The following is a 144,179-nucleotide window of genomic DNA, read 5'->3' on the forward strand; positions in this document are numbered from 1 at the left end:
TGCACTTATATAGCAGGGCATCACATCTATGAGTGATTGATGATCACATTGTATACAGGGATAGCTTCGCATAGTTTTTACATCACTTTTCTTGAAGATGGCAGTAAAATGGTATGTTTTTACAAAATCAAATAGTGTAACATTGTCCAAAAGATATACATAAAGCATTTAGAGGAAGGAGGCTCCTTTTTCTTTTAACTCCGGCACGGATTGTCTATTGGACAGTGGTAACCCTATGTCATCAACCTCGTTACTCCAGCAGAAGTCCAGGGATTAGCCCTGCATAACTCTTGTTAGCCTCTCTTCCCTTCCTTGAACACTGTAGCCAGAAGGTTTTTTTCCTCCTCAAACCTTAAGTATTGAAACCTGGAGGAGGGGCATGTCTGAAAAGAAAATGATGGACTGGACTCTCCCTAGAAGGAAGATAAATGGGTGGTCAAAAAGAAAAAAAAAAATCCTCTGTACCAGGAAATGTTTGAAGTGTTGTTTGGGTATCAAAAAACGGGTGCCCTACACATAAAGCAACAAAGGATATTGGTCTAAAAAGAACACCATGGCCAAAGGTGCATGGCCTATTTCAACAGAGGATTTGAAAGTTAAAAGTTAACCTGTAAAACATTCAATTCAATTTCATCATTTTACAGATGGGCAAAGTAAAACTCAGGCACAGGAACAGAAGTGCCAAGGGCATACAGGTGGTTGGTGGAAGAGACAACCAACTTCCCAACTTCTGACTTTTTAGGTGTGTGTGTGTGTGTTGTTTTGTTTATGCACAAGGACATTTTTCTTTAGTACACTAACATTACAACAGAAGGTATAGTCTTGTTTTGGTTTTCTCTGCGCCCTCAATTCTGTATAAGACAGTTTCGCTGCACTCCAACAGAAAGGCTCAGCAAGAGTAGAGACCACCATAAGCAGTACACGTGGGCACCAAGGGCAGATACATTGCCCTTCCTTGTGTAGGAACTAGGGCCACTTGTCGCTTTAATGGGCCAAGTTTGGGCTGGACCTGCAGGAGGGGACACCTTTGAAAAACAGCTTCCTAACTGCACTACAACCTGCTCTGACATCCTGATTCCACTCCCCAACCCCCCCAAATCTTCAGCCAGAAAAAAAAAAAAAAGAATGGATCACTGGATCACTGGATCGATGGGGAGATTTCTGTCTGCTCCTCCTACTGTCACCTCTTTCTTGCTATTTCCTGCCCGAGGAAACCTGACATCAGCCCAAAAGCATCTCTGGAAATGGGTAGGAGGGAGTCTGTCAGCGCCAGAGAAGAAAGTGCGCTCTGCAGAGTTCTCAGTTGTTCCATCTCTCGCGATGAGAGGAAGAAAAGGAGCGAATCCGCCACAGATTTACTGGAGACCAGGGTTACTTCATCCGGCTCCGGCCACAGTAACCCCTGAAGACCAAAGATGCATTTCCATTTCCAGCATTTCTTGTTGGCGTCTTTCCCTACAGGCTAGCCCAGTGCCTGGCCCCGGAGAAGTCTCTGCGTAAAGGTTCTTTAGGTCATAAGTCAGGCTCCTGTGTGTATGTGTGTTTTTCTTAGGGAAAACCGGCACAGACGAATTAGCAGTAGAGACTGGGGTCTCCCTACTACCCTTCATGCTTGGCGGCATCACCTTCGACTACCTCGTATTCTCCGGGCGCTGACAGCCCCGGCTCCGGACCTCAGGGTTGGAAGCAGTCAGCCCCAGCTAGAACCGCCCTGTCCGGGGCTGATGCCACCCTGTGCCTAGAATGTGCATGTGGGTGCAGGCGGGCGAGCGAGCGGCTTCTACAGTGAGACCGAAGCAGGAGCTCAGCCTTCGCCTGCGACCTGCAATCCCCAGATTCCCTGGGGACCTCGAAACTCCCAATCGGAGGTAATCCCCCCCCCCCACAGCCGCCCACTGATTCCCTCCCCGCTTACCTCAGCACGCAGCCCCTCCCTGCGTGATGATACAAAACCGTGGGGAGGGTGGGCGCTGGGAAGGGTGGGAAGAGCCTGAGAGTGAGCGAGGGTGGGAGGGAGTGGGAGGAGGAGGAGAGGGAGCCGAACGCGCATTTAAAGCGATAGCCATCCTCACTCTCTCCCCAGTGCTGTGCTGTTGGAGAGCTCGAGCTGCTAGCCACCGAGCGCGAGCTCGAGCGCGGCGCGCTGGCCGGGGAACCCGAGAGCGCACGGCGCCCCAAGCTGGCAGGCGCCGCGGGACCCCCCGCCCTCGCCGGCTGCCCTTCCCCGGGCGCCCCTACCCTCCTCGCCCGCAGGAGACCCTGGGCTTCCCCGGAGGAGCTCACCCCAAGGGGCCAGGACTCCGGCGAGCCCGCCACCGTCCCCTCGAGTGCCGCCGCCACCACCGCAGCCGCGGGAGCAGCATGATCCAGCTGGGGAAGCTGTTCCGCGCCCTGACTTTGATGAAGTTTCCCTGCTGCGTGCTGGAGGTGCTTCTGTGCACGCTGGCGGCGGCGGCGCGCGGCCAGGAGATGTACGCCCCGCACTCCATTAGGATCGAGGGGGACGTCACCCTCGGGGCGCTGTTCCCGGTGCACACGAAGGGTCCCAGCGGAGTGCCCTGCGGCGACATCAAGAGGGAGAACGGGATCCACAGGCTGGAAGCGATGCTCTACGCCCTGGACCAGATCAACAGCGATCCCAACCTGCTGCCCAACGTGACGCTGGGAGCGCGGATCCTGGACACTTGTTCCAGGGACATTTATGCGCTCGAACAGTCGCTCACTTTCGTCCGGGCGCTCATCCAGAAGGACACCTCCGAAGTGCGCTGCACCAACGGCGAGCCTCCGGTTTTCGTCAAGCCCGAGAAAGTAGTTGGAGTGATTGGGGCTTCGGGGAGTTCGGTCTCCATCATGGTAGCCAACATCCTGAGGCTTTTCCAGGTAGGGGGGCGCTCCCTCCGGAGCAGAGCGCGCCGTAGCTCCCCGCGCTCTTTATCCTGAAGGCTGGCTTGGACTCCAGGGGTGCGGGGTCTGGTCAGCCTTCGCTCATTTCCACCCTGGAGATCCTGCCGAATCCCTCCCACCTCACCCGAGGAGGTACTTTCCGTGCTTGATTCATTTCCCTTCCATCTCTCCCCTGTCCGCGCTCCACTCCATCCAGCTTGACATTCTGGATTTATGGCCCCATTGACAAGAAACAGTCTCCGAAAAACAAGACGATGATTTAAATGGGTTTGCATTAGAGTGAAATATGGTTCCAAAACAAGCTTGTAAAAGTGCCGGGCTCCTGTGAGAGCCACTTAGGCGTAAGGAATATGAAAGATGAGAAGACGCCAAGAAACTAGGCATTTCTCAACTCCCCAGCTTCCCTGCCCCAAGCCGCCCGACAAGCTGCAACTCCCTTGGAAAATTTCGAGAAGAGCTTTGGGAGGCAGTTCTTAAACCGAAGGCTAGGTCTTCACCTACATTTGGACGTGAATTGCCCATTTCGCTCGGGTTGGATTTCCCGACCTGTAACCTGTCTCTGCGAGGGCATGGGGCGGAAGGCGTGGGGACTGTCCTCAAGCGGGGAGAAGCCACCCGCAGACGTGCCCCCAGGTGATTTGCTCTGGGCAGTTGTTTGCACCGTCTAAACTGCCTTTGCGACCGGCCACTGGCAGGAGCCGGGCGATCTGCTTTCTACTCCTGCCAGCTCAGAGCCCGAGCCCGGAGGTGAGCTCATGCTAACTGCGAAACACAGTCGCTTTTTCTGCACCCACCCGGTGTCCATCCTTTCCCACGACCTCCCTAACGCAGCCCCCAACCCCAGTCCTGGGTTTTGAGGACGATTCTCAGAGCCAGACAAGAAGGCGCCTGGAGGGAGGCAGTAGGGTGTGCTGAGCAAGGCCGGGCGGTCCTCTAGCTCCGGGTGCAGGCGGGCAACGGCGGAAGATGCGAGGACGGCGGATCGGGCCCGCTGAGCGGTGGGCGGTGCTGCAGTGCTCTCTCACCGCCTGCTCCCGCAGCCTCCGCCCCACGGCTCCTGTGCCGCCCTGGGTATAGATGGATGGCTTCTGGATGAAGAAATTGAGTTTCAGGGCCTGCGTGACTATGGGTTCTCTTTGTTTCTCTGTCTTTCTTCCTGTGTGTCTCTCACCTTGTGTCTCTTTCTCCCTGCTTTTTTTTTTTGTCTCTCTGTTTTTATGTTCTCCCTTTCAATTTCTGCCTCTCTTTTCCTTCTCTACCCCTATCTACAAGTTTTTTGTTCATCTCTTTCTTGAAGTGATCCTTTCCTAATGCACAGCTCTCTCCCTGCCTGGTAGGACCCAAGCTCAGTTAGTCCCTTCTCCAGATGTTCTGGCTGACCCTTATGCTCCCCGTAGCTAAAAAGTTGGCTCCCTCTCAAGTGCCTTTCCTGAAGCATGTTGGGTTTCTGGAGGGGACTCCTTGTGAGATTCAAGCTGTCACTACATCAGCACCCAGGGGTATGAAGTTTGTGTTTGTGCCAGAAGGAGGGGTGCCTGTCTAAAGCTGCAGCCTGGTATGGCCCCTCTGAGCCTCTGAGCATCCCTAGCACCTGTTGAGTATGCCACCTCTAGATGTTTGCAAGGCCAAAAGTGCTTCTGGGCAGCCTTCACTTTGAGGTAATGCTTTCAGGAAGAGCCTGGGTTGTTGTAAGCAAAACCCAGAAGCACTTCCTTTACCTCTGAGCTTAAACTAGAGAGCCTGAGGAGGCAGCGCTGCAGGGAGGATGAGGCCAGAGGTCACCTGAGAACCACAGGGGCAACTCACAGTATTTTTACTGGAGCTCTGGGGGTTGAAGGCACATTTGCTATTTGACATTTTTAAAATTATTTTGGTGCCTTCACTTGGAGCTTGGGCAGTACTGCAGATGGGCCTGCCTGTCGAAAAAAGAGTGAAATCTTAAAGTCAAGAGAGAGCTTGCAGACTAGGCTGAAGGATTGTGTTTGCTGAAAAAGATTCCAGGGGGAGCTGATTCCTTCTCTGGTGTGTGGATCTGAGGCACTTGCAAGAAAAGAGAACGCTTGCCTTATGCTTAGTTCCCCGTTCCCTGGGCTGGGAAGGAAAGGAACTGAATGCCAGCATTAGCAGTGTGCGTTGGGACCAAAACCATTCAGACAAAACACTGTCATTTTCCTCTAATTTGCAAATTGCAGCTATTCATGTTGGATTGAACAGCTGAGGGAAAAGAGCCCCCAGTTTTCACATGCATTTATTGAGAAGAGGCTGGTAGTAGGAGGGACGCACCAACTTGTAGCTTGTGCTGCAAGCTGGATATAAGCTTGGCGTGAGCATCCTGGTTAACCACTGCCCATGTTCAAATATACAGAGATAGATTCCAACAATCTCTTCCAGTAGACTTATTTTTGCATGTGATCTTAGAAGCTCCTGGCATGTAAGTCCAGTCCCCAGTTTCCCAGCCTCTGTAAACCTGCAAAATGAATAGAGAGAATAGTGGAACACAGACCCATTGTTCAAAGACACAGTCGCTTTAGGGAAAGAGGAAAAGAACGTGTAGGTGAATCTTCTCTGGGATTGCAGGGTTCAGCTCAATGAAGACTGTCCTGTATAAAAGAAACTCCTCTAAATGGCTGAATTCTTAGCTCTCCAGAGATTTGAGTTTTCTTTTCCCCAGTCCCTGTGGGTTGCTGTGGGGAATGTGCCAAACCTATCATTTGAGATAAAAATTTATGGTGAGGTAAGCTTCTAGGCTGGGGGAAGGAAGACTTAGTGACTGAAATGGGGGATGCTAAGCACTGGGGGGCAGGAAGGAACAAGGAGCTAGTAATGGATGTAACAAATGCTGCAGCAGCCAGCAAAGCCTGGATTGAATGAAGTTCCTTCCTGAAAATGAGGACCCGGGCAAGAATGACCACTCAGATGTAAACAGTGTCTCTGACTGGGAATTCTCATCTGCCTGCCGGTGGGCCAGAGCTGAGCAAGTCCTTTCTCTCCTCTGTATGCACACTGAATTGGTTAGTAAGTGACATGTCAGAGGACAGGAATCATATTCAGTGGATCTTTCAAATCCAGGAGTTTGAGGCTAATGAAATTAGTGTGTGGCCAGGGCTCTGCCAACTAGAATTAAGTCACTGCAGCCACCCTGCAATGCATTTTCAGCCTGAAGGGAGCATCAGGGAGGAATTTCGGGAGATTTGTTTCTGAGCCTGTACAAAATAATACTCTCCTAATGCTAAGAAAGATTAAATGTAAATTAATATTGACTACGAGTAACATATTTAAAAAATAATCGCCGAGTGGGGGATGGCTTAAAGTGGAGAGATTATATAATATGGTGTCCAAAGAATAAATCTCCTCTGACTACTGTTTCATGGGCTATAAGTAAGATATATTACAATGGAAAGTAATGGGAACGTTTTTATTCAAGGCTTCTCTGCTATTGACTTGAGAGCAAACACTCTGAGAGTATAAATTACTCTTGCTATGTGCTGACTCTGAATGAACAATATTTCATGTGCAGTGACATGGTCTAAGCTATAGACTTGGAATTGAATGGCATCTGTTTCAATTGTTTTGTTCTCTCAAGAGCAACTAGACAGAAAAAAGTGGTCAATTTGACCCTTGTGGGAGCGTGTTGCAAATCTAAACCTGTGTCCCTCGTACCATAAATGAAATACATTTGTAAATTTGTAAGTGTTTTCCTTCTGTTCACTGATGCTTGAGTATAATCTCAAACTTTGGGAGCAACATTTTATACATAAGTACTTGGTTTTCTTCCTTTCTTCTTTCTCTTTCTCCTCTCTCTCTCTCTTTCTCCATCTTATGTAATTGGATAGAACTGGGCACCTAGGATGATGTGGTGTTACTATAGTGGGATTTTTTTTTTTAAAAAAAACAACTCTAACTTACTCTTTTAAAAATTTCATAAATACAGGTGTCAGTGCCATTTGGAATAGTCTCTATAACAATTTCTGTCTTCACATTTACTGTGTTTCAGCAAATTTACCTAACAGATGGTGAGTGGGCAATTTTTAAAGCGGCATTTTTTAAAAGAGCGGAGAGGGAAGGAATAGAGACAGGCACATTCTATATTTGAAGTTACCTCCACGTGTATTTTATGTATGTATACCCATACAATTAAGAAGTCTTTGGATGTTTTATCTTCAAGAATAATTCAGATAATGGATTACTTGAATATCGTAAACATTTAGGGTTTAACAGATTTGTTACATATAGACGTTTTATCATGGACTTAAAAGACGATAGCCAGCGGGCAGCGGCGGGCGGAGCGACCGAGGGGGAGCGCGGGCTGGGCGGCGGATGCGGGGGTCCGTGCTTCCTCGCGGTGGAGGGCTGGGGTTCGCCGGAGACGCCGGGTTGCTCCGCGTTGCCAGGTTACCGAGCGCGTGCCCCGCGCCCGCTCTTCCGCCCGGGCCGCCCTCGGCGCCGCCTGAGCCGCGGTGCGGGCTGCGCGGGGCGCCGGTTCCGCGGAAGCCTGGGTCGAGCGCTGCGTGCGGGACTCTCGTCGCGCGTGGACGGGGCGCGAGCGCGCTGGGGACGTAGGGCGCCGACCTGAGGCTCCCCGGCGCTCCGGCTCCGTTCCGGGCGCCCGCTCAGGGGCCTCCGGCGCGAGGCCCCCTTTGTGGTCAAGATGGCGGCGCCCAGGTGGGCCGCGCCGAGGTGAGCTGGAGCCGGGCCCGGAGAGGGGCGAGTCGGCCACGCCCAGGACTTGACCCCGGGCTGGTCTCCCGTCTCCCGGGGAGCGGCGGGTGAGTGGGCGCGGCCGCGCGTAGGTCCCTCTCGTGGGGTGATCAGCTCTCCGTGCGTCCGCAGACTTCTGTCGTCTGATAGTCAGATCTGGGGTGGCCCAGGTTGGAGGCGAGGGTGCTTGATTGTGGAAACCTGAGGGGTTTAAGGACTCTATTGGGATCGTTTCAGACCCCAGCAAGAAGCTGAGCAAGTTTCCTCCTGACTCTCTTCCCGGCTAAGTTTTCTCCCTTCTCTGAAGGCGCCAGGTTTTCTGAATCACCTTGTTACCCGGGGGGATACAGTTGGTGGTTCTGACCGTGGAACGTAGGACCCGGCGCGGGGAAGCCTGAGCTGGTTCTAGTTACTTTGTTTGCAAAGCACTTGTCTTTGGAATCTTTGTGTATGTAAACAACGTTGGGAAGAGCCAGCGTTTTCTCCTCCAAAACACTGCGAGGGGTAACTTTATACGTAAGAAACAAGTGGGCGTTCACATCCATCTCTTTTCCAACCACTGAGTTTTGGTTGTGTTTCCTTTCTTTAAGTTTGTCTCGTTCTGAAGTGATAACAAAAAAAAAAAAAAAAAAAAGACCATAGTCAATTACACAAAGTATACTCTAGTCTCAGTCCTGCCATTAATTAGCTTAAGTCAGTTAATTTTTCTAGGCCTCATTTTTCTCATGTGATGTTTTTTCTTTGAAAAAGTATAGTTTCTAGAAGTCTCTAATCTCTGTGTCATAGTTCAGCTTGGAGAAAACCTGTTCTTATCCAAACTCCATGACATTGTATTTCCAGCTCCAACTTTGGACTTTGAGTGAGTTGGGGGCAACTTTTTAAGGATATTTTCACACAGCTTTTTTAGTTAATATCAGTCTAGCTGACTTGTCATACTCAGACTTTCTCCCATATTCTTTTACCAGTGTGTTCCTTAGTCATATATATAAAGACTGTTGTGGGAAAAATGAGCTCCTGTGTCAGCTTACTGCATGGTCATCGACACAGGGCAGGGAGTAAGATTCTGTGGATTTTACAGAAGCAGATACAGGTTTCATTATCCATGTCCTCTCCCCTTTCATCTTACAAAAACAGCAGGCTTTTCTTGGAGAACTGCCAGATAATGCCATCCTGCCTCCTCACTGGCCCCGGGGATGAGTCGCCCAGGGACTGAACTCCAGTAAAGCAGGTGATTGGCTCATGGGTAGGCACCTGACCTCGGCTAAGTCTATCAGACTCCTCCCCAGGACTTTTCTCTCAGAGAAAAATGGAAGAATTGTCTTTTCTCTCTGGAATTTCTAAGCTGGGGAGATATGACTCTGGGACTCCCAGTGACCATCCAGCACAAGAAGAGACTTTCTGTAAAATAAAGTCTTGCAGAGGTAAGCAGGGCTGAGCGATGGAGAGAGAGCTGGAACCCTGCTGCTACTCTGGAACTTCCAGATCCAACTGTATCTGAATATGGCTGCATCCCTGAATTTCTAGTACTTGTTTGTTGAGGTTGTTGTTGTTGTTTGGTTTTTGTTTTTAAATTTCCTTTGACTATTTTGAATTTGTTTTCAGCCATGTGCATTTGAAAGCATCATAGCTAAAAGAGCTAATTTCCTACATTAATGTCAGGTTTGCTGACTGGCATTCCTTAAGTGAAAAATAATACCCGCTATTTTCTTTAAATAAAATCCTTCTAGCTCAGGTTTGAGATATTCAAAACTCTGCCTCTTACCCCCCTCTTTCCAACATTTACTATATCACCTTGAAGCATTTGTGACCACATCTTTCCCATCTAGACGCAGTTGAGAGAAAGAGCAAATACTTCTGATATAAACTGCAACCTGTACGCCTCCTACCTGGAAGCTTTAGAACATACTTGATTCTTGTCATTAAAGCAGATCTTTTGTTGTTGTCTCCAGGGCACAGAAGCATTCTCATGGCATAATGGAGTACAAAGTACATTAAGCCTAACTCTACTTCTCACCCTCTTTTACTTTAAATAGGCAGAAAAGAACAATCTCAAACACATTTTCCCAACAAATAAAATACATATACGATTATGTTTAGAAGACATTTATGCAACGTATAGTTAGATTAATTAATGGACCTTTTGCCAATTGGCACAGTAAATATATATGTTCAATGTGCTTAATTAAAAAGAAAACAATAACATATTTTTACAGGTTAATTATCTGAGAAGAGTATTGTGCCAGCACACTTGATACTACAGTATTTCATGTTTGACAAGTAATCTTCTTTCAATTATATTTACTGCTAAATGTTTCTTGGATCAAGCTATTAAATTATAAGGTCAAAAGTAAAATGATATGAAATTACAATGATAAAGGGACACATATCCCACTTTGTGAGAATAGAAGTTCTAATTTCTTTTCAATACTACTAGTAGTGACCACAGTACTAATTTGAGCCCTTACTATGAGCCACTGTGCCCATATGCATTTAGTTCTTACAGTAGTTCTGCAAAGGGCATATAATAATCCACACTGTAAAGCTGAAGAAAGTGATTCTCATAGCTGAAAGTCACATAGCTGGTGAGTGGCAAAGTCTAGATTCAAACTTAGAGTCGTCTGACAATGCCCAGGTTGTTGACCACTATGTACACTGCTCAATTGTTGCACCAATAAAGAAGTGCTAGAAATAATTATAGATTTGCCTACCCTGAAACTGCAGTGATTTAAAGACATCAAAGTTGCCAGTTGCTTAACCACATCTACTTACAGTAAGAAATTACATTTTATTTCATTTCTAAAACAAGATTAATTCTGCAGGCCCATAGAAACTTGAGCACACAAATCCTACCTCCAAATGAAAGATGCTTGTTTTCCATTATTCAACAGATGGCCCTGTACAGAGGCAATAAATATATAGTAGAATTTTCATTCAAATAAATGAGAAGAGAGGTTTCTTCTTGTCCTGATTCAGTGCCCATCATTATGGATTATGACGGCTCTTCCCAAACTTTACTTCATTCACTCCACTCTTTCTACAAAACTCCAGTAATGGAATCCATCATTCAGATATATGTGCAAAGCGAAAGGACTGTATTAATACACTTGCTGAAAGTCAAGTTGATAGAGCACAGGAAATACATCCTAATGTTTGTGTGGGCCTTGGAGTGAGGGATAGAAGAATTTTCAGTTTAATGGAATCTTTTGCCTCTTGCTATGAAAGTGCGGCTTAATAGTCTTGTAATTGGTCATTTACAGAATCCTCCATCTCTGGGTTTCATGCTTTCTTTATTCTGCAGCTGTTGATTCCTTCTCTTGTTCTGGATGGAAGATAGCAACAAAGCCACTTCAAAGGGCTCAGCCTGCCTTTTTGTGTTATTGTTTAGATGAAGATATTTCCATTTATTAAAGCACACTGTTTAAACATTTTTATCATGTTTTAAACTTGACTGTGTTCTGAAGGTATGAGCACAGGCAGACATAATGGGGGATGTTTTCCAGGAGAAAACATACTCTTATCAAAGGAATTATCAGAATTTTCACGTATGGATTGAGAATCAAAATCTGGAGTTAGACCTGAATTTAAATTCATACTCACAACTTATTACCAGTCTCATCTTGATCAAACGGTTACCACACTTCTCATCAATTTCCTTATCTTTGAAAGCGGAATAAGAGAAGTATGCCTGGTGGAGTTACACATAAAGCTCATCTGATAGAATCTTCATAAGGATTTTGCACAAAATACACATGGAAATATTTTAGCACCGAGTTTAGCATGCGATTCGTCTTCAATACATTAAAGAGCTATTATTTTATTATTATTATGCTATCATTAAATATCACTATTACTTAAATGTCACTATTGCTAAAATTGCTGTAAAATTACCGCAATAACCCATGATGAATTCCCCTCTTCTGTTTCCTTTGTTTAAGTGGAAAATATATATATAAATCTAGACAGAGAACACTTTAGTGATCCTATTCAGTGGAGTGAGAATTTCCATGGCACTGATTAAAACAAATCCTGAATTGCATGGACTTAAGATAGCAGAGAGGGGCTTCCCTGGTGGCGCAGTGGTTGAGAGTCCGCCTGCCGATGCAGAGGACACGGGTTCGTGACCCGATCCGGGAAGATCCCACATGCTACGGAGCGGCTGGGCCTGTGAGCCATGGCTGCTGAGCCTGCGTGTCTGGAGGCTGTGCTCCGCAACGGGAGAGGCTGCAACAGTGAGAGGCCCACGTACCGCAAAGAAAAAAAAAAAAAAAGATAGCAGAGAGGCTAAGAGGTTTGAAGTTAGACATCCCCAAGTGTGAATTCTACTGTGACCCTCTTCTAGCTCTAGAACCTTGAGGAAGTTACTTAAACTTTCTGAGCTTTACTACTAGTTTCCTCATCTGTATCTTTTTCAGGACTATTTATCAAGCATCTTCCTGTTCTCTATGCTTGGACGTATCAATGAATAAATTAGACAAGAACCTTTGCCTGCGTGCTCCTTCTTGCATGCTTTCTCCCTCCTTACACTCTCGTGTGGAAACGGATGTTATAAATAAATTCTATGCTTTGTCACAAGTTGATGGGCGCTACGGGATAAGGAAAAGGATGTGAAGCTCACTGAAGAGGCTTGGGTTGGGAGTGCTGGAGGTGTACAGGTAGGTTCTGATTTTAAATAGGGTAGTCAGGGTGGATTTTATAAGTTGACATTTGAGCAAAGACTTGAAGTGAGGGAGTTGTCAGAATGTATGAGGGGGAGACCACTCCCTGGGAGCAAGAATAACCAGTCCCCAAACTCTAAGGCAGAAATATGCCGGGCAGCTTGGAGGAATATCAAGGAGGCCACCCTGGCTGACTTAGTCAGTGGGGAGGAAGAGACAGCAGGAGGGCTGTAGGTCAGATATGTGATGGGATGGATTGGGTAAGTCCTGGGAGGCCATCACATGCATTGTGTCTTTTACTGTAAATGTAGGCAGCCAGGGGCAGGATTTTAGCCGAGGTGTGGCATGAACTGTCTCTTGTTTGAAAAGCATAACTCTGTCTGTGGTCTTGAGGATGTGGGGAGAGAGTGGAGTCAGGGAGAATCTTGGGAGGTGACTACAGGATCCTCGAGGTCTATGTTGGTGGCCTGCACCAGGCTGCTAGCGGCTGGTAATTCTCAGAAGTGGCACATTGGGAAGGTTGTGACAGCATTTCGTGGTAGATTGAATGCAAGAATGGAAAGGAAGAGGGGGTCAAGGGTGAATTCGAGATTTAGGGCCTGGGGAACTGGAAAGGTGTGGTTACTGTCACCCAAGATGGAAAAAGTTTGGGGTAGAGCATGTTTGGGGGATTAAAGACCAGTTTTGGAGGTGTAAGATTTGAGATGTTTTCGTGACGTCCAAGTAGAGATGCTGCGTACACAGTTGGATACACAAGTCTGCAGTTCTGAAGAAAGGTCTAAACTAGAGATACACTTTAATACAATGGAGATATTAAGAATAATGACATGGAAGCGCTATTTTAAAGATAAAATGAAGTCATGCAGTTAGCACTCTGTCTTCTCAAAACATTTAATAACTGTTAGCTAAAATAATTACCTGAAATGAAAAAATACCTATAGTTTGTTTTGTTGTTTGCAGTAAAAGTGAATAAAATGTCACAATTATTTTAATAGTATTTGTGACACAGTAGTTTTAGTTAAGACACCGTGACTACAAACATTTACAATAAACCTTTCAGTCTCCTACTTTTCACTCTGATAGGGTACTTGGAACCATATTTTGTAAGGTTTAAGTTAGTTGTCATAGGGTACCTCTTTAATTAGAAGTAATTCTGAACTGTCTAGTTCCATGCAGTTTTATATACATATATGTATAATTATTATTTTATGATTTATCAAACTCAGTTGAAAATTTGCATCACTGATATACATTAGAATTTAAGCATTTACCCAGGTATTCAAGGAAAAAAATGTACTTGTCTTGTAATTTCCATAGGGGTACTTACTTTCACATCTTCCCTTCACTTTGCAATTGAAAACATGGCAGGGGAAATATTATCTTACTGGTCTTTGAGTTCCCCTTAGCCATCTGCAAGTCCTTAAACAGCCTTTGTGGCTTAACCAAAATTCTCTTCCATCTTCATTCCGCTAACAGATATTGGTCTAAGCATGTACTTATACTAAAAAATGCATGACCACGTTGTCTCTACACATCTGTAATTTTATGTTAACACTATGTAAGCTATACTTTAATTGTAATTATAACAGATTTTATGTCAACACACATCCATTTCTAGTGTTCATCTGGTGTTCAAGGGGAGAGCAGCATGTAGTAAATTTTATCAAAATACAACATCTGAAGAATAGAACAGAGGGTAATTGTGTAATTCTGTATTCACTCTAATTAAGTTCAGTGGAGTTGGCGTAATAGAATTAAGATGAAAAAAAAAAACATTGAGGTACCATGGCTCCCTCTCCTAACACACCCTTTTCGTATCCGAGAGCAGAGACTCAGCACCTTTCTGTACAGAAATGGAGACAGGAAGAGGCCAGAGAATGAATGACAGGCATGAATGAGGTGGAACTTTGAAGAGCAACATGGAAATGAAATACTGCTTTTGTATTTGGTAGGTGGGGAAAATGTACCAGCGTGTATGCCTACTGGGACCACGTTTTCCAGAACAGTTAAGCCCAATGTCAACTATGCTGTCCCACCTTCCTCGTAAGTAGGAGCATACTGTTACTTGAATCTTTGCTTCCTGTTTCTTGATACCTGGTTGACAAGATTATCACAGGAACTGCATCTTGTTAGCAAATACACTGTTCTGAAATGATTGAAGCTCACTGAAGAGTGGCAACTCCAAGCTTGCTCTCTCTTGATCTTGGACTATTTAAGTCTGGAGTGCAGGAGTGGGTTATGGGGAAAGACCATTGGAATTCTTATGTCTTCAGCGTAATGGTTATAGCATAATGGTTAGGAGTGTAGGTGCTGGTTCAAATCTCTGCTTTCCACTTGCTAACCATATGAGCTTGGGCAATTTACCTGATTACCTGAACCTCAATACTCCTGCCTATAAAATGATGTTAATAATATTTCATCCTCATAGACTTGTTTTCAATGTTAAAATGAAGTCACTTACACCAAGCACTTAATACAATGCCTAGAGCATAGTAAAGTCTATTATTATTACTATTACTACTACTACTACTACTATTATTATTACTATCACGATGCCAGGTGCTATTTTTCCTATGCCTTATTCCATTATCTTCTGCCCTGTCCCCCCCATTTCTGTCTTGTTTCTGTACAAGGGTAGGTTTGTCACAGAGCATTTTCTTTCCCTAGTGTCTGACTCTTAGTCATCAAGGTGACTGGTCCACGACCCGGCATTCATTGCTGCTCGTTGAAGCAACCCATTTTGAGAAGGGGAGTTGGATATTGATGCCAAGTTCAGTCAAGGAGAGAGAATTTTCTGTCTTCTGCACTCAGAGAGCTAAGTGAAATATTCAGGCCTCAGAAGGAGAATCAGGCAAAGGGCAACATGCTTAATTTCATACCTTAGTGATTAAGAACAAGTCAGACAGGCTGGATTTGAACTCATTTCCGTCATGTACTGACAACGGGATCTTAGGTGCTTTTGTAACCCCTCTGAGGCTCAGTCAACATCTGAAAGAGACGAATAACATTATCAGGACCTAGCGTATAGCCTCGTTGTAATAAGTGAGTAAATCCTTTTAAAGCGTTCAGCACGTTGTTTGGCATATAAACACTTAATAAAATTTAGCTTCTTTGACTACTACCGCTGCTAATATTATTAAGTAGCTGAGCAAATCTGAGGCCCATTTTGTTCTTAGATTGCACATAATCGTTTGGACAACCAGCTCACATTGATCAACCGTTGCTTATATATAAACCCCCATGAACCCAAAGGTGCTTTAACTCTCTCCCAGTCAGAGCCTGTTCTGGAGGCAGAAGCAACACCGGCACTACCCCCGTCATCTTTGCCTTTATTGTCACTACACTCGCCTGCCGTACTGAGCACTTTCTGTGTGCCAGGCACCAAATTTAGCCCTGCGTATGCACTATATCATGTAGTTCTCACACTCAGGTGGGAGACATTATCATCATCCCCAATTTTCAGATAAAGACACTGAGGTGTTGGAAAGGTAAGAAACTTGACCCACAGCAAGAGATGGAGCCGGAGTATTCAAACCCTTCTCTCTGACCTCAAGAACCCTTAAATATTAGCCTACTACTACATCCTGGTAAGAAAATCTACTTCCAGCCACTCTGGTGAGAGTAGAAATGATTCTCAATCGCCACATTCCTCTATTGCCCATGCCATCCTAGCCTCAGGACTAGGGGGGAAAGGAAGTGATCTCTTCAAAGAGCAGCCAAAGGGAACCTACTCCCTTCTGCCTTTTCGTAATCAACTAACCAATATTTTACTTCCTTCTTAAGAGTCCCCACATGTTCCTTTTGGTACTTAGCTTGGCGTTTTAGAATTCTGACATTCTGTACATGACTCATCCACTGTATTTCATGTTTATTGAGGTCAAGTATAGGGTCTTACTCATCCTGAAGTCCAGTTATCCCCTGTCGCATCTAACTCTGTTCTTTTCTTCTCGTAGGACAGCTGCAGATATTTATTTGAATTTTGTTGAATTGTTCTCGTCAATAGTACATTAAAAGTTATACAGAAAGTGCTTTCTTATAAGGAAAACCATCTAAATAGATTTCTAGCTGTTTACTTTTTATAGCACTATTATAGAGATTATAGATCTCCAGGTAATATTTTTTAGATTGAGTTCTTCATATCATCTTATTTTTACATATAATGATAAATCTGAATTTTCTCTATCAAAGCTCCGAGACTTCACTGGCTTGTAACTTAGCTTGTTGATTATGTGTTGTTGACTTTTCCATTTACAATGATATCTGATCCTGGTAAGGATGGGGCTGGGTGGGAAGGTACATCTTAGGGCCATAAATTGGTTTTGTAGAGAACTTACATAAAGATCTAAAGTCTTATCATATTTCTGCAGAACTCATGAATCATTTTATTTTAATTCCATTCATTCAGGGAGTATAAAACCATTTTCAAATTGTTATTCCTAATTTGTTCATCTTCTCTTCCTTAGTCTTAGTGAGAAGAGAGCAGGCTGAATGGAAGAAAGTCATTATGACCACTGGGGCCACTAGGGTAGGCATCAGTCCCAGAGTTTTGTTTTCATCTCTCCGCTATTAATATTGGCTAATGTCTTGAGTGCTTACTTGGTGCAAATTACTTAGCCGACCATGGCAAATGGATTGTGTCATTTCGTCCCCTGATAGTCATACAATTAATGTATGTATTATTATGATATCCCATAATGCATACATGGAACAGAGCCTCAGAAGTAGTTATTTGCTCATGAAAATATGGTAGATGTGGAATTTGGACTCAGGTCTGATAGACAACTAAATCACTCCTAGTGATTTTTACCACTAAATTAAAGTTGTATACCTCTGGAGAGTAGATAGTTTCTAAAATTTCCTTAGCTCTAACGTTTTATAATTAAATTTTTGTCTGATTGCAAGCTTAACAATTAAGATGGGTAGGAAGGAATGCCAGCCTGTTGAATGGAATTTCCCTGAAATAAGCCTGTTTTATGACACCAGTTCACTCATTCATTCACTCAGCATGTATTGAATGTTTGCTCTGTGCAAAGGCATTTTAGGCATCACAGTGGAGTGAGTGCCCCTTCCATAGACTCTCCTGCAGCACTCAGAGAAGTCTTGGACTGGTTTGCCTGTTATGGAATGGGGCTTGGTGATAGAAGCCTGGTTTGTCCTCCACTGATAAAACTAAGACATACTCATATTAGTTTATAGGCATCTTGAAGCCGTGGGATAGTAACACACATGAATCTTACCATTTTTGCCTGGGATTAATGATATAAAGGCTTTGGCTTTGGGTATGGAAAATGGGTGCAATTATGGGCATGTTGGTTCTACATATATATGGACATCACGTGTCACCAGACTGCAGCTACCTGCCATTCCTCACTACTCCTTTTCACAAACCAAACAAGTACCTTCTTACCTCTCCTGTGGATAAGCTCTTGACAGTGGCACGAGGGCCTTCCTCAATAAGTGCATCATTGGCTAAACCAGTGGTTTCTCAGATATGCTCATTGAACAACCCTTAAGGTGGATTGACATTCCACTGCCTAGAATAGAATATGGTGTTCTTTAGAAATCGGGGGGAAAAAATAGGCCACCAGATGTACTTTCTTTAATTTAAATTGTTTATATATATATATATATATATATATATATATATATATATATGAACAATTGTTATATATGTGTATGTATATTTGTTCATATATATGAATGATTTAAAATTGAAGAGATATATATATGTATATATATGTACATATATTTGTATATAAATATATATAAATATACACACATATGTATATAAATATATATAAATATACACACACATATATATATGTATATTTAAATTTTGGCTTCTGTTAGCAAGTAGTAAATTAAATTATTAGCAGATCCATACTGCAGGGAAATAACCAATCAGATTTCATTCAATAGCTTGCTTTTTTGTAGATTTATGGTTGTGATTTTATATCTGCAGGTATGTTTGCTGAAGAAAATATTTCTACCACTTTTCACAAAATTAAATTCATTTAATACCAATGCAGCATGTCTCAAATGTCTTAATACAGTTTTAATCTTGAATCGCATCAGAAGTATGAAATTAGAAACATACCCCAAAATCATTTGAAGATATAATTACTTTCATTTCCCTTATACTTTTGAGACTTTTCAAAAGTAAGTATTTAGTTGTACTTATCTGTTTCTGTCTCTCTAAGGATAGCAAACACTGAAACACAATTCTTTTTAAAAGTGAATATTAAAAATATATTGTCCAAGATGATCAAAACTAAGGAGGTGGCAAAGAAATTCAAAAATTTAAACTTTCAAAGGGTGCTTTTTTTGTGAATGTGTAGTACTTGTTCTTCTGAAGGAATTAATCTTTTTTAAAATTTAATTAACTTATTTTTTATTGACGTATACTTGGTTTACAGCGTTGTGTTAATTACTGCTGTACAGCACAGTGACTCTGTTATACATAGGTATATACATTCTTTTTCATATTCTTTTCCATTATGGTTTATCACAGGATATTGAATATAGTTCCCTGTGCTATATAGTAGGACCTTGTTGTTTAGCCAATCTATATATACCAGTTTGCATCTGCTAATCCCAAACTCCCAGTTCATCCCTCTCCCACCTGCTTCCCCCTTGGCAGCCACCAGTCTATTCTCTATGTCTCTGATTCTGTTTCTGTTTCATAGATAGGTTCACTTGTGTCATATTTTAGATTCCACATATAAGTGGTATCATGGTATTTGTCTTTCTCTTTCTGACTTACTTTGCTTAGTATGATAATCTCTAGTTGCATCCATGTTGTTGCTGCAAATGGCATTATTTCATTCTTTTTTTTTATGGCTGAGTAGTATTTCATTGTATATATGTACCACATCATCTTTATCCATTCATCTGTTGATGGACATTTAGGTTGTTTCCATGTCTTGGCTATTGTGAATATTGCTGCTGTGAAGATCAGGGTGAATGTGTCTTTTTGAATTATAGTTTGGTCTGGATATACGCCCAGGAGTGGGATTGCTGGATCATATGGTAGGTCTATTTTTAGTTTTCTGAGGAACCTCCATACTGTTTTCCACAGTGGCTGCACCAACTTACATTCCCACCAACAGTGTTGTAGGAGGGTTCCCTTTTCTCCACACCCTCTCCAGCATATGTTATTTGTAGACTTTTTAATGATGGCCATTCTGACTGGTGTGAGGTGGTACCTCATGGTAGTTTTGATTTGCATTTCTTTAATAATTGGCAGTGTTGAGCATCTTTTCATGTGCCTATTGGCCATCTGTATTTCTTCTTTGGAGAAATGTCTCTTTAAGTCTTCTGCCTATTTTTTTGATTGGGTTGTTTGCTTTTATTGTCATCAAGTTGTATGAGCTGTTTGTATATTTTGGAAATTAAGCCCTTGCTGGTCGCATCATTTGCAAATATTTTCTCCCATTCTGTAGGTTGTCTTTTCATTTTGTTTATGGTTTCCTTTGCTGTGTAAAAGCTTGTAAGTTTGATTTGGTCGCCTTTGTTTATTTTCATTTTTATTTCTATTGTCTTGGGAGACTGACCTAAGAAAACATTGGTATGATTTATGTCAGAGAATATTTTGCCTGTGTTCTCTTCTAGAAGTTTTATGGTGTCATGTCTTATGTTTAAGTCTTTAAGACATTTTGAGTTTATTTTCGTGTATGGTGAAAGGATGTGTTCTAACTTCACTGGTTTATATAAGGCTGTCCAACTTTACCAACACCACTTGCGGAAGAGACTGTCTCTTTCCCATTATATATTATTGCCTCCTTTGTCAAAGATTAATTGTCAAAGATTAACTGAGGTGTGTGGGTTTATTTCTGGGCTCTGTATTCTGTTCCATTGATCCATATGTCTGTTTTTGTGCCAATACCACGCTGTTTTGATTACTGTGACTTTGGAGTACTGTCTGAGGCTGGGGTGGCTATGCCTCCAACGTTGTTCTTTTTCTTCAGGATTGCTTTGGCAATTCTGGGTCTTTTATGGTTCTGTATGAATTTTAGGATTATTTGTTCTAATTGTTTGAAAAATGTCATGGGTAATTTGATAGGGATCGCATTAAATCTGTAGATTGCTTTGGGTAGTATGAGCATTTTAACAATATTAATTCCTCCAACCCAAGAACATGAGATGTCTTTCCATTTCTTTGAATCATCTTCACTTTCTTTTATTAATGTTTTACAGTTCTCAGCATATAAGTCTTTTGCCTTCTTGGTGAGGTTTATTCCTAAGTATTTTATTTTTGGGGTTGTGATTTCAAAAGGCATTGTTTTTTTACATTCCCTTTCCGATATTTCATTGTTGGTATAAAGAAATGCAACCAATTTCTGTATGTTAATCTTGTATTCTGCTACCTTGCTGAATTCGTTTATCAGTTGTAGTAGTTTTCATGTAGAGTCTTTAGGGTTTTCTATATATAGTATCATATCATCTGCATATAATGACAATTTTACCTCTTCCTGAAGGAATTAATCTTGAAGTTCTACTAAGACGTTTGGGATACCTGTTTTAATGAGCCACTACTTCCTGCCTGAGATTGCACTATGCACCAGAGATTCTAGAATTAGCATAATAAAACTAATAATGCAAACAACAACAACAAATCTTCACAAACCTTCCCTGCAAGGAAGTAAAGTCCACTGGAAAAACAGACAAGTGAAACACACATTCAAAATGTCAGTGATTCTCAAACATTTATGTGCTGAAAAATCATGACAAGCATGATAACCAGGGCAATTACTAGACCCCTTCTCCAGCTGGTCAGGTGTAAGGTCCTGTAACTCTATTTTTGGTGAATGCCTCCAGGAGAGTCTGAGACAGATGTTCTCAGTTGTCGTCAACCTTTAGTGTGCATCAGATTTGCCTGAGAATATTGTTGAAACACAGATTGCTGGGCTCCAGTGCCAGAGTTCTAACCAGTTCCCAGGTGTGGCTGATATTGCTGGCCCAGGGACCACATTTTGAGAACCACCTTTCAAAACTCTGCAGTATGCGATTGTGTGTGTTGTGAATGAGACGGGCCCAGAGAACCAAAGGAGGGCAAAGGGACTCTGCCCTAAATTAGCCAAAGGTAACAATAGCAGCTTGAATTGATTGACCCAAGAAAAAAGTATAAGAACTTTACCTGCATTTGCTCATTTAATCCTTTCAGTAAGGTACATAGGTGCTACATAGTGTTCCTCTTTTACAGTGGTGTCCAGAGAAGGTAACTACTTTGCCCATGTCCTAAACTGGTAAGTAACAGATTAAGAATTCAAGTCTAGGAAGTCTGATTCCAGAGCCCACACCTCTACCCTTTCTGCATGTAGAGAGGAGTAAAGGGTTGTCAGTGAAGCCTTCCTGGGGGCCCTGGCCTCTGAGTGTAGATAGAAGGATGAGTGGACATAAAGATCATTATTTGTGTGTGGTGGGGGTAGGGGAGGAAGTATCAGGGCTTCCAGAAGAGCCCACCCTCCCCATACATCTGCTATAAGCAAGTCTGATGATCAGGAGTCCGGAACATGAGTATGACTATGGGATACTGAGAAGGGTTCTAGAACCCTTAGGTTAGAGTTGTGGATCAGTTAGTAGGTAACAGAAAGTGAATGAGTGATTTACCTTACTTTCCACGGGTAGCAGGAAGTTTGGAGTTAGTCCCTCTAGCGTTAGTCCAGCAGCTGAAGGGCATCACCAGGGGACTGGGTTGCTTAGCTCTTCCAGCTTCCACATCTCTAGCACGTCCACATAGCTTCAAAGTGACCCCAGAATCTCCAATAGTGTTCCAGCAATTTGGGCAGGAAGAAAGAAAAGGAAAAAAAAAAAAGAAATTAAGTGAGAAAAAAAAGGCAGTGTGTAAATCAGAGAGCAAATTTTTTACCACAGATGGTCAGCAGACTTGCACTTAGATCTCATCAGCTCAGATTTTAAACTGGCCACCTTAGCCTTAAGGATAATGGGGTCTCCTAAACCAGGGCTCTGATAGTAAGGAATAAGGGGAGAGTGGTACTGATTAGCAGTGCCTGCTGTCCCAAACAAATATTATCCCTAAACTATTTTTTTATCCTATATTTTACTTTAAAGAATGGAGGGGAAACATTATGTATCTGTAAATAGCCTTTTAGAAAGGGTACAATTATATAGTTATACAACGCCCTGGAGGGCTCCTTTCTTCTAAAATCTCTTTAAAAACTGTTCAAGGTTAAGGACATTTTTATCTTAATTTAGTAACTTGCAGTCGATTATCTTGGAATGACATCCTCTCTCTGCAGATGTTCTGTCAGGCTTTAGAAAATTCTAGAAGTGGACAGAGAAGTGTTATGGTACATGTATTTGCAATATGCACGTCTTTGAAATGAAATCCATTTAGGGACCAAAAGGCATTTCATGTCTTTGCTATACATTTTCACATATTTGCCTTTCCAGAATTCCTTTGAGCAAATCTGTTAGATGTAACCCATCCGTTTCTCCCATCTGAATTCTTTATTACTAAACATTCTTCAGTATGCTCTCACTCCCCTCTGTCAAAGGCGTTTCTCTGGGTCCTCACCCTTCTCATCTCATATGTGAATGTGTATCTTAAACTGAAGCAACAGTCTGCTATGACTTCTCCATAACTTGAAGAACCCGTCTTTGTGGGAAAAAAAGTAGACTTACTAACTTAAAATGCGCGCAGTGTTTCTGAGAATTAAAAACTAAGATAAAAACGTAAGCAATGGAAAAAACTTACAGTTGATCCTTTTCAAATACGTTATTTTACAGAGAAGGCAACTGAGGTTTAAAGAAAAAATGCGTTAGTTAAACACTAAATAATAAACCTTAAACCTCAGTGGAGCAACACATGGACGGTTCATTTCTCACTCACTCAGGAGTGTAGTATGGACTTTGGTGGTCTGAGGGTCAGTTTTCTGCTCAGTTATTCAGGGACCCACCACCTTCATCAAGTGGCTCTACGTTTGTCCTAAAAAGGAAAGGAGAGAGGAAGCTGCAAGCTACAATTATCAACTCGTTATCCTTCAGACATAAACTCTTCAGGTCACCTCTGGTCACATTCTTTGGAATAGAACCATACCCAGATGCAAGCGGAGATGGAGAATGTTGTTCCTATCTTGGTCCTAGTGATGCCTCTACAGGCTGGAGGAGCTAATTAAAGTGTAGTCAACAGCTCGTTGTTTCTGCCACAATGAGTGATTAGCCTAAGACTGTGGATTAATTATGTGTGTGTGTCACATATACATATAATACACACAAACCTATGTGTGTGTATATATACATTTTTTAGCAAGAGTTGACACATGGGGCTTCTGCCGTATCAAAAGAGTACAAAATGCCTCTTGTTGCTTTTTCTTAATTGAAGTTGACTACTACTATCTATTTCCCTTCATTTTGCTACCTCCCCCCCGCCTTTCAGTATTATATGAAAATTCTGAAAGAAATAATTTCAAAGTTTCCAGTGCTTTTAAAGGTAATAGAATACTCAGACCTTAACAATTTTCCTGTGTGAAACTTTTGCCAGACTAAAATAGTTAACTTATGAAAAGTAAATTTAGATTGATACAAAAGAGAAAATAAGCTGATTTTTTTTTTTTACACAAATACCCTGAGCCAGGGTGGAAAATAAATAGAAAATTGGAGGAATTTAGATCCTTTTGTTGTAAATTTAAATATTTTTAATTGTAAAAATAATACAGGCTCATTGCAGAAACTCCAAAATTGAAAGGATTTAAAGAAAAAAGGAAAAATAACTCAAAATCCCATTTCTGATAAATCATCTCTGTAACATTTTTGAGGGTATCTTTTGAAACTTTTTTGTGACGGGGTGCATATAAATACAATGCAAGTATAAAATACCTTTCATTATTATATCAAACTACAAAACAGTTCTATAAGTTTTTTATTTAGTAATATAAGTATGATTACTCATCACCTAATAAAAATCTGCAGCATCATTTTTAATGGTTGAACAGCATTCTATTATTTATTTAACCAGTCCCTACTGTTCAACATTTAGATTATTCCTGTTTTGCTTTGCTAAACAATGAGACAAGCATCCTTGTTCATATGTCTTTGAGCATTTGTTTATTTCCTTAGAATGGACTTCTAGAACTTGAATGGCTGGTTGTCACTTCTGGTACATACTGACATATTGTCTTCCAGAAAGGTTACCGTGCTTTTTATTTCCACCAAGAATTTAACATCCAGTGTGGTTTCTTACACACACTCATCAGTACCAGTATTATCAATATCAATACCAGTATTATCAAGTTTTTTAAAACTTTGTCATTCTAGTCAGTAAAATATGACACCTGAATTATTTTATTTGTATTTCTTTGATTAATAATAGCAAGGTTGAACATATTTTCATATCTTTATTGGCTGTTAATACTTTTTAGTTTGTGACTTTACGACATCCATTTTTCATCGATGTATAACAACCTTTTATATATCAATGTGTTTATTTTGTTTGTTGTAAATGCAATTTTTTCTCTTCATTTATTAATTTTTATTTTGTGTGTGTTGAACTTCTTTAATACTGTCAAATCTATTCAAAAACCCTTTAATGAACACAACAAATGTGGAAAATCAGTCATTCTCCTGCATTTTGTAATCAATTTATTTCCTTTTGGGCAGTATGGAAATGTAAGTTCTTATTTCATCTTATGGTTGGAAAGAATCTATTCCCTCGGAAAGGGATTATAGTCTCCATGATGCAGTAATGGGAGATTTTATAGGGTAGGCAGGGTCTACAGAAGAAAAAACCCTAAATCACACTCCATTGGTGGTTGCCTTATTTATAAAAATGGCATTTAAGGTTGTGTGACTGCCATCAGGTAAGCAAAATTAATTTTTAGCATGAAATACTCCTATCAGCAAGAACAGCCTAGGATAGGCTAGCAGTAAGAAGTGAGGGGTTATGGGATTGGGGCATAGCCTGTGTTTCCTTCAATACAGCTGGAAATTTAAACTCTGGGGCTCCTGCTTGATCCAATCAGCCCAGCTAGTATGTGTTGCCAGGTAGGGTGAATAGACTCTGAAGTACAAGAGCTCATCCTTGGTCCCCTCTGGAAATGAGCAGAGAATACTGTGTCAAGCAGAGGTGATCAGTCCATGGTCTGGAGACTTGGACCTCCTCACATAGTCCTTAAAGTCAGGGTGAGACAAAATGCCAATACAAATTATATTGATGACAGTATCAATGAGGTGACGTTGAGTCCTTTGACCCAACGTGTGTCTGCAGTGTGCCATCCATTAGTAAATGGGCAAAGCCATTTGACAGATCTATCTGATACAGTGAATGAATGTGACACTCATATTTTGAAAAACTGAAACTGTATCCATTTGTCAAGAACAGTGGCTACTTGTTCTGCTTTATTCCCCCTGGTAGAACTAGATAACATTGCAGACAGTAAGACGTTCCGGCATTTCACCCTGGAGTAGCCCCAAAACTGAAGAAGCTGTCCTATCAGTAGTTAGCTCCTTGTCACCAAGAATATTAAAGTAGATTTGTATGATTAGCAAATTAAAGAGACTATAGTGCCTACCACTACTGTATTCACTAAGGCACCCAAGTTATTCTAAAGAAATCCTAATAATACATTAGGACCGTTTTGAATATTTTTATTTGATTAGCCATAATCTTCTAGTTATAACATCCATCACCATCTTGACCACTGAAACTTGGCCTTCTTTTCTTACAGCCTAGCCCTGTGGTCTGGGGCTAATCACTAACCTGCTTAGATACAATTTTCTTCTCTATGAAATAGAAACAATATTATATGCTTTGAAGGACTGCAGGAAGATGAGCTGTAATGTTTATCAAGTGCCTAGTAAGTAGCCTGGCCCATAATAAATACTTGGCTAATTGTAGATGTTAGTTTCATTTATAGTTTTATTTCCAAACATTGCTCTTTACTTTTGGAACTCTAAAATTTGTTTTGAGAGTGGAGGACTTGTTGTTTGGATTCCTCCCACACTCTCTGTATATTCTGTACTTCTATCCCTAGATCATTTATATTAATGGAATAAATGATCTTTGGTCTGGTGATTCTAAGGTGACGAGGAGCTAAGTGGAGGTTCAGTATACAACTGGAAGTATGGATTTTCAGGCCCAGTGCAAATGTGGGAAAGGCATTATTCCCACATTATAAAGGGGGTAAAGACCTCCAACTTGAGGAGACTCTGGGTTGAGAGATTTACAGGTACTGTGTTTATCCTACAGGGTACCACAGGGGCTTTTATGTTCTGTAGCAAGAATTTGCACCTTATACCCTTGTAATTAGAAGTAAAGCATACCACATAACTAATATCTAGTAAGCATTAGAGTTAGAATAAATACCATTTATTTAACGTTTCCTTTGTGTTAAGCATTTTACAGTTACAACATATGGATGGATACTATATTGTAATGGTTAAGAGTGTAGTTTTTTGAGCTAGATAATCCTGGATTGGAATCTCGTCTTTATTACCTCTTTTTTTGTTTTATTGAGGTATAATTGACAAAATTGTAAGATAGTCAGAGAGTATATCATGATGATTTGATATACATATGCGTTGCAAAAGGATCCTTCCCATCACGTTAATTAATACATCTAACAGCTCATGACACCTTTTTCCTTTTTTCCTTTTTGTGGTGAGAACACTTAAGTTCTATTCTCTCAGAAAATGTTAGTTATACAATACAGTATTATTGACTGTAGTAACTATGTTATACAGTGGATCCTCAGACCTTATTCATCCTGCAGCTGAAAGTTTGTACCCTTTTACCAATCTTCCCCTCTTTTCCCCACCCACACCCCAGCCCCTGGCAACCAGTTTTCTACTCTCTCTTTCTATGAGTGTGGCTTTTTTCTTTTTAGATTCCATATATAAATGATATCATTTGTATTTATCTTGTCTGGCTTATTTCATCAGCATAATGCACTCCTGTTTCATCTATATTGTCACAAATGAAAGGATCTCCTTCATTTTTTTAAGGCTGAATAATATTCCATTACCTCTTAAATGAGTGACTTTTGGTACATTGTTTACACTTTCTAAGCCTCAGGGTTTCTTTTCTTCTGTAAAAAAAAAAAAAAATATATATATATATATATATATACACACACTAACAGGTTATTTTCTGATATGTGGAATGTTTGTTGAATCAACAAATAATTAGTTGAGATCATAAAGGTGACACTTAGCACTGTATTAACATTTATTAATACTCTCCCTGTTAATTTCTACAATAAATTGTATAATAAGTAACAATAATAATAGTACTACTAGTAGTTTTAGAAAATGCATAGGATGTGCCAGGCATCATATACTGTACTACCCTCCTTCATGTATACCACAAGTTACATGTGGATATCATCTTTCACGTTGTTTCCTTTAAAGAAAATTGAAGCTCAGCAAGATTGAGTAGCTTGCTCCAGGTATGAACTCAGGTCTGAATCACTCCACATATAGGTTCTTAATTACTCCATGTCTTTAATTCCACATCTGCATTTGTTTGTTGTTGTTGTTTTTAACTTTTCAAGCATCTGATCTGAAATTCCTTTCTCTTTGGGAAATTTTCCACTTTGTGGGTCTTGATGAGAAACAGAGCCTTCCTCTCGTTATACAAGCTGAACATGTCAGATACACTGTTTACTCACATGCTCAGTCTCCCTTACAGATGGAAAACAGTCGGGCGACCTCGGGTTGGCCAACTGCACTCCTCTCTTGGATTTTGAATTACGAATAAATGATGTAAAGAAGCAAGGCCAGCAGCACTGGGTCAACCTCCTGTTTCCTGTTCCTGCTTGGTAGCAAGGCCAGCTAGGACTTATAACATCACTTTGGCCTGACCCTATAATTGCAATAGCATAGCCTTGGCTTTCGGTTGTTTAGTCTGCTTCTAGTTACTGAGACCTAACCATAAACTACCAAAAGTTTCCTTTTCTGCTCAAATTAGCCGTATATGGTTCCTGATGATTACAAATAAGACCTTTCCTGATATACAATGGTGACCTACTTATCCAGGCAGTTGTAACATCGTCCTGGCAGGGACAGAGGGCAGGCAAGCTCCTTGAACAGCTGAACAAGAAGGAAAAGACCTAAGAAGGAAGAATTGAAGCCAGTTCTGCTTGTGTTATAATTCTACCCGCAGCTGCCTCTGTTTCACAGACCACATGCTAAGGACCATGTCCCTTCCCCTGTAACAGACGAGCAAAGTAGACCCAGGCCTTCCAACCCAGAGACCAGCTGAGCTGTACCGTGGACAATCTAGGATGTGAAAGACTTCACTCAATGTCTTTGTCACTTGACACATTGTTCCTCTCTTTGGGAAGTAGCTTCTTTGTGTGACAAGAATATGCTAAACCAACACTTAAGTGGACAGAGGTGAAAGATGCCAAAATTAGCTACAGAAAAAAAGGCTAAAGACTTGTATTTTCTGTTATTTGAAGGTGTTAAGACCCCACATAGAATATGAGTCCTTTAAAGGAAAGTTGTGAATGGCCCAGGGAATGTTGAATTTCCATGTGGCAATATGTTCTTGATCGGTCACGATGATGATGATGGTAGCATCAGTAGCATTTATCAGTGTTTCCTGGGTGAGAGGCACTTTATCCTAATGACCTTTTATCCCCATGACGACCCTGTGAAGTAGGAAATACTGTTTCAGCATCTTCAGGGTTTTTCTTTGTTTTTTTTTTTTTAAATCAGGAATTTATCCTAGATCAGAGTTGGGTGGTAGAACGACCAGAACTGGACACTAGCCTTTCCTGAATTCCCAGAGTGTGATCTTAGCAGTTGTATCGCCTGATGCAGAGCCATGTAAATGTTGCCAAAGCAATGAAACGTGTACCTATTTCTAACAGATTCTAACTCAGAAGCTCTGGGGTTAAGTGCAGAGCAGTTGAGTGTGATTGTCTTTACAGACAGTAGATAACTTAAGAGAAGTTGTTTAAAAGTATATTTGCATATTGCACTACACTGTCATATCTGTGATTGGTTAGCTATTGAGTAACTAACACAAATCCCAATCCCATCTCTAATCTCATTCATCTCTTGTATGATATTTGACCTAATTGAGGCAGTTTTTTTTTTTGTTCTTTCCCACAAACACACATCGAACATCCAAAACGTGCTTACCATTTGTGAGCATATTCTCTTAGTTATTTAGGAGTTGAGTAAGAGTGAGAGAGAAGGGCTTCCCTGGTGGCGCAGTGGTTGAGTGTTCTGCGTGCCGATGCAGGGGACGCGGGTTCCTGTCCCGGTCCGGGAAGATCCCACATGCCGCGGAGCGGCTGGGCCCGTGAGCCATGGCCGCTGAGCCTGCGCATTCGGAGCCTGTGCTCCACAACGGGAGAGGCCACAACAGTGAGAGGCCCGCGTACCGCAAAAAAAGAAAAAAAAAAAAGAGTGAGAGAGAAAAAGACACATAAATATGAAATACGGTCATCATTTTTTTAATATCCTTTATGTTGTTAATCCCTCTTAGCATTTACTGCCATTCACTCATTTGTATTATTTGGGGTATAGCAGTTTATTCACACAGCGTTTTTACATATGGCTTATCATTTGTATTCTATTTTAATAACACTAATAATTATAGACTATCGACAAACTCATCAGACCCTACATATTCATTTCAAAATCATGAAAATAAGGTGGAAAATGAGGTGTAAAGTGGAAAATCTATGTGTATGTTTTCATTGGTGGAATGAGGAGCTACCTGAATATCACTCCTTTAGCTTTTCCTTCAAATGGTGCACTTTTTCCTCCATGCATAGGAGTCACTTCCATTAGGTAAACAGTAGTCTTGAGGGCAAACCTCAGAAGTAGAAACAGGAGAACTTTTCAGTTATGGTAAAATCAAACATATTTTTCTTCAGTAGTGAAAAAAAAATTCTTCATGAGAAGTTCAACCACCGTGAGTTCCATGGTGAAAAACTTTCCACTTATAGATGCAACTTCCCCCAGAATTCTGAGAAATGTCTGTAGTAGAGAGAGGTGTTGCATACACCTGTTTCATTTCCTTCTGACTTTTCCTTCTCCTTTCTCTGTTGACATTAAAATCTATAGTGAAAGCACTCAGTAAGCAGTCTAGGACAATTGATATGACATTTGATCTAAATCTCCAAAGTCTATTTTAGATGGGGATGCTATGAGAGTCACAGGAGGGGAAAAAATCTAGAATTATTCTTATGTGATCAAATGTACTAAAATAACAAAAGCAAATCTTATTTCTCGCTAATAAAATAGCATTCCTTATATGATGTCATATTATGGCAGAAAAGAACTGTATGCGTCTATTTTCTTCTATATTAAAACTGCTAAGGAGTGGGGACCAATGAACTAAATCAATTGTTTTGGGTTCAAGTTGTAGTTTTTAGTAGCCATGCTTCTTAGCAAGTTTTCAGAAGCAAATGTAGTTCGTTTACTATCACCACTAAATGTGCAATTGTGTAGATTTATGGAAAAAAGTATTATCAAATATATATACTTTAAAATGATTTGTGTAGATTTATTCATATTATTATTCTCCCCAATCAAAATCTACTATATACTATGTTTTTCTTCTATAGCTTAAAAGGGGAATGTATGTTGAAACTTATTCAAATATTTATTAGGTGTCTACTAAGTGCCAGGCACTCTACTAGGCAGTAGAGATGTTGTATTAGAGGTGGAAAATGTCCTTGACCTCCAGAACTGACACTCTTGTAAGAGAAATACTGGGTCAAACTAAGTCAACAGTTTCTTTGGCTACAGAGCTTTTTACGAGTCTTGTGAATTATGAGTCTCTGATAAGGAGATGTAGTGGATAACAGATCCCAAATTTACTTGAAATCTTTTCCTTCGTGGACTGTCTCATAGGATTTATGATCCACTGAACACACCTTGAGAGACACTAGTATTCTGCAGTGGTTAGTTGTTTTCTATTAAACAACTATATACTGAATCCATGATATTATTATCTGGATGTTTTGGAGGATACAATGATGTACATGGCCACTGTGATGATAAGGGGGTCCAGTTTAGTTAAGAAGAGAAACCACAGGAGTTATAACTTAATGTAACAAAGAAATACACACACATATACATATATTTATATGTAAATTACTATTTATATAGTATACAATGTCTTCTGAAGAAGATAGAGTTGTTTGTAACTTGGGATCTCACAGGAGGTTTCACAGAGAAGGTAGACCCTGAGCTGGGCAGAATTTCAGTAAGTTAATTTGGTTCTGACCGTATGATAAAATCAGGTATTTGCACTGGTCAATCTGACCTTGATGGAACAGCATTCCATTTGCAGGGAATAGTGTGATCAAACATGCAGTGGTGGAGATTGCCAGATTGTAATATTCCAGTACCTGGAAAGTGTTGAAACATCTGCTTTCTCCACGGTCTAGAAAAGTGAATCTCAAGTGAAATGCAAGTATAATGGAGGCCAGTGCTCTTTGCTTTGTACACTGCTTTGATTCTACAACATGCAACAATGTAGTGATCTGTTTCAGATTGTCATTATTCGAGAGGGTTCTTAGTAACAGGAGTGGAAAAGGAAGACCTCTCTTCCTGTGTTTCTGCCCTATGCTCTTAAGCCAGAAAAGGCACCAACATCACTGACCTGACCTTGTCTCAGGTATCTATCAGGATCTACTAGAATCATTCTAGTGAAAGGTAACTAGACGTCCAAAGGACTTAAAAGGTACACTATAACCTTTGTATACTTTATATACCTGGTGAAACAAAAATGTCACCTGAGTGGTCCCCTTCCCTAGAAATACCAGTATGTTTTTCCAGTGCATGGCAGAACTTTGCAGGTAAAACTGGGATAAAGGTGAAGAACAGTCTTAAAATTCTAGTCCTTGAACAGCACCTAACACACAACAGGTTTTCAGTAATCTTAGCAACAGTATTCACAAATAATGACCATCAGCGTAACTGCTCTTTCGTGCCAAAATACATTACCATATTACTTTTTTTCCTTCAGCTTTACAACTTGGGTTCTATTATTGTTTCCATTTTACAGATTAGGAAAGTGAGGCTCAGAGATGCTAAGTCACTTGGGCAAGGTCACAGAGCTTGTAGGAGATAAACCTGCACCCTTACTGTTGGATCCCACAAACCAGACCATAATTTAAGTCCTTCAAAATATACCTCAGAACATTTGAGTAAATTAATGAATAAATCCTCCTAGTCAGACTGACCAGATCATTATATTAGGTTCAGCTATAAGTGGAGGAAAGTCATAATCATAGTTGGACAGTTAATACAGTAATTTACTTGCTTTGAATTTTCTAAATGATGTTTAGCTGGTAGTTTCATGATGATAACCATCGAATAAAAACAGGCATATTTTTGGTGTTTGGAATAAGATCTCATATTGAGTAAAATACATATTGATTCCTAGACCTATATGATGTGAGTAACAGATGACATTGAGATGCCATCTAGAAGTACTCCTGTGCAGTTCATCATGTCAACCCAGCTAATAATTTTAGAATGTTCAGAGTGAATGATATATGCAGCCATAAAGCATATTTCTAATCAATGCAAATAATATTTTTCCTATGCTAAACCCAGAGTTAAGTTATAACACGCATCATAAGATTAATGGGCCATTTTTTCTTCATCACTTTGCTAAATGACTTAGTCTGGAAACCATTCAGAAGGTTGCGAATTGGAGCTGAGCAGTAGTAGTGAGACTGTGCCTCTGATGATGAAACTATTTCCACCCCGACCCCTACCGCTCCCTTCTTGGGAAAGAAGGCAACATTTCTCCTAGAAAAAGTCACAGGTTCATAAACTGGCTTGTATAATATGTTTGGAGGAATAGTGTGTCTTTTAAGCAGAGCCTATCTCGGCATATAAAATAATTTTTACCTACCATTTAATGAAATTAACACTTTGAGGCTAGGTCTTTTGCCATTTGACTCCTGGATCACGTCTATGGATATACTTTTTTCTTGAGACGAAGTGTGAACCCAATATAGTATCCATCATTCAGTCTGTCTAGCTGATGTACATCATCTGAAGCACAAGCTCCCTGAGGCCAGGCACTTTATCTGCTCTATCAGTGTAGCCCTGATGCCTAGTGTCTAGCTTTTGGAGATTCTTAATAAACATTTGTACTGAATAAGGTATGTATATGGTGAGCAAAAGTTGGCTTCCCATTTTACAGTCAAGAGTATCCCACTCATGTTCTGTGAACACTGGATAGCAGAATCTTACTATGTTATTTTTCTGCTCCCTTTGCAAGTTTCCTGAAAGGGCATTCCTGTCCTTAGAATGTCCATCTCCTCCCATCTTCCCGGAGAATAACTCTTCTTTCTTAAATACTTAGCCCCATTATTGACTCTTTAAGATTGAATGTATTACCTCCTTACAAACAGAAAAATGCAGTGCTTTTTTTTTTTTTTGGACATTTATCACCAGAAAATTATTCTAACACCTGAAATTCTGGACCTAAAATGCCTGGACTAGTGGTTCTCAAAGTCTGGTACCCAGACCAGCACATCAGCTGCACGTAGGAATTTTTAGAAATGAAAGTCTTGGGCCCTGCTCCAGGCCTACAGACTTGGACCCTCTGGGGTTGGGGCCCACTACCTGTTTCAGCAAGCTCTCTTGGTGATGCTGATGCATACTCAAGTTGGAGACCCACTGCTTAGACCTAGAACTTAAGGTTTAGGCTTTGGACAGATCTGAGTCCTAAACACTACTGAGACACTGGAGTGACCACGAGCAAGTTACTTCTGGGAACCTCTTAGCATCTGTGTGCCTTGCTTAGCTAATAGTGATTTTAATTAATTAGAATAATGCACACGGTGTACTCAAGAGAGTAACCAAAGCATACTTTATGTTCCATAAGTTCTAGCTGTTTACCATTATCATCAATCAGAGCTTACTGACACGTCCTGAAGACATTCTTCTAATAAGTGTAATAATGTGGTTTGTAAAATTAACAGCTTAGAAGAGCATATTACGAAGTTCATCAGACAGGGTCTCAGCAGGAAATCAGGGGTACATCAATAAGGATAAATTGAGCCCAATGTAGAGAATCAAGAGATAGTGTAGTGCCCTGGGTTCAGTAAAAGTGTGGCTACTTTATAGGAGATGAAAGAGAAAGGAAGCCTTGCTGGAGAGAGAGTCCTCCCCAAAGATGCTGTGACGCCCCACAGAGAAGCACTATACGTTAGTTGGGGGATGTGGCCAACTCCCAGCAATTTGGCAAGAATTAATACCCTAACTTCACTCCCCTCCTTCATTCCCTACAATCTTCTATTGGTACTCTTCATTGGTGAGCCAAACAGAAGCCAGAGCAAGGACACTTACTAAGATAGGCCATGCAAGCCATCCATATAGAGTTGGGTGGAGAAAGGATGTGGAAGGGCAAATAGGACATATTTCCCACAGGTGGTGAGCGAGCTGTAAAATCACTCGCCCTTCTAACATCATTGCCATTGCAGGAGCATGGAGGAGTAAGTGGTTAGTTCTGACTTGGCAGATCCAGGAGACTGTAGGACAGAACTGGTATATGAGTTGGGCTTTAAAGGTAGATTTGAATTTTAATGGAGAGTATGGAGTAAGAAATTGTGAAGAACCAAGGGAAAGGGAGATTCATTGCAAATGGAGAAAAGAAAAGTGGCATAAAGACAAGAAAAGTCAAGACTTATGGAAGAGATAGCAAATACTCTGCGTGTGACTGGAGCAGAGAATGGGTAGACGAAGGCTGAAAGTTAAGATGAAGTCATCCTTGAATAACATTAAAGTTTCCTCCTTTAACCTCAATTTCCACCTTCTACTCCCTTCATTAACATTGGAAAATTAAAAGTGAATTTGAGTGGGCTGGTGACAATGGCAGTATGAAGCAAAGAGAAGAGAATAAGAGTAAAAAATTTAGTAGTACCTTGGTGAAGCTGGGTAAATGATGGGTGATGGTGTCACGTCAAAGCATGGGCAAGTGATTGTGACAAATATAGGCTTATTTCTTGACTATATGACTTCAGTTAAGGTACTTAAGCCCTCTAGGCTGCAGTCTCCCAACCTGTAAAATGGGGATAAAACCTTGCTTCCTCCAAGGTTTCTGTGAGGATCTAATGAGCAATGGAAGTAAGAGTTGAGTCCAGTAATCAGTTTTTAATACATATAAACTAATGTGAGGATAAGGGTAAGAATACTTGCTATCATTTATTGAATACTTATTATGTGTCCAATATTGTGCTAGTCTATTTACATATCTTTTCTCACTTAGCTTTCTTTTCTCTTATCTGCCTTTCTATAGGCAAGAGATAACTGATGGCTCGGTTATGAGGAAACCCAGTTGTGAGGAAAATGTCAGAGGGAAAATGTACCAGAAAGTTAATTCCTAATGGATCTGTCAGCCTTAAACAGAGCATGTCTGGGCTAAAATGTGTAAAATATCTGTGCTAAAACTACTTAATTGGACAAGTTTTGATAAAGTATTAACTTAATGAATAGGCATAAACAGCTTGGAGCTTTTTGGAGGGTATGTGGTAATATTAGTATTGGTGTGATGACTTTTGAAAGTTCTATGGCGTATAGAAGTCAAAAAGAAGACCCGGAAAGGGGGAAAACTCTCTCTGAAAGTTATTGGGGAAGTCTGGCTAGTAAGACTCCAAAAGGGAGAATCAGTAAGAGGCCAGGTTATTCATAGGCCTTCTAACAATGTGTCCATGAGAAATATTTACAATGATTGGATGCCGGAATAAAGGAGAACACTGGCTCCATAAATGGTAACTTATTTTATACAAACAGGCTAATGATAAAAATAATGAAAATCTGATGGATTTTTGAGAGTTTCACTGACCAAACTGAGACAAAAGTGCATAACAGCTAGATGCTCATAGTTTTAATCAGTTCACTTTGGAGTCAAGTAAAGATAGCACCTGAAATGGTAAGGGACGTTTATGCAAGGTCACAAAGATTTTTGGTGGTGCATTTGGGATATAAACCCATTTCCATAAGAATTCTTTCAGAAGTCAAATGTTTGCTTGTCAAAAATAGCATGAACTTACTTCCAGGAAAAGTTCCTAAGAAAAAATAATTTGAGTAATGAAGCACACTGATGTAACAGTTAATTTAAGAACCCAGAAATAGAGGTAAAGAGTAAAGCAATTATGGGTTAAGAGTCTGCATAAATTCCGCTGGAAGGGGGATATGGTCAGAGATGGCAATTTGAAAACAGTGAGTCACCAAAGTAAAAGTAAAAGTAAAACAGTGAGTCACCAAAGTAAAAGTCACCAAACTTGTAAAAGTTTAAATTACAAGCTGTTTTGGGGGTCTTCAAGAGAGATTTTATAGATTGAACAACAACAGCAGCAAGGATAAGATATAACGCTGTCATGTAGACTGCAGCCTGAAAAGAAAGCATTGCAGAAAAGCCACATCATCCTGAATTTATATTTCCGTGCATTTGAACAGATTGGAGAGCAGTAAAGTTGTTTTAAGAGAGAGTGATTTAAGTCAGCCAGCTTGTGAATAATACGAGATATTTTTGCATTTACATTAACTTATGTCCATAAATAACGAACTTTAACAATGAACAAAATCCATAATCCTGATAATGCTAAGAAAACTGGAAAGATACCTTTACCTTGAAAAGACAGGATAAAGAAGACAGCATAGAAATTTAGGGAGATTGCAGTTTTGGAAAAATCACATTAACATTTATTAGCTGCTACAGCTTTGAAATGTGATGATTTAAAGAAAGAAGTAGACTGTTGATTTCTAAAAGGTAATGTGTTGGCTGAAAGAGAAGAGAATCTTGTTGAGACCTAAAGTGTTCTTTTAAGGATATATTTCAATGTCATTTCAAAAAATAAACACATTTCCCATAACAAAACAGTGAGGTTAATGGAATAATGCAGGTGAAAGCTTTTTGGCCCAAAGGAGTTCCATCCTCTGGAACAAAGTTTTATTGTTGAACACACCATGACCCAGGCCTGTGAGTGCCAGCACAGTGGCTGTTTTTACAAGATCTGGTACAATATTCACAGTAGTTCTGGCCTTAGCAGTAGGCAAGGATCATTCTTTTTGTATCTTTCTGATTGCTTCCTCTACAGAAATGGGATAATCCCTCCTCTTCTAAACTGGAAAGTAGTTTCTTCCCTCAATAAAACTAGTTTCTTCTCCAGGTTGAGCTTTTCCAACTCTTAGAGGTCTAAAATGAATGATATGAAACATACTATATTTGCATCTATTTTTATTTAAGAGTTATCTAAGGAGATTTATCTAATTAAATAGGAATTTCCTAACAGATGCCAAAATAAACAATCAACAAGTTTTCTTTAAAGATCATATATATTATATAACAAATCCACCTAAGAGTTAAAATATAAGTAGGTATACAATTTAACTGTTTGAAGGTAATTTTTCTTCTTACCACTGAAGCAGTAAGCAGGTAGTAGTACAATTTGGGGAAAACAAGATTTCTGGCTTTTGTTTGTTTTATTTTGATTTGTGATATTCATGAGATCTTTTGTGAAGCCTTTGGGTATATAGTAAAATTAATGGGTTTTTAACTTTGTATTGACTCGTATTTTTGTAGGTTTTAAATTTTTCTTCTGGCTTCAATTTATACTATCTCCTTTTACTTCTTCATTTAGAAATAATGTATTTTTCTCAGGATTGCAATCTCAGTGCAGTGCTCTACTTTTCTATTTGTTGGACGTTCTCTTAGACGTCTACATTTTTGTCTAGTTAGTACATTTCTAGTTTTTTATACAATTGATAAGAACTCTTTAATCTTATGAATTCTTTATATTTTCTCTTTGGAGACAAGATTTATAGGGATTTCCTTGGGCTTAAACTAGAAAGAAAAAAGAATTTGCATATGAAATGTTGAAGGCTTTGTTACAAAGTGGGTTAACATTATATGTATGTTTGAAATAAACTACTTCAACCAGAGCACCTAGCTGTTAACCTCCAGATTAATATCTATCATAAAATATGTGCATGCTTCCAACACATGGCATTGCCTCCTATTACTGCATGTCCAGGAGAAATTGTTTTGTCTTGTAGCAAAAGGCATTAGTTCTTTGCACATTTTTTTTTTTTAATGACAGCTATCCAGAAATCAAGCTGAACCCTTGTATGTGAGGACAGAAAAGGACAATTTTTAGACGGGTCTAATATCCAGTTGTACCTTTCAGTCACTTAGAGAGAAGGCTTAGACCCCTGAAGCCCAAAGTCACAGGTTTTTTAGGATTATGGTGGTATATACCTCCAGTTTATAGAAAAAAAAAATGCGTTGTAGAAAATCCAAGTTAAATTAGGACTAAAATCCAAGTTAAATCTAGAACTAAAGTTTTACTGCCCCAAATACTTGTAAACTCTAGGTTACTGCTCTGTTGTCCATTTCATCAGTTGCAGAATATTCAAGTTAGTCTTTCAGTGCTAACAAGAACATGAAAATGCATTATGTCTAAAAGCAGAACATGATTGCCAAGCCAGATCTGCGCATTACCTGAGAGTTTGGGGGGCCACCTAAGCGGCATCTACTTGTTTGCTACTGACCTTCAGTTAGACTTGCTCAAGAATTGTTACAATGTAATAACATACACCGTTATGTACTCTTGAGTTTATTGAAAACACACAGCAAATGTGCACACACACATACATACACACCAGCACACCAGCACGCACCTACTCTAGAGCCTAGAATTTTAAGATTCAGAACTTTTTATTTGCTTCTGGATTAAGATGGACCCTGTATTTCCTCAGCATGCTAATTAGAAACTCTATAAACAATTCAAAACCAGCTTCTTAAAATTCTGTTTTACAAAAATTGATGTTAAATATTGTCCTCAGAGAGTTCTACTCTGACTTTTCAAATTGTTTTTTTCTCCCTTCATGGGATAAACAGGGTTTCTTTTTCTTTGTTTTTTTAATCTCTCATTGTAAAAAATTCTATCTTAAAAGCTGATTTATTATTTCTTCCTTAGCATGGATGACATGGGAACAAAGATGATATTTCATCAGTCTTGTTTTTATTTAAGTTGAAAGGTTATATATTTCTACTATCTACTGCAATAATGCTAAATATTTTTATAGTGCTTGTAAATCTTATGACATTATTTTTTTAGTTTGTATTTAAGGCATTTACTCAAAAGGGACCATATGCCTCAGTTCATGTCACTCTATCATCAGTGTGTATGGTCACTCAATTTTCTAATACTTTTAAGATTGGTTTTGGCCCTGAGGTTCCTCCGCCAGATTTATTTCCTTTATTTTCCCCTATATAGCACCATTTGGGCCATTTAATATGTAATTTCCCAACTCACCTTTCATAGTTATTTTAAACATATGTATATATTTGAAATACCGAATTGTCTTGTATTTTCTAATTTTTGCAAAACTAGTATCGACTAAAAATCACATCCTATTCTTTTATTTTTTTCTACACAAAATTATTGTTTTAAAATTTGTCTATGTTGCTTCATAGAAATGATTGCTTCTGGCCACTGTCTAATATTCCACCATATGTTAATACCATGTTCTGCTTATCCATTACCCTGGTGATACATACTTAGGCTATTTTCAACACTATATGTCCACCATAAAGCATTAATACACTCTTTCCACATGTCCCCTTGAGTAACAGTGCAGAGTAACAGTGCAGCCGTGGAATGGCTGAGGTAGAAGTCATATACATGCCTTATTTCACAGATTCCTCCCCAGAATAGCTGTACCATTTTCCCCTCACCAGCAATACTTGGAATTTCTCTCTTGCCATATCCTTTGTCACCACATGCTGTTAATCTGCATTTTTTAAAAGTAATCAATTTATTTATTTTTGGCTGCATTGGGTCTTCGTTGCTACACTCAGGCTCTCTCTAGTTGCAGCGAGAGGGGTCTACTCTTCGTTGCGGTGCGCAGGCTTCTCATTGCAGTAGCTTCTCTTGTTGCAGAGCACAGGCTCTAGGCGCGTGGGCTCAGTAGTTGTGGCTCCCAGGCTCTAGAGCGCAGGCTCAGTAGTTGTGGTGCACAGGCGTAGTTGCTCCACAGCATAATTTGCATTTTAACTTCTGGAAATTTGGCATGTATGGATTCATATGAAGTAAGATGTTTTAATTCTGCATTGCTCTGATTCTAGAAAAGTTAGGTCTTCATATACTTTCTTGCTATTCATGTTTTCCATTCTATGAATTGCCTATCATGACCTTCACTCATTTTTCTATTGAGTATTCTGTGTCTTTCGAGATGTAAAAGTTTTTGTATTCAGATTTTGAGTCCTTTATTGGGTTTTAGATAATGTATATGTCTTCTACCCATCAACTGTTTTTCAGCCTGACTTTGGTATCCTTTATTGTACATAAAATTCTAATTTTTTATTAAAGTATAATTGATTTACAGTATTATGTTAATTTCAGGTGTACAACATGGTGTTTCAATATTTTTATAGATTATGCTCCATTGAAAGTTATTATAAAATATTGGCTATATTCCCCATGCCCTACAATATATCCTTTTATCTCATTTATTTTATACATAGTTGTCTGCACTTCCTAATTCCCAGTCTGTATCTTGCCCCTCTCGCTTCCCTCTCCCCACTGGTAACCACTAGATTGTTTTCTATATCTGTGAATCTGTTTGTTTTGTTGTATTCATTCATTTGTCTTATTTTTTAGATTCTACTTATAAGTGATATCATTACAGTATTTGTCTTTGTCTGACTTATTTCACTAAGCATAATACCCTTCAGGTCCATCTATGTTGTTGCAAATGGCACAATTTAATCATTTTTTATGGCTGAGCAGTGTTCCATTGTGTATATATGGCACGTATTCTTTATTCATTCATCTGTTGATGGACACTTAGGTTGCTTCCATATCTTGGCTATTGTAAACAACGCTGTTATAAACACTGGATGTGGGTGCATGCATCTTTTCAAATCAGTGTTTCTGTTTTCTTCAGATATATACCCAGGAGTGGAATTACTGGATTATATGGTTGTTCTGTTTTGTTTTTGTTTTTATTAACATCTTTATTGGAGTATAGTTGCTTTACAATGGTGTGTTAGTTTCTGCTTTATAACAAAGTGAGTCAGCTATACATATACATATGTCCCCATATCTTCTTCCTCTTGTGTAACCACCCTCCCTATCCCACCCCTCTAGTGGCTACATCAGTTAACATTCCCACCAACAGTGTACCAGGGTTCCCTTTTCTCCACATCCTCGCCAAGGCTTGTTAGTTTTGTTCTTTTTTATGATAGCCATTCTGACATGTGTGAGGTGATCTCTCATTGTGGTTTTGATTTGCATTTCCCTGATGGCTAGTGATGTTGAGCATCTTTTCATGTGCCTGTTGGCCATCTGTATGTTTTCTTTGGAAAAATGTCTATTCAGCTCTTCTGCCCATTTTTTTAAATCAGATTTTTTATATTAATAAATTTATAATTTTAATATAGTTAAATTCATCACTTTTGCTTCATACAATGTATGCTTCTTTATTTTTCAAAGATCTATTTCATCTCTTACCCTGAAATCACAAATATACTACCTAGCAATTTCTTTTATTCTCTCTAGATTTTATTTTTCACATTTAGATATTAAAACTATTGTATTTTAGTTTTGTACATTAGGTGGAATTATATAACATAATGGTTAATAGAATGATTTCTGTGGGGTTTAAGTTCCAGCTCCACCATGTACTTCTTAGGCTAGTCATTTTATCTCTCATACCTCGGTTTTTCCACCTGTAAAATGAGGATAATAGTTTATGCCTTGTGGATTTTTTTGTGAAGATTAGGTGAGCTATATAGGACTGGGTACAACATAAGTGATATCACTAGGTTAAGATCCAGTCTCATATCTCTTTTCAAAATGAGACTGTTTCCCCAAAAGCTGTAATTCAGCTTCCTCCATTGGACTATGATTCCATCTCTTTCATGTGCCAACTTCCTATCTGTATATAGCTCTATTTCTAGGCCACCTGTTTGATTTGTTTTCTTGTTTGCCATTTCTTCCAAGGGCATCACACAGTTCTTATCTATCATGACTTCCCAATATATCTTAATGTATAGGGCACATTCTCCATTTTGAGCTTATTTTTCAAAACTACCTTAGCTATATGGAGAACTTTATTCTTCCAGATACATTTTATTTTATTTTATTTTATTTTAATTTTGTATAGGAGATAGAGCAATCTGCTCTTTTTTTTTCTTTTTTTTTCTTTTGGCTGCATTAGGTCTTCATTGCTGCGTGTGAGCTTTGTCTAGTTGCAGCGAGGGGTGGGGCAGGAGGCTACTCTTTGTTGTGGTGCACAGGCTTCTCATTGCAGTGGCTTCCCTTGTTGCGGAGCACAGGCTTCAGGCTCGTGGGCTTCAGTAGTTGTGGTTCGTGGGCTCTAGAGTGCAGGCTCAGCAGTTGTGGTGCACCAGCTTAGTTGCTCCGTGGCATGTGGGATCTTCCTGGACCAGGGATTGAACCCATGTTCCCTCCATTGGCAGGCAGATTCTCAACCACTGCGCCACCAGGGAAGTCCCCCGGATACGTTTTAGAATCACTTTTTTATGCTGTCCCTCAAAAAAAAAAAAAAAAAGCTTGGCCTTTTATTACAGTTGCATTTAATTTTATAGATTAATATAAGGACATTTATATTTTTATAGCAAGTCATCTCATCCATACCTGTGATATATATTTCTTTTACTCATGTGTCCTCTAATAAAGTTTTCATTATGAAGATTTTCTGCATAATTTATTAGGTGAAACCCCATACTCTCTATAGGTTTTGTTACTATGGTAAATTCATCTTGTGTTGTATCTAGATATTGATGCTATGGAGGAACACAATTGATTTTGGTGTATTAATTTTTTTCCAGCCCCTATGTTGAGCTCTTTTCTTAGATTTAATAGCTTATTGATTTCCCTTTGTTTCCAATGAAATACATAATCAAAACAATCTATAAATATGAAATTTTTATCTATATTCTTCTAAACCTTCTCTCTCTTTCTATTTCTCTCAATACACAGCTCCAAAAAGGTCAGTTCCAATAGACCAGTAATGTTAGAAATCTTTATCTCAATTCTCTCCTTAAAGGAAATGCTAAGTTTTTAAAAAAATTAGTAGTATAATAATTTTTGTTAGTGTAGACATGTGCCATGTATTTTTGGTGTATAGCCTTTATCAAGGAAAGATAGTTATTATTTGGATCTAGTTTTATAAAATTTACCCTACCCAATAGATTTTGAACCTCATGGGATGCTTTTTATCTCCTCTATCTAAAAAGAATGATATGATTTTCTCCTTTTTTTTAACTAATACAGTGAATCACATGAATTGATTGGCCGATACTGAACCAACCTTGCATTCTCAAGGATAAACCCACTTGACCAAATCGTATTAGAGTATAGATTAGCTTTTGCTGTATTACAAACCACCTAACAACTTAGTGGCTTAGGGAGATCAGCTCGGTGCTTTGTGACCACCTAGAGGGGTGGGATAGGGAGGGTGGGAGGGAGGGAGACACAAGAGGGAAGAGATATGGGAACATATGTATATGTATAACTGATTCACTTTGTTATAAAGCAGAAACTAACACACCGTTGTAAAGAAATTATACTCCAGTAAAGATATAAAAAACAAAACAACAACAACAAAAAACTTAGTGGCTTAAAATAGCAGTTACTTGGCAATTTGGGACTGGATTCATCTGGGTAGTGTTTACTTTTGGTTTTATCTGGGCTCCTTCATGCAGTTTTAGTCAACTGATGGATCAGCTGAGTGAGAGCTGGTCTGAGACAGCCTCACTCACAGGTTTGGTGGTTGGCATGGACAGTGGGAGCACCTGGTCCACTTGTCTTCAGAACCTAGTGGGCTAGTCCTCGGCAACTGAGCCATCAAGCTCTTTTGCTATTGTCTCATCATGTGGGTTGCGTATGCCAAAGCGCAGTCCTGCTGAAGTGGTGACTCAGGAATGAGGGTGTCAGAAGGGGATTGTACCATAATTTTTGAAACATCCTATCACAATGTTTTTAATATATCTTAAAACTCCGTGGAATAATAGTGTATTTAGGTTTTTGACATATTTTTAATAAGGAAAATTTGATTGTAATGTTTTTTTATATTGCCCCTGTTTGGTATAATATTCTTCTTGCACCTCTAGCCCCATTATTCTAGCTTGGGGTACTTAAAATGTATTGAAGGGGATAGAAATGAGTATTGCATCTTAAATAAAATAGTCTTGGACAAGTGGTTCCCACTTATCACTGAGGTTGTTCAAAAGGCTGCACTCTCACAGTGGACTATTGAACCCTTATGCACACCAAGCATTACATCTCACTCACACCTTACTAGCATTCTTGTGCTGGTTCCTTGATTTTAATTTAAAAAGTAATAAGTACTTGAAAAAATACAGAGTAAGAAGCAAAAACCCTCCATCACCCTAGTCTCTTTCCCTCACAGGGGAAGCAACTATAAAGTTAAGATGTCAATTTAAAAATATTTACAAGATGAAAATGATTCTCAAAAGTCCTTGGGGGCATTTAATCATTGAAGGGTATGCTGAAGAAGGTAAGTAACAGTTTGACCTCCAATCCAGAGATTATTGGCAATAAGTGTAAACAGTGCTCTAACAACATGGCCTAATAGAACTATAGAGCTAAAGAAAAAGCTAGGATTAGGATTATTGGGTCCAAATTCACATTGTTCATAGTGAAGAACCTTAAAATCATGAAATATTGACTGATCTCTAATTCTAAGTCATTCCAGAATGCTATTTTCTATGTCAAAGAGTGGAGTTTGAGAGAGAAATAAGAAGGAATAAAGTCCAGTTTGGTTTTAAAGAATCATGGAGAAATGAAGATTATTTCTTTCATAATTTCCCTGTAGATAGAGCTCTTCTATGAGTGACTGTTTCACTAAAGCAGGGAAATACAGGGTGTTATCCAGAAAATCGTATCAGTTTACTTCAAGTCAGTCCTCTTCTGGGCAAACACATCTTTAACTTCATTTGTATTATATAGTATTTTAAATTATGAATTGTTTTGTCTTCTCAGGTCAGTTTCTTCTAGCCACGTGGGTTTGTTCTCTATTTATTCCTTCCTTCTTCCCTCTCTTCCTTCTCTCCTGTACTCCCTTTTTATTAGTGAATTGGAAAGACGATTTCCTTATATATGCTAAACTATGCAATAGCAAAACCCCAAAATATAACTAACATTTTATGAAGAAGACAATAACGAAAAAAAATTATAGTGGAAAAATCTTAGGAAACTGGAAGGAATTTGGGGGTCTTTCTGTCTCGAAGTAGATTTGGAATGTGCATTTCAGGTTCTCTTTTATAATGCAGGGTTGCTAGTTGAGCCTTTATTTTGTTTCCAGAAAAACAATCAGCTTACATATTTTTTTTAAACAAGGTTTTCTTCACCTTTGGAAATTAGTAATGATTAAAAAGAATATTATACAGTTAAGTGATGTCTAATTTTTTTCCTCATGAGTTCACTGTACTTCAGGTTATAGCCCTGATCTGTTTAATCCTCCAACAATCCTGAGAGGGAGCAAAGGGGCAGATGTTCTTTCCTCATTTCACAGATGAGAAAACTGAGGTTCAAAGATTCAAAGTGAGGTTAAGTGCTTCTGCCAAGTTCATTCTCTGAGGTGAAGCTGGAGCCAGGAATAGCACCTCATCCTCTTGTTTTCTCTCATGTGATACTCCATCCGCTGACCCACTCTGACTATAAAAACGCACTGTACCAGGCCTCACACAGTCCCTGAAACGTCCTTTTAGTAGGATACTATGGTAGTGACAAGATTGAACAGATATAAAGAATGCTGTAAAAAAGGACCTGTCTTTTTTGTTGACTCCATCCCGTAAAATTCCACAGCCACACTGCATGAGAAACATGAGACATCCATTAAGATCATGTTCCCATTAGTTCCCAAAATCTAGCTAGAACTAGATTTTGCAGAAATTGAAGACACATCTTGTGGCCTGACTGCTGAAAATGAGTGTCTCAGGAGTCAGAGAGGCATTGCTGCTCAACGAAGTCAAGAATGCCCTTTGCTAATTGTCTCTCCTCCATTTCTGAGGGAATTTAAATTCATGATCGGCGCCATATATTATACTTCAATACTATTCATCATCCATCTTGTACGTATTTGCAGGAAAGAATGTTGCCCAAGTCATTATATCCCGCCATGATTCACAGTCGTATGACCTTAGGTGGCAGCTCAGCAGGAGCTTACCAGTGCCTTAAATCATCCCTGTTGTGGACATACAAGAGTGTGACCTCTGACTTCCCAAGCTGTCTCTTCATGAAATGAAAATGGAACTGAGAGTTTAGGGGAAAGTTTTGAAAGTGTCTGGCTCTTGTAGTCATCTAATGAGGTCCTCATTTCTAGCTGCTAAGCATGCCCTTTAATTGATGGTCACTCGAAAATCAATGATAATGTAACTGTCCAACTCTTTGGAGCTATTTTTCTCTCTGCTTTCTATCCTGCAAGTACATGATAAAAGCAACCACCCATTCAGCCATTATCTTGTGTCACTTACTATTCAGAGATCAGTCTTCCTTTATGTGCTCCTTCAGGAAAGACCTGGGTTGTACTTTTCACTTGCCTTTCAGGCACAGAGTAGGGTCCTTGGCACAGATTAAGTCCTCAAAAATGTTAGATGAGTGGATGGGTGGGCAGTGGATTGCAGTACATGAGCAACTACATTAGCATTGTGATACATGACAAGGAAATGACCTCAGTTGGGGAAATAAATGCCTAGCACATATGCCACCACTTTCCCCTTCCATCTTCATTACAGTCCTTACTAATCTATTATGACATTTTTCCCCATTGGGTCTAGACATGACCTCAGGATCCTTGTAGAATATAAACAGTCCTGTGCAATGTAAACCTTGTATAATGTAAACAATGCTTTACTGTTTGATTTGAGTTGGGACACGAGAAGAATCCTATTTTCCGTCCATAACATAGACGTTGGGAATAATAACTAATGCTCATGTAAACATATAGATTCATAGGATAGAAAAAATAATTTTTAAGGAATGACCTAGTACAGAGTCAGGGGGAAAATATATGTTAACTTGATTATAGAAATTTGGTTCAGCCACTCAGCTTCAACCTTCAAACATCATGTCACTTTTTATTTTAAATCAACATATGAATCCAAGGTATAGCAAAATAAACCATTAACCTTGCAGAACAGGGCCCTTCTAGATATGATCTCGTTAGGACCTGATCCTCCATGGTTGTATCTACACAGAGGGGTAATGCCAGTCCCCTACTGGGAAGTTGAATTGGAGGAAGAGATAGACATAGAGGTACTATGGATAATTCTAGACTGACATGGTCATCAAGAAGTCCTGTGAAAAATAATTTCTGGTGAGTATAGAGTAAATCAGCAATGAGAAACGGAGAGGGTTGGAATTAAGTAGACTCATCACTAGTCCGTGGTTATTACCAGTGTACAGGTTTAGCAATGAATTACTCAAGGTAATTGGTGCTAGGTAGTATGACAAACACTCCTGAAAGCCAAGTGTCTTAACTTAATAAATGTTTATTTCTCTTGTCAGAGACCCGTGTGAATTAGGTGGTTCATTCTTAGCAGATTGCTTTCAAGTAGTGAATCAGGAACCCATGCCCCCTCCACCTTGAGGTGTTGTCTTAAATGCATGACTACCTAAACTACAGCAGAAGGGAACATGGGCAATCATGCATAATACCTCCTGGCCAGGCCTGACATACCCTTTCAACAAGAATGCAAAAACTTGACCTCTGCCTGGCTTCAAGGGAGGTTAGAAAAGGTCATTGTTCTGTGTGTCCAGGAAGAGGAGAATGAAATGCGTCTCACTGTCTCATCCATAGCTGAAGGCAGGTAATCTGTGACAGAGAGCAATGTTTGCAGATGGTGATACATGAAGATTGAGGAAGATTGATTTCTCAGTCATTGAGGAGTACTGTTCCATCTAACTGAGTTCTGAATGGTAATAAAGTCATCCACTGAAAACTTACCAATCTAGTTTGTGTGCAAGATATTATGAATTATAGTCTTACCATTAATTTAGCAGACACAAATATTTACATCTACCAAGCACTGTGCTGGCAACTGCAGCTTACCAGCACTTCTTTCCTGGGCCCTGGATAATTTCCAGTAGTTGGTATCAGGATCTAAGCTATCCACTTGATGTGGACACTAGTCCCCTTGTAGCCCTCTCAGAGGAGCCTTTAACCATTCGTGGCCAAAAACAAAGGAAATGGGCAAGAGTTACTGCTCTGCTTATCAGAAAGTGTCTCCTAAAGTCTTGTCTCCTAAATCATTTTTATGGCCCCTTTATAGTAATTCTTTCTTTATTCACATTTCTTGGCCTACTGAACACTATAATTAAATCCTCCCTCAATTTTCTTTTTCCTGAAGTATATAAAACTACATTTTCTTCAGCCTTTTTTTAAAAAAAATGATAATTGTTTATTTGTATTTGGAAAATCTAATGAGATCACATATTTAAAAATCACATACTATCAAAAGATAGATAGTAGTAGTAATTCCTTCTGGAATATTTTTCCCCCTCGTCCAACCAATGTTAGGTCCCTTACCCCCTTTCTTAGCAACTTTTATTAATTTCTTATGTGTCTATCAGAAGTTTTTTGTGGCAAAGGTACATGTGTATGTTTCAGAGGTTACTGTTGTCATGAATTCACAGAAGCCAGAGCCTGGAAAGCATTAAGTGGTCCTGAGCACCCCATTTCCAATGAGAGAGCGTAGCAGTGCTCAAACGGCTGGGTGCCCTATAATTCAACTCAATTCTGGCACTATCTACCTGTAGACAGCATCAGATCTCACGTGTTAAGGGCTCAGTCCAGCAGGAATGCACACACACACTTCAGGTGCCAGTCACCAAGTATATGTTGTCACCTGTGCTTCTGACCCTTGTACCACAGATCAGAGGTTCCAACGACCCCCTTCTTAGCTTTAATTAATTTGCCCAAGTGACTCATAGAACTCACAGAAATATTCTATTAACTAGATTAACCGGTGTATTATAAAATGATAAAACTCAGCAACAGCCAGATAGAAAACTTGTATAGGACGAGGTATGAGGAGAAAGCATGGAGCCCACTCTCCCCAAATCTCCATGTGCTCACCACCTGGGAAGCTCCCTGAACCCTGTCCTTGGGGGTTTATGGAGGCTTCAGGACACAGGCCTGACTGAATAACTCATTGGCCATGGGCGATTGAGCTCAGTCTTGAGTGGCTCTTCCCTGCCCTGAGGGCAAGGGGGTGGGACTGAAAGTTCCAACCTCTAATCACAAGGTTGGCTCCACAGGCTCCCATCCTTAGGTGCTTTCCAAAGATCACCTTGTTAACATAACAAAAGACACCATTATCATCTCATCACTTAGGAAATCCCAAGGGTTTTAGAAACTGTGGCAGAAACTGGGACAGAGACCAAAAATATAATTCTTATTACTCCTAAAGCACAGTTATCTAGGTAAATGTTTGTATCACCCCAAACAGGCAGTAGTCACCAGGGAAAATAAGTTAATTGCCAGTCTTTTCTATTAATTTTTAAAAATCAGATTTAAGAAGAGAATTTTTTTAATGGCCAGTGAAAATGTCTCTTACTTTAGCTCTTGCCCTTTTCTACTTATTATTTATTTTTTCAATTTTTAGTTTAGTTTTGAAAAGTGTCTTTAAGTTATTTTAAGGTTAGAACCGAACCTTCCAGGGTTAAAAAAATATTGCGTCTCTTCAAAGAGATTATTTTAGACTTAGTGAAATGGATTTGATGCTAGAGAACATGTGACATCATACATTTGACCTTTTTGAAATGATTTACATTATATCAGCTACACTTTAAGTCCAGCAACTGTAACCAAAAAAAAAGAAAGAAAAAACCCTACTAATTAAGGCAACTTTGCAGATTGATGGCATTAGATTATCAATTAAGATCTCAGTTTTAAACCAGATTTTTCCTCTAAATAGTGATCCAAAGAACACTAGTTTTAGGGTCAGTCTAATTAGTCAGACAGCTTCCTGATTGTTTAGCGCCTTCACTTGAAGTTTGTTAAATATTTTGAATATCACCTATGCTCCCATGGGACATTAGTGAATGAAGTCAACAAAAAAGGGAAAAAAAGTAAGAAAAAGGATTTTGTAGTAAAATAAACTTGAGAAATCCTGGGTTCAGTAAATTTAAACATGTGTCGTGACTGCAGGACTTTTGAGATGTGGAATGAGCTATAATGTGCTCTGTGAATTTCACTGTTAAGTAGAGTTTGGTCTGAAGTGTTTTTAAACTTTATTTGGCTCTACAACCCTTTGTCAGTGGAACATTTTAAAGGACTCTGTTTCTAGCAACTTTGGAAAATGCTGTTCTGGTCTCAGTTAAGCCCTTGAAATCTTAGCATTTGGAAGGAGATCCACACACAAGCTCATCCAATTTCTGGTACAGAAATCTGCCATGTATCCATGCTATAGGCTCACTCAGCTGTGGATGAGTATTTTGATAACAAAATGCTCATTACCCATAAATCAGCTGATTCTATAGTCAGAATGCTGGTCTGTTAGGAGGTTTTAACCTTTTAAGTGCCTTTTACTATTAGAAAATTTTAAGTTTTAAAATTTTGTCTATTGGACCTAGATCTGATCTCTGGATTAAGATAAGTCCTACTCAAGTAAAAGAATCCTTATTTTTCAAGGATGATTTGTACATGAAAAAAAAAATCCATATACTTAAAATCATCTGTAGTGACTGAAGAGTAATTGAAAATACATTTGAAAATAATTTTCATTTGAAACTTATGTCAAAATATTATATAAACGAATCCAGTATATTTTCTCTTATAGCCAGTAAAATTTAGGTTAAATTTTAATTAAGCACAAGTGCCACAATTAAAAAAAAAGAATTACATTTTGTTTTGAGTGATTATTTCAGCAAAACTGGTTTATGGGACAGTAAACTGTCCTTCACTGCATGTTCAATGTTAGCAGCTCAAACAGGCTAATTCTGGTAAAAATTCAACAGTTTTCCAAGGCCTTCTCTTAGTTATTTGATACTCAATTGTTTTTTCTTTTACTTCTATTCTATTGTATCTCTTTTTTAAATTGTTAACTACACATCCTCATTTATCAATGGCTTTGTATGTTTAACCCAGCAGATCTCTGGTATTATTTACAATGGCTTCATGATAGTATATCTTTAAAATTCAGAATTTCACTTTAAAGTTGAATTTTATTTCTATTATACGGTATTATGTTTATGTTATGAATCCATCAGTGAGTAATTTGCTGAAACAGGATGATCAGTTTGCTGACTTAGAAGGGCTGGAATCTATAGACACCTTAAAATTAGGATGTAGATAACGAATAGTTGGATGACAAGAAACCCTGTTATATGAAAACAGGGATAATGAGTGTTCCAAATCTTATCTTTTCTGTTCTTACTTTTCTCCAAAGGTTAGCTCTAGAGTCCTTAATTCTCCATTCAGTATTAAATTGACTATTTTGCCACAACTACTGAGCCTGTGCTCTAGAGCCTGCGAGTCACAACTACTGAAGCCTGTGTGCCACAACTACTGAACTCCATGCACCTAGAGCCCATGCTCTGCAACAAGAGAAGCCACCAAAATGAGAAGCCTGCACACCGCATAGAAGAGTAGCCCCCACTCACCGTAACTACAGAAAGCCTGTGTGTAGCAATGAAGACCCAACACAGCCAAAAATAAAATAAATACATTTATTTTTTAAAAAGTGGATGTATTTAAAAAAACCCCAAAAGGTCCTACTGTATAGCACAGGGAACTACATTCAGTATCCTGTGATAAGCCGTAATGGAAAAGAATATGAAAAAGAATGTATATAAATGTATAAATGAGTCACTTTTCTGTGCAGCAGTAATTAACACAACACTGTAATTCTACTATATGTCAATAAAAAATAAAATTTAAAAAAACTGCCATAAAAATCACCACAGAAGGGGACTTCCCTAGTGGTCCGGTGGTTAAGACTTCGCCTTCCAATGGAGCGGGTGAGGGTTCGATCCCTGGTTGGGGAGCTAAGATCCCACGTGCCTTGCGACCAAAAAACCAAAACATAAAACAGAAGCAATACTGTAACAAATTCCATAAAGACTTTAAAAATAGTCGACATCAAAAAAATCTTTTAAAAAATCACATAAATCAGAAAGAAATGAAACATAATAAAGTCCATACATTAAAAAAAAAGAGCACGGGTTCTGGTCACATCCCAGCTTCCCACTTACTTACAGCTGTGTAATTCTGGGCAACTCACATAATGTCTCCTCAGACTCCTCATCTATAAATGGGGATGGTAATAGTTCCCTACCTCATAGTGTTGCTGTAATCCATAAACACGGTTAAGTGCCTTGGTAAATTGTTTGATGCTCTCTGGTTATTGTGAATTAAAATATGTCAATGGCTTCTGGCCATACGATTTATAATAGTTTGACAGTTAACCAAATGGTAAAACTATTCCATTTATTATTCCCATCTCTTTTTACCCCTTACCCTGTTTTGTTGTTTATGTTTTCTCCCACCACAGAGTGTCAGTTCCAGGAGAGTAAAAGCTTTATTTTGTTCACTGCTGAAAGCAATAGCACCCAGAAAAGTACTGTACATATGAAGCCCTCAGTAAACACTAGCTGAATGAATGGTGCAAACTGTCACAAGGAAAAATACACCAAAACTTTCATTATAAATAAAAAAGTATAGACAAATCTTTCTCTAATGGCTTCCAGTCAAGTATTTTAAAACACCATATGCTATAATAAAAACGTAAGTAATTTATTAAAATTTGAAGGCAAAAACATAATTTTAAGAGATTTTAAAAGATTTAGACCTATGTTAGGCGTGATGGAATATGGATGCTTTCTGGAAATTCACAATCAGATCCAAGAGTATCACTTTCAGAATGTTCTAGTAGACTGAGTTTACTTTTATTTGTCTTTGAAGAAACAGTCACTATTGTACTCTCTTTCTTAACAGAAATGTGTTTTTTCGAAGACTCACTTCTAATTGGTTCATTAAGCAAAGAATTATTTTGCCCAATTCCTTTGCTTTTCTGCTTTACAGGTGAGTCAGAGCAGGAATGCAGGTCCTTCCCAGGTTGTTTCTTAGCAGAGTAGTTTTTGGTATATTATGCTCTGGTCATTTTCTCTGAGGAAGACCTGGTATTTCTAGGTAATTCCTCTTCTTTTCTTTGACTTCCAGTTCCAGAAATGACGTCTGCTGAAGGAGAACATGTTCTAGCAATGAAATCTTCAAAAGACTCCTGCCGCTGCTCTGTGACTGCGACCCCCAGGTTGTCTTTGGAAGTCTCTAAGGCCTCCTGAGTAGAGACTGGGACATGGAAGGTGTCGACAGGCAAAGGAATCCCAGCATCACCTGTAATTTTCTGAAACTGGAGGGAAAGACAAAAGACAAGACAAAAATTCAGTGATGAACAAAGCCAACCATTCAAAAGTAGAGTTCAAAACTTCAGTGTTACTCTGTGATCTTATTATTAACACAGTCAATTGATTATTCAGAAGATTTCAGAGCCAGTTTTTCTCTAATTATATCCTGCCAAGTGATTCTCAGCTTAACCTAGCTATATCCAAGGCTATGTCTGCTACAAAATTAATTTCTTTGCTATCCTCCAGGCACATGTAAACAGTATATAATATAGTTTGTGACCAGACTGTCAGTTCCCAAGACCAGTTCCCAAGACCAGTCAGTTCCCAAGACCAGTCTGAGATTGGCTGAGCTGGGTGAAGGGGGCTCCAAGTGAGGCTGGAGGAAAAGCTGACAGGTTTCCCCTCCCGTTCCCATGACCAGGTGAGTCACTGTAATATCTTACGTATCAGCTATGTCAAGATTACTTATTTTAAAAATTATATCAGTACGTGTACCTCCATTAGTGTTCCTTCATTGTTAAGCTGACTGCATACAAATAGAAACCTAGATAAAATATGAATAGAACAGACATTTATACAATTTTAAATTTGGAATATTTTCTGTAATGTTTTCTTTCTTCATTAAGGAGAGTTTGCTTTAACTCATACATTTTCTAAAGAACTTCCAGTTTTCTTATGTACAACAATACAGTATCATGAAACAGGCCCACATTCACTAATCTCAGATTTGGAGAGGACTCCAGAGTCTTCTAGCTCCCGAGCATGTGAACTATTAGAGACTGACCATTATTATTTTCTCTCTGACTTGGTCATTTCCTTTTTGCTAATCACTCTTAGAATCCTTAAGTGCTGTCCTCTCCACTTACTTGGAGATTTTGCGTTGGTCCTGGGGCACTCTGCTTTGATTCTGATTTTTCTTCTTCAAGTGCCTTCTTTTCTTCTTTAGGTGGACTACTAACAGTAGAATTCATCTGGGGACGACCTAGTCAATGAAAATCTGACTGATCTATACCAGCCATTGTGGCCAGCTGCCCAAGCCTGGACCAGAGGAGGAAAGGAGAAAAGACAAAGGTTATTACAATCACAGAAGAGCAGTTTAGATTTCCCCAGACCTACAATCATGAAATACTTCTAAAATCTTAAAAGCCAACATCCTACTCCATACTACAAGCCTCTCTCTCCCCCAAATTCTCAGCCCTTTCCAGATTCATCCTCTAGGAGACATCCCACTGTCTCACTAGCAGCTTCAACATGTACCATGCACCCCGTCCACTGCCAGTCACACCTCCATTCCCACACTTCTTTACCACCTTTCCTCCAGTTTCCAAGAATGTGTTTGTTCCTTCCTTCCCAACACCAACTCATTCACTGACAAAACACCACTCCATCAACTATCAATCTCCACTTCCCTCTTTCAGCAAAATTGCTCACGGTTGAGAACCACTGACCTATATCTTCCCTGCAGATTAATAATAATTTTTATGTCTAAGACAAAAATAACTTTAATTCAAACTTATCAAACAAGCAAAGTAAATGGAAGATAGGAAAATTCTTATCCATTCCCGAATATTTTCAATGAAAACTGCTTTCAATTTAGTCTTTACAAAAAACTGTACCTACTAATTACTCTGTCTACAGGTTACTCTTTTATAATGGGCTCCCCACTCTACCAAAGCAGGCTCCCCTATTTGCATTTCTTAAAAAATTTAATTCCTCCTTTTAAAACGTCAACTATATTACCTATAATTACACTAAATTTGGCTAAATACGGCCACGTAAGTGATGAAAATTGCTCCAGTTCCTCAGCAAACTACCATTATAGTCGCAAAGAGAAGAACGCCATGAAGAGAAATGAACTAACCCAGCATCTTTAAGGAGATCCAAGAAAGCATGGAACTTCTGAAAAGAATTCTCAATGCTGCCCAAAACACCTTCATCATCCAGGATCATGCTTGTGGACATGAAGGGCTTCAGACAAAGAGAAATTTACATTTCTTAACTGGGCATTTTCATGTTCCAGCTATAAAAGAAGACGGAAAATGTCTGACATGATTTTTTTCTCATTGTCATCAAAAGTAGTCTTGCCTAGTTTCAAGGAACAAAACTGAAACACTCAAAATGTAATTAATCTGTAATTAACCTAACTCTCCACCAGTAAAGACAGAGACCATTATCACATAATAACCAAAACCCCCAGGCACCCAACAAAGTTTCCTATATAACGCTTAGGTGGTATATAAATAAACCAAAGTTATCGTTTTATTAATGATCTTTCACAAAAGATCACATTTCTAACTGGTTCAATTCATAATGGAGCCTCATTCCACATCAGAAAATTACCTGCTTTAAGTTTCCCTTAAATTAGAAAGTGAATTATAGAATCTGATCTGAACAAAACATTACAACTCTGCTGAATGTTAAGAATTAACTTTAGTGAACAAAATATCTAATGCTTACGTTTAAAAGTCCTAAATCATACCCAACCCTTAAATGTACGATCACCAATGTTTTCTTTGGCTCCTTCAAAATATTCACTCCCGTGCACTCTTCCCCTTCCGCTCATCACCTATGCACTTAAAACCCCCTATAAGCTCAACTCCAGTATTTCTCAGAAAGGCTGTTATGTTCATGATGCCCCTTTTGCCTTATATAAGCAGGTGCTCACCATTTGTTGAATGAGTGTCCGCCAATCCAGTGGATATGCACTTTGAAAAATTCCTCCCTATGCTCAACCTCTGATAAAGTATATTTAGAACTTTTTAGATTATGCCCTGCTTTCATGCACATTACCTAATGTAATTCTTATAGTATATATTTTTATCTTTCATTGCATTCTTAGAAGTTTTCCAATATCTTAAATTTATTTAAATGATTCACTTTCCTAATTCATTGCCAGGAGAGTCTCATCATGTCTTTTATGCTACTGTATATATAGTATATGCACAAAAAGTGCTTTCTTGAATCAAAGAATCATGAACAGATCATAAGCTAATGTCATAAAGCACGTGCACGCGTGCGCGCACACACACACACACACACACACACACAACGAGATTTTCATATTTTTAAAAACATGCTTTCTGGAATATAGATCATATGATCACTAAATACCAGTAAATGCAAAAGTCCGTATGATACAACCAATTTGCAACATATTACAGTTTTAAAGTTTACAAACTATGTGTATATGGATTAAAATCAAATCGAAATAAAACCAAAACACTCCCAAAAGTATAAGAAATTGTTTACTTCATTGACTCATTTATCAGCCTTAAGTCTTATTACTCTTTCCTCCTTTAACTGCTTTAGGCACTCCTCCAGTTTTTCCTAAACAAACAGAGTAAATGTTATAACTAATTCGTAGTATAATATCCAAAAGCCTTTCCAGCTATAGGACTCATCAGGATTTAGGGGCAGAGCCAGAAGTGAACTCAGATTTTAGTCTGCTACTGGTAATATCATACCATGCTAGTGAAATGAATTATCAAAATCTATCAAATTAGCATAGTAAAGATTTATTTAAATTCCACTTTTTCCAACATAAATTTGTGGCAGCCCACCATAAAAGGCATATGCGTATAACATAGCAAGTCAGAAATAAATAGTTAAGAACAAGAAAGAAAAGTTCTATTTTTATTTGTGGGTCTCTTTATAGTAGGAACTCCTATTAATGAACATGCTTAACACACCTGAATTGCATAACTGCAGATTCAAAAGCATTTTTTTTTAAAGTAATCACTTTATTTTTTTTTATTGCGGTACACGGGCCTCTCACTGTTGTGGCCTCTCCCATTGCGGAGCACAGGCTCCAGACGCGCAGGCTCAGCGGCCATGGCTGACGGGCCCAGCCACTCCGCGGCAAGTGAGATCTTCCCCGGATCGGGCACGAACCCGTGTCCCCTGCATCGGCAGGCAGGCGGACTCTCAACCACTGCACCACCAGGGAGGGAAGCTCCAAAAGTAATCACTTTTAAAGCAATTTACAGTCAAGCACTGTTCCTGGAGTTCCCTGGGCATTAAATCTAATCATCAAAACCCTAAGAGGGGGCTTCCCTGATGGCGCAGTGGTTAAGAATCTGCCTGCCAGTGCAGGGGACACGGGTTCGAGCCCTGGTCTGGAGAGAACCCACGCGCCTCGGAGCAACTAAGCCCGTGCGCCGCGACTACTGAACCTACGCTCTAGAGCCCCCGAGTCACAACTACTGAGCCCGCGTGCCACAACTACTGAAGCCTGCGCGCCTAGAGCCCATGCTCCGCAACAAGAGAAACCACCGCAATGAGAAGCCCGCACACCACTACGAAGAGTAGCCCCCGCTCGACACAAGTAGAGAAAGTCCGAGAGCAGTATCAAACACCCAGCGCAGCCAAAAACAGATAAATAAAATAAATTTATTTAAAAAACAAACCGTACGAGGAAAGAACAATCACTAACTCCATGTTATTTTACAGATGAGGGAAACAGAGGCAGAGAAGTAGAGTAAGTAGAGCAGCACAGCCAAGGTCACACCACTAAGTAGCAGAGCCACACTGTGGACTCAGGAAGCTGGGTGCCATTCCTGCTCACGGAGGTGGTAGTCTTCCCATTCACCAAGGTCACTGAAATAAAATGAACACTGATAAACTCCCTTAGGAGTTTCAGGAAATAAGACACTTCGGTCCGTGAAGTGGGGACACTGCTTGCAATAGGCAGAATTCTAACAGAGCCCCTAAGACTCCTACTTACTGAAGTACACAAACCTTCCACTTATCCAATCAAACTCTAAATCTAGGTGCTGCAGTGAAGGGATTTTGCAGACGGAATTAAGGTTCAAAATCAGTTGATTTTTTTAAGATAGGGAGATTATTCTAGGTGGATGTGACCTACTCAGGCACCCCATGAAAAGGACCTGAACTCTTCCTGAATGGAAGTACAAAAGGGACAAGAGGGAGACTCTCCATTGCTGGCTCTGAATAAGTCCAATGCTGTTGCAGGGAAGGCAAGTGAGAGGCCTCTAGGAGCTGAGACTGTCCCCCGAATGACAGCCAGCAAGGAAATGGGGACCTCTGTCCTGCAACTGCAGAATCTGAATTATGCCAACAAGCCGAAGAATCTTGGAGCCATTCTTTCCCAGAGCCTCTGGATGCTAACACAGCCAGACTGACATCTTGATTTCAGCTCTGTGACCCACACAAACTATGGTGAACATCCAGCGTTTGGGGCTCAATGTCTTACACTTAAATTTCACGTGCTTCAACACTCTCAGGAGGGAACTCACATGTTCCCGTGTGTATCTGAGCAGGAAACCCAGTCACGCTGTGCCTGGACTTCTGACCTGCAGAACTGTGAGCTAGTCAAATAGGTATTGTTTTCAGTCAGTGAGAGTGTAGTAAAAGAATCAATATCCTACTCAACCTCCAGGTTCGTGAACAAAATAAATGACTGTCATTGTTTTAGGCCACTGTTTCGGGGTGGTTTCTTATGCAGCGATAAACAATCAGAATTCCTATACTTATGAAAACAGTACGGTATATTTATACCTTTTAACTGCTTTGAACAATCACTTAAAGAATGAGGAACTCTATTATATGCCATCATTGGGAGAGGAACTGGTATCACTTTCTGGAGAGTAACTCTTGGTACCTAACAATAATCCTACATCAGGAGTTTACCCTAAGGAAATCAAAGATGTGGGCAAAGATTTATCTACCAACATGATGTCATAAGACTGTTTACAACCAAACCCTAGAAGAAAGCTAAGAGCCTCCAAATGGGGACTGGTTTAAAGAAAAACAGCTCACCGTCTGAAGGAATGCGCTATGAAGCCACTAAGAAAAGAATGACAAGAGGTCTCAACCAGAGTTAATGAATGGGCTTCAGGAGTTCTACATTCATAATATATCTGTGCGTTTTTCCTGGGAGATGATGCATAAGCTTAATCAAATTCTCTGATGTAGAAGAGTATTTAGTGACATGGCAAGATATTTTTGATACTTTTTTAAGACAGAAGAGCAGATTAGGTGTGTGTACACGCAGAGGTGGCTTCTATTTCCTTCAAGAAGCTGTTCATTGTTTACAAACATTTGCTCAATGAACATATATTTTTATATTCAGAACATGTTTAAAAAATTGAGAGTCTAAGAACTTCAAATTCTTTAATGTTTCATTACTAAAGCCAGTCAAGTTTTCAATGGGGAAAAAGGAAAAAAAATGCAAAATTCCTCTACTTTTAATATGATGGTTTAATCAATCTTCTAATTGTGTTAGAAGTGTTAAATTTTTGTGAAAAAGTGTATCCTCCTCCAACAAAGTATTCATAATTCATGTCCCTTACATGGAAATATGGAACCAAAAAAGTTAGAAAGTAAATTTGCTTGATATTCTATTACTTAAGTAAGACTATTGATAAGGCTTTGGAATAATTTTCCTTCCTGTCATCTGCTCTCCTTCCTCCCTTCTGTACACCGGCTAGGGTGATTTTTCTGGGACAAAGCTTCCATCATATTGGATATCAAATTTTATGTTCAACTTTTCTCCATTTAACATTGAAATCAATCATTTCTCATATAATCAGGGGATTCATAACCTTGATTTTTTTTTGTGGGCTACAAAATATTCCACTGAGTGGGTTTACTGGTTAACAATTTTACACATTTAAATTCTTTCCAACTTTTCAATATTATCAGACAATAACCGTTTTTATGCATGAAAGCTTTTTTCCATATTGAGAATAACGTTCTTACAATAAATCCATAAAAATGAGTTTGAGATCAAAGCAAATGAACATTTTTAAGGCTCTGAGGTACCTGTCTCCAAACTTCTTTCCAAAAGATTTCTGAGATTTTACACTGCCATCAGTGATGTATCACTTGGTATATAACCTCTACTATAACTGTTGGCTTACTTCCTCACTTAGAGTGCAAGTTATTTGAAGATAGGGGGTGTATTTTATTAAGTGTTTATCCCCAGCACCTGTGCCTAGCACAACGTAGACGGTCAATAAATAACTGCTTAATAAGGAAAATCCCTGCCAATACAAGATGTATGTGTGTGAAAGACAGACTGTGTTTTTCTCTAACTGGATAGATGAAAACTTGTCATCTTCTTTAATGTGCAATATTTTTGCTTATAATTAGTAATTAAATTTCTCTTTTAGGTTATATTGTAAAAATTCAGATTCTCTGAGGCAAATGGGCCTGGCACTACCCATTAGCTATATAACCTTGGACAAGTTCTATAACTCTAGGCCTCAACTTCCTCATCTATAAAATGGAGATAAGCTCCCATATCACAGAGCTCTTGTGAGGATTACATGAGTTAAAACACATATAAAATTAGAAGAGTGCTTGGTACATAGAATATGTTCAATTAATGCTGAATGAATGAACATGCGAATGCAAACAGTAGTGAAGGGCTTAAAATGAAATGGTCTCATCCCACTCCCACATCCAGCACTCAAGAAGTGACCGATTCTTTACGCAGGTTTTTAATTGTAAAATACGATATGTGTACTGAGAAGTGCACAGAACAAAACTGTCAATGTGACAAATAAAAAGAGAATACTTACATAAACACTACTCGAATCTGAAAGTATTGATACTCGTCAGCATCTCAAACCCCGCCCCATATCCTTTTCTCATCACAAGCTCCTTCCCTCTTCCAGGTTAAACACCATCCTCACTTCTTGACAATCATTTCCTTTAACCTGCATGCATCCCTAACAAAAGAGTTTAGCTTTGTCAACATCTAACTTTATGTAGAGGATCATAGTATATGAAGTCTTTTCTATCTTATTTCTTTCTCTCAACGTTGCTTTAAAAAATTCATCCACATTGCTGCCTGTAGCTCTAGTTCATTCAATTTTATTGCTGGATAGTTTTCCCACTGTACGAATACACAAAATTTATTTAATTTTTGACTCTTAATGGACATTTGGTTTGTTTTCAGTTTGTGCTAATGCAAATCATGGACAGGAATCCTGCTGTACCGGTTATTCTGGTGTATTTACACAGGGCGGGGGTGAGGGCTGCTGGCTCACAGGCTATTTATATACCTTCAGTTGACGGAGAGTGCTAAATGCTTTCCAAAGTAGTTGTGTTGATTTATACTTCAGTATAAACAGGGTAGAAGATTCTCATAGTACTTCAGGTCTACAATACCTGATACTACCAGACTTTATTTATGTATTTGTCAATCTGATTGCCATGTAGTTTCCTTGGTTTTGACTCACTTTTCTCTTATTACTTAATGAAGTCATACACTTTTCTGTGTTTACTGGCTGTCTGGATTTCCTTTTTCATGAGGTTTACGTCAATATTGTTATTTTTTATTTATTTTTTTATTACTATTTATTTATTTTTGGCTGTGTTGGGTCTTCGTTGCTGCGTGCAGTCTTTCTCTAGTTGCGGTGAGCGGGGGCTACTCTTCATTGCGGTGGCTTCTCTTGTTATGGAGCACAGGATCTAGGCACGCGGGCTTCAGTAGTTGTGACACGTGGGCTCAGTAGTTGTGGTTCGCAGGCTCTAGAGCGTAGGCTCCGTAGTTGTGGTGCACGGGCTTCGCTGCTCCGCAGCATGTGGGATCTTCCCGGACCAGGGCTCGAACCCGTGTCCCCTGCCTTGGCAGGCAGATTCTTAACCACTGCGCCACCAGGGAGGTCCAACTATTGTTATTTTGAATTCTTCTCCATTTCCAAGTAATACTCTTACATGACTATTTTCTCACTAAACTGGAGGCATTATCTGTTCACTTTCTAACTTACTAATAAGGGTTTAGTTCCTTTACACTCTTTCCTATGTCCACACTGCTCTGTAAAGTTATGTCATCATGAGTTATTCCACTGCTCATGATCTCTTTGACTTGTAGTGATATACTTAAAAACCTACATTGTTGATCAACTATAAACTCTCTCAACGTCACGCTTTGTAAAATGAGGACATTCATACCATCTTCCCTTTTTTCTACCTCCTGTCTACCTTCCAAACCTAGCTTTTACGTTGTCAAAGTTGAAATTTATATTCTGTTCTATGTGCAGTTAAGTCTTCTGTTATTCGAGAGTCAGTAAGGAGTAAGGTTTAAGAGAACAGGCAGAGAGCCTAAACTCAAAGCCTCGATCCAACCTTAAAATAGGTACAGCCTGGGCAAGTTCCTTCCCTGTCTTAGTTACCTGTTCTCAAAAGTGGGAATGGGGCATCCCTGGTGGCACAGTGGTTCGGAGTCTGCCTGCCGATGCAGGGGACACGGGTTCGTGCCCCGGTCTGGGAGGATCCCACATGCCGTGGAGCGGCTGAGCCCGTGAGCCATGGCCGCTGGGCCTGCGCGTCCAGAGCCTGTGCTCCACAATGGGAGAAGCCATAACAGTGAGAGGCCCGTGTACCGCAAAAAAAAAAAAAAGTGGGAATGATATTAGCACCAACCTCATAAGGCTATTCAGAGGATTAAATGAGTTAATATATGCAAAAACACTTAGAGCCCAATATATACTAAGTACATACTAGTACACAATACATTTCAGTACATACCAACTTAATACTAATACATACTAAGTATAGTTTACTTTAGTTATTAGTGATTACATGCAAGTTGACGATAAAAGCTGCAAACCAAGACAGTATTGCCATTATTACAATTAAATTAATATTGCCCACTGCAGATGTACTGTGTCTCTGTGTACAGACTACACCTTGTTCCATACTGTGCCAGTGTCACTGCCCTTGTGCAGGGTGACCACATACCCCAAGCCGCCTTGGGCTGTTCCAGTTTATACCTGTTGTCCTGATGTTACAGCATTAGAGCGCCTCCTTACACTATTGAAGTGTAAGGAGTTTGGACAAGTTCTGGTTTGGACAACAAATTAGATAGGTGGTCATTACCCCTGTGTGTCACTGAAGAGGGGGACATCTATAGTGTCAAGTTTAAGTGGATTTTTGTCTTCCTCACCAATAGTACGTTAAAAATCAATGATGGTTTAGTTTGCTTCATGTTTATGCCCATATAGCCTTTTCTCCTCTGGAGTTCAAGTTCCTTCTCCTCTTCCTCTCCCTCCTCCCTTCCAACAGTGCCTAATACCAAGTAAGTACAATATGCCTCAAGGTGTTTCTAAGCTCTCAATCACACAATCAATAGAAGCCTCTCCACTCTAGGCTAGCTGCAATCTGCACCGAATCCCCTATTACCTTCCTTCTTGGTTTATTGCCTCATTGTGCTGGATTATTTCTATAAATAGCTTAAGGTGTAGCACAGGAGGTCAATTTTTCAAATTTCTTTGTGTACAAAATATCTTCTTCAGCCTCCACTTATGACTGATAGTTTGGCTGGATACAAACCCCTAGGGTGAAAATTATGTGCCTGAAAAACTTTGGAGGTATCTTTCTAATGCCTTCCAGGATCCATGGTGCTGATGACAAGTATGATAAGGTCAGATTTTAACTCTTTTTTTTTTTTTTTTTTTTTGCAGTACGTGGGCCTCTCACTGTTGTGGCCTCTCCCGCTGCGGAGCACAGGCTGCGGACGTGCAGGCTCAGCGGCCATGGCTCACAGGCCTAGCTTCTCCGCAGCATGTGGGATCTTCCCCGACCGGGGCACGAACCCGTGTCCCCTGCACCGGCAGGCGGACTCTCAACCACTGCGCCACCAGGGAAGCCCTTAACTCTTTTTTTTAGGTGGGCGGTATTTTTCTCTCGGGTATGGATGTATCCTCTCAGTATTTTATTCTATTTTAATTTATTTTTTCAGCATTTTAATGTTTCACAATGAAGGGTGCCTAGGTATGAGTCTATTCTTGCTCATTTTGTGTAATTATTTTCAGTCTGAGGCCTGATGTCTACTTTCAGCTGTGGGGAATTTTGTTGCCCTTTGACAGCTTCCTTCCATTTTTTTTCTGGGTCTGGAGTATCTAATAGTAACATGTTGGATCTCCCAGATGCAGCCTCTCTAACATATTTCTATCACATTTTCCATTATGTCTTTCTTTTTTATATACTGAGAAATGTTTTAAATTCCTACTGAATTTATTTCAGCAACCATATTTTCATTTCCAAGAGACCTCTCTTGCTTTCTGACCATTCTCTTTTTAATTAACACCCTAATCTTATATTATAGTTGCTAGCTCTTTTTAAACCTCTCTCAGGATACTAATTAGGGTTTTTTCTTAAATTATTTTGTTCCCTAAATTGTCCCTGGTCCTACTAGGATACGTTTTCACTCTTTTTCCCCCTCTCATGTTGGAAGCTTTACTCAACTATCAGGCAAATGACAGTTACTTTCTATTTAAGAATGAGTGCAGAAAGCTCCCTGAAGTCAACGATTGATTGGTTTCTTATGCAGGAAAAAGCGGGGAGTAACTGTAATAGGATCTCTCCCAAACACAATTTTCTAGGGTGTAAAAACTCACACTAGCTGCCCTAGTTCTCGCCAGTTTCACTGGTTTCAAAATAAATCATCTCATTTCAGGAGTGTGAGGGCGGGGCTGGGAGTCCACTCCTCCAAACACAACCCTTCAATGAGCTCCCCTATTTCAGTCACACTTTTAACTAACTCCACCCTCTCTCCTACATGCGCATCTGAGCATGGGCCTACTTCTGCAGGTGGGGTCAGAATCCTCCTCAGTTGCAGGTGTTCACTGTGCATATTCTAGGTGATGCTTTTCCTCTGTTCTACTGCTTCAGTTTCACACTCTTCCACTTGTCTTCCGTCTTTCAAAACTATGTTGAAATCTCTTGATTCTTGTGGGCTTATATACTTAAACACTTCGATACCATCATTGTAGTGTCTTGTGAAAACGGAGAAGAGCTAAAAGGGTTCTCAGTGCCTTCTGAATCTGCTATTCTGTGGTCCAGTGTTTAAACTTCTTGGTCTTCCCCAGTGTCTATCATTGCTTTTAGAAATACAATCTCCTGGTCTATTCGTGAAGGAAATGAATACATCACATCTAAAATGACAAGGAAGGCGGGTTAGATGCTCTAGGGTCTTGTCGTACTCTGCCATTTACTAATAAACCACTACGTGCTACAAATTGTAGGTGCTCATTTATAAAACGAAAGGGGGTAACCCTACACGAACTATAGATTTCTCCTACTCTAACATTTCATGATTTTCTAAGTTCTTTTCTTAAAATTTCTCTATATTATCATTAATTTTAATTAAAAAAATAAAAATCTAACTCTCTTTTGAAAACCAAAGAGTAATTCCCATAGTCCTACAATAATGGGATAATTAGTTCTGAAACCTGTCAAGTTTCATGTTTCATATGAAAAGAAAATCACATTAAATAATTTAAAAAAATTAAACATGAACTTTGTAGCACAAAGACAAGGTCCCCCAAAATGTTGTTCCTTTATTTACTAGAAATGTTCAGCTCTGCATTAAAGGTGAAAAAAAAAGAAACATATTATTTTTGAGGTACAAAAATTTCTTATGAAAATCAATTTTTCTTTTCTGTCCATACAAACAAAAGTATGGAATGACATTAGAGGTCAGGTTTAGTTGGTAATAGAATGTAGCTTCTTGATATTTTTTATTTTAGGAAAGGAGGATATCAACATCAAAACTTTTTTTTTACTTTTATTTAAAATGAGGCCATATTTTCCTCTTATAAAAACAGAGTTCAACTAGAACTGTCAATTTTCTCATCTGTAAAACAAGAACACTGAATCAGCTGACTATATTCATTCAGAACTCAATTTCTTTATCGTATGGTCACTATCACCTTAGTGATAGGTGTTTAGCTATCATTTGTATCATAAATACGACAGCTAAACACCAGCAACTGATTACATACATCACCTAAATCTAATATACTAAGGTTCTGAGGAAAGGAAAGTATATTACTAACGACATGTTTTGATTTTTATTTCTTAGAGTTCAAATGTCCACCATTCACCTTGGTCTAAGCTTAAGGAACCATTCAAGGGGATACAATGCAGATGGGAGGGGAAAACAGAACCCTCACACAAGCTGTGCCGTGTTGCAATCAGGCTTCCATTTGAAAAATAATCTTCTCTATAGCTTTAAAGTGATAACTTTGTACCTGCAGTGCTTCTTGTTTCAAACGGATTTTCTCTGGCTCTTCCTGAACACTTTCTGAGGAATCATCGGCCTCTTCGACTTCTGAGGAGGAAGGACTCTCTACTGTCACAGTCACAGGAAATTCTGATGGACCTGAGTGTCTGAAGAAGAAGACAGGAAATCACAGAGTTGTTACACTAAAGTGCAAAGAAAGAAGACAAGATTGTAAAAAAAGATAACACAAGCCAGATCCAAATATCCAAATATTAGAGGACATTTAACAAAAGTGATCTGAGGTATCATTATTTATAAATGTCTCTCACTGCTCCTTAGTCTAAAACAGGCAATGACTAAGTAAAATTACAGGAACTTATTTTTGCTATGTTACTGTACAGACCTCTGTTGTACATGGTTAGGATTAGTAATGGGAACTGCCCATATTATTTTATTAAGTTTCTTTCACAGAAGCCAAGTGAAGAGCCAAGGTAAACATTTTTTCTCAGATCAACTTTATACTGCAAATGAAAAATTTATTCTTCACCATCAGACACAAACAGTCTGGAAGAAAATGTAGTTTTTCAGAGGAAAATACATCAGTAAAGGGACTGATGAATAATCAGAAAGTCAACATATCTAAGCTGGGAATAACAGACATTAGAACTTTAAAAAAGAAATCACATACACATACACAACTAAAACTAACCCATCAAAAATTTCATCTTCTCACCACACTTAAGCCAAAACTAGGGTAACAGTAATACAATTCTCCCATCAAGACTCACTGCCACTGCAATGTTGTTTAATAGGACAGTTCCAAACATTTAAAACCTGACCTGGCCACAACCCCATAAAAGTCTACAGATCATAAAGAAGTGTGCTGGGATTATATAACCACGCAGAAGACAAGTCGCTAGGACATCATTTTGACAACAAGCAGCAAACCCTGCAGCACAGGAAAACCGTAACAGGAGAACGAGGTGCACACCTCTCTCTCTGGGCATGCAAGGGCAGGACTGACACCCAAGATGCTCTTCTCTCAACCTCAGCAGTGGTGCCTTTCACAGAGCAACTATGCAGTCTCCCAGAACCACTGGGAAGGAGAATCTGATACTGACAGTATTAGCTTGCCATGAGGCCATAAGCGAGGGAATGTGTGTGGCCTTGGTGAGAGAGCAGAGGTTTGGGAGATGTTGCTTTATATTGGCTTTCAGATCAGGAATTTGTACATATAGCCCGCAAACAACGTTTCTTGAAAACATGTGAACATTCTTCAGTATGAGAGCTCCATGTGAGGGGTCAGAAATGGCACTCAAGTTCGTTTCACTGGGTAACAGCTGATTTGCGGACTGGAAAACAGGCTTCCTTGTTTACAGGCATAACCACAAGGCTGCCAGTTGTGTGCCAAATCCACACAACTACACAGTTGCATTGGGAGAGTGACCAAACATGTTTTACATGGATTTATTTCAGAGAGGGAAATGCTTCTTGTAAGGCTCTGTCAGTTTAAAAAGCAAGGAGAATGACCATCCACCTTTCCCAATTCAAGCCCTATATATCATAAATATGATAGCTAAACACCAGCAACGGATTACATACATCACGAGCTTTGATGAATGGAAAGCCCCTAAAAAGATATCAACAAAACGAAGTTAGATCTTCATGTAAATACATCACCAGTTAAACCCAGTTAATACAACTATTTATTATTATGTACAGTATCCACACAGAATTGTGTATAAAAATAAATAAGCTCAAAACAAGGACCTGGAGGGCTCTGCTATGGAGAAAACTGACCAGAATTCAGCTGACTGGCTCGGTAATAACTCTCTGAACTGCTGAGAGACCCCTTCAGTTCCTATGTTCAGGATGCTTGAGATTTCAGTCTCACTTCTTTAAATGGTGATATTAATCATTCTCTAATTTACCACCCTGTGTGAGGAGGATGGACCTGAGATTAAGTGTCTCAGGAAGAAGATAGGAAACCACAAAGTTGTTAAACTCAAGTGCAAAGACTGGGGATTCAACACTATAGTTTATGCCACAGCAATTCACATTACCATTTGCAAAAAAGTAGTCGGTTGTCGAATGGGGATTATAAACATCCATTTAACATGAGCAACTGAACAGATATTTTACACAGTAACTACTTCAAGTACTATTTAAAATCAATTCTCTTTGTTTTCTTAAGCAATTGTTAATCCCCAATTTCGTGAATACTACCAAGTCAGTCACTTGAAAATCATCTAGAGCAATCTATTTCACTTAGCAAGCCTAAAGCTATAGTTCAACCATTTTATTTACTGTTCTGTGACAAAAATTACTCTCAACAGCTATCCCCTGGATAAGGAATCAGGTAAAGCTAGTTTGACTCACTAAATCTGATTTACTGAGTTAATAAGCCAGTTGTTTTAGAAAAGGTCTAATGCATAATTTTCATCCATTCTGTATTAAACTATTTCCCATGTCTAAAATGTCTTTTTGCCCATTCGTACATATCCAAATTCCTACTTCTGTGCTGTAGGGCTTCACGCAACTACACCTGCCTTTAATGAAACTTTTCTCACATGCACAATTGGTGATAATTTTAGTCTCCTCAAGACTCCCACGGGGTTAGCTCTGTTGTGACACTTGAGAAACAACTTGAAACTCCCAATTACTTTTTGTTTTTCTTCCTTAGAGGGCTCATTAGGCAGAAGCCATGTGTGAGTTATCTTTTTTCCTCTATAGAAAGCACCAGAGACCGCTCACATAACAGAAGTTCCAAAATAAAGGACTCTGAATGATTGAAAAAGACAGGGAATGCAAACACGTTACCTGTTGCTTTTTGCACGTTCTGCAGTACGCCACGGCCAGAAACCAGACACACCAGGTGGTAGAGGTTCAGGACCATAACATTCTTTACCAGCAGAGTGTTTCCTTCCATTACTTACAGGTTGCTTTGCGGCCAAGCCTATGTTTGACAAAGCATGAAACGAAGGAATCAAGATGCACCAAAGGTCTACAGAGCAACTGTCACATGTGTACACTTTGAAAGGAATCAAACAGGGACTTGACAATGATGCCAAGGCCATTAAAAAGAGGATTGTTTTGTACAAAGGTTTTACATAAGCCAGCATTTTTAAAAAATATAAGTTCTCTACAGTAACAAGTTATTTTAACTAAAACAAAAGTATTGAGATGTGCAGAAATGCAAAAATAAATTTTTAAAATACTCCCGAAGTATGATACATTTTATGTATTATGCAGAAACACTCAAGTTTACTGAATCTTAGAACACCTTTGGCATTTCTGAATCTCAAGGACACAGAAACACAGATACACCCATGACTTCTGCCAAACAGAATCTTCAGAATTAGACCAAAATTTCAATTTAAGATGAATTTTTCTATGTGAAAACAATAAAAGTTATAAGGCTGCAAGTTGCTGGGTGGTAGGTGAGTCAATGTTACTCTCCTATAAGCCTGTCAACCTTCACTGCTCCTTTGATTTCATACAGAAAACACACAAAAACACAAATGAAACCCACTGGATAAAAGAGTGAAATGTGGAGACTTATCCTATATTTCAGTAGTAAAGAGGCAAGTATCTTTATATGAAATATTTGGTTGCAAAAACTAGACCTACGTGTTAATATTTTATTTACAACAAGCCACATATTAAAATTCACATTTAAATATTTAATTTGAATTTACTGAAAACAAACATCATAGGTTAAAATGGTTATATTTATCCTTCAAAGCTACTATATTTTGTGTTATTTTATTTATTTATTTTAATAGATCTTTATTGGAGTATAATTGCTTCACAATTCTGTGTTAGTTTCTGTTACACAACAAAGCGAATCAGCCATATGCATACACATGTCCCCATATCCCCTCCCTCTTGAGCCTCCCTCCCACCCTCCCTATCCCACCCCTCTAGGTCATCGCAAAGCACCGAGCTGATCTCCCTGTGCTATGCTGTTGCTTTCTACTATAGTTTAGCAACATTAGGATGCAGGGTAAAATGGAGTGTATGTGGTAATATAGGACAAATATTTCATAGAGTGTAGCTTATTGATAATCACCACACGATCCTGTGTGATTTACATGCCTCTTAAAAATATATAGGAGCTCAGTTCATTTTGTGCTATTTTATTGTGTTTTTTAACTTAATTACAGTCAAAAAAATGTTTGTATGCATGTGGTTTGTATGTGTATACCCTTCCTTTACTTTCAGAAACGAATGCAAATACATTTGTATTAAAAGTTTTTTAAATTATACTTTTCTTGTTAGGAGATAAAAAAATTTCTAATAAAAGTTCCCATCTTTTTTTAGGCATACAAAATGACAATATAAATGTGACACAATTCACACCATTATTTCACCCTATACTCACCAGGATCTAGGTATATACCCAGATACTGACTGGCTTACCTCTATGTCTCCAAATAACTGAGGCAAATAGAAAAAAAAAGCCCAAGAAATAAAATTACTCTTAAAATAGCTCAAAGAGTTTGTATATTTCAGTTATATTTCCACTTTGTTTCATCATGCTAAATAAAAAAAAAACGTTTAACTGTTTTCTTCTCATTCCATGATGCCCTATTATATACCACCAGGTACTAATTTTACAGAATTCCTAATATACATGCTTTATTAATATATATATTTCCATTTCTAATATCATAGCGAAAGTCAACTTAGCTATTTTAAGAATACTGTACACATGATATAAATTTTTAATAATAATATCTAATTAGTGTGATACCACAAATCTTAACTTCTTTGTATGTACTATTTGATTATTAAAATATCACTCTCTTGAAATAACAATTGGCAGACAATCATAAGCTTTTTTTTGACTTCATAAACACTCTTAACAACTTATTTAATACACTATTGTCCAAGCAAGTTGATTAACAGAGAATCAAAAACATACATCTTTAAGTAGAAAAAAAAAAAAGCTGTATTTATGAAGATGTTTCCAATAGTTTATTTTAGGTTATTTCCAATTGTTCACCAATTTAAAAAACTGACCAACTCAATGAAACCTTGTGAATACAATGTTAAAAAGTATAACTATGAATCACAGAATTTAAATTTAGTATGAAAAGATAAGGATGGCAAATTATATTGAAGTTATGTGGAATTATGTTTATAGACAGCAGGAAGACAAAATAAAAAAGTAAATATTGCTAGATAGGATAACGCAATTAGAGGTGGTCTTTTAAATTTTTCATTTTTATGCTAATACAATACCTTTATAAAACCCAAAAATCTTCAAACAACACATTTTAAAAAAATTGTGGTAAACTACACAAAACAGAAAGTTTATCATTTTAACCATTTTAAAGCGAACCGTTCAGTGATATTAAGTCAACACATTTTTAAAACTTTCAGAGGGAACCTGAATAAAAGATGTGTTGTCCATTGGTGATTTTAATGTATCTGGTATATAACTAAAGTCACCACAAAACTCTTTCTGGGAAATTGGCAGATCATAAACATAAAATATTTATTTTGCTTTATATCAAACCTTATTGTTTTGCTGTTTCAAAATTCAAATTTACTCACAAGAAAGAGTCAGTTTCATATTAGATTTGGTTTCACAAATGCTGCTCCTGCTGTTCATTCTTATCACCAAAAAAAGAAAAGACTATTTGTGACTAACGATAATATGTTCCAGAAAATAAAAAGTTAAAAGGTTTTCAATCTGCATTTCTGGGAACCTAAATTAAAGCATCACACAACATTTTCAAAAACAGAAAAGCCATTTGATTTGACTAAAAACTTAGTTTTAAGATGGCAGAAAGTACCTTGATAATATTCTTTTAAGAAAGAAAGAAAAACAAGCCATTAAAGAGAAATTCTTCTGAGCGAACTGAAACATGTTATGTATGTCTGACTTGGCACTCCTTCCATCTGGAGAACTTTTTTGATAATTGCTTTCATCACAGAATGATCTAAAGTAAAATGAACTGAAGTTAGAGTAATTATTTCCCAATGAGTGTCTATTTCCATTTAAAACCAAAAGCCAACTAATTATTGCTTTTCCCATAAATTTAAATATGAAATCTACATTATGTAATTATATACTTAATACCCCTTTGTGTATTCTAATTTCTTCCTCAGAAACCTAAGATGCCATCTTGCAGACTGCCCCCAGTGGCTACTATTTTGGCAGCAGCAAAGGTCAACTTCAAACATTTTGCATCTAAAGTGGCTTTGGATACCTTTGGATAGAAAGTACAGTCTGAGCACTGTCCAGACACTTAGATACCTAAAGGGCATCTAAGATAACAAATCAAAGTCCTGATATTCCCTCAAAAGCTGCTCCTCCCATCAGCCCCCTTTTTCTAAGTAATACCACCCAGTTGCACACATAATCATCAACGACTTGTCTCCTTGTTACTATTCCCTTCATACCTCACAACTAATCTATCTGCAGGTCTTGTTAGCTACACCCTGAAAACACAACCTGAATTCAACCACTTTTCACTTGCTGCAAACTTCCAACCTAACCTAGGCCATAAACATCTCTTATTTGGACCACTGTGATAGTCTCCTAACTGGTCTCCCTGTTTCTCTTCTTTATCCTCCCAAGTCCATTCTCTATACCAGGTCACCTTATTCAGATACTATTTGGATCATGCCTTCTTCCAGTTTGAAACCCTCTACTCATTTAGAATAATCCACATCTTTACTCTGGCCTTCAAGACTTTACAAGAGCAGACCCCTGGCTAGCTCCTTGACCTCATGTCATACCACATTCTTCTTCACTCAGTACTCTGCCCAGATTGGCCTTCTTGCTTTTCCTTAAATACGCCACCCACCTACATGCCTGCATATTCATTGCCCCCTTGTCCTGGAATGTGCTTACCCCAGATCTTCCATGGCTTGCTCCTCTCTTCATTCAGGTCTCCGTTCAAATGCCACTTCTCCAGTGAAGCTGGCCCCTAACAAACCTGTCCAATGGAGTCCTACCTGCCCCCCCCTCACTCTTCTTACATTAACATATTTTTGCACTTCCTACTCTCTAAAATGATATTACTTATCACTTTACTAATTTCTATCTGAACTCCTTCACTAGAATGTAAGCTCCATGAGGGCAAGACTTTTGTCTGTCTGGTTCACTGCTTTATCCGTAGTGCCTAAACCCGTATCTGGCACACAGAAGGTATTAAAAAAATTACTTGTGAAACTGACAAATGAATAAAGTACTCCTTGCAAGAATTCAGAGGTTGCACAAGAAGCAAATAATGCTCTTGGTGGAAGCAGGCTTAGTATCTAGGTTCACCTCTATTCAGAGTAGAGATAAGAACAATTTACAAGTATAAATCACTTTAATCAGTAAATTATCTGCTCAAACCATAAGGGAAGTAAAACATTAGAAAAGTACTGTTTTCTAGGATACAAACAATTAACAAATTCAAACAATGTGTGTATAGAGAATACACACTAAAAACCTATCATGAAAGTATGATGGTCAAGAACTGTCACGGTAAAAGGTCAGACAAAAACCAGAACAAATGATCATGAATTCTAGTAGTTCTGGGGCTGAACAACCTACTCATTTAATCAAAAGGGATCATCGCAAAAGCACAGGTATTAAAAAATATTACATGAAAGGAAACTATCATGAGTCATTTAAGTGTTGAGTGGACCATCACATTAAAATAACTGGAGTCTTTCAACACTCCATGACATACAGAAATAGCAAGTCAGACATATGGAACTAACAGCATATGATACAACCCTTACAAACTCTCACTACAGAAGAATGGACACCTGGTGTAACTAACCAACTAGCCAAATGAATACAAACAGCCAGTAAACCTCACCAGTAAATCAAATGAATACAAAATAAAACAAAATGTGGTTATTCTATCAGATTAAGCCAAGATTCTGTAAGAGAAGTCTTTAAAATGTCTATACCCTTTTGATCCAAAAGAAATAGTCAGAGATATAGGTAAGGATATATATCAGAGTACTATCTGTAACTGAAAAACTGGACATACCTTTTATACAAGATCGGATAAGCTATGTGCACTGTGGCATATTCATATAATGGAACACTGAAGGGTCACAAAAAAAATGATGCAGTAAGGCTTCCCTGGTGGCGCACTGGTTGAGAGTCCGCCTGCCGATGCAGGGGACACGGGTTCATGCCCTGGTCCAGGAAGATCCCACATGCTGCGGAGCGGCTGGGCCCGTGAGCCATTCCCGCTGAGCCTGTGCTCCGCAACGGGAGAGGCCACAACAGTGAGAGGCTCGCGTACCGCAAAAAAAAAAAAGATGCAAATTTACTGACTTGCTAAGATGGTCATACTGAATTAACTGAAAAAAGTTATAAAATTTGGAGTAATCCCACTTGCATAAAAAAGGGAGAGGTACTCATTTTTGTAGTCTTACGGTTTTTTAAAAGTGCTACCAGCCAGTGTTTGTGAGAGGCAGGCTTCATTCACATCCACTCTTGGGGTGGACTACAAATTGGCATAGCCTTTCTGGGTGGTAATTTGGCAATGTGTATGAAAAGTCTTAAAAATATGTCACACTTAGTCATTCCACTTGTAGTACCTTATTCTACAGAAGTAAGCCCGATGGACACAGAGATGTATATACAACGTATTCACGTTGTTTCTGACAGGGAAAAGCAAACTGTCTCAATCTAATTGCAAAGAATTGATTAAACTATGGGACATCAATATGATGGAACACTACATGATACCTCATTAAGTGAAAAAAGCAGGAATATGAAATAGCAAGTATACTACAATTCTATTTTTGTAATCCCTAAGTGTACAAATATATTTATAGAAAACAATAAAAAGACTGAGAATATATACACCAAAATGAACAGTGATTATGTCTGGGTATTAAATTTATAGGTAATTGTTCTCTTGTTACTCTGTATTTTCTGTAAAGAATATATGTAACTCTTAGAGAAAGTTTAAAAGCAACATAAAAGCTATCAGAAAAATGAGGCCTTAAAAAAAGTCCTATCACAACAGTATCATGCCAAAAGCTAAGCATATATTATATTAAAAATTCAGTATTTTCAATTTAAGAATTTACCTCCAAGCCATAAATCCTCACTAAGAGATTCTGCAAAAGCACGAGCACCCAGGTCACCAATGAGCTTGTTGCAGTTCAGAGCGATGCGCCTCAAACCAGGCATACAGTCAAGATCAGGTCTCCTGTAACGAAGACTCTCAGCCCAGGTTTCTTCATGCCTTCTGATAGTCTGACACTTCAAAGATTTAATGGGACAAAATTAAGATGTTTCAATAAGGAAACAGGATGTGCCTACTGAGTATGGCTTATTATGTCAGAGATTTACACACACACATATCACGCATATATGCCAGAAGAATCAAGCTGAGAAATTAAACAGTTCTGCTTTACGAGTCCAGTGACCCACATTCTAGTCGGTCAGTGATTAGATTCCAGCCACTGGATGACCTGTTTTTGAACAGTTATGTAAAGTTGTATAACTCAATTACAGTCTAAGAATTATTTTCCTTATCATCTAAGTCAGGGAATTGATTCTAAATTCTATCATTGCTGAGGCTCTAAATTTCATCATTCTGTCCTCCAATGGTCTCCAAACACCTGACTGGGCAACCCATAAGAAAACTTTTTAATATGCATCTTATTTTTTAACAAATTATATACACAAAGTTCTATACATATAATTTAGGTACATTATAAACTACACAGATATTTTTTAAATGATACAAAGCTAAATAGGTTCTAATATTTTCTTTTCCTAACTCCTAAGGCATTATTGAATTTTATTTATTTTTAAAAAGTATTTATTTATTTATTTGTTTCTTTGTTTGGCTGTGCCGGGTCTTTAGTTGCAGCCTGCCAGATCTTTTACTTATTGCATGTGGGATCTAGTTCCTTGAGCAGGGATCGAACACAGGCCCCCTGCATTGGGAGCGCAGAGTGTTAACTGCTGGACCGCTAGGGAAGTCCCAGGCATTATTTTTAAAACTATATTTACAAAATGGATCTTACATGCTACCTAGCATGTGGACACAAACTTCAGAGGCCTGGACTATGCACAGCAGTTTGATGTGCCTTGGGAAGATAATGGTTTGACATTTAACCACAAGTCTTGTCTTAAAGACATTCAATTCTTTATATTCATAAAATCAATTTTGGTAACAGGGAACACTGACTTTAAATCAAAAAAGTCTTGTTACATTCTTGAAAACATAAAAGACTCAAAGTGCCTTTGACACTCTAAAAGCAAAATCATTAGTGTCATTTTCCTATTAACAATGGCTTATAAAAGCTCCAAGCAGAAATAACAGCAATCACTTACACAGTGCTTAGTATGTGCCAAGCACTATTTATACAAATGAGTTCATTTAAACCTCACAATGAGGCATAGACGTTAAGTGATTTGTCCATGGTCACTAGCTATGAAAAGGGAGAAAGGGAATTTGAACCTAGGCCATTTGGCTTCGGCACCCAGGTTCTTGACTGTTCTCTACCCGAGGGGTCAATGGACTTGCCCTGTATAGGCTCAAAGAATTTTTCAATTTCTAAAATCTAAATTTAAACATTTCCAGCTTTGTGGGCTATACAGTTTCTGTTGCAACTACTCAACCCCCCTGGCGTAGGCTGAAAGTAGCCATAGCTACCATGTAAACAATGGGTTCCACTATGTTCCAAAAAACTTTCTTTACAAAATCAGGCGACGGGCTGGATCTGGCCCACCAGCCATAGTTTACCTATCCCTGATCTGCACCATCAAACTATTAAAAAGACTTCATGTCAAATTATTAAATAATTTAGGTCTAAATACAGTAATTATAACCACTGTAAAGTTGTTAAGGCATTAGTTTAAAAACTGTATTTACAAGTTGCCGATGTAGTGATGTTTATTAGTTTATAAACTACAGCAGCTAATAGACACTTGATTCATTAAAATCTTGAAGACTATAATGGCATAGTTTCTTCACAGCATCAAAATCAATGTTTTCAGTAACTAAAAATACATAGAAGTATTATTATGTATTATATATTAAATCTCCTATTTCTAAAATTAAGTGGACTATCTTTACTAAATGGTAGAATCCCAAACTGAAAACTGGTCTTATTCTTTCAACAAAATGAAAGATGCACTCACAGGTATCAAAAGACAAAAATTAACTGCCATCTGTGTCAATGTATTAATGTGCTTCAATCACATATGTTTTCATGAAAGTTTAAACATAAAATCACCTTTAAGATCTTGGCCATGTAATCTGCTCCCTGCCATGTCAGATTATACCCCGTGAAGTTTACTGTCTTAAGAGTGATAGAGTTCTTTACACCTTGCCAAATAACTAAAAGGAAAAAAAAAAAAACCCACACACACAGTAAGATGAAGAGCCTATACATTTGTCAATCTTGACTTATTTGCTTTTCTTGAGTCAATTGGAGGTTTACAGCCACATTCTTAAAATCATTAACTACAATCTTCCCAAACAGGTAACTGATGAACTGATGCATTCTAAAGCTTGTCAGTAACAAAGTTATTCCAGTTTACAGCAACAGTTTAATTCTATTTAGTACTAAAACTGAATACACTGGATACTGCAAACTTTCTTCCCAACCACTCAGTAAAGTACTACATACTTTTGAGACAAAGGAAAAAAAAAGAAAAACCTAAAGAGCCTAAGACTCTTCCGATTTTCAGTTCCAATGATACATGCCAATCTTGATGATCAATCAGCGATTTAAATGTCAACTATAAACCCAGTATTTTATTAGCTGCTAGAGCAATAGAAGAGGGAGGACCTCAAACCCTCTGTTCCCTCAAATTGAAAGGCAGGCTTCCTTACCCCTTCAGACCACTAATGGACACAGGGAATGTACACTAATGTTTCAGGACCCCAATCAAGAATCACCTGCTTTGTGATTAGGTCCATCATACACCCTCACCAACACCACTGAGTTTGCTGCTCCTACGGGACGTTACATATATTTCCTATTTGAACACATACCACAGTGCATTACAATTATGATTGCAGATAGATGTTCTAACAATTTAAAGAGAATGATGACTTTTTTGCTCTTTACATCTTGCTATTTCCCTTCCCATAATATTTCTTGAAGAGAAACCATAAAAATATAGACAAACACAAAAAACAGGAAATATACAAAACGTGTGGTTTGTGGCTTAACACAAACTTAAGTAAGATTAATTCTGACAGTATCCAGCATGACAAACTTCCATGATACAAATGAAAATGGACCAAGGTTTGAGCAGGTACAGGAGACAATCCACGCATGCACAACACCAAGAAAAGGTAGACAGGAAAAGGTAGACAGACATGGTGTGTAGGAAATCACGAGACCAGTCCGATGGGAAGAGACTTAAACAAGACTGAAACTCACTTTCGAAACCTCCGTCTCCAACTGGACAATTCGCAAGACACAGGTGCAACAAAGTGGCCAAATATTCAATCCCTTTAATAGGGAGGAACAGTTTAAAATTTTATTGCTTTAGTTTGCCCCAAAAGCAACTATCAAAGGTTGGCAGGACACAATGAAGGCTTACCTTTGTTAACATAGTTAAGTTTCTCTCTCTCAGAACTAGCCCACTTAGCTCCAGGTTCCTTAGCGCACCCGATGCACTTACAGCCTTCATGAGCTTTACACAACTGGAAGGTCACATCTTTATTTCTTATCTCAGGAACACGACTTATGTAAACTTCATTTCTGTCACAACCTAAAGCAAAAATATTGTAAAATGAGTGGTTTAAACCATACATTTTATCATCATTAAAAAGCACCTAAATAAAAAGAAAAAAAGCATCTGCTCTGTGCTAAGGATTAGAAACGACTCCTGCCCTTAAAGCCTTCGTTAAGGAGGAAGATGTATAAACTCAAAATTTCAATCACATGAGATAAATAAACATAACCTTTATGCATAGAGGTGCCTATGGAGGCAAAAAGTTATATCTAAGTGACAGCTTCATGAGAACCCTGAAGTAGAATCTAGAAAGATGAGGCTATGCAGAGTTGGAGTAGGAGGTGCATTAACTGCAGAGGGAACATCTGTGAAAAGACACTCAAGCCTGACTCCTGCTGGGCACTGTAAATACTTCAGGTGGGGACGACTAAAGGCCAGGGGTCCAAGTGTGAGAAGAGACACAAAGGAAAATAGAGATGCTGGCAGAAGCAAGCCTGGGAGCGAGCATGGCTTTTATCCCACAGGTGATGAGGCCTGGGACTACCACTGGCTGAGTAAGGGTGCCTCCGCTGATTAGAAAAGGGTGCCCCGCTGCTGAAGGACCAATTAGATAAAGGGAGTGATCCCCAAAAGTTCCCCTTCCTCAGGGCCAAAGAGCCCCATGACGGGGCTTCCCTGGTGGCGCAGTGGTTGAGAGTCCGCCTGCCGATGCAGGGGACACGGGTTCATGCCCCGGTCCGGGAAGATCCCACATGCCACGGAGCGGCTAGGTCCGTGAGCCATGGCTGCTGAGCCTGCGCGTGCGGAGCCTATGCTCTGCAACGGGAGAGGCCACAACAGTGAGAGGCCCGTGTACCGCAAAAAAAAAAAAAAAAAAAAAAGAGCCCCATGAGGCTTGGCCCAGCACAGTTCAGACTACACGCCTCTAGGCAGGGCAAATGCTGGGTGGCTAGTATGCACTAACTCTGTGTGGGCAAGCCATTAGCAGCATTATTTTAAGCATAGCTTTTTATGTTACAAGATCACTCAACCCGAGTAGGCAGATGAACTTAGAGGAGCTGAGCCCAGGAGCTGCAAAACCACCCAGGAGTTTCTGCCATAGTCTGGGCAAAATGTAATATGGATGAAGAAGCAAATTTAAGAGGAGGCCAAAATCTACAAGCTAGCCCCACTGGATGCAAGACATAAAGGAAGTTCAGTGAAGGAACTCTGAAGAGAATGGGCTCAACAATAAATTTTTGTTACATTCAATGTAAAATATGTGGCAAAATTAAGTACAGTGGCCTTTAAGGTCCCTTCCAGCTCTAATTTCTTTTGATTTCTAACTTATTACTCTGCTTAAGTAAAGTCCCTTCAGAGGTACAGAACAGTTCTTACACCTGAATGGGATGCAAAGAATAATCTGACTTCTGTTCACCAGGGGATGAATTGAACTGTCCTTGCAGGAGAGATAACAGATGGTGTGAACCCCAGATCCTAGTAAAGGGCCAGGCACACGATAAGTATTCAGCTTTTCGAAAACAAACGAACAATCATTTCCTTTCCTAGATCTTCACACCCTTCCTCTGCTGGCTACTTTCTCTCAGCTTATAAACATCCTCAAATATACCCACTTAAAAAACTCTCAGACCTATAATTCTTTGGATATTCTTGTGGATAACCTAAGTCTCTCCCATGCCTTCAAACACCTGTCCTTCCAGAAAGCCCAGATCTGTATCTTGGGCCCAGACCTGGCCCCTCTACCAGGTCCCTCTAAAGCACTGAAGATCAAGTAAGGTCCTCTCGCCACCCCCAATCCCCCTCTACTGTGCTCTGTATCTCACAAAAAGATGCAGCTGTAAACTGTCACCCACACTTGCTGCCCTCCCTTTTCTAACTGGTCACCAGGCCTCACCCATTCTCTCTCAGATCTGCAAAATCCAGTCCCACCTTTTATAACTTAAGTGGGACCCTTTGATTACAATTCACGCTGCACCCAATCAACTGCCTTCCACATGGAAGTCCCAGGGAGCCTCTAAACCAGAATTCCATTTCACTGTTCTTTGGTGTTTCCCACAGCCTTCAGGATAAACATCCAAACTTCTGACATGACAAACAAGGCCCCTTTCTGTGGGGCCCCACTAGGTTTCCAGTATCAACTCTCATTGCTTTCCCAAACCCTGAGTTCCAGTCCTGTGCCTGAGTTTTGCCATATTTTTTTATATTTCTCAAACTTTGACACACACTGCTCCCTCCTGCCACCCCAGGAGCTTCTACATATCCTTAGAAAGGATGGCACCTCCTCCAAGGAGCCTACCCTGAACTTTCCCTTCCAAGATTCTGTGCTCTGCAAAGGGGAAAGATGGTGGGGAGGGATACATTAGGAGTTTGGGATTAACATGTACACACGACTATATATAAAATATATAGTCAACAGGGACCTACTGCATAGCACAGGGAATTCTACTCCGTATCCTGTAACAAACTGTACGGGAAAAGAATCTGAAAAGGAATGGATATATGTATAACTGAATCACTTTGCTGTACACCTGAAACTAACACAATATTGTAAATCAACTATACTCCAATATAAAATAAAAATTAAATTAAAGAAAAAAGAGATTCTATGTTCTGTAGCACCAGAACTCACTTCTTCCAGAACACTGACTACTGTGCTTGTGTTTACTTGCCACCCAGTAGAAGGGGAGCTTACCTAGGGCAGAAGCGTCATCTCCAGCAGCCCTTGGTTCTGACAACTCATTCAAGTGCCAGGATACTTTACACACATAACCTGCTTAATTAATTCTAAGAACCCACAGAAAGAGTGGTTTTTAATGTCATTTTACAAGTGTGGGGATTGTAGCGAAAAGAAACCTGCCCAGGCCACAGTGAGCATAAGGCCTGGAATTCGAACCCTAAGCTGCCTTCACACTGGTGCTCTTTCCACTATAGGATACTATTGAAAAAAAATTTCTTTTTCCTGAGCCCTGTTTGAATGGAAAGGAAATGAAGCTGGGATATATCAATTTCCTAATCGCTTTGGTCTGTACCAGGCAAAGTCATTCAACACACCAGGTAACATCTGTGCAACTATTAACGACGCTCCAAACTGTGCTAAGTGTTCTACATTGTAGAGTCTACAAGCATTAACAGAGTGCACCCTTGTAACCCCCACAGAGAGTGGGTCCTGTTAAGCCCATGCTTCAGATGAGAACACTGAGACCTTGAAGCCTTAAAGCACTCGGCCGGGGTCACCGAGCTGGCAGGGGTCCTAAGCCGCACGCCCCGTCTAGTGCACGCACACCCGGGCACTGGGCACCGGTTCTAGTGCCCACCCTCCACCTTGCACCATCTAAAACCTCGCTTCTCAGCGCCCACATGAGGGCCCCTGGAAGCGGGAACTACAAACCTGTCTCGCCAAGCCGTGGCTGGAAGAAACTCTGGATACAGATCACGGGCAGAGGGTGCTCAAGAGCGGCGTCCAGTCTATCCCACGAGGCGGTCGGTGTTGAAGTCAGCAGCCCTCCCGCAGGGAAGCGCGAACGGCGGGCAGAGGCAGTGAGTCCTGCAGCGCACACAGGTCCTCACAGCGCCAGAAGTCGGCCACGCTGTCGCGGCGCAGCTTCACCGAGTGATCATGACCAGAGCGTGGCCTCGGGGACGCTGGCTGCGGACACGATGCCCACAGCCGCCTGGCGGTCCCTGCTCGCCTCCCGGCCCCTCGGGCGCCCACCGCCCGGCGGCTGCGGCGCCGCAGCATGGGCAGGACCCGCGTAGCAGGCGGAAGACGCAGGGCCACGGGCCCCAGCTACGCCGGCCCCCTCCATGCCACGACCCCGCGCCCCCGCATCGCCGGCTGTTGGCGCCGGCCTGAAAGCCCCGCGAGACGCGGGGCGGCGGTTTAAACTTCCGGGCGGGGCCGTGGGGGCGGGGCTCGAGGACGTCAGTGCACGCCCTGTGCGCCAGCACGCAGCCCCGCCTCCCACGGGGACCCGGCTTGAGGAGCAGTGGTGGAAGCTTCGAGACTAGGACGGCGCGAAAGGTAGGAGATGTGGAGAATTTGGGGTTTCGAAAATGCGTTTGCTGACTGATCCAAACAAAAGTGAGACATGATGGTATCAGCGCATTTTAAAAGTAAACTCCCGCTAAGTGTCTGTGCTCGCGCCGCCCAGGAGTGTGCACTTCGCGAGGGACACAGGAGAGGCTGAGCGAACGTTTGCCTGTGGTCCGTTACCTGGTGCGCGGGTGTGTGAATTTCTGCGGAGAGCCCTTCATTTCTGCGGAGAGAATTTCTGTAGTTTCTGCTGACTTGACACGGTGGTTGGCAAACGGTGACGTGTTCCGTGCATTCAGGACATGATTGTGGTTACTAATAATCACTTTCTTTATTTATTTGTACTGACAACTCCGAGAATTTACTACTGAATATCCACTTTACAGAGGAGAAACTGAGGCGTAGGAAGTGAAGTGACTGAGTGAGAGGAAGGACTCAGACGATTGGTGTCAGTAAATTAACCCTGCAAGGAGGCCGTTAGACTGCAGTGGCTCTAGTGATGCGGCTGCCTACGTAAACCAACCAAAATCTAAGCCTGTCAACGCCTCAGGGTGACGAAAACCGCTGAGGACAACCAGTCACAAACGACCAACTAGGCGTTAAAGCCATAGTAAATCAGTCATTTCCTTGCTTTGCTTCTGCCCTTTTAAAATAAACATCTCTGCAGCTCCTGTGGCTGGAGTGCTCCTCACCTCTTCTGCTTTGTGGTGCCTGAATTGAATCTATTTTTGCTCACATAAAGTGTTAAAACTTTAAATATGCCTCAGTTTGTCTTCTAAGATTGGCCGTAGAAGTTGGATTTGTGTCCAGTTTCTAGAACAGTGGTCGTCCTCTGGTCAGGCCTTAGGCGTTACGTGTACAACGTTCCTCTTCTACCACCACCTTCTGGATGCCTCCACCCACTACCAGCTCCCGCGCATCAGATCCCCTAGATGAGGTCAGCAATGGCTTTTACATGCAACGTGCTCACATTATAACATCGCAGACACTCCTGTGTCCTCCAGCCACTGTGTGAAGTGAAACATTACCATTCCTGTTGAAGAGTCCCTGGTGTGACCACTTTCCCAAACACAGCCACTCCCCAGCTGACCCTGGACATTTTTTTCATTCGGGTCTGTTTTTCTTCAGATGATTTTCTAGTAATTTATACAAATATGTGAATCTGGATAAACTAATATATTTTACTCTCAATTTCAGGTTGCATCCTTTGCTCTCCAGCAATCATTGGAGTGCTGTTTTCAATATGTCCACGCAGGGATTCAAAATAACAAAAATGCTTTTGAAAAATAATGTCATAGGTTGACCAAGTGGTTTATAAATAATAGCATACGCTTATGCTCTTAATTCTTCCTCACAACCCTGCTTATCATGGCTGGAATTGCTGCTACCCCTGTGGGGTCAGCTGTGGGCTGGCTGTAGCCGGGCCGGGGGACTGACTGGGCCACATGCCTCTTATGCCCCAGCTAGTAACTGGGGCTTGTGCTCATGGGGGTGGCAGGGCTCCGAGAGGGAGAGTAGAAGCATTGTGGGACCTAGCTCTGAGCTGGCACACCATCGTTTCTGCTGCCTTCTATTGGCCGTGGCAAGTCACCTAACTTCAAGAGTGGGGAAATCAACTCTGCCTCTTGATGGGAGAAGTTGGAATGTTACACTACAAAGAGTGAGGACACAAGGAGTCAACCTGGAGCCATTTTTGCAATTTGGGATGGCGCTTGTTGCCTTCCTCGAGGAGGACGTCCAAAACCATTTTTCAAACATCTCAGGTTCCTATAAATCTCCACCTCTGGTTTGGCGACCCCTAAAAATTCCCAGTCAGTTTTGGTGAGGGGACACTTGGTGACCGTGTTGTCTTTCGAAATGAGTAGTTCCGTTACTGACATTACGTTGCTCCCCATACATTATTTATAAGGTTTCCCTGTTTGTATGTGCAAATTCTTTGTGTGTATATTTTGAGAAATACATTGCACAGGCCTCTTTTTTATTTCTTCCACACACCCTAGAGATGTCATAGAGGCAGTAAATGTGTCCAACTTTTTGAGAAATTGGAACAAGCAAGACTTACCTGTATGGAATGCTGTTAACGATGTCAATTCCTGCGACAGTACCTTTCATCTGACACACGTAGGGACTGTTAACAGGTTAAAAGTAGTAAAAGACGCGGATAGAGAGAATTTTCATTATCTTGTGCTCTGAAATCTTGGATTTTCATTGGTTTGAATGGGCCTGAAAATGTATTTTTTTTAGTAGGGACATAGAAGCCTCTAGTGGTATCCTTAATAAAGCAAGGTGAGCTATAAGCAATCATCCGATAGAGGGTAAATGTACCACACTCCAGTTTAAGAAAAAAATACATTATAAAAGTCTTACCATGGAAGAATATCTTTATATGATCTTTTGTAAAAAAAGCTTCAAGAAACATAAAGACATGACACCATATTCAGTTTAAAGTCAGTGACTTGTAAGCAAGGCAAAGCAAAGACAGTCTGATTAAGGCCGTTGCATTGTTCTGGCATTTTTTAGGTCTCACCCATTTCTGTGGCCTTTTTAGAACCTAAGCTTCTACGGCACAGAGAGAGAACTTCATCTTGACGTAGGGCTGAGCAAATGCACGGAGCATTTCTCAATAAGTAGGCATTAAATTCTAAGTCCAGAAGGGGCCTTGAGATGCCCTCTCTTTGCTCCTTGGTAGAACTGTTTTAACCATCCCCCGAAAACAGATTCTTTTCTTTAAATCTCAAAATTCAGAGATTCCACAATCAGAACTTACTTCTCATATCGCCTTGCGGTCTGCTGTGGGCATCTGTCGAATGGTGTGAACTCTGCGTGGGGAGCCTGGCCTACCCTCCAGGCCCACGGTTTGGGCTGCGGTGGTGCCATGCTGTGCTCAGGGGCCTTCTTTTTTGGAAGTCTGGGCTCCAGTGAGCCTTGGTCATGTTCTTTTATGGAACCTTGGGTGCTAGAGCACTCTGACCCTCAGTCTCATTTGCAGGTTCTGGAGAGGATGAAATGAGCTCATGTGATATCCAGGTGACTGAGGCAGAGTCGGCTCGGGATGAATCTTTGCTTCGTTTTCATTAGCCATGGAGAAGACGATGAGACCTTGGTGCCTCTCCAACTTTAATATGGGTATGCCTCTCTTGTGGATCTTGTTAAATGCAGGCTGGTATTCAGTAGTTCTGGGTGGGGCCTGGATTCTGTGCTTCTAACAAGTTCCTAGGTGACGGTGACGCTGAGGGCAAGGGTTTGGCACCTGCGTTTCTCCCTTTCCTGAAGAGCAGGATGTCTGCCCCGCCCCCACCCCGAGAGGAGAAAACATCCACAACGTGACCACTAGGAAGCAGCTTCCCTCACAGGCAAGGGACCTGTACCACTGCTCCCAACCATTCTGTCTGAGGCGCAGCAAGCCAAAACACTGAAATGCTGAGGTTTGCAGCAAAGAGGAGGTTTATTCACAGGGCAGCCAAGCGAGGACGTGACCTGACAATAGGTCTCAAATCTGCCTCCCCAAATGCAAGGGGCTTTGGGTATCTGTGGCATAAAGAATAAAGAAGCAGGGCAGTATGAGGCATGGGGAGCATGAGGAAAGGTGATTGGAAAAAGGTGTGCTCATCATTGTTCTGAGCTGGCGTAACTAGGCTACAGGCCTCAGCGCATTCTGAGGCTGGAGTTGGGGAAAACGGGAGCAGAATGGAAGATGACAGCGTGTGAAGGAGGTGTGGTGTCCATAGGTTCGGGGCCTGACGTGCTTCCTGCTGAAGCACCGATGCCCGCCAAAGCCGTCAATGGGGTGCTGGGGAAAACAGGAGCAGAATGGAAGATGACAGAGTGTGAAGAAGGTGTGGTGTCCATAGGTTCGGGGTCTGAGGTGCTGCCTGCTGAAGCACCAATGCCCGCCAAAGCCGTCAATGGGGTGCTGGGGAAAACAGGAGCAGAATGGAAGATGGCAGCGTGAGAAGGAGGTGTGGTGTCCATAGGTTCGGGGTCTGACGTGCTTCCTGCTGAAGCACCGATGCCCGCCAAAGCCGTCAGTGGGGTGCTGGGGAAAACAGGAGCAGAATGGAAGATGACAGCGTATGAAGGAGGTGTGGTGTCCATAGGTTCGGGGTCTGACGTGCTTCCTGCTGAAGCACCGATGCCCGCCAAAGCCGTCAATGGGGTGCTGGGGAAAACAGGAGCAGAATGGAAGATAACAGCGTGTGAAGGAGGTGTGGTGTCCGTAGGTTCGGGGTCTGACGGGCTTCCTGCTGAAGCACCGATGCCCGCCAAAGCCGTCAGTGGGGTGCTGGGGAAAACAGGAGCAGAATGGAAGATGACAGCGTGTGAAGGAGGTGTGGTGTCCATAGGTTCGGGGTCTGAGGTGCTGCCTGCTGAAGCACCAATGCCCGCCAAAGCCATAGATTGGGTGCTGGGGAAAACAGGAGCAGAATGGAAGATGGCAGCGTGAGAAGGAGGTGTGGTGTCCATAGGTTCGGGGTGAGACGTGCTGCCTGCTGAAGCACCGATACCCGCCAAAGCCGTCAGTGGGGTGCTGGGGAAAACATGAGCAGAATGGAAGAGGACAGCCTGGGAGGGAGGTGTGGTGTCCATAGCTTCCATATTAGAGGTACTGCCTGCCTGATCTGAGAGCAGAGAGTGAAAGTGGGAGAGCTTCTTCCTAGATTCTAACTCCTCCGAATTTATAGCACTGGCTCAGCCTGGCTTTATGACATATCCATTGTACGTGTCACAGAGAAAGGGCGGGCGGGGCAGGGGGCGTGGCAGGGGTCACATGCAAGCCCAGCTGGTGGCTTAACCCCGGCCCAAAGGCAAAGGGCGGGGCCCCTTCTGGACTTTCTAGTGGCTGGGACTTCTCGCTGTGGGTGGCAGGTGTTTGGCACCAGATGGGCCACCATGCGGAGACTGTTGGGGACTGTGGAAGCCTCCTCCAGAGCTCACCCTGCCTGGGGACTGGCTCTGCAGGCCCCTCAGCCCTGCGTATGTATCGGCCAGGCCTTCCCCACCACGGGGCCCAGAGGCCAGAGCCTGCTGAGACCTGAGGGCAGGAGGCAGCCAGAGCTTACCAGGGTGTGGGCCACCTCGTCCGGAGACCTCCCCAGCTTCTCTGCGAGACCTGGAGACAGGATCGCCTTCTCCAGGGCTGCTCAGCTGCCAGCATCACCACGAGCCAGGTGGCCAAGGTTTCTGAGCAGGAGATGCAGGGCCCTGATCCGACTGGATGCTGCACCCCACGATGTCCCTTCCTGGCAGATAGGTTCTTTCTTCACTTCTTTTTTGAAATGTGGTAAAACAACATTTAAACCTTGGCCTGTCCTTCAGGGTATATAGACGGTAGTGGCTTAGCCGGGATTCGATCCAAGCCTGTGTGATTCCAGAGCTCGTGCTCTGGACTGTGGCGCCTCCTTATCGTATATGCTTCATGTGTTACTTGTTTTTCGTTTTTCCTTGTAGTTCTTATGGTACTTAGCCCTAAGTGCCATACCTGTAACGAACAGCTACACTGCCCTGTAGGAGGTCTTCTTTTGTTCAACGCATGAATTGGTCATCCACCACACTGTGTTCTAATCTCAGAAGATACTGGTCAGGGGCCACCAGTTGTCAGCATGGCACCATTCCATATTTCTAATCGAGGCTTAAGCCCGTATTTTCCCTTTGTCTAGTTTGAAGGATCCAGATATGTAAAGATGATATTCTAGATAAATCATGGGCTATCCTGAAAGAAATTCAGCAGTGAATTGTTCCGTATGGATTAGAAGCCAGCTTCTCTGGCCTTCCTGGATTATATCCAGTAAGGCGTCTCATTCATGTCTAGAAAGCAAATATATCATTTATTGCAACTTCAGCGTGGAGCGATGTATTGGTATAAAGTAGGATCAACACAATTTGGTCATTGTGAGTATGCCAGCCGGGTCCACTCTTTACTACACATATGTAACTCTAGAGATTCTTATGGCCAAGAGAGGAGACGTACTCTTGGGTGTGTAGGACAAGGGAAGCATGTGTTGTTATTCAGGAGCTGGAAGCTTCAGCATGACAGGTAGGAATTGAACAATCCTGGTCTACTCATCACTTGACCTTGCTCAAAACTTGTTTCTTTGGCTTGCTTCATTGGAGTGTTTTCTCCCTCCTGGGGCTGACATTGTCTGTTATGTATCACGCATGTGACATGTAGGAGTTTCAGAACCCAAAATCATATAGATCAGTACAAATGTGTATATATATATATATATATATATATATATATATATATACCGATTGAAACTCACACTGGGCATAATTCATATATTCCAAAATCAGTTTGACCCTCTGCTCATGAGATTCTTTTTATGGTATGTCCCAGCAAATCTGGGCTTCCATCCCCAATAAATTTTGGGGTTGGAGGACACAAAAGCTTTTGCTCAGACCTAAATTCTGTCTGAAAATAAGGGAAATATTATAAGCCCTTCGTAACCTCTCCAAGAGCAGAAATGATTTACAGCTGTGGCATTGAACCAGAATTCCTCGATCTCATTTGAGAAGAGTTCAGTTAGAAACAGTGTCTTGATTTTTGTTTCTTTTGTTTCTTCCCTGTTTTCTTGTCTTGCTTACCAACTATCCATTGTAATTCATGAGTTAGTATGGCAGCAGGCTGAGTGTTCCCTGGAGCTCATTAAATGAACTGTTTTTCCTTAAATGACGTTTGCCTCCTTGTTTTCAGCCCCTCTTCTTTCCTGTGGCCTTTACTGTAACCAGAGCTCAGCAAAAGCTGAGTGGCTTTGTGCAGACCTTACTTAGGGTCAGCCTTTTTTTCTTCATTCTTTTATTCACGGCTCCTCCATTTCATTGTTTGCCTTCTCGAAATGTGTTGAAATCTTTCTGTGGTTGATGACTTGCAAAATATCTTGGCTTTTATTGGTTGATTAATTTTGGTATTTCTGCAGTTTTATTTAGATATGGTTTCAGGAGGAACAGAAAGTAAATATATTTCCTAGTCTGCCATCTTGAGCTGAAAATCCCTGTGGATTTTAGCATCCAGTGTTCCCATGGGAAAACACCCAACCATGGCATTAATAGATGTAATACTCAAGATTTCAGCTTTTCTTGAGCAATCACTAAGGATTTAATATGTGGTCATTTCTAATGGGGAAATACTAACTATCTCATGACGTTGATTTGAGGATTAAATTAGATAATGAACATGAAAATGCTTTGTAAGATTTAAAAATCTGTAAAAATGTTTTCTGTTATTATTTGATTTGTTGCTATTTCAACTTCACTTGACAGTTGTTTATGACCTTGCCTATGTGAGAAAATGCCCTCTGGGTTATTCTTTTGAAAGCCAGAAAGTATTTTTCCATAGCTCAATGGAACTGGCATCATTTGTGAAGGTTAAGGGTGAAGGGGTAAATGTTTCTTGACCCCTATCACTTTACAGTGTTTTCAGGAACGAACTGACTCATGTATTCCTCTTCCAAATTTTGTTGAGGACCTCCTACCAGCCACATGCTTTACATCAGGTGTTGGAAAGCATCTTCTGGATTTTAAATATCTTAGGCTTTGTGGGCCATATACAGTTTCTGTAGCTTCTCCTCCTCTTTCTTCTTCAACAAGCTTTCTGAACGTGAGAACCATTATTAGCTCACAGTCCCACAGATCCAGGCTGAGAGCCTGATTTGATTTGTGGCCATTATTTGCCAATTCCTGCTCTGCGTCTTCACTGAGGAGGGGGACCGTGTTTGAGTAATCACTTCTCTGAATCAGCTGTTGGTCTTCTGGGGCTTGTCCTTGCTCTCCTACAGTCTCTAATCAACGTGGCATCCAGAGAGATCTTGTTAAAACATAAGTCAGATCATGTCACTCAAATTTCTTCGGTGGCTTCTTCACAGAAAATGCAAAGTCCTCAGAGTGCCTCCACAGACCTAGAAATCTGGGCCTCTGTTTCCTCTCTGACTGTTTCCTTCTCCTCTCCAATTTGCTCGCTCTGTTTTCCACACGCTGACATCCTTTCTGCTCCTTGGATACTCCAAGCCTACTCTTGCCTCATTGACTTTCTGCCGCAGGCCAGCCGCAGAAAGAGGATTTCACTGCCCAGGGTCAGAAGGGAAGGGGTAAGGAACTGAAGTAGCACCGACGAATGGGGTCAGAAGCCCATGGGGTCAGAAGGCTGCAATGAGAAGCCTACTCGCCGCAACGAAGAATAGACCCCCGCTCGCCGAAACTGGAGAAAGCTCGCATGCAGCAATGAAGACCCAATGCAGCCAAAAATAAATAAATAAAATATAAAGTATAGACTCTTAAAACAAATCTATAAAGAATATTACAAGAATAGAATCACAGGCCAGTTTCTCCTTTGAACATGCATGCACAATGTGTAAAGAGAAGCACAACCTATATCCATGGTATGTAAAACAATCATATATCAGAATCAAAGTAGCTTTATTCTGGCAATGCAAGGTTGCTTTAATGTCCAAACATGAAACTGATCCCAGGAATGAATTAGAGTGGGAAGAAAGTCATTTAAAACTGAAATCTTGGGACTTCCCTGGTGGTCCAGTGTTTAGAACATGGCGCTTTCACTGCTGGGGCCCTGGGGTCCAATCCCAGGTCAGGGAACTAAGATCCTGCAAGACATGAGGCAGGGCCACGAAAAAAAAAAAAGGAAAGAAAGAAGCCTTAACCAGGAGAAGCACAAGATCGAATAAACATAACAGATAACACCTTATGAAAAGTAGGTGAAGATTATGGGATATTCTAAAATTTAAAACAGAAAGAACCTTTTAAAGATTCAAAAGGATGTGACAAATATTGTACATAGGCAAAAATAAAATGAAATAAAATATACAAATGATGGGAGCCCCAAATTCCAGATGCCCGAGTCCTGTCTCTGAAGATTCTCATTCAATGGGTTCAGGATTTCCTCTATATTTATAAACCTACAGGTGATTCTGGTACGATTCACAGACACAATGTAAAGCTTCTCTTTTACAGGAAAGAATACCAGATTATTTTGTTATCTTATAGTTATACTAACAGGTTGTACTATTGACGGATAAGTCTGCTGTCAAAATGCACCCCCACTGGGGATAAAAAAGGAACTAGTAGTCTCTACTGCTACTTGGTGGCAGCATGCGTGTATTGCAAGGGCAATTATTGTAGGAATCCAAATTAGTGGAACATTTTAGAATTGGAAGACTACATACAGATCATCTAGTCAAGCTTCCAACTCTTATAGTTGTGAAAACTAAGGCCCATATAAATGAAATGATTGATCTCCAAAGAGCATTAGTGAAAGTATGAAATAAAAAATATCTCTGAACTTTTAATTTAGTGCTCTTTTTATTAATTTCAAGTATTAGCTTAAACTTCAGTGTGACAGATTTGGGATTGAATCCTTGCTCACGTTTACTGATTGCGTGCCTTTTAGTAAGTTACTAAAACACTTTTTTTTTTAAATAGACGTATTTATTTATTTATCTTTGGCTGCCTAGGCTCTTCGTTGCTGTGCGCGGGCTTTCTCTAGTTGCGGTGAGCGGGGGCTACTCTTTGTTGCAGTACGCGGGCTTCTCATTGTGGTGGCTTCTCGTTGTTGCTGAGCACGGGGTCTAGGTGCGTGGGCTTCAGTAGTTGTGGTTCACGGGCTCTAGCACGCAGGCTCAGTAGTTGTGGCACATGGTCTTAGTTGCTCCGTGGCATGTGGGATCTTCCCGGACCAGGGCTCAAACGCGTGTCCCCTGCACTGGCAGGTGGATCCTTAACCACTGCGCCAACAGGGAAGCCCTACGGATACACTTTTAACTTTGCTTTCCACGTATGTAAAATGGTGAGCCTTGACTGATATAGAACATGAGATAACCTAGCACTGTTCTTAACACATATATGTAGTTAAAATTTTTTGGCTCTCCTCCCTCTTAAACAGCCTCTATCCTCTTAATAATGAATGTGTCTTTCAGCTAGCAGAGCACCCCAGAGCTGACCACATTCTGGCAAGAGATATAGGATTCTTTTTCTTACTGGGGGTTCTTTATACCTGATATTTGAACTGCACTTAAACATGAACAACTCTTGTTTATACTGTATTAATGGATTTGATGGATGAAGTTTAGAAAGTAATATGCAGGAATTGAGCTGCCTTACTCTCAAGAAATATAATTCGATAGTGGTGGCTAGAACGATAAACAGTGTTTGGACAGGGAGTCCATATTGGATGTGAACTTCCTGTACTCCCATTCGTCTATTAAGGATAAATAGAATCCCTTCAAAATGTGTTTTAAAGGGCAGTTATGTCTTTCTGCCTCATTTAAGTTACCTGCAAGAAAAAGACAATCTCCTGAATCCTTGTTTAATAGGCTTTTAATATAAAGCACATAATTTTTTGCAACATTTCCCAAACTTTTCATTATCCAATTGGCTGAGGCTTCTCAACGATTATCATTTCACAATATCTCCATCTTCAGCTTCTTTCAATGAATTGGCCTAATAGATGTGCCATTAAAACAGAGCTTCACTCTCAACGTATTTTTAATTTTGTATTCAAACAGTATGAAGGATTCAGCCATAAGAGTGAGTGGATTTCTGATACATGCTACATGATGGGTGCAACTAAGTGAAAGAAGTCAGGCATGAAAGGCTACATATTGTATGGTTCCATTTATATGAAATGTCCAGCAGTGGCAAATCCATACACACAGAAAAGATTCTACATTAGTGGTTGCCAGGGGTTTGGAAGAGAGGGAGATAGGGAATGACTCCTTAAAATGGGTGTAGGTTTCCTCTTGGTTGATGAAAATGTTTTGCAGCTAGGCAGTGGCGATAGTTGCGCAACATTTTGACAGCAGTAAATTCCACTGAATGGTACAGTGAATTGTAAGGTGATCCAAATGGTGAATTTTGTGTTATGTTCATTTTACTAGCATAAAAAGGAGAAAGAATTAGGGAAAGACTTAGAGTTTGGGAAACTAAGGTGAACTGGTCAAGAAAAAGACAGCTCTATTGTTCAGTTTTCTCTCAGCTCTCCTCAGCAAAAGGTAGCCTGAACTTGTACATGGTAGTCATTCAACACCGTCCAGGGAAAAGTAAATAAAATAAAACCCAACTCTTCTTCTCTAGCACACGTATGAAAGGTTAACTTGCTGCTCAGCCACGTGGACATTCATGAAGACGTTTCACTTCTGGTGTCCTCTACTTCAGTACTTTACTCACAGCTCATTCACACGTGTAGGCAACAGCATTCCTTAATTCGATGGAATCTGCAGCACTGGTTGTGATCAGTCTCATGAAAAGAAAAGGAAAGGTGGCGCAGAAGTCAAGGGAAGAGATTTTCAAGACGGAGACGTTGTTTAAGATCTAACTCGGCTTGGCGGTCACAAAGAGAAGGATTGAGAAGTAGTCCCCTGGACTTGTCAACGGAGAAATCATTGGGGGCTTCGAGGAGATCAGTTTCCGAGAGTAGTGGGGCAGAAACCAGATCGCAGTGGAGATGGGAGGGGAGAACTGGGGCGCAAGTGAAGAAATTGATGGCAAAGGGAAAGAAGGGAGGGATGGATAGGAGGACAGGAGAATGGAGTGGAGGAGAGCATTTCCTTGTGACTCTTTAATATGGCTGGGAGGGGCCAACAGAGAAGGGGAGCGTGAAGATGTAGGAAGAGGGGGTGGCATCCCGAGCCCAAGGAGGACTGGCCCCTGTCTTTAGCTCCCACCAGCTAGATGTTCCCTTCCTCTAGCTTTCCACGTAGGCTGTGGAAGTTGCCCCTTGCCTCCTTGGATCAGCTGCCCTTGATTCGTTCGTCCTTTTCTTATTTCTCAGCACATCTGGGTCATAGGTTATGTGAAGACAAACAGATCACCACTGATGCTTAATTTTCTTGAAAAATCCCCCAGGCAGGTACCATTTTGGAGAACTACATATTGTGCCTCAGAAAGCCAAAGTAGCCCATCTTTCCTCTCTCATTGGGAGAGATTGCTGTTTCTTGGCGAACCTGATGAAGAGGGTGACTCGCACTTAGGAATAACGTTGCTTGAAAAGTGCAAAAGGTGAGGTAGTTTGGCTATGAGGGGCCTCTGAGGCCTGAGACTTCCTGAGAGATGGCAGGCTCACAGCTCCCATTTCCCTCTGACCCTGGGCTATGAGCTCATCAAATGAGATGGTAAATAAAGTCACTGACATGGTTGAAAGGATAATTTTGTTCTCTCTTTTTCACTCGGAGCAAATTGAATGGAATTTGTATACAACATATGGATGAAATATCCATACGATGGGGCTTGACCATATCCTCATGGTTCCCCTTCCCTTTTCTACATCTGGCCCCTTTAGCTCTGCAGACTTAACCCCACACCATCAGTCCACCCAGTCGGTCCGCTGAACGTCCCTTCCTCCTTCGCATCTGGTCGTTGTCTTCAGCTTGATCTCCACTACCGCCTCCTGCAGTAGCTGTTAGGTCCAGAGAGGCTGGTTCACTGTGAGCAAGTAACTGTCAACTCTATGGACAGGTGGAAGTGACTTGGCAGCCGGGATGCGCCCACCCTGAGTTCATTATACCAATGAGGGTCAAGGAGAATGGGGATGCAGCTGGTCTGCAGAGCCCCGGCAGTTCTGAGACACATGCTCCTGGATCCACACGTTGCTCCACACCCAGCCTTGCCTTTCTTTTTTCTCTCTCTTGACTCCATCCAGGTATCTGCTCTCCTTGTCCCTTTGGGGAGGGAGGCCAGTACCAGCCCAGGTGTAGTTCCCCAAAGCTTCCTACTTCCAAGCGTTACGTAGGCTTGTATATCCACTTGCTTGGGTTGCCCTGGCATTCGTGCCAACCAGTTGAGTGGTTTATGCCCTAGGCTCTCTTTTCTGGCAAGAATGTGCCTAAAAATCTCCACCTCTGGTTTGGTGGCCCGTGAAAATTCCCAGTCAGTTTTGGTGCGTGGACACTTGGTGACAGTGTTGGCTTTCGAAATGATTAGTTCCCTTACCGACAATGCTTTGCTCCCCATACATTATTTATAAGGTTTCCCTGTTTGTATGTGCAAACTCTATGTGTGTATATTTTGAGAAATACATTGTACAGGCCTCTTTTTTATTTCTTCCACACACCCTAGAGATGTCATAGAGGCAGTAAATGTGTCCAACTTTTTGAGAAATTGGAACAATCAAGACTTACCTGTATGTAATGCTGTTAACGACGTCAATTCCCGCGACAGTACCTTTCATCTGACACACTTAGGGACTGTTACCAGATTAAAAGTAGTAAAAGATGCGGATAGAGAGAATTTTCATTATCTTGTGCTCTGAAATCTTGGATTTTCATTGGTTTGCATGGGCCTGAAAATGTATTCTTGTTAGTAGGGACATAGAAGCCTCTAGCGGTATCCTTAATAAAGCAAGGTGAGCTATAAGCAATCATCTGATGGAGGGTAAATGTACCACACTCCAGTTTAAGAAAAATACAATATAAAAGTCTTACCATGGAAGAAAATCTTTATATGATCTTTTGTAAAAAAAGCTTCAAGAAACATAAAGACATGACACCATATTCAGTTTAAAGTCAGTGACTTGTAAGCAAGGCAAAGCAAAGACAGTCTGATTAAGGCCGTTGCATTGTTCTGGCATTTTTTAGGTCTCACCCATTTCTGTGGCCTTTTTAGAACCTAAGCTTCTACGGCACAGAGAGAGAACTTCATCTCGACGTAGGGCTGAGCAAATGCACGGAGCATTTCTCAATAAGTAGGCATTAAATTCTAAGTCCAGAAGGGGCCTTGAGATGCCCTCTCTTTGCTCCTTGGTAGAATTGTTTTAACCATCCCCCGAAAACAGATTCTTTTCTTTAAATCTCAAAATTCAGAGATTCCACAATCAGAACTTACTTCTCATATCGCCTTGCGGTCTGCTGTGGGCATCTGTCGAATGGTGTGAACTCTGCGTGGGGAGCCTGGCCTACCCTCCAGGCCCACGGTTTGGGCTGCGGTGGTGCCATGCTGTGCTCAGGGGCCTTCTTTTTTGAAAGTCTGGGCTCCAGTGAGCCTTGGTCATGTTCTTTTATGGAACCTTGGGTGCTAGAGCACTCTGACCCTCAGTCTCATTTGCAGGTTCTGGAGAGGATGAAATGAGCTCATGTGATATCCAGGTGACTGAGGCAGAGTCGGCTCGGGATGAATCTTTGCTTCGTTTTCATTAGCCATGGAGAAGACGATGAGAGCTTGGTGCCTCTCCAACTTTAATATGGGTATGCCTCTCTTGTGGATCTTGTTAAATGCAGGCTGGTATTCAGTAGTTCTGGGTGGGGCCTGGATTCTGTGCTTCTAACAAGTTCTTAGGTGACGGTGACGCTGAGGGCAAGGGTTTGGCACCTGCGTTTCTCCCTTTCCTGAAGAGCAGGATGTCTGCCCCGCCCCCACCCCGAGAGGAGAAAACATCCACAACGTGACTACTACGAAGCAGCTTCCCTCACAGGCAAGGGACCTGTACCACTGCTCCCAACCATTCTGTCTGAGGCGCAGCAAGCCAAAACACTGAAATGCTGAGGTTTGCAGCAAAGAGGAGGTTTATTCACAGGGCAGCCAAGCGAGGACGTGACCTGACAATAGGTCTCAAATCCGCCTCCCCAAATGCAAGGGGCTTTGGGTATCTGTGGCATAAAGAATAAAGAAGCAGGGCAGTATGAGGCATGGGGAGCATGAGGAAAGGTGATTGGAAAAAGGTGTGCTCATCATTGTTCTGAGCTGGCGTAACTAGGCTACAGGCCTCAGCGCATTCTGAGGCTGGAGTTGGGGAAAACGGGAGCAGAATGGAAGATGACAGCGTGTGAAGGAGGTGTGGTGTCCATAGGTTCGGGGCCTGACGTGCTTCCTGCTGAAGCACCGATGCCCGCCAAAGCCGTCAATGGGGTGCTGGGGAAAACAGGAGCAGAATGGAAGATGACAGCGTGTGAAGGAGGTGTGGTGTCCATAGGTTCGTGGTCTGACGTGCTTCCTGCTGAAGCACCGATGCCCGCCAAAGCCGTCAATGGGGTGCTGGGGAAAACAGGAGCAGAATGGAAGATGACAGCGTGTGAAGGAGGTGTGGTGTCCATAGGTTCGGGGTCTGACGTGCTTCCTGCTGAAGCACCGATGCCCGCCAAAGCCGTCAATGGGGTGCTGGGGAAAACAGGAGCAGAATGGAAGATAACAGCATGTGAAGGAGGTGTGGTGTCCATAGGTTCGGGGTCTGACGTGCTTCCTGCTGAAGCACCGATGCCCGCCAAAGCCGTCAGTGGGGTGCTGGGGAAAACAGGAGCAGAATGGAAGATGACAGCGTGTGAAGGAGGTGTGGTGTCCATAGGTTCGGGGTCTGAGGTGCTGCCTGCTGAAGCACCAATGCCCGCCAAAGCCATAGATTGGGTGCTGGGGAAAACAGGAGCAGAATGGAAGATGGCAGCGTGAGAAGGAGGTGTGGTGTCCATAGGTTCGGGGTGAGACGTGCTGCCTGCTGAAGCACCGATACCCGCCAAAGCCGTCAGTGGGGTGCTGGGGAAAACATGAGCAGAATGGAAGAGGACAGCCTGGGAGGGAGGTGTGGTGTCCATAGCTTCCATATTAGAGGTACTGCCTGCCTGATCTGAGAGCAGAGAGTGAAAGTGGGAGAGCTTCTTCCTAGATTCTAACTCCTCCGAATTTATAGCACTGGCTCAGCCTGGCTTTATGACATATCCATTGTACGTGTCACAGAGAAAGGGCGGGCGGGGCAGGGGGCGTGGCAGGGGTCACATGCAAGCCCAGCTGGTGGCTTAACCCCGGCCCAAAGGCAAAGGGCGGGGCCCCTTCTGGACTTTCTAGTGGCTGGGACTTCTCGCTGTGGGTGGCAGGTGTTTGGCACCAGATGGGCCACCATGCGGAGACTGTTGGGGACTGTGGAAGCCTCCTCCAGAGCTCACCCTGCCTGGGGACTGGCTCTGCAGGCCCCTCAGCCCTGCGTATGTATCGGCCAGGCCTTCCCCACCACGGGGCCCAGAGGCCAGAGCCTGCTGAGACCTGAGGGCAGGAGGCAGCCAGAGCTTACCAGGGTGTGGGCCACCTCGTCCGGAGACCTCCCCAGCTTCTCTGCGAGACCTGGAGACAGGATCGCCTTCTCCAGGGCTGCTCAGCTGCCAGCATCACCACGAGCCAGGTGGCCAAGGTTTCTGAGCAGGAGATGCAGGGCCCTGATCCGACTGGATGCTGCACCCCACGATGTCCCTTCCTGGCAGATAGGTTCTTTCTTCACTTCTTTTTTGAAATGTGGTAAAACAACATTTAAACCTTGGCCTGTCCTTCAGGGTATATAGACGGTAGTGGCTTAGCCGGGATTCGATCCAAGCCTGTGTGATTCCAGAGCTCGTGCTCTGGACTGTGGCGCCTCCTTATCGTATATGCTTCATGTGTTACTTGTTTTTCGTTTTTCCTTGTAGTTCTTATGGTACTTAGCCCTAAGTGCCATACCTGTAACGAACAGCTACACTGCCCTGTAGGAGGTCTTCTTTTGTTCAACGCATGAATTGGTCATCCACCACACTGTGTTCTAATCTCAGAAGATACTGGTCAGGGGCCACCAGTTGTCAGCATGGCACCATTCCATATTTCTAATCGAGGCTTAAGCCCGTATTTTCCCTTTGTCTAGTTTGAAGGATCCAGATATGTAAAGATGATATTCTAGATAAATCATGGGCTATCCTGAAAGAAATTCAGCAGTGAATTGTTCCGTATGGATTAGAAGCCAGCTTCTCTGGCCTTCCTGGATTATATCCAGTAAGGCGTCTCATTCATGTCTAGAAAGCAAATATATCATTTATTGCAACTTCAGCGTGGAGCGATGTATTGGTATAAAGTAGGATCAACACAATTTGGTCATTGTGAGTATGCCAGCCGGGTCCACTCTTTACTACACATATGTAACTCTAGAGATTCTTATGGCCAAGAGAGGAGACGTACTCTTGGGTGTGTAGGACAAGGGAAGCATGTGTTGTTATTCAGGAGCTGGAAGCTTCAGCATGACAGGTAGGAATTGAACAATCCTGGTCTACTCATCACTTGACCTTGCTCAAAACTTGTTTCTTTGGCTTGCTTCATTGGAGTGTTTTCTCCCTCCTGGGGCTGACATTGTCTGTTATGTATCACGCATGTGACATGTAGGAGTTTCAGAACCCAAAATCATATAGATCAGTACAAATGTGTATATATATATATATATATATATATATATATATATATACCGATTGAAACTCACACTGGGCATAATTCATATATTCCAAAATCAGTTTGACCCTCTGCTCATGAGATTCTTTTTATGGTATGTCCCAGCAAATCTGGGCTTCCATCCCCAATAAATTTTGGGGTTGGAGGACACAAAAGCTTTTGCTCAGACCTAAATTCTGTCTGAAAATAAGGGAAATATTATAAGCCCTTCGTAACCTCTCCAAGAGCAGAAATGATTTACAGCTGTGGCATTGAACCAGAATTCCTCGATCTCATTTGAGAAGAGTTCAGTTAGAAACAGTGTCTTGATTTTTGTTTCTTTTGTTTCTTCCCTGTTTTCTTGTCTTGCTTACCAACTATCCATTGTAATTCATGAGTTAGTATGGCAGCAGGCTGAGTGTTCCCTGGAGCTCATTAAATGAACTGTTTTTCCTTAAATGACGTTTGCCTCCTTGTTTTCAGCCCCTCTTCTTTCCTGTGGCCTTTACTGTAACCAGAGCTCAGCAAAAGCTGAGTGGCTTTGTGCAGACCTTACTTAGGGTCAGCCTTTTTTTCTTCATTCTTTTATTCACGGCTCCTCCATTTCATTGTTTGCCTTCTCGAAATGTGTTGAAATCTTTCTGTGGTTGATGACTTGCAAAATATCTTGGCTTTTATTGGTTGATTAATTTTGGTATTTCTGCAGTTTTATTTAGATATGGTTTCAGGAGGAACAGAAAGTAAATATATTTCCTAGTCTGCCATCTTGAGCTGAAAATCCCTGTGGATTTTAGCATCCAGTGTTCCCATGGGAAAACACCCAACCATGGCATTAATAGATGTAATACTCAAGATTTAAGGTTTTCTTGAGCAATCACTAAGGATTTAATATGTGGTCATTTCTAATGGGGAAATACTAACTATCTCATGACGTTGATTTGAGGATTAAATTAGATAATGAACATGAAAATGCTTTGTAAGATTTAAAAATCTGTAAAAATGTTTTCTGTTATTATTTGATTTGTTGCTATTTCAACTTCACTTGACAGTTGTTTATGACCTTGCCTATGTGAGAAAATGCCCTCTGGGTTATTCTTTTGAAAGCCAGAAAGTATTTTTCCATAGCTCAATGGAACTGGCATCATTTGTGAAGGTTAAGGGTGAAGGGGTAAATGTTTCTTGACCCCTATCACTTTACAGTGTTTTCAGGAACGAACTGACTCATGTATTCCTCTTCCAAATTTTGTTGAGGACCTCCTACCAGCCACATGCTTTACATCAGGTGTTGGAAAGCATCTTCTGGATTTTAAATATCTTAGGCTTTGTGGGCCATATACAGTTTCTGTAGCTTCTCCTCCTCTTTCTTCTTCAACAAGCTTTCTGAACGTGAGAACCATTATTAGCTCACAGTCCCACAGATCCAGGCTGAGAGCCTGATTTGATTTGTGGCCATTATTTGCCAATTCCTGCTCTGCGTCTTCACTGAGGAGGGGGACCGTGTTTGAGTAATCACTTCTCTGAATCAGCTGTTGGTCTTCTGGGGCTTGTCCTTGCTCTCCTACAGTCTCTAATCAACGTGGCATCCAGAGAGATCTTGTTAAAACATAAGTCAGATCATGTCACTCAAATTTCTTCGGTGGCTTCTTCACAGAAAATGCAAAGTCCTCAGAGTGCCTCCACAGACCTAGAAATCTGGGCCTCTGTTTCCTCTCTGACTGTTTCCTTCTCCTCTCCAATTTGCTCGCTCTGTTTTCCACACGCTGACATCCTTTCTGCTCCTTGGATACTCCAAGCCTACTCTTGCCTCATTGACTTTCTGCCGCAGGCCAGCCGCAGAAAGAGGATTTCACCGCCCAGGGTCAGAAGGGAAGGGGTAAGGAACTGAAGTAGCACCGACGAATGGGGTCAGAAGCCCATGGGGTCAGAAGGCTGCAATGAGAAGCCTACTCGCCGCAACGAAGAATAGACCCCCGCTCGCCGAAACTGGAGAAAGCTCGCATGCAGCAATGAAGACCCAATGCAGCCAAAAATAAATAAATAAAATATAAAGTATAGACTCTTAAAACAAATCTATAAAGAATATTACAAGAATAGAATCACAGGCCAGTTTCTCCTTTGAACATGCATGCACAATGTGTAAAGAGAAGCACAACCTATATCCATGGTATGTAAAACAATCATATATCAGAATCAAAGTAGCTTTATTCTGGCAATGCAAGGTTGCTTTAATGTCCAAACATGAAACTGATCCCAGGAATGAATTAGAGTGGGAAGAAAGTCATTTAAAACTGAAATCTTGGGACTTCCCTGGTGGTCCAGTGTTTAGAACATGGCGCTTTCACTGCTGGGGCCCTGGGGTCCAATCCCAGGTCAGGGAACTAAGATCCTGCAAGACATGAGGCAGGGCCACGAAAAAAAAAAAAGGAAAGAAAGAAGCCTTAACCAGGAGAAGCACAAGATCGAATAAACATAACAGATAACACCTTATGAAAAGTAGGTGAAGATTATGGGATATTCTAAAATTTAAAACAGAAAGAACCTTTTAAAGATTCAAAAGGATGTGACAAATATTGTACATAGGCAAAAATAAAATGAAATAAAATATACAAATGATGGGAGCCCCAAATTCCAGATGCCCGAGTCCTGTCTCTGAAGATTCTCATTCAATGGGTTCAGGATTTCCTCTATATTTATAAACCTACAGGTGATTCTGGTACGATTCACAGACACAATGTAAAGCTTCTCTTTTACAGGAAAGAATACCAGATTATTTTGTTATCTTATAGTTATACTAACAGGTTGTACTATTGACGGATAAGTCTGCTGTCAAAATGCACCCCCACTGGGGATAAAAAAGGAACTAGTAGTCTCTACTGCTACTTGGTGGCAGCATGCGTGTATTGCAAGGGCAATTATTGTAGGAATCCAAATTAGTGGAACATTTTAGAATTGGAAGACTACATACAGATCATCTAGTCAAGCTTCCAACTCTTATAGTTGTGAAAACTAAGGCCCATATAAATGAAATGATTTATCTCCAAAGAGCATTAGTGAAAGTATGAAATAAAAAATATCTCTGAACTTTTAATTTAGTGCTCTTTTTATTAATTTCAAGTATTAGCTTAAACTTCAGTGTGACAGATTTGGGATTGAATCCTTGCTCACGTTTACTGATTGCGTGCCTTTTAGTAAGTTACTAAAACACTTTTTTTTTTAAATAGACGTATTTATTTATTTATCTTTGGCTGCCTAGGCTCTTCGTTGCTGTGCGCGGGCTTTCTCTAGTTGCGGTGAGCGGGGGCTACTCTTTGTTGCAGTACGCGGGCTTCTCATTGTGGTGGCTTCTCGTTGTTGCTGAGCACGGGGTCTAGGTGCGTGGGCTTCAGTAGTTGTGGTTCACGGGCTCTAGCACGCAGGCTCAGTAGTTGTGGCACATGGTCTTAGTTGCTCCGTGGCATGTGGGATCTTCCCGGACCAGGGCTCAAACGCGTGTCCCCTGCACTGGCAGGTGGATCCTTAACCACTGCGCCAACAGGGAAGCCCTACGGATACACTTTTAACTTTGCTTTCCACGTATGTAAAATGGTGAGCCTTGACTGATATAGAACATGAGATAACCTAGCACTGTTCTTAACACATATATGTAGTTAAAATTTTTTGGCTCTCCTCCCTCTTAAACAGCCTCTATCCTCTTAATAATGAATGTGTCTTTCAGCTAGCAGAGCACCCCAGAGCTGACCACATTCTGGCAAGAGATATAGGATTCTTTTTCTTACTGGGGGTTCTTTATACCTGATATTTGAACTGCACTTAAACATGAACAACTCTTGTTTATACTGTATTAATGGATTTGATGGATGAAGTTTAGAAAGTAATATGCAGGAATTGAGCTGCCTTACTCTCAAGAAATATAATTCGATAGTGGTGGCTAGAACGATAAACAGTGTTTGGACAGGGAGTCCATATTGGATGTGAACTTCCTGTACTCCCATTCGTCTATTAAGGATAAATAGAATCCCTTCAAAATGTGTTTTAAAGGGCAGTTATGTCTTTCTGCCTCATTTAAGTTACCTGCAAGAAAAAGACAATCTCCTGAATCCTTGTTTAATAGGCTTTTAATATAAAGCACATAATTTTTTGCAACATTTCCCAAACTTTTCATTATCCAATTGGCTGAGGCTTCTCAACGATTATCATTTCACAATATCTCCATCTTCAGCTTCTTTCAATGAATTGGCCTAATAGATGTGCCATTAAAACAGAGCTTCACTCTCAACGTATTTTTAATTTTGTATTCAAACAGTATGAAGGATTCAGCCATAAGAGTGAGTGGATTTCTGATACATGCTACATGATGGGTGCAACTAAGTGAAAGAAGTCAGGCATGAAAGGCTACATATTGTATGGTTCCATTTATATGAAATGTCCAGCAGTGGCAAATCCATACACACAGAAAAGATTCTACATTAGTGGTTGCCAGGGGTTTGGAAGAGAGGGAGATAGGGAATGACTCCTTAAAATGGGTGTAGGTTTCCTCTTGGTTGATGAAAATGTTTTGCAGCTAGGCAGTGGCGATAGTTGCGCAACATTTTGACAGCAGTAAATTCCACTGAATGGTACAGTGAATTGTAAGGTGATCCAAATGGTGAATTTTGTGTTATGTTCATTTTACTAGCATAAAAAGGAGAAAGAATTAGGGAAAGACTTAGAGTTTGGGAAACTAAGGTGAACTGGTCAAGAAAAAGACAGCTCTATTGTTCAGTTTTCTCTCAGCTCTCCTCAGCAAAAGGTAGCCTGAACTTGTACATGGTAGTCATTCAACACCGTCCAGGGAAAAGTAAATAAAATAAAACCCAACTCTTCTTCTCTAGCACACGTATGAAAGGTTAACTTGCTGCTCAGCCACGTGGACATTCATGAAGACGTTTCACTTCTGGTGTCCTCTACTTCAGTACTTTACTCACAGCTCATTCACACGTGTAGGCAACAGCATTCCTTAATTCGATGGAATCTGCAGCACTGGTTGTGATCAGTCTCATGAAAAGAAAAGGAAAGGTGGCGCAGAAGTCAAGGGAAGAGATTTTCAAGACGGAGACGTTGTTTAAGATCTAACTCGGCTTGGCGGTCACAAAGAGAAGGATTGAGAAGTAGTCCCCTGGACTTGTCAACGGAGAAATCATTGGGGGCTTCGAGGAGATCAGTTTCCGAGAGTAGTGGGGCAGAAACCAGATCGCAGTGGAGATGGGAGGGGAGAACTGGGGCGCAAGTGAAGAAATTGATGGCAAAGGGAAAGAAGGGAGGGATGGATAGGAGGACAGGAGAATGGAGTGGAGGAGAGCATTTCCTTGTGACTCTTTAATATGGCTGGGAGGGGCCAACAGAGAAGGGGAGCGTGAAGATGTAGGAAGAGGGGGTGGCATCCCGAGCCCAAGGAGGACTGGCCCCTGTCTTCAGCTCCCACCAGCTGGATGTTCCCTTCCTCTAGCTTTCCACGTAGGCTGTGGAAGTTGCCCCTTGCCTCCTTGGATCAGCTGCCCTTGATTCGTTTGTCCTTTTCTTATTTCTCAGCACATCTGGGTCATAGGTTATGTGAAGACAAACAGATCACCACTGATGCTTAATTTTCTTGAAAAATCCCCCAGGCAGGTACCATTTTGGAGAACTACATATTGTGCCTCAGAAAGCCAAAGTAGCCCATCTTTCCTCTCTCATTGGGAGAGATTGCTGTTTCTTGGCGAACCTGATGAAGAGGGTGACTCGCACTTAGGAATAACGTTGCTTGAAAAGTGCAAAAGGTGAGGTAGTTTGGCTATGAGGGGCCTCTGAGGCCTGAGACTTCCTGAGAGATGGCAGGCTCACAGCTCCCATTTCCCTCTGACCCTGGGCTATGAGCTCATCAAATGAGATGGTAAATAAAGTCACTGACATGGTTGAAAGGATAATTTTGTTCTCTCTTTTTCACTCAGAGCAAATTGAATGGAATTTGTATACAACATATGGATGAAATATCCATACGATGGGGCTTGACCATATCCTCATGGTTCCCCTTCCCTTTTCTACATCTGGCCCCTTTAGCTCTGCAGACTTAACCCCACACCATCAGTCCACCCAGTCGGTCCGCTGAACGTCCCTTCCTCCTTCGCATCTGGTCGTTGTCTTCAGCTTGATCTCCACTACCGCCTCCTGCAGTAGCTGTTAGGTCCAGAGAGGCTGGTTCACTGTGAGCAAGTAACTGTCAACTCTATGGACAGGTGGAAGTGACTTGGCAGCCGGGATGCGCCCACCCTGAGTTCATTATACCAATGAGGGTCAAGGAGAATGGGGATGCAGCTGGTCTGCAGAGCCCCGGCAGTTCTGAGACACATGCTCCTGGATCCACACGTTGCTCCACACCCAGCCTTGCCTTTCTTTTTTCTCTCTCTTGACTCCATCCAGGTATCTGCTCTCCTTGTCCCTTTGGGGAGGGAGGCCAGTACCAGCCCAGGTGTAGTTCCCCAAAGCTTCCTACTTCCAAGCGTTACGTAGGCTTGTATATCCACTTGCTTGGGTTGCCCTGGCATTCGTGCCAACCAGTTGAGTGGTTTATGCCCTAGGCTCTCTTTTCTGGCAAGAATATGCCTAAAAATCTCCACCTCTGGTTTGGTGGCCCGTGAAAATTCCCAGTCAGTTTTGGTGCGTGGACACTTGGTGACAGTGTTGGCTTTCGAAATGATTAGTTCCCTTACCGACAATGCTTTGCTCCCCATACATTATTTATAAGGTTTCCCTGTTTGTATGTGCAAACTCTATGTGTGTATATTTTGAGAAATACATTGTACAGGCCTCTTTTTTATTTCTTCCACACACCCTAGAGATGTCATAGAGGCAGTAAATGTGTCCAACTTTTTGAGAAATTGGAACAATCAAGACTTACCTGTATGCAATGCTGTTAACGACGTCAATTCCCGCGACGGTACCTTTCATCTGACACACTTAGGGACTGTTACCAGATTAAAAGTAGTAAAAGATGCGGATAGAGAGAATTTTCATTATCTTGTGCTCTGAAATCTTGGATTTTCATTGGTTTGCATGGGCCTGAAAATGTATTCTTGTTAGTAGGGACATAGAAGCCTCTAGCGGTATCCTTAATAAAGCAAGGTGAGCTATAAGCAATCATCTGATGGAGGGTAAATGTACCACACTCCAGTTTAAGAAAAATACAATATAAAAGTCTTACCATGGAAGAAAATCTTTATATGATCTTTTGTAAAAAAAGCTTCAAGAAACATAAAGACATGACACCATATTCAGTTTAAAGTCAGTGACTTGTAAGCAAGGCAAAGCAAAGACAGTCTGATTAAGGCCGTTGCATTGTTCTGGCATTTTTTAGGTCTCACCCATTTCTGTGGCCTTTTTAGAACCTAAGCTTCTACGGCACAGAGAGAGAACTTCATCTCGACGTAGGGCTGAGCAAATGCACGGAGCATTTCTCAATAAGTAGGCATTAAATTCTAAGTCCAGAAGGGGCCTTGAGATGCCCTCTCTTTGCTCCTTGGTAGAATTGTTTTAACCATCCCCCGAAAACAGATTCTTTTCTTTAAATCTCAAAATTCAGAGATTCCACAATCAGAACTTACTTCTCATATCGCCTTGCGGTCTGCTGTGGGCATCTGTCGAATGGTGTGAACTCTGCGTGGGGAGCCTGGCCTACCCTCCAGGCCCACGGTTTGGGCTGCGGTGGTGCCATGCTGTGCTCAGGGGCCTTCTTTTTTGAAAGTCTGGGCTCCAGTGAGCCTTGGTCATGTTCTTTTATGGAACCTTGGATGCTAGAGCACTCTGACCCTCAGTCTCATTTGCAGGTTCTGGAGAGGATGAAATGAGCTCATGTGATATCCAGGTGACTGAGGCAGAGTCGGCTCGGGATGAATCTTTGCTTCGTTTTCATTAGCCATGGAGAAGACGATGAGAGCTTGGTGCCTCTCCAACTTTAATATGGGTATGCCTCTCTTGTGGATCTTGTTAAATGCAGGCTGGTATTCAGTAGTTCTGGGTGGGGCCTGGATTCTGTGCTTCTAACAAGTTCCTAGGTGACGGTGACGCTGAGGGCAAGGGTTTGGCACCTGCGTTTCTCCCTTTCCTGAAGAGCAGGATGTCTGCCCCGCCCCCACCCCGAGAGGAGAAAACATCCACAACGTGACTACTACGAAGCAGCTTCCCTCACAGGCAAGGGACCTGTACCACTGCTCCCAACCATTCTGTCTGAGGCGCAGCAAGCCAAAACACTGAAATGCTGAGGTTTGCAGCAAAGAGGAGGTTTATTCACAGGGCAGCCAAGCGAGGACGTGACCTGACAATAGGTCTCAAATCCGCCTCCCCAAATGCAAGGGGCTTTGGGTATCTGTGGCATAAAGAATAAAGAAGCAGGGCAGTATGAGGCATGGGGAGCATGAGGAAAGGTGATTGGAAAAAGGTGTGCTCATCATTGTTCTGAGCTGGCGTAACTAGGCTACAGGCCTCAGCGCATTCTGAGGCTGGAGTTGGGGAAAACGGGAGCAGAATGGAAGATGACAGCGTGTGAAGGAGGTGTGGTGTCCATAGGTTCGGGGCCTGACGTGCTTCCTGCTGAAGCACCGATGCCCGCCAAAGCCGTCAATGGGGTGCTGGGGAAAACAGGAGCAGAATGGAAGATGACAGCGTGTGAAGGAGGTGTGGTGTCCATAGGTTCGTGGTCTGACGTGCTTCCTGCTGAAGCACCGATGCCCGCCAAAGCCGTCAATGGGGTGCTGGGGAAAACAGGAGCAGAATGGAAGATGACAGCGTGTGAAGGAGGTGTGGTGTCCATAGGTTCGGGGTCTGACGTGCTTCCTGCTGAAGCACCGATGCCCGCCAAAGCCGTCAATGGGGTGCTGGGGAAAACAGGAGCAGAATGGAAGATAACAGCATGTGAAGGAGGTGTGGTGTCCATAGGTTCGGGGTCTGACGTGCTTCCTGCTGAAGCACCGATGCCCGCCAAAGCCGTCAGTGGGGTGCTGGGGAAAACAGGAGCAGAATGGAAGATGACAGCGTGTGAAGGAGGTGTGGTGTCCATAGGTTCGGGGTCTGAGGTGCTGCCTGCTGAAGCACCAATGCCCGCCAAAGCCATAGATTGGGTGCTGGGGAAAACAGGAGCAGAATGGAAGATGGCAGCGTGAGAAGGAGGTGTGGTGTCCATAGGTTCGGGGTGAGACGTGCTGCCTGCTGAAGCACCGATACCCGCCAAAGCCGTCAGTGGGGTGCTGGGGAAAACATGAGCAGAATGGAAGAGGACAGCCTGGGAGGGAGGTGTGGTGTCCATAGCTTCCATATTAGAGGTACTGCCTGCCTGATCTGAGAGCAGAGAGTGAAAGTGGGAGAGCTTCTTCCTAGATTCTAACTCCTCCGAATTTATAGCACTGGCTCAGCCTGGCTTTATGACATATCCATTGTACGTGTCACAGAGAAAGGGCGGGCGGGGCAGGGGGCGTGGCAGGGGTCACATGCAAGCCCAGCTGGTGGCTTAACCCCGGCCCAAAGGCAAAGGGCGGGGCCCCTTCTGGACTTTCTAGTGGCTGGGACTTCTCGCTGTGGGTGGCAGGTGTTTGGCACCAGATGGGCCACCATGCGGAGACTGTTGGGGACTGTGGAAGCCTCCTCCAGAGCTCACCCTGCCTGGGGACTGGCTCTGCAGGCCCCTCAGCCCTGCGTATGTATCGGCCAGGCCTTCCCCACCACGGGGCCCAGAGGCCAGAGCCTGCTGAGACCTGAGGGCAGGAGGCAGCCAGAGCTTACCAGGGTGTGGGCCACCTCGTCCGGAGACCTCCCCAGCTTCTCTGCGAGACCTGGAGAGAGGATCGCCTTCTCCAGGGCTGCTCAGCTGCCAGCATCACCACGAGCCAGGTGGCCAAGGTTTCTGAGCAGGAGATGCAGGGCCCTGTTCCGACTGGATGCTGCACCCCACGATGTCCCTTCCTGGCAGATAGGTTCTTTCTTCACTTCTTTTTTGAAATGTGGTAAAACAACATTCAAACCTTGGCCTGTCCTTCAGGGTATATAGACGGTAGTGGCTTAGCCGGGATTCGATCCAAGCCTGTGTGATTCCAGAGCTCGTGCTCTGGACTGTGGCGCCTCCTTATCGTATATGCTTCATGTGTTACTTGTTTTTCGTTTTTCCTTGTAGTCCTTATGGTACTTAGCCCTAAGTGCCATACCTGTAACGAACAGCTACACTGCCCTGTAGGAGGTCTTCTTTTGTTCAACGCATGAATTGGTCATCCACCACACTGTGTTCTAATCTCAGAAGATACTGGTCAGGGGCCACCAGTTGTCAGCATGGCACCATTCCATATTTCTAATCGAGGCTTAAGCCCGTATTTTCCCTTTGTCTAGTTTGAAGGATCCAGATATGTAAAGATGATATTCTAGATAAATCATGGGCTATCCTGAAAGAAATTCAGCAGTGAATTGTTCCGTATGGATTAGAAGCCAGCTTCTCTGGCCTTCCTGGATTATATCCAGTAAGGCGTCTCATTGATGTCTAGAAAGCAAATATATCATTTATTGCAACTTCAGCGTGGAGCGATGTATTGGTATAAAGTAGGATCAACACAATTTGGTCATTGTGAGTATGCCAGCCGGGTCCACTCTTTACTACACATATGTAACTCTAGAGATTCTTATGGCCAAGAGAGGAGACGTACTCTTGGGTGTGTAGGACAAGGGAAGCATGTGTTGTTATTCAGGAGCTGGAAGCTTCAGCATGACAGGTAGGAATTGAACAATCCTGGTCTACTCATCACTTGACCTTGCTCAAAACTTGTTTCTTTGGCTTGCTTCATTGGAGTGTTTTCTCCCTCCTGGGGCTGACATTGTCTGTTATGTATCACGCATGTGACATGTAGGAGTTTCAGAACCCAAAATCATATAGATCAGTACAAATGTGTATATATATATATATATATATATATATATATATATATATATATATATATATATATACCGATTGAAACTCACACTGGGCATAATTCATATATTCCAAAATCAGTTTGACCCTCTGCTCATGAGATTCTTTTTATGGTATGTCCCAGCAAATCTGGGCTTCCATCCCCAATAAATTTTGGGGTTGGAGGACACAAAAGCTTTTGCTCAGACCTAAATTCTGTCTGAAAATAAGGGAAATATTATAAGCCCTTCGTAACCTCTCCAAGAGCAGAAATGATTTACAGCTGTGGCATTGAACCAGAATTCCTCGATCTCATTTGAGAAGAGTTCAGTTAGAAACAGTGTCTTGATTTTTGTTTCTTTTGTTTCTTCCCTGTTTTCTTGTCTTGCTTACCAACTATCCATTGTAATTCATGAGTTAGTATGGCAGCAGGCTGAGTGTTCCCTGGAGCTCATTAAATGAACTGTTTTTCCTTAAATGACGTTTGCCTCCTTGTTTTCAGCCCCTCTTCTTTCCTGTGGCCTTTACTGTAACCAGAGCTCAGCAAAAGCTGAGTGGCTTTGTGCAGACCTTACTTAGGGTCAGCCTTTTTTTCTTCATTCTTTTATTCACGGCTCCTCCATTTCATTGTTTGCCTTCTCGAAATGTGTTGAAATCTTTCTGTGGTTGATGACTTGCAAAATATCTTGGCTTTTATTGGTTGATTAATTTTGGTATTTCTGCAGTTTTATTTAGATATGGTTTCAGGAGGAACAGAAAGTAAATATATTTCCTAGTCTGCCATCTTGAGCTGAAAATCCCTGTGGATTTTAGCATCCAGTGTTCCCATGGGAAAACACCCAACCATGGCATTAATAGATGTAATACTCAAGATTTAAGGTTTTCTTGAGCAATCACTAAGGATTTAATATGTGGTCATTTCTAATGGGGAAATACTAACTATCTCATGACGTTGATTTGAGGATTAAATTAGATAATGAACATGAAAATGCTTTGTAAGATTTAAAAATCTGTAAAAATGTTTTCTGTTATTATTTGATTTGTTGCTATTTCAACTTCACTTGACAGTTGTTTATGACCTTGCCTATGTGAGAAAATGCCCTCTGGGTTATTCTTTTGAAAGCCAGAAAGTATTTTTCCATAGCTCAATGGAACTGGCATCATTTGTGAAGGTTAAGGGTGAAGGGGTAAATGTTTCTTGACCCCTATCACTTTACAGTGTTTTCAGGAACGAACTGACTCATGTATTCCTCTTCCAAATTTTGTTGAGGACCTCCTACCAGCCACATGCTTTACATCAGGTGTTGGAAAGCATCTTCTGGATTTTAAATATCTTAGGCTTTGTGGGCCATATACAGTTTCTGTAGCTTCTCCTCCTCTTTCTTCTTCAACAAGCTTTCTGAACGTGAGAACCATTATTAGCTCACAGTCCCACAGATCCAGGCTGAGAGCCTGATTTGATTTGTGGCCATTATTTGCCAATTCCTGCTCTGCGTCTTCACTGAGGAGGGGGACCGTGTTTGAGTAATCACTTCTCTGAATCAGCTGTTGGTCTTCTGGGGCTTGTCCTTGCTCTCCTACAGTCTCTAATCAACGTGGCATCCAGAGAGATCTTGTTAAAACATAAGTCAGATCATGTCACTCAAATTTCTTCGGTGGCTTCTTCACAGAAAATGCAAAGTCCTCAGAGTGCCTCCACAGACCTAGAAATCTGGGCCTCTGTTTCCTCTCTGACTGTTTCCTTCTCCTCTCCAATTTGCTCGCTCTGTTTTCCACACGCTGACATCCTTTCTGCTCCTTGGATACTCCAAGCCTACTCTTGCCTCATTGACTTTCTGCCGCAGGCCAGCCGCAGAAAGAGGATTTCACCGCCCAGGGTCAGAAGGGAAGGGGTAAGGAACTGAAGTAGCACCGACGAATGGGGTCAGAAGCCCATGGGGTCAGAAGGCTGCAATGAGAAGCCTACTCGCCGCAACGAAGAATAGACCCCCGCTCGCCGAAACTGGAGAAAGCTCGCATGCAGCAATGAAGACCCAATGCAGCCAAAAATAAATAAATAAAATATAAAGTATAGACTCTTAAAACAAATCTATAAAGAATATTACAAGAATAGAATCACAGGCCAGTTTCTCCTTTGAACATGCATGCACAATGTGTAAAGAGAAGCACAACCTATATCCATGGTATGTAAAACAATCATATATCAGAATCAAAGTAGCTTTATTCTGGCAATGCAAGGTTGCTTTAATGTCCAAACATGAAACTGATCCCAGGAATGAATTAGAGTGGGAAGAAAGTCATTTAAAACTGAAATCTTGGGACTTCCCTGGTGGTCCAGTGTTTAGAACATGGCGCTTTCACTGCTGGGGCCCTGGGGTCCAATCCCAGGTCAGGGAACTAAGATCCTGCAAGACATGAGGCAGGGCCACGAAAAAAAAAAAAGGAAAGAAAGAAGCCTTAACCAGGAGAAGCACAAGATCGAATAAACATAACAGATAACACCTTATGAAAAGTAGGTGAAGATTATGGGATATTCTAAAATTTAAAACAGAAAGAACCTTTTAAAGATTCAAAAGGATGTGACAAATATTGTACATAGGCAAAAATAAAATGAAATAAAATATACAAATGATGGGAGCCCCAAATTCCAGATGCCCGAGTCCTGTCTCTGAAGATTCTCATTCAATGGGTTCAGGATTTCCTCTATATTTATAAACCTACAGGTGATTCTGGTACGATTCACAGACACAATGTAAAGCTTCTCTTTTACAGGAAAGAATACCAGATTATTTTGTTATCTTATAGTTATACTAACAGGTTGTACTATTGACGGATAAGTCTGCTGTCAAAATGCACCCCCACTGGGGATAAAAAAGGAACTAGTAGTCTCTACTGCTACTTGGTGGCAGCATGCGTGTATTGCAAGGGCAATTATTGTAGGAATCCAAATTAGTGGAACATTTTAGAATTGGAAGACTACATACAGATCATCTAGTCAAGCTTCCAACTCTTATAGTTGTGAAAACTAAGGCCCATATAAATGAAATGATTTATCTCCAAAGAGCATTAGTGAAAGTATGAAATAAAAAATATCTCTGAACTTTTAATTTAGTGCTCTTTTTATTAATTTCAAGTATTAGCTTAAACTTCAGTGTGACAGATTTGGGATTGAATCCTTGCTCACGTTTACTGATTGCGTGCCTTTTAGTAAGTTACTAAAACACTTTTTTTTTTAAATAGACGTATTTATTTATTTATCTTTGGCTGCCTAGGCTCTTCGTTGCTGTGCGCGGGCTTTCTCTAGTTGCGGTGAGCGGGGGCTACTCTTTGTTGCAGTACGCGGGCTTCTCATTGTGGTGGCTTCTCGTTGTTGCTGAGCACGGGGTCTAGGTGCGTGGGCTTCAGTAGTTGTGGTTCACGGGCTCTAGCACGCAGGCTCAGTAGTTGTGGCACATGGTCTTAGTTGCTCCGTGGCATGTGGGATCTTCCCGGACCAGGGCTCAAACGCGTGTCCCCTGCACTGGCAGGTGGATCCTTAACCACTGCGCCAACAGGGAAGCCCTACGGATACACTTTTAACTTTGCTTTCCACGTATGTAAAATGGTGAGCCTTGACTGATATAGAACATGAGATAACCTAGCACTGTTCTTAACACATATATGTAGTTAAAATTTTTTGGCTCTCCTCCCTCTTAAACAGCCTCTATCCTCTTAATAATGAATGTGTCTTTCAGCTAGCAGAGCACCCCAGAGCTGACCACATTCTGGCAAGAGATATAGGATTCTTTTTCTTACTGGGGGTTCTTTATACCTGATATTTGAACTGCACTTAAACATGAACAACTCTTGTTTATACTGTATTAATGGATTTGATGGATGAAGTTTAGAAAGTAATATGCAGGAATTGAGCTGCCTTACTCTCAAGAAATATAATTCGATAGTGGTGGCTAGAACGATAAACAGTGTTTGGACAGGGAGTCCATATTGGATGTGAACTTCCTGTACTCCCATTCGTCTATTAAGGATAAATAGAATCCCTTCAAAATGTGTTTTAAAGGGCAGTTATGTCTTTCTGCCTCATTTAAGTTACCTGCAAGAAAAAGACAATCTCCTGAATCCTTGTTTAATAGGCTTTTAATATAAAGCACATAATTTTTTGCAACATTTCCCAAACTTTTCATTATCCAATTGGCTGAGGCTTCTCAACGATTATCATTTCACAATATCTCCATCTTCAGCTTCTTTCAATGAATTGGCCTAATAGATGTGCCATTAAAACAGAGCTTCACTCTCAACGTATTTTTAATTTTGTATTCAAACAGTATGAAGGATTCAGCCATAAGAGTGAGTGGATTTCTGATACATGCTACATGATGGGTGCAACTAAGTGAAAGAAGTCAGGCATGAAAGGCTACATATTGTATGGTTCCATTTATATGAAATGGCCAGCAGTGGCAAATCCATACACACAGAAAAGATTCTACATTAGTGGTTGCCAGGGGTTTGGAAGAGAGGGAGATAGGGAATGACTCCTTAAAATGGGTGTAGGTTTCCTCTTGGTTGATGAAAATGTTTTGCAGCTAGGCAGTGGCGATAGTTGCGCAACATTTTGACAGCAGTAAATTCCACTGAATGGTACAGTGAATTGTAAGGTGATCCAAATGGTGAATTTTGTGTTATGTTCATTTTACTAGCATAAAAAGGAGAAAGAATTAGGGAAAGACTTAGAGTTTGGGAAACTAAGGTGAACTGGTCAAGAAAAAGACAGCTCTATTGTTCAGTTTTCTCTCAGCTCTCCTCAGCAAAAGGTAGCCTGAACTTGTACATGGTAGTCATTCAACACCGTCCAGGGAAAAGTAAATAAAATAAAACCCAACTCTTCTTCTCTAGCACACGTATGAAAGGTTAACTTGCTGCTCAGCCACGTGGACATTCATGAAGACGTTTCACTTCTGGTGTCCTCTACTTCAGTACTTTACTCACAGCTCATTCACACGTGTAGGCAACAGCATTCCTTAATTCGATGGAATCTGCAGCACTGGTTGTGATCAGTCTCATGAAAAGAAAAGGAAAGGTGGCGCAGAAGTCAAGGGAAGAGATTTTCAAGACGGAGACGTTGTTTAAGATCTAACTCGGCTTGGCGGTCACAAAGAGAAGGATTGAGAAGTAGTCCCCTGGACTTGTCAACGGAGAAATCATTGGGGGCTTCGAGGAGATCAGTTTCCGAGAGTAGTGGGGCAGAAACCAGATCGCAGTGGAGATGGGAGGGGAGAACTGGGGCGCAAGTGAAGAAATTGATGGCAAAGGGAAAGAAGGGAGGGATGGATAGGAGGACAGGAGAATGGAGTGGAGGAGAGCATTTCCTTGTGACTCTTTAATATGGCTGGGAGGGGCCAACAGAGAAGGGGAGCGTGAAGATGTAGGAAGAGGGGGTGGCATCCCGAGCCCAAGGAGGACTGGCCCCTGTCTTTAGCTCCCACCAGCTAGATGTTCCCTTCCTCTAGCTTTCCACGTAGGCTGTGGAAGTTGCCCCTTGCCTCCTTGGATCAGCTGCCCTTGATTCGTTCGTCCTTTTCTTATTTCTCAGCACATCTGGGTCATAGGTTATGTGAAGACAAACAGATCACCACTGATGCTTAATTTTCTTGAAAAATCCCCCAGGCAGGTACCATTTTGGAGAACTACATATTGTGCCTCAGAAAGCCAAAGTAGCCCATCTTTCCTCTCTCATTGGGAGAGATTGCTGTTTCTTGGCGAACCTGATGAAGAGGGTGACTCGCACTTAGGAATAACGTTGCTTGAAAAGTGCAAAAGGTGAGGTAGTTTGGCTATGAGGGGCCTCTGAGGCCTGAGACTTCCTGAGAGATGGCAGGCTCACAGCTCCCATTTCCCTCTGACCCTGGGCTATGAGCTCATCAAATGAGATGGTAAATAAAGTCACTGACATGGTTGAAAGGATAATTTTGTTCTCTCTTTTTCACTCGGAGCAAATTGAATGGAATTTGTATACAACATATGGATGAAATATCCATACGATGGGGCTTGACCATATCCTCATGGTTCCCCTTCCCTTTTCTACATCTGGCCCCTTTAGCTCTGCAGACTTAACCCCACACCATCAGTCCACCCAGTCGGTCCGCTGAACGTCCCTTCCTCCTTCGCATCTGGTCGTTGTCTTCAGCTTGATCTCCACTACCGCCTCCTGCAGTAGCTGTTAGGTCCAGAGAGGCTGGTTCACTGTGAGCAAGTAACTGTCAACTCTATGGACAGGTGGAAGTGACTTGGCAGCCGGGATGCGCCCACCCTGAGTTCATTATACCAATGAGGGTCAAGGAGAATGGGGATGCAGCTGGTCTGCAGAGCCCCGGCAGTTCTGAGACACATGCTCCTGGATCCACACGTTGCTCCACACCCAGCCTTGCCTTTCTTTTTTCTCTCTCTTGACTCCATCCAGGTATCTGCTCTCCTTGTCCCTTTGGGGAGGGAGGCCAGTACCAGCCCAGGTGTAGTTCCCCAAAGCTTCCTACTTCCAAGCGTTACGTAGGCTTGTATATCCACTTGCTTGGGTTGCCCTGGCATTCGTGCCAACCAGTTGAGTGGTTTATGCCCTAGGCTCTCTTTTCTGGCAAGAATGTGCCTAAAAATCTCCACCTCTGGTTTGGTGGCCCGTGAAAATTCCCAGTCAGTTTTGGTGCGTGGACACTTGGTGACAGTGTTGGCTTTCGAAATGATTAGTTCCCTTACCGACAATGCTTTGCTCCCCATACATTATTTATAAGGTTTCCCTGTTTGTATGTGCAAACTCTATGTGTGTATATTTTGAGAAATACATTGTACAGGCCTCTTTTTTATTTCTTCCACACACCCTAGAGATGTCATAGAGGCAGTAAATGTGTCCAACTTTTTGAGAAATTGGAACAATCAAGACTTACCTGTATGCAATGCTGTTAACGACGTCAATTCCCACGACAGTACCTTTCATCTGACACACTTAGGGACTGTTACCAGATTAAAAGTAGTAAAAGATGCGGATAGAGAGAATTTTCATTATCTTGTGCTCTGAAATCTTGGATTTTCATTGGTTTGCATGGGCCTGAAAATGTATTCTTGTTAGTAGGGACATAGAAGCCTCTAGCGGTATCCTTAATAAAGCAAGGTGAGCTATAAGCAATCATCTGATGGAGGGTAAATGTACCACACTCCAGTTTAAGAAAAATACAATATAAAAGTCTTACCATGGAAGAAAATCTTTATATGATCTTTTGTAAAAAAAGCTTCAAGAAACATAAAGACATGACACCATATTCAGTTTAAAGTCAGTGACTTGTAAGCAAGGCAAAGCAAAGACAGTCTGATTAAGGCCGTTGCATTGTTCTGGCATTTTTTAGGTCTCACCCATTTCTGTGGCCTTTTTAGAACCTAAGCTTCTACGGCACAGAGAGAGAACTTCATCTCGACGTAGGGCTGAGCAAATGCACGGAGCATTTCTCAATAAGTAGGCATTAAATTCTAAGTCCAGAAGGGGCCTTGAGATGCCCTCTCTTTGCTCCTTGGTAGAATTGTTTTAACCATCCCCCGAAAACAGATTCTTTTCTTTAAATCTCAAAATTCAGAGATTCCACAATCAGAACTTACTTCTCATATCGCCTTGCGGTCTGCTGTGGGCATCTGTCGAATGGTGTGAACTCTGCGTGGGGAGCCTGGCCTACCCTCCAGGCCCACGGTTTGGGCTGCGGTGGTGCCATGCTGTGCTCAGGGGCCTTCTTTTTTGAAAGTCTGGGCTCCAGTGAGCCTTGGTCATGTTCTTTTATGGAACCTTGGGTGCTAGAGCACTCTGACCCTCAGTCTCATTTGCAGGTTCTGGAGAGGATGAAATGAGCTCATGTGATATCCAGGTGACTGAGGCAGAGTCGGCTCGGGATGAATCTTTGCTTCGTTTTCATTAGCCATGGAGAAGACGATGAGAGCTTGGTGCCTCTCCAACTTTAATATGGGTATGCCTCTCTTGTGGATCTTGTTAAATGCAGGCTGGTATTCAGTAGTTCTGGGTGGGGCCTGGATTCTGTGCTTCTAACAAGTTCTTAGGTGACGGTGACGCTGAGGGCAAGGGTTTGGCACCTGCGTTTCTCCCTTTCCTGAAGAGCAGGATGTCTGCCCCGCCCCCACCCCGAGAGGAGAAAACATCCACAACGTGACTACTACGAAGCAGCTTCCCTCACAGGCAAGGGACCTGTACCACTGCTCCCAACCATTCTGTCTGAGGCGCAGCAAGCCAAAACACTGAAATGCTGAGGTTTGCAGCAAAGAGGAGGTTTATTCACAGGGCAGCCAAGCGAGGACGTGACCTGACAATAGGTCTCAAATCCGCCTCCCCAAATGCAAGGGGCTTTGGGTATCTGTGGCATAAAGAATAAAGAAGCAGGGCAGTATGAGGCATGGGGAGCATGAGGAAAGGTGATTGGAAAAAGGTGTGCTCATCATTGTTCTGAGCTGGCGTAACTAGGCTACAGGCCTCAGCGCATTCTGAGGCTGGAGTTGGGGAAAACGGGAGCAGAATGGAAGATGACAGCGTGTGAAGGAGGTGTGGTGTCCATAGGTTCGGGGCCTGACGTGCTTCCTGCTGAAGCACCGATGCCCGCCAAAGCCGTCAATGGGGTGCTGGGGAAAACAGGAGCAGAATGGAAGATGACAGCGTGTGAAGGAGGTGTGGTGTCCATAGGTTCGTGGTCTGACGTGCTTCCTGCTGAAGCACCGATGCCCGCCAAAGCCGTCAATGGGGTGCTGGGGAAAACAGGAGCAGAATGGAAGATGACAGCGTGTGAAGGAGGTGTGGTGTCCATAGGTTCGGGGTCTGACGTGCTTCCTGCTGAAGCACCGATGCCCGCCAAAGCCGTCAATGGGGTGCTGGGGAAAACAGGAGCAGAATGGAAGATAACAGCATGTGAAGGAGGTGTGGTGTCCATAGGTTCGGGGTCTGACGTGCTTCCTGCTGAAGCACCGATGCCCGCCAAAGCCGTCAGTGGGGTGCTGGGGAAAACAGGAGCAGAATGGAAGATGACAGCGTGTGAAGGAGGTGTGGTGTCCATAGGTTCGGGGTCTGAGGTGCTGCCTGCTGAAGCACCAATGCCCGCCAAAGCCATAGATTGGGTGCTGGGGAAAACAGGAGCAGAATGGAAGATGGCAGCGTGAGAAGGAGGTGTGGTGTCCATAGGTTCGGGGTGAGACGTGCTGCCTGCTGAAGCACCGATACCCGCCAAAGCCGTCAGTGGGGTGCTGGGGAAAACATGAGCAGAATGGAAGAGGACAGCCTGGGAGGGAGGTGTGGTGTCCATAGCTTCCATATTAGAGGTACTGCCTGCCTGATCTGAGAGCAGAGAGTGAAAGTGGGAGAGCTTCTTCCTAGATTCTAACTCCTCCGAATTTATAGCACTGGCTCAGCCTGGCTTTATGACATATCCATTGTACGTGTCACAGAGAAAGGGCGGGCGGGGCAGGGGGCGTGGCAGGGGTCACATGCAAGCCCAGCTGGTGGCTTAACCCCGGCCCAAAGGCAAAGGGCGGGGCCCCTTCTGGACTTTCTAGTGGCTGGGACTTCTCGCTGTGGGTGGCAGGTGTTTGGCACCAGATGGGCCACCATGCGGAGACTGTTGGGGACTGTGGAAGCCTCCTCCAGAGCTCACCCTGCCTGGGGACTGGCTCTGCAGGCCCCTCAGCCCTGCGTATGTATCGGCCAGGCCTTCCCCACCACGGGGCCCAGAGGCCAGAGCCTGCTGAGACCTGAGGGCAGGAGGCAGCCAGAGCTTACCAGGGTGTGGGCCACCTCGTCCGGAGACCTCCCCAGCTTCTCTGCGAGACCTGGAGACAGGATCGCCTTCTCCAGGGCTGCTCAGCTGCCAGCATCACCACGAGCCAGGTGGCCAAGGTTTCTGAGCAGGAGATGCAGGGCCCTGATCCGACTGGATGCTGCACCCCACGATGTCCCTTCCTGGCAGATAGGTTCTTTCTTCACTTCTTTTTTGAAATGTGGTAAAACAACATTTAAACCTTGGCCTGTCCTTCAGGGTATATAGACGGTAGTGGCTTAGCCGGGATTCGATCCAAGCCTGTGTGATTCCAGAGCTCGTGCTCTGGACTGTGGCGCCTCCTTATCGTATATGCTTCATGTGTTACTTGTTTTTCGTTTTTCCTTGTAGTCCTTATGGTACTTAGCCCTAAGTGCCATACCTGTAACGAACAGCTACACTGCCCTGTAGGAGGTCTTCTTTTGTTCAACGCATGAATTGGTCATCCACCACACTGTGTTCTAATCTCAGAAGATACTGGTCAGGGGCCACCAGTTGTCAGCATGGCACCATTCCATATTTCTAATCGAGGCTTAAGCCCGTATTTTCCCTTTGTCTAGTTTGAAGGATCCAGATATGTAAAGATGATATTCTAGATAAATCATGGGCTATCCTGAAAGAAATTCAGCAGTGAATTGTTCCGTATGGATTAGAAGCCAGCTTCTCTGGCCTTCCTGGATTATATCCAGTAAGGCGTCTCATTGATGTCTAGAAAGCAAATATATCATTTATTGCAACTTCAGCGTGGAGCGATGTATTGGTATAAAGTAGGATCAACACAATTTGGTCATTGTGAGTATGCCAGCCGGGTCCACTCTTTACTACACATATGTAACTCTAGAGATTCTTATGGCCAAGAGAGGAGACGTACTCTTGGGTGTGTAGGACAAGGGAAGCATGTGTTGTTATTCAGGAGCTGGAAGCTTCAGCATGACAGGTAGGAATTGAACAATCCTGGTCTACTCATCACTTGACCTTGCTCAAAACTTGTTTCTTTGGCTTGCTTCATTGGAGTGTTTTCTCCCTCCTGGGGCTGACATTGTCTGTTATGTATCACGCATGTGACATGTAGGAGTTTCAGAACCCAAAATCATATAGATCAGTACAAATGTGTATATATATATATATATATATATATATATATATATACCGATTGAAACTCACACTGGGCATAATTCATATATTCCAAAATCAGTTTGACCCTCTGCTCATGAGATTCTTTTTATGGTATGTCCCAGCAAATCTGGGCTTCCATCCCCAATAAATTTTGGGGTTGGAGGACACAAAAGCTTTTGCTCAGACCTAAATTCTGTCTGAAAATAAGGGAAATATTATAAGCCCTTCGTAACCTCTCCAAGAGCAGAAATGATTTACAGCTGTGGCATTGAACCAGAATTCCTCGATCTCATTTGAGAAGAGTTCAGTTAGAAACAGTGTCTTGATTTTTGTTTCTTTTGTTTCTTCCCTGTTTTCTTGTCTTGCTTACCAACTATCCATTGTAATTCATGAGTTAGTATGGCAGCAGGCTGAGTGTTCCCTGGAGCTCATTAAATGAACTGTTTTTCCTTAAATGACGTTTGCCTCCTTGTTTTCAGCCCCTCTTCTTTCCTGTGGCCTTTACTGTAACCAGAGCTCAGCAAAAGCTGAGTGGCTTTGTGCAGACCTTACTTAGGGTCAGCCTTTTTTTCTTCATTCTTTTATTCACGGCTCCTCCATTTCATTGTTTGCCTTCTCGAAATGTGTTGAAATCTTTCTGTGGTTGATGACTTGCAAAATATCTTGGCTTTTATTGGTTGATTAATTTTGGTATTTCTGCAGTTTTATTTAGATATGGTTTCAGGAGGAACAGAAAGTAAATATATTTCCTAGTCTGCCATCTTGAGCTGAAAATCCCTGTGGATTTTAGCATCCAGTGTTCCCATGGGAAAACACCCAACCATGGCATTAATAGATGTAATACTCAAGATTTCAGCTTTTCTTGAGCAATCACTAAGGATTTAATATGTGGTCATTTCTAATGGGGAAATACTAACTATCTCATGACGTTGATTTGAGGATTAAATTAGATAATGAACATGAAAATGCTTTGTAAGATTTAAAAATCTGTAAAAATGTTTTCTGTTATTATTTGATTTGTTGCTATTTCAACTTCACTTGACAGTTGTTTATGACCTTGCCTATGTGAGAAAATGCCCTCTGGGTTATTCTTTTGAAAGCCAGAAAGTATTTTTCCATAGCTCAATGGAACTGGCATCATTTGTGAAGGTTAAGGGTGAAGGGGTAAATGTTTCTTGACCCCTATCACTTTACAGTGTTTTCAGGAACGAACTGACTCATGTATTCCTCTTCCAAATTTTGTTGAGGACCTCCTACCAGCCACATGCTTTACATCAGGTGTTGGAAAGCATCTTCTGGATTTTAAATATCTTAGGCTTTGTGGGCCATATACAGTTTCTGTAGCTTCTCCTCCTCTTTCTTCTTCAACAAGCTTTCTGAACGTGAGAACCATTATTAGCTCACAGTCCCACAGATCCAGGCTGAGAGCCTGATTTGATTTGTGGCCATTATTTGCCAATTCCTGCTCTGCGTCTTCACTGAGGAGGGGGACCGTGTTTGAGTAATCACTTCTCTGAATCAGCTGTTGGTCTTCTGGGGCTTGTCCTTGCTCTCCTACAGTCTCTAATCAACGTGGCATCCAGAGAGATCTTGTTAAAACATAAGTCAGATCATGTCACTCAAATTTCTTCGGTGGCTTCTTCACAGAAAATGCAAAGTCCTCAGAGTGCCTCCACAGACCTAGAAATCTGGGCCTCTGTTTCCTCTCTGACTGTTTCCTTCTCCTCTCCAATTTGCTCGCTCTGTTTTCCACACGCTGACATCCTTTCTGCTCCTTGGATACTCCAAGCCTACTCTTGCCTCATTGACTTTCTGCCGCAGGCCAGCCGCAGAAAGAGGATTTCACCGCCCAGGGTCAGAAGGGAAGGGGTAAGGAACTGAAGTAGCACCGACGAATGGGGTCAGAAGCCCATGGGGTCAGAAGGCTGCAATGAGAAGCCTACTCGCCGCAACGAAGAATAGACCCCCGCTCGCCGAAACTGGAGAAAGCTCGCATGCAGCAATGAAGACCCAATGCAGCCAAAAATAAATAAATAAAATATAAAGTATAGACTCTTAAAACAAATCTATAAAGAATATTACAAGAATAGAATCACAGGCCAGTTTCTCCTTTGAACATGCATGCACAATGTGTAAAGAGAAGCACAACCTATATCCATGGTATGTAAAACAATCATATATCAGAATCAAAGTAGCTTTATTCTGGCAATGCAAGGTTGCTTTAATGTCCAAACATGAAACTGATCCCAGGAATGAATTAGAGTGGGAAGAAAGTCATTTAAAACTGAAATCTTGGGACTTCCCTGGTGGTCCAGTGTTTAGAACATGGCGCTTTCACTGCTGGGGCCCTGGGGTCCAATCCCAGGTCAGGGAACTAAGATCCTGCAAGACATGAGGCAGGGCCACGAAAAAAAAAAAAGGAAAGAAAGAAGCCTTAACCAGGAGAAGCACAAGATCGAATAAACATAACAGATAACACCTTATGAAAAGTAGGTGAAGATTATGGGATATTCTAAAATTTAAAACAGAAAGAACCTTTTAAAGATTCAAAAGGATGTGACAAATATTGTACATAGGCAAAAATAAAATGAAATAAAATATACAAATGATGGGAGCCCCAAATTCCAGATGCCCGAGTCCTGTCTCTGAAGATTCTCATTCAATGGGTTCAGGATTTCCTCTATATTTATAAACCTACAGGTGATTCTGGTACGATTCACAGACACAATGTAAAGCTTCTCTTTTACAGGAAAGAATACCAGATTATTTTGTTATCTTATAGTTATACTAACAGGTTGTACTATTGACGGATAAGCCTGCTGTCAAAATGCACCCCCACTGGGGATAAAAAAGGAACTAGTAGTCTCTACTGCTACTTGGTGGCAGCATGCGTGTATTGCAAGGGCAATTATTGTAGGAATCCAAATTAGTGGAACATTTTAGAATTGGAAGACTACATACAGATCATCTAGTCAAGCTTCCAACTCTTATAGTTGTGAAAACTAAGGCCCATATAAATGAAATGATTTATCTCCAAAGAGCATTAGTGAAAGTATGAAATAAAAAATATCTCTGAACTTTTAATTTAGTGCTCTTTTTATTAATTTCAAGTATTAGCTTAAACTTCAGTGTGACAGATTTGGGATTGAATCCTTGCTCACGTTTACTGATTGCGTGCCTTTTAGTAAGTTACTAAAACACTTTTTTTTTTAAATAGACGTATTTATTTATTTATCTTTGGCTGCCTAGGCTCTTCGTTGCTGTGCGCGGGCTTTCTCTAGTTGCGGTGAGCGGGGGCTACTCTTTGTTGCAGTACGCGGGCTTCTCATTGTGGTGGCTTCTCGTTGTTGCTGAGCACGGGGTCTAGGTGCGTGGGCTTCAGTAGTTGTGGTTCACGGGCTCTAGCACGCAGGCTCAGTAGTTGTGGCACATGGTCTTAGTTGCTCCGTGGCATGTGGGATCTTCCCGGACCAGGGCTCAAACGCGTGTCCCCTGCACTGGCAGGTGGATCCTTAACCACTGCGCCAACAGGGAAGCCCTACGGATACACTTTTAACTTTGCTTTCCACGTATGTAAAATGGTGAGCCTTGACTGATATAGAACATGAGATAACCTAGCACTGTTCTTAACACATATATGTAGTTAAAATTTTTTGGCTCTCCTCCCTCTTAAACAGCCTCTATCCTCTTAATAATGAATGTGTCTTTCAGCTAGCAGAGCACCCCAGAGCTGACCACATTCTGGCAAGAGATATAGGATTCTTTTTCTTACTGGGGGTTCTTTATACCTGATATTTGAACTGCACTTAAACATGAACAACTCTTGTTTATACTGTATTAATGGATTTGATGGATGAAGTTTAGAAAGTAATATGCAGGAATTGAGCTGCCTTACTCTCAAGAAATATAATTCGATAGTGGTGGCTAGAACGATAAACAGTGTTTGGACAGGGAGTCCATATTGGATGTGAACTTCCTGTACTCCCATTCGTCTATTAAGGATAAATAGAATCCCTTCAAAATGTGTTTTAAAGGGCAGTTATGTCTTTCTGCCTCATTTAAGTTACCTGCAAGAAAAAGACAATCTCCTGAATCCTTGTTTAATAGGCTTTTAATATAAAGCACATAATTTTTTGCAACATTTCCCAAACTTTTCATTATCCAATTGGCTGAGGCTTCTCAACGATTATCATTTCACAATATCTCCATCTTCAGCTTCTTTCAATGAATTGGCCTAATAGATGTGCCATTAAAACAGAGCTTCACTCTCAACGTATTTTTAATTTTGTATTCAAACAGTATGAAGGATTCAGCCATAAGAGTGAGTGGATTTCTGATACATGCTACATGATGGGTGCAACTAAGTGAAAGAAGTCAGGCATGAAAGGCTACATATTGTATGGTTCCATTTATATGAAATGTCCAGCAGTGGCAAATCCATACACACAGAAAAGATTCTACATTAGTGGTTGCCAGGGGTTTGGAAGAGAGGGAGATAGGGAATGACTCCTTAAAATGGGTGTAGGTTTCCTCTTGGTTGATGAAAATGTTTTGCAGCTAGGCAGTGGCGATAGTTGCGCAACATTTTGACAGCAGTAAATTCCACTGAATGGTACAGTGAATTGTAAGGTGATCCAAATGGTGAATTTTGTGTTATGTTCATTTTACTAGCATAAAAAGGAGAAAGAATTAGGGAAAGACTTAGAGTTTGGGAAACTAAGGTGAACTGGTCAAGAAAAAGACAGCTCTATTGTTCAGTTTTCTCTCAGCTCTCCTCAGCAAAAGGTAGCCTGAACTTGTACATGGTAGTCATTCAACACCGTCCAGGGAAAAGTAAATAAAATAAAACCCAACTCTTCTTCTCTAGCACACGTATGAAAGGTTAACTTGCTGCTCAGCCACGTGGACATTCATGAAGACGTTTCACTTCTGGTGTCCTCTACTTCAGTACTTTACTCACAGCTCATTCACACGTGTAGGCAACAGCATTCCTTAATTCGATGGAATCTGCAGCACTGGTTGTGATCAGTCTCATGAAAAGAAAAGGAAAGGTGGCGCAGAAGTCAAGGGAAGAGATTTTCAAGACGGAGACGTTGTTTAAGATCTAACTCGGCTTGGCGGTCACAAAGAGAAGGATTGAGAAGTAGTCCCCTGGACTTGTCAACGGAGAAATCATTGGGGGCTTCGAGGAGATCAGTTTCCGAGAGTAGTGGGGCAGAAACCAGATCGCAGTGGAGATGGGAGGGGAGAACTGGGGCGCAAGTGAAGAAATTGATGGCAAAGGGAAAGAAGGGAGGGATGGATAGGAGGACAGGAGAATGGAGTGGAGGAGAGCATTTCCTTGTGACTCTTTAATATGGCTGGGAGGGGCCAACAGAGAAGGGGAGCGTGAAGATGTAGGAAGAGGGGGTGGCATCCCGAGCCCAAGGAGGACTGGCCCCTGTCTTTAGCTCCCACCAGCTAGATGTTCCCTTCCTCTAGCTTTCCACGTAGGCTGTGGAAGTTGCCCCTTGCCTCCTTGGATCAGCTGCCCTTGATTCGTTCGTCCTTTTCTTATTTCTCAGCACATCTGGGTCATAGGTTATGTGAAGACAAACAGATCACCACTGATGCTTAATTTTCTTGAAAAATCCCCCAGGCAGGTACCATTTTGGAGAACTACATATTGTGCCTCAGAAAGCCAAAGTAGCCCATCTTTCCTCTCTCATTGGGAGAGATTGCTGTTTCTTGGCGAACCTGATGAAGAGGGTGACTCGCACTTAGGAATAACGTTGCTTGAAAAGTGCAAAAGGTGAGGTAGTTTGGCTATGAGGGGCCTCTGAGGCCTGAGACTTCCTGAGAGATGGCAGGCTCACAGCTCCCATTTCCCTCTGACCCTGGGCTATGAGCTCATCAAATGAGATGGTAAATAAAGTCACTGACATGGTTGAAAGGATAATTTTGTTCTCTCTTTTTCACTCGGAGCAAATTGAATGGAATTTGTATACAACATATGGATGAAATATCCATACGATGGGGCTTGACCATATCCTCATGGTTCCCCTTCCCTTTTCTACATCTGGCCCCTTTAGCTCTGCAGACTTAACCCCACACCATCAGTCCACCCAGTCGGTCCGCTGAACGTCCCTTCCTCCTTCGCATCTGGTCGTTGTCTTCAGCTTGATCTCCACTACCGCCTCCTGCAGTAGCTGTTAGGTCCAGAGAGGCTGGTTCACTGTGAGCAAGTAACTGTCAACTCTATGGACAGGTGGAAGTGACTTGGCAGCCGGGATGCGCCCACCCTGAGTTCATTATACCAATGAGGGTCAAGGAGAATGGGGATGCAGCTGGTCTGCAGAGCCCCGGCAGTTCTGAGACACATGCTCCTGGATCCACACGTTGCTCCACACCCAGCCTTGCCTTTCTTTTTTCTCTCTCTTGACTCCATCCAGGTATCTGCTCTCCTTGTCCCTTTGGGGAGGGAGGCCAGTACCAGCCCAGGTGTAGTTCCCCAAAGCTTCCTACTTCCAAGCGTTACGTAGGCTTGTATATCCACTTGCTTGGGTTGCCCTGGCATTCGTGCCAACCAGTTGAGTGGTTTATGCCCTAGGCTCTCTTTTCTGGCAAGAATGTGCCTAAAAATCTCCACCTCTGGTTTGGTGGCCCGTGAAAATTCCCAGTCAGTTTTGGTGCGTGGACACTTGGTGACAGTGTTGGCTTTCGAAATGATTAGTTCCCTTACCGACAATGCTTTGCTCCCCATACATTATTTATAAGGTTTCCCTGTTTGTATGTGCAAACTCTATGTGTGTATATTTTGAGAAATACATTGTACAGGCCTCTTTTTTATTTCTTCCACACACCCTAGAGATGTCATAGAGGCAGTAAATGTGTCCAACTTTTTGAGAAATTGGAACAATCAAGACTTACCTGTATGCAATGCTGTTAACGACGTCAATTCCCACGACAGTACCTTTCATCTGACACACTTAGGGACTGTTACCAGATTAAAAGTAGTAAAAGATGCGGATAGAGAGAATTTTCATTATCTTGTGCTCTGAAATCTTGGATTTTCATTGGTTTGCATGGGCCTGAAAATGTATTCTTGTTAGTAGGGACATAGAAGCCTCTAGCGGTATCCTTAATAAAGCAAGGTGAGCTATAAGCAATCATCTGATGGAGGGTAAATGTACCACACTCCAGTTTAAGAAAAATACAATATAAAAGTCTTACCATGGAAGAAAATCTTTATATGATCTTTTGTAAAAAAAGCTTCAAGAAACATAAAGACATGACACCATATTCAGTTTAAAGTCAGTGACTTGTAAGCAAGGCAAAGCAAAGACAGTCTGATTAAGGCCGTTGCATTGTTCTGGCATTTTTTAGGTCTCACCCATTTCTGTGGCCTTTTTAGAACCTAAGCTTCTACGGCACAGAGAGAGAACTTCATCTCGACGTAGGGCTGAGCAAATGCACGGAGCATTTCTCAATAAGTAGGCATTAAATTCTAAGTCCAGAAGGGGCCTTGAGATGCCCTCTCTTTGCTCCTTGGTAGAACTGTTTTAACCATCCCCCGAAAACAGATTCTTTTCTTTAAATCTCAAAATTCAGAGATTCCACAATCAGAACTTACTTCTCATATCGCCTTGCGGTCTGCTGTGGGCATCTGTCGAATGGTGTGAACTCTGCGTGGGGAGCCTGGCCTACCCTCCAGGCCCACGGTTTGGGCTGCGGTGGTGCCATGCTGTGCTCAGGGGCCTTCTTTTTTGGAAGTCTGGGCTCCAGTGAGCCTTGGTCATGTTCTTTTATGGAACCTTGGGTGCTAGAGCACTCTGACCCTCAGTCTCATTTGCAGGTTCTGGAGAGGATGAAATGAGCTCATGTGATATCCAGGTGACTGAGGCAGAGTCGGCTCGGGATGAATCTTTGCTTCGTTTTCATTAGCCATGGAGAAGACGATGAGACCTTGGTGCCTCTCCAACTTTAATATGGGTATGCCTCTCTTGTGGATCTTGTTAAATGCAGGCTGGTATTCAGTAGTTCTGGGTGGGGCCTGGATTCTGTGCTTCTAACAAGTTCCTAGGTGACGGTGACGCTGAGGGCAAGGGTTTGGCACCTGCGTTTCTCCCTTTCCTGAAGAGCAGGATGTCTGCCCCGCCCCCACCCCGAGAGGAGAAAACATCCACAACGTGACCACTAGGAAGCAGCTTCCCTCACAGGCAAGGGACCTGTACCACTGCTCCCAACCATTCTGTCTGAGGCGCAGCAAGCCAAAACACTGAAATGCTGAGGTTTGCAGCAAAGAGGAGGTTTATTCACAGGGCAGCCAAGCGAGGACGTGACCTGACAATAGGTCTCAAATCCGCCTCCCCAAATGCAAGGGGCTTTGGGTATCTGTGGCATAAAGAATAAAGAAGCAGGGCAGTATGAGGCATGGGGAGCATGAGGAAAGGTGATTGGGAAAAGGTGTGCTCATCATTGTTCTGAGCTGGCGTAACTAGGCTACAGGCCTCAGCGCATTCTGAGGCTGGAGTTGGGGAAAACGGGAGCAGAATGGAAGATGACAGCGTGTGAAGGAGGTGTGGTGTCCATAGGTTCGGGGCCTGACGTGCTTCCTGCTGAAGCACCGATGCCCGCCAAAGCCGTCAATGGGGTGCTGGGGAAAACAGGAGCAGAATGGAAGATGACAGCGTGTGAAGGAGGTGTGGTGTCCATAGGTTCGGGGTCTGACGTGCTTCCTGCTGAAGCACCGATGCCCGCCAAGGCCGTCAATGGGGTGCTGGGGAAAACAGGAGCAGAATGGAAGATGACAGCGTGTGAAGGAGGTGTGGTGTCCATAGGTTCGGGGTCTGACGTGCTTCCTGCTGAAGCACCGATGCCCGCCAAAGCCGTCAATGGGGTGCTGGGGAAAACAGGAGCAGAATGGAAGATAACAGCGTGTGAAGGAGGTGTGGTGTCCATAGGTTCGGGGTCTGACGTGCTTCCTGCTGAAGCACCGATGCCCGCCAAAGCCGTCAGTGGGGTGCTGGGGAAAACAGGAGCAGAATGGAAGATGACAGCGTGTGAAGGAGGTGTGGTGTCCATAGGTTCGGGGTCTGAGGTGCTGCCTGCTGAAGCACCAATGCCCACCAAAGCCATAGATTGGGTGCTGGGGAAAACAGGAGCAGAATGGAAGATGGCAGCGTGAGAAGGAGGTGTGGTGTCCATAGGTTCGGGGTGAGACGTGCTGCCTGCTGAAGCACCGATACCCGCCAAAGCCGTCAGTGGGGTGCTGGGGAAAACATGAGCAGAATGGAAGAGGACAGCCTGGGAGGGAGGTGTGGTGTCCATAGCTTCCATATTAGAGGTACTGCCTGCCTGATCTGAGAGCAGAGAGTGAAAGTGGGAGAGCTTCTTCCTAGATTCTAACTCCTCCGAATTTATAGCACTGGCTCAGCCTGGCTTTATGACATATCCATTGTACGTGTCACAGAGAAAGGGCGGGCGGGGCAGGGGGCGTGGCAGGGGTCACATGCAAGCCCAGCTGGTGGCTTAACCCCGGCCCAAAGGCAAAGGGCGGGGCCCCTTCTGGACTTTCTAGTGGCTGGGACTTCTCGCTGTGGGTGGCAGGTGTTTGGCACCAGATGGGCCACCATGCGGAGACTGTTGGGGACTGTGGAAGCCTCCTCCAGAGCTCACCCTGCCTGGGGACTGGCTCTGCAGGCCCCTCAGCCCTGCGTATGTATCGGCCAGGCCTTCCCCACCACGGGGCCCAGAGGCCAGAGCCTGCTGAGACCTGAGGGCAGGAGGCAGCCAGAGCTTACCAGGGTGTGGGCCACCTCGTCCGGAGACCTCCCCAGCTTCTCTGCGAGACCTGGAGAGAGGATCGCCTTCTCCAGGGCTGCTCAGCTGCCAGCATCACCACGAGCCAGGTGGCCAAGGTTTCTGAGCAGGAGATGCAGGGCCCTGTTCCGACTGGATGCTGCACCCCACGATGTCCCTTCCTGGCAGATAGGTTCTTTCTTCACTTCTTTTTTGAAATGTGGTAAAACAACATTCAAACCTTGGCCTGTCCTTCAGGGTATATAGACGGTAGTGGCTTAGCCGGGATTCGATCCAAGCCTGTGTGATTCCAGAGCTTGTGCTCTGGACTGTGGCGCCTCCTTATCGTATATGCTTCATGTGTTACTTGTTTTTCGTTTTTCCTTGTAGTCCTTATGGTACTTAGCCCTAATTCCATACCTGTAACGAACAGCTACACTGCCCTGTAGGAGGTCTTCTTTTGTTCAACGCATGAATTGGTCATCCACCACACTGTGTTCTAATCTCAGAAGATACTGGTCAGGGACCACCAGTTGTCAGCATGGCACCATTCCATATTTCTAATCGAGGCTTAAGCCCGTATTTTCCCTTTGCCTAGTTTGAAGGATCCAGATATGTAAAGATGATATTCTAGATAAATCATGGGCTATCCTGAAAGAAATTCAGCAGTGAATTGTTCCGTATGGATTAGAAGCCAGCTTCTCTGGCCTTCCTGGATTATATCCAGTAAGGCGTCTCATTGATGTCTAGAAAGCAAATATATCATTTATTGCAACTTCAGCGTGGAGCGATGTATTGGTATAAAGTAGGATCAACACAATTTGGTCATTGTGAGTATGCCAGCCGGGTCCACTCTTTACTACACATATGTAACTCTAGAGATTCTTATGGCCAAGAGAGGAGACGTACTCTTGGGTGTGTAGGACAAGGGAAGCATGTGTTGTTATTCAGGAGCTGGAAGCTTCAGCATGACAGGTAGGAATTGAACAATCCTGGTCTACTCATCACTTGACCTTGCTCAAAACTTGTTTCTTTGGCTTGCTTCATTGGAGTGTTTTCTCCCTCCTGGGGCTGACATTGTCTGTTATGTATCACGCATGTGACATGTAGGAGTTTCAGAACCCAAAATCATATAGATCAGTACAAATGTGTATATATATATATATATATATATATATATATATATATACCGATTGAAACTCACACTGGGCATAATTCATATATTCCAAAATCAGTTTGACCCTCTGCTCATGAGATTCTTTTTATGGTATGTCCCAGCAAATCTGGGCTTCCATCCCCAATAAATTTTGGGGTTGGAGGACACAAAAGCTTTTGCTCAGACCTAAATTCTGTCTGAAAATAAGGGAAATATTATAAGCCCTTCGTAACCTCTCCAAGAGCAGAAATGATTTACAGCTGTGGCATTGAACCAGAATTCCTCGATCTCATTTGAGAAGAGTTCAGTTAGAAACAGTGTCTTGATTTTTGTTTCTTTTGTTTCTTCCCTGTTTTCTTGTCTTGCTTACCAACTATCCATTGTAATTCATGAGTTAGTATGGCAGCAGGCTGAGTGTTCCCTGGAGCTCATTAAATGAACTGTTTTTCCTTAAATGACGTTTGCCTCCTTGTTTTCAGCCCCTCTTCTTTCCTGTGGCCTTTACTGTAACCAGAGCTCAGCAAAAGCTGAGTGGCTTTGTGCAGACCTTACTTAGGGTCAGCCTTTTTTTCTTCATTCTTTTATTCACGGCTCCTCCATTTCATTGTTTGCCTTCTCGAAATGTGTTGAAATCTTTCTGTGGTTGATGACTTGCAAAATATCTTGGCTTTTATTGGTTGATTAATTTTGGTATTTCTGCAGTTTTATTTAGATATGGTTTCAGGAGGAACAGAAAGTAAATATATTTCCTAGTCTGCCATCTTGAGCTGAAAATCCCTGTGGATTTTAGCATCCAGTGTTCCCATGGGAAAACACCCAACCATGGCATTAATAGATGTAATACTCAAGATTTCAGCTTTTCTTGAGCAATCACTAAGGATTTAATATGTGGTCATTTCTAATGGGGAAATACTAACTATCTCATGACGTTGATTTGAGGATTAAATTAGATAATGAACATGAAAATGCTTTGTAAGATTTAAAAATCTGTAAAAATGTTTTCTGTTATTATTTGATTTGTTGCTATTTCAACTTCACTTGACAGTTGTTTATGACCTTGCCTATGTGAGAAAATGCCCTCTGGGTTATTCTTTTGAAAGCCAGAAAGTATTTTTCCATAGCTCAATGGAACTGGCATCATTTGTGAAGGTTAAGGGTGAAGGGGTAAATGTTTCTTGACCCCTATCACTTTACAGTGTTTTCAGGAACGAACTGACTCATGTATTCCTCTTCCAAATTTTGTTGAGGACCTCCTACCAGCCACATGCTTTACATCAGGTGTTGGAAAGCATCTTCTGGATTTTAAATATCTTAGGCTTTGTGGGCCATATACAGTTTCTGTAGCTTCTCCTCCTCTTTCTTCTTCAACAAGCTTTCTGAACGTGAGAACCATTATTAGCTCACAGTCCCACAGATCCAGGCTGAGAGCCTGATTTGATTTGTGGCCATTATTTGCCAATTCCTGCTCTGCGTCTTCACTGAGGAGGGGGACCGTGTTTGAGTAATCACTTCTCTGAATCAGCTGTTGGTCTTCTGGGGCTTGTCCTTGCTCTCCTACAGTCTCTAATCAACGTGGCATCCAGAGAGATCTTGTTAAAACATAAGTCAGATCATGTCACTCAAATTTCTTCGGTGGCTTCTTCACAGAAAATGCAAAGTCCTCAGAGTGCCTCCACAGACCTAGAAATCTGGGCCTCTGTTTCCTCTCTGACTGTTTCCTTCTCCTCTCCAATTTGCTCGCTCTGTTTTCCACACGCTGACATCCTTTCTGCTCCTTGGATACTCCAAGCCTACTCTTGCCTCATTGACTTTCTGCCGCAGGCCAGCCGCAGAAAGAGGATTTCACCGCCCAGGGTCAGAAGGGAAGGGGTAAGGAACTGAAGTAGCACCGACGAATGGGGTCAGAAGCCCATGGGGTCAGAAGGCTGCAATGAGAAGCCTACTCGCCGCAACGAAGAATAGACCCCCGCTCGCCGAAACTGGAGAAAGCTCGCATGCAGCAATGAAGACCCAATGCAGCCAAAAATAAATAAATAAAATATAAAGTATAGACTCTTAAAACAAATCTATAAAGAATATTACAAGAATAGAATCACAGGCCAGTTTCTCCTTTGAACATGCATGCACAATGTGTAAAGAGAAGCACAACCTATATCCATGGTATGTAAAACAATCATATATCAGAATCAAAGTAGCTTTATTCTGGCAATGCAAGGTTGCTTTAATGTCCAAACATGAAACTGATCCCAGGAATGAATTAGAGTGGGAAGAAAGTCATTTAAAACTGAAATCTTGGGACTTCCCTGGTGGTCCAGTGTTTAGAACATGGCGCTTTCACTGCTGGGGCCCTGGGGTCCAATCCCAGGTCAGGGAACTAAGATCCTGCAAGACATGAGGCAGGGCCACGAAAAAAAAAAAAGGAAAGAAAGAAGCCTTAACCAGGAGAAGCACAAGATCGAATAAACATAACAGATAACACCTTATGAAAAGTAGGTGAAGATTATGGGATATTCTAAAATTTAAAACAGAAAGAACCTTTTAAAGATTCAAAAGGATGTGACAAGTATTGTACATAGGCAAAAATAAAATGAAATAAAATATACAAATGATGGGAGCCCCAAATTCCAGATGCCCGAGTCCTGTCTCTGAAGATTCTCATTCAATGGGTTCAGGATTTCCTCTATATTTATAAACCTACAGGTGATTCTGGTACGATTCACAGACACAATGTAAAGCTTCTCTTTTACAGGAAAGAACACCAGATTATTTTGTTATCTTATAGTTATACTAACAGGTTGTACTATTGACGGATAAGTCTGCTGTCAAAATGCACCCCCACTGGGGATAAAAAAGGAACTAGTAGTCTCTACTGCTACTTGGTGGCAGCATGCGTGTATTGCAAGGGCAATTATTGTAGGAATCCAAATTAGTGGAACATTTTAGAATTGGAAGACTACATACAGATCATCTAGTCAAGCTTCCAACTCTTATAGTTGTGAAAACTAAGGCCCATATAAATGAAATGATTTATCTCCAAAGAGCATTAGTGAAAGTATGAAATAAAAAATATCTCTGAACTTTTAATTTAGTGCTCTTTTTATTAATTTCAAGTATTAGCTTAAACTTCAGTGTGACAGATTTGGGATTGAATCCTTGCTCACGTTTACTGATTGCGTGCCTTTTAGTAAGTTACTAAAACACTTTTTTTTTTAAATAGACGTATTTATTTATTTATCTTTGGCTGCCTAGGCTCTTCGTTGCTGTGCGCGGGCTTTCTCTAGTTGCGGTGAGCGGGGGCTACTCTTTGTTGCAGTACGCGGGCTTCTCATTGTGGTGGCTTCTCGTTGTTGCTGAGCACGGGGTCTAGGTGCGTGGGCTTCAGTAGTTGTGGTTCACGGGCTCTAGCACGCAGGCTCAGTAGTTGTGGCACATGGTCTTAGTTGCTCCGTGGCATGTGGGATCTTCCCGGACCAGGGCTCAAACGCGTGTCCCCTGCACTGGCAGGTGGATCCTTAACCACTGCGCCAACAGGGAAGCCCTACGAATACACTTTTAACTTTGCTTTCCACGTATGTAAAATGGTGAGCCTTGACTGATATAGAACATGAGATAACCTAGCACTGTTCTTAACACATATATGTAGTTAAAATTTTTTGGCTCTCCTCCCTCTTAAACAGCCTCTATCCTCTTAATAATGAATGTGTCTTTCAGCTAGCAGAGCACCCCAGAGCTGACCACATTCTGGCAAGAGATATAGGATTCTTTTTCTTACTGGGGGTTCTTTATACCTGATATTTGAACTGCACTTAAACATGAACAACTCTTGTTTATACTGTATTAATGGATTTGATGGATGAAGTTTAGAAAGTAATATGCAGGAATTGAGCTGCCTTACTCTCAAGAAATATAATTCGATAGTGGTGGCTAGAACGATAAACAGTGTTTGGACAGGGAGTCCATATTGGATGTGAACTTCCTGTACTCCCATTCGTCTATTAAGGATAAATAGAATCCCTTCAAAATGTGTTTTAAAGGGCAGTTATGTCTTTCTGCCTCATTTAAGTTACCTGCAAGAAAAAGACAATCTCCTGAATCCTTGTTTAATAGGCTTTTAATATAAAGCACATAATTTTTTGCAACATTTCCCAAACTTTTCATTATCCAATTGGCTGAGGCTTCTCAACGATTATCATTTCACAATATCTCCATCTTCAGCTTCTTTCAATGAATTGGCCTAATAGATGTGCCATTAAAACAGAGCTTCACTCTCAACGTATTTTTAATTTTGTATTCAAACAGTATGAAGGATTCAGCCATAAGAGTGAGTGGATTTCTGATACATGCTACATGATGGGTGCAACTAAGTGAAAGAAGTCAGGCATGAAAGGCTACATATTGTATGGTTCCATTTATATGAAATGTCCAGCAGTGGCAAATCCATACACACAGAAAAGATTCTACATTAGTGGTTGCCAGAGGTTTGGAAGAGAGGGAGATAGGGAATGACTCCTTAAAATGGGTGTAGGTTTCCTCTTTTTTGATGAAAATGTTTTGCAGCTAGGCAGTGGCGATAGTTGCACAACATTTTGACAGCAGTAAATTCCACTGAATGGTACAGTGAATTGTAAGGTGATCCAAATGGTGAATTTTGTGTTATGTTCATTTTACTAGCATAAAAAGGAGAAAGAATTAGGGAAAGACTTAGAGTTTGGGAAACTAAGGTGAACTGGTCAAGAAAAAGACAGCTCTATTGTTCAGTTTTCTCTCAGCTCTCCTCAGCAAAAGGTAGCCTGAACTTGTACATGGTAGTCATTCAACACCGTCCAGGGAAAAGTAAATAAAATAAAACCCAACTCTTCTTCTCTAGCACACGTATGAAAGGTTAACTTGCTGCTCAGCCACGTGGACATTCATGAAGACGTTTCACTTCTGGTGTCCTCTACTTCAGTACTTTACTCACAGCTCATTCACACGTGTAGGCAACAGCATTCCTTAATTCGATGGAATCTGCAGCACTGGTTGTGATCAGTCTCATGAAAAGAAAAGGAAAGGTGGCGCAGAAGTCAAGGGAAGAGATTTTCAAGACGGAGACGTTGTTTAAGATCTAACTCGGCTTGGCGGTCACAAAGAGAAGGATTGAGAAGTAGTCCCCTGGACTTGTCAACGGAGAAATCATTGGGGGCTTCGAGGAGATCAGTTTCCGAGAGTAGTGGGGCAGAAACCAGATCGCAGTGGAGATGGGAGGGGAGAACTGGGGCGCAAGTGAAGAAATTGATGGCAAAGGGAAAGAAGGGAGGGATGGATAGGAGGACAGGAGAATGGAGTGGAGGAGAGCATTTCCTTGTGACTCTTTAATATGGCTGGGAGGGGCCAACAGAGAAGGGGAGCGTGAAGATGTAGGAAGAGGGGGTGGCATCCCGAGCCCAAGGAGGACGGGCCCCTGTCTTCAGCTCCCACCAGCTGGATGTTCCCTTCCTCTAGCTTTCCACGTAGGCTGTGGAAGTTGCCCCTTGCCTCCTTGGATCAGCTGCCCTTGATTCGTTTGTCCTTTTCTTATTTCTCAGCACATCTGGGTCATAGGTTATGTGAAGACAAACAGATCACCACTGATGCTTAATTTTCTTGAAAAATCCCCCAGGCAGGTACCATTTTGGAGAACTACATATTGTGCCCCAGAAAGCCAAAGTAGCCCATCTTTCCTCTCTCATTGGGAGAGATTGCTGTTTCTTGGCGAACCTGATGAAGAGGGTGACTCGCACTTAGGAATAACGTTGCTTGAAAAGTGCAAAAGGTGAGGTAGTTTGGCTATGAGGGGCCTCTGAGGCCTGAGACTTCCTGAGAGATGGCAGGCTCACAGCTCCCATTTCCCTCTGACCCTGGGCTATGAGCTCATCAAATGAGATGGTAAATAAAGTCACTGACATGGTTGAAAGGATAATTTTGTTCTCTCTTTTTCACTCAGAGCAAATTGAATGGAATTTGTATACAACATATGGATGAAATATCCATACGATGGGGCTTGACCATATCCTCATGGTTCCCCTTCCCTTTTCTACATCTGGCCCCTTTAGCTCTGCAGACTTAACCCCACACCATCAGTCCACCCAGTCGGTCCGCTGAACGTCCCTTCCTCCTTCGCATCTGGTCGTTGTCTTCAGCTTGATCTCCACTACCGCCTCCTGCAGTAGCTGTTAGGTCCAGAGAGGCTGGTTCACTGTGAGCAAGTAACTGTCAACTCTATGGACAGGTGGAAGTGACTTGGCAGCCGGGATGCGCCCACCCTGAGTTCATTATACCAATGAGGGTCAAGGAGAATGGGGATGCAGCTGGTCTGCAGAGCCCCGGCAGTTCTGAGACACATGCTCCTGGATCCACACGTTGCTCCACACCCAGCCTTGCCTTTCTTTTTTCTCTCTCTTGACTCCATCCAGGTATCTGCTCTCCTTGTCCCTTTGGGGAGGGAGGCCAGTACCAGCCCAGGTGTAGTTCCCCAAAGCTTCCTACTTCCAAGCGTTACGTAGGCTTGTATATCCACTTGCTTGGGTTGCCCTGGCATTCGTGCCAACCAGTTGAGTGGTTTATGCCCTAGGCTCTCTTTTCTGGCAAGAATGTGCCTAAAAATCTCCACCTCTGGTTTGGTGGCCCGTGAAAATTCCCAGTCAGTTTTGGTGCGTGGACACTTGGTGACAGTGTTGGCTTTCGAAATGATTAGTTCCCTTACCGACAATGCTTTGCTCCCCATACATTATTTATAAGGTTTCCCTGTTTGTATGTGCAAACTCTATGTGTGTATATTTTGAGAAATACATTGTACAGGCCTCTTTTTTATTTCTTCCACACACCCTAGAGATGTCATAGAGGCAGTAAATGTGTCCAACTTTTTGAGAAATTGGAACAATCAAGACTTACCTGTATGCAATGCTGTTAACGACGTCAATTCCCACGACAGTACCTTTCATCTGACACACTTAGGGACTGTTACCAGATTAAAAGTAGTAAAAGATGCGGATAGAGAGAATTTTCATTATCTTGTGCTCTGAAATCTTGGATTTTCATTGGTTTGCATGGGCCTGAAAATGTATTCTTGTTAGTAGGGACATAGAAGCCTCTAGCGGTATCCTTAATAAAGCAAGGTGAGCTATAAGCAATCATCTGATGGAGGGTAAATGTACCACACTCCAGTTTAAGAAAAATACAATATAAAAGTCTTACCATGGAAGAAAATCTTTATATGATCTTTTGTAAAAAAAGCTTCAAGAAACATAAAGACATGACACCATATTCAGTTTAAAGTCAGTGACTTGTAAGCAAGGCAAAGCAAAGACAGTCTGATTAAGGCCGTTGCATTGTTCTGGCATTTTTTAGGTCTCACCCATTTCTGTGGCCTTTTTAGAACCTAAGCTTCTACGGCACAGAGAGAGAACTTCATCTCGACGTAGGGCTGAGCAAATGCACGGAGCATTTCTCAATAAGTAGGCATTAAATTCTAAGTCCAGAAGGGGCCTTGAGATGCCCTCTCTTTGCTCCTTGGTAGAACTGTTTTAACCATCCCCCGAAAACAGATTCTTTTCTTTAAATCTCAAAATTCAGAGATTCCACAATCAGAACTTACTTCTCATATCGCCTTGCGGTCTGCTGTGGGCATCTGTCGAATGGTGTGAACTCTGCGTGGGGAGCCTGGCCTGCCCTCCAGGCCCACGGTTTGGGCTGCGGTGGTGCCATGCTGTGCTCAGGGGCCTTCTTTTTTGGAAGTCTGGGCTCCAGTGAGCCTTGGTCATGTTCTTTTATGGAACCTTGGGTGCTAGAGCACTCTGACCCTCAGTCTCATTTGCAGGTTCTGGAGAGGATGAAATGAGCTCATGTGATATCCAGGTGACTGAGGCAGAGTCGGCTCGGGATGAATCTTTGCTTCGTTTTCATTAGCCATGGAGAAGACGATGAGACCTTGGTGCCTCTCCAACTTTAATATGGGTATGCCTCTCTTGTGGATCTTGTTAAATGCAGGCTGGTATTCAGTAGTTCTGGGTGGGGCCTGGATTCTGTGCTTCTAACAAGTTCCTAGGTGACGGTGACGCTGAGGGCAAGGGTTTGGCACCTGCGTTTCTCCCTTTCCTGAAGAGCAGGATGTCTGCCCCGCCCCCACCCCGAGAGGAGAAAACATCCACAACGTGACCACTAGGAAGCAGCTTCCCTCACAGGCAAGGGACCTGTACCACTGCTCCCAACCATTCTGTCTGAGGCGCAGCAAGCCAAAACACTGAAATGCTGAGGTTTGCAGCAAAGAGGAGGTTTATTCACAGGGCAGCCAAGCGAGGACGTGACCTGACAATAGGTCTCAAATCCGCCTCCCCAAATGCAAGGGGCTTTGGGTATCTGTGGCATAAAGAATAAAGAAGCAGGGCAGTATGAGGCATGGGGAGCATGAGGAAAGGTGATTGGAAAAAGGTGTGCTCATCATTGTTCTGAGCTGGCGTAACTAGGCTACAGGCCTCAGCGCATTCTGAGGCTGGAGTTGGGGAAAACGGGAGCAGAATGGAAGATGACAGCGTGTGAAGGAGGTGTGGTGTCCATAGGTTCGGGGCCTGACGTGCTTCCTGCTGAAGCACCGATGCCCGCCAAAGCCGTCAATGGGGTGCTGGGGAAAACAGGAGCAGAATGGAAGATGACAGCGTGTGAAGGAGGTGTGGTGTCCATAGGTTCGGGGTCTGACGTGCTTCCTGCTGAAGCACCGATGCCCGCCAAAGCCGTCAATGGGGTGCTGGGGAAAACAGGAGCAGAATGGAAGATGACAGCATATGAAGGAGGTGTGGTGTCCATAGGTTCGGGGTCTGACGTGCTTCCTGCTGAAGCACCGATGCCCGCCAAAGCCGTCAATGGGGTGCTGGGGAAAACAGGAGCAGAATGGAAGATAACAGCATGTGAAGGAGGTGTGGTGTCCATAGGTTCGGGGTCTGACGTGCTTCCTGCTGAAGCACCGATGCCCGCCAAAGCCGTCAGTGGGGTGCTGGGGAAAACAGGAGCAGAATGGAAGATGACAGCGTGTGAAGGAGGTGTGGTGTCCATAGGTTCGGGGTCTGAGGTGCTGCCTGCTGAAGCACCAATGCCCGCCAAAGCCATAGATTGGGTGCTGGGGAAAACAGGAGCAGAATGGAAGATGGCAGCGTGAGAAGGAGGTGTGGTGTCCATAGGTTCGGGGTGAGACGTGCTGCCTGCTGAAGCACCGATACCCGCCAAAGCCGTCAGTGGGGTGCTGGGGAAAACATGAGCAGAATGGAAGAGGACAGCCTGGGAGGGAGGTGTGGTGTCCATAGCTTCCATATTAGAGGTACTGCCTGCCTGATCTGAGAGCAGAGAGTGAAAGTGGGAGAGCTTCTTCCTAGATTCTAACTCCTCCGAATTTATAGCACTGGCTCAGCCTGGCTTTATGACATATCCATTGTACGTGTCACAGAGAAAGGGCGGGCGGGGCAGGGGGCGTGGCAGGGGTCACATGCAAGCCCAGCTGGTGGCTTAACCCCGGCCCAAAGGCAAAGGACGGGGCCCCTTCTGGACTTTCTAGTGGCTGGGACTTCTCGCTGTGGGTGGCAGGTGTTTGGCACCAGATGGGCCACCATGCGGAGACTGTTGGGGACTGTGGAAGCCTCCTCCAGAGCTCACCCTGCCTGGGGACTGGCTCTGCAGGCCCCTCAGCCCTGCGTATGTATCGGCCAGGCCTTCCCCACCACGGGGCCCAGAGGCCAGAGCCTGCTGAGACCTGAGGGCAGGAGGCAGCCAGAGCTTACCAGGGTGTGGGCCACCTCGTCCGGAGACCTCCCCAGCTTCTCTGCGAGACCTGGAGACAGGATCGCCTTCTCCAGGGCTGCTCAGCTGCCAGCATCACCACGAGCCAGGTGGCCAAGGTTTCTGAGCAGGAGATGCAGGGCCCTGATCCGACTGGATGCTGCACCCCACGATGTCCCTTCCTGGCAGATAGGTTCTTTCTTCACTTCTTTTTTGAAATGTGGTAAAACAACATTTAAACCTTGGCCTGTCCTTCAGGGTATATAGACGGTAGTGGCTTAGCCGGGATTCGATCCAAGCCTGTGTGATTCCAGAGCTCGTGCTCTGGACTGTGGCGCCTCCTTATCGTATATGCTTCATGTGTTACTTGTTTTTCGTTTTTCCTTGTAGTCCTTATGGTACTTAGCCCTAAGTGCCATACCTGTAACGAACAGCTACACTGCCCTGTAGGAGGTCTTCTTTTGTTCAACGCATGAATTGGTCATCCACCACACTGTGTTCTAATCTCAGAAGATACTGGTCAGGGGCCACCAGTTGTCAGCATGGCACCATTCCATATTTCTAATCGAGGCTTAAGCCCGTATTTTCCCTTTGTCTAGTTTGAAGGATCCAGATATGTAAAGATGATATTCTAGATAAATCATGGGCTATCCTGAAAGAAATTCAGCAGTGAATTGTTCCGTATGGATTAGAAGCCAGCTTCTCTGGCCTTCCTGGATTATATCCAGTAAGGCGTCTCATTGATGTCTAGAAAGCAAATATATCATTTATTGCAACTTCAGCGTGGAGCGATGTATTGGTATAAAGTAGGATCAACACAATTTGGTCATTGTGAGTATGCCAGCCGGGTCCACTCTTTACTACACATATGTAACTCTAGAGATTCTTATGGCCAAGAGAGGAGACGTACTCTTGGGTGTGTAGGACAAGGGAAGCATGTGTTGTTATTCAGGAGCTGGAAGCTTCAGCATGACAGGTAGGAATTGAACAATCCTGGTCTACTCATCACTTGACCTTGCTCAAAACTTGTTTCTTTGGCTTGCTTCATTGGAGTGTTTTCTCCCTCCTGGGGCTGACATTGTCTGTTATGTATCACGCATGTGACATGTAGGAGTTTCAGAACCC

General features: G+C 42.1%; 2 pseudogenes across 10 annotated transcripts; one reads left to right on the forward strand and one right to left on the reverse strand.

Annotated features, from left to right (window-relative positions):
* The first annotated feature begins 1,872 nt into the window (after nt 1-1,872).
* Nucleotides 1,873-74,855, forward strand: LOC149748476 (metabotropic glutamate receptor 7 pseudogene; annotated as a pseudogene). 10 transcript variants are annotated; one of them, XR_016394438.1, is made up of 6 exons: nt 1,873-7,581; nt 14,210-14,300; nt 53,421-54,026; nt 54,552-54,676; nt 64,039-64,243; nt 66,441-74,855. The product of XR_016394438.1 is annotated as a metabotropic glutamate receptor 7 pseudogene, transcript variant X3 (transcript). The 10 variants fall into 10 exon arrangements; XR_016394440.1 differs by lacking the exon at nt 64,039-64,243; XR_016394442.1 differs by lacking the exon at nt 54,552-54,676.
* Nucleotides 43,637-53,673, reverse strand: LOC149748477 (centrosomal protein of 78 kDa pseudogene; annotated as a pseudogene).
* Nucleotides 74,856-144,179: the final 69,324 nt, after the last annotated feature.

The sequence above is a fragment of the Delphinapterus leucas genome, chromosome 9 (genome assembly GCF_059928025.1).
Source record: "Delphinapterus leucas isolate spDelLeu-1000000601 "Yukka" chromosome 9, BTC_Dleu_Yukka2, whole genome shotgun sequence".
NCBI lineage: Eukaryota > Metazoa > Chordata > Mammalia > Artiodactyla > Monodontidae > Delphinapterus > Delphinapterus leucas.